The sequence below is a fragment of the Rhyacophila brunnea genome, unplaced genomic scaffold (assembly GCF_057557595.1).
Source record: "Rhyacophila brunnea isolate RB1 unplaced genomic scaffold, BYU_Rbru_1.0 scaffold_1, whole genome shotgun sequence".
Lineage (NCBI taxonomy): Eukaryota > Metazoa > Arthropoda > Insecta > Trichoptera > Rhyacophilidae > Rhyacophila > Rhyacophila brunnea.
In genome coordinates this window covers 16547770-16650662 of record NW_028232751.1, presented here as the reverse complement: position 1 = coordinate 16650662, position 102893 = coordinate 16547770, and the positions used below count along the sequence as shown (strand labels likewise).

Genomic DNA, 102893 nt, shown 5'->3' with positions numbered 1-102893 from the left:
TAAAGTTAATGTTATGGGCATCAAACACTATAGGTATATATCGATTGTTTTGCTACCCGAAAGTATTATCTATCGTGTGTACTTTATCACAATTTAATGCGAACCTGAACTTGCTTCACTTACCACAAATAGATCCTGGAGATCCTCATAAGTTTTATAACTGATTGTATTATTGATGTATGTCGAAAATGTGATAATTAAACAATTTAGAAATGGAATGCCAGCAAATAATTTGCAGATAAGTAGTGTAGTAGAAAATATGTATCACAAACCATTTTGTTCAGTTGGTATAGGAATCGATGTGGTGACAAAAGTTGGGCAGAGTTGAACCGACGACAGAAGCGCTTTTGCTTTTGATTATACCCCCAAGAGAATTGCGGAGGCGCCGCCAATAGCCGTGGCACAGCGCTGGTGGGGAATCCGCTATATAAGGTGGTGTTAGGAGAGGCCACCGAGCGACAGTCAGACAGCTTTGGGTTATATCGAAAGTGACCCGCGGTCCGCGATCCATCCAGCCGGCTGCCAGCACTTAATCGAATCTCAAATATCAATAATTAGAGGGCACCGCACTAAATCGAATCTTGACAATCAGGAGGCACCGCACTAAATCGATTAGCGGAGTTTTTTTTAGATAACAATATTGTGTATTTACTCGCTATTGAATAATTATTATGATTGTGCTATAGTGGAATAAGATATATTCATTTTTGTTTTGAAAGAGAAAGGACTCGGAAAGAGTAAGGTGCCATATAAAGAGTAAATTCGACGACCTCGATTAACCCTCCTTCTCTCAACTCTTTACAGTGTTTTTAAACCTCAACATGCTGCTAAGGATCGCTCTGTAAGTTTTTCACTTTTTATATACCTACCTAATACTATTAAAATACCTCGATTCTGGATTTTTAAACACTATTTATTTATGATCAATTCAAATTTATAAAGTACTAGTTACACCACAATAAATTGAATATTATAAACTATCAATTTTTTTAATTAATAGTACTTAAATAATTAACACCCCCATAAAGTAGTTAATTTAAACATTTAAATTTAATCAAATCAAAATGTTAATTTAATTATATCGTTCTTTTAATCTTATCGTTAAACAGTATAAATTTCCAGTATCGACATATCTAATAAATGAAAACGTATTTCGTGAAAACTTTCGATATGTAATAATCAAATTTTATCTGTGTAATATATATAATTTTTTTTATATTGGTATATATTCATCACTGACATAGTTAATATTTATATTTTGCATATTCACATCATTGTTTATTGTAGTTCAAAAATATATTATTAACAAAAAAATACAACGTTTCATTGTTATTTTGAATGCGAATGATGTCTATATTAAAAATTGATTGAAGGATATTTTTTATTGTAATCTTCATTGTTCATACAACGATCGTTTTGCCTAATATTGAAAAACTCAACTTTGGGTGTGATTGTTTCAATAATTAATACCTGATGAATAATCTCAAGGTAACGGTGAAACTGATTGACATAATTTAAAAAGGTATTTTACTTTTGTTACTTATAACAAAATGTTTCAAAAGCTGTCGCAGTATTATTATGAAAATAAAATATTGAAAGTTTCTGATAGTCAAGTCACGAGATGATAGCAATAGATAAATAATCAATTTAATAATACATTTATAACGTTTTATAACGAATGAACAAGGGATTTTTATTAGTACTATCCATGATATCCACTAATAAACATAGAATACATTAAACAGATTTGAAATATTTTATTTCAGGATTTAACTACACACATATGAAAGCGATTTAATTTTTAGCCATTACCAAAATATTTACTTTCATTGCAAATATCTCACGGCAATTATAATATATTTTCAAGACCATTGTGTGTTGCAATTAGGAAAAACTTTCAATCGCCAATATATTATTTCTGTTTTTATTACTTGCATCTAATTGCTGCGAACATTCTTGTTTAACATGAAAGTGATATTTCAACGGCTTGCTGAACGAGTTCTTACTTTACCTAATTTTATCAGAACCAGCCAATCATTTCGTCATATTGTTCATTGTAGTATGTAAGAACATATAATTCAATTTAACAATAATATTTTTTCCATTTCATTGGTATGCGATCAACCTACTAAATCATTCAAATATGTTACAGTTGCATACCTACATAATGGACGAAACATTATAATAGAACCTAACATATATCTATATATATATATATATATATATCTAATAACATCGTTTTTCAATCAATTTGCTTGATAAAATAGTTCTCACATATAAATTACTATAATAATAGTGTGTACTTCAATACCAGCAAATTTATGAAAAAAAAAAACTAAATCTCCTATATATAGCTTCAATACAGATATTAGATTTATTAACTTATTCTGTTTTTTTTCTTTTCTAATTTATTTGATCTAAGTATAAGAATTTCAGCGGTCCACAGATTGAGAAGATCTGATAAAATTATGATCGATTACAATATATTTTAGAGTAAATAGGTATGTATCCCTCACCTTTAGACTTATCTTACTTGTTTAAAAAAAATCTATCACATGGCAGTGATACACAATCATAATTTTATTATATTATATTAGAATTTAATTTCAATATCAATGTCGATATTGTGTGGGTGTATTTCAACAATTATTGCTAAATAATAATCAAGTACAATTATTACACCAATTAGTTAGTTACGTACGTAAATATAATATCTATAATATTTTAGTTATTTACTATTTTTCACTACGTGCTATGATAAATTAGCGTTCCTCAAAAGTATTTTCTTTTAGAACGGTTTTAATTTACAATGATAAATATTGGCACTTTGTTTAGAATATCTATATCTACCTACGTCACCTTATAGTAATAACACCATAAATTAATATCAAAATCTAGGATATATTTAAATTCTAATGGATTTAAGCTTTGTACTATTCCATTTGAGTCGTTTATTGCGATCCGGGTTTCGTCAGTGTGTATTTACCTTTTTTAAATGCACATATTGCCTGAAGATGACGAAAGGCGAAACCCGGGTCGCTAAAAACGAATCAAATGAAATAGTACAAAACTGAAATCCATTAGAATTTAAATTCAAATTCCATCAAGTACCCTCGGTCGATAGTATTAATATTAGCAAATATTTATATATTAATTGAGTCAGTATTAAATTTACTTTATACAAGTTTATTTAGAAGTTGTATTCTACAGAGATTAGTTATTTGTCGATAGTTGTTTCGGTTGTCACAATATTATTACATCACGAAGTTTTCATAATGGTCTAATAACCGAGATAAAAATCGATTAATAATATACCTAAATCACTTTATCATTTTATTATAAAAAATCTTGTACATACCTACTTATCTCTATAATATTAAGCAATTACGATAGTAATTTACATGTCATATTTTGACCAAACTTAAATTCAACTAGAAAAGATTTTTTTAAAATTTTTAAATATAGTATCCTTCTTATTCGATTGCCATTCACGTATTTATACTGACGTAGGCACGTATGTCATATACATCAGATATATATCCTACACCTACATCTGTCATAAGCGACCCGGAAAAGCTCCAACGATGTCAGTTTGATTAACTAAAATACTGCAACTACGTTTTTTACATTTTAATATTAAATCAAGATACTATTTTAATTATCAAGTACCATGAAATATTCAAAGACGGTTATACCGTAATATTGTCGATTATGGGTATCTACTATTAGTAACATATAGTAAATTTTATTGAATCATATTTTACTAATGGGAAGAAGTTAAAAATATCAATTAAGTTAGACATGGTTAAAATACTCACAATTAGCGTTGCCAACTTAGCGTTTTTATTGTCAGATCTAGGATTTTTCTGTAAGCATCTAGCTTGCAAAAATGCATCTAGCTTATGGCGTTTTTGATGCCTTCAACAGCTTTAAATATTGTGCTGAAAATAAGCTAGATATTTAGTTTATTTATTCAGATATTTAATGAAGCTAGGTCGGTATTTGAGAAATAAAACAACACAATGAAACAATATGAGCATTCTAGGCTTTATAGAAACATAATGGTATCATATACCTAATTTATTATAATTTAATGTGTGGTTCGCATTGACGATCATCGAGGATTCCACTCACTGGTATTACTTATTTTATTACTTATCATAGGTTGTTAGATAAATAAATTGTTTTTTGGAAAATGTGGTGTGATTTTTTTGCATTTTTATCGATATGCAAAAAAAAAGTATCGAAATTTTATTTTCACAAAATCTAGCGTTTTTTTCTGCCAAATAGCTTATTTTCGTACCCTGTCTGGCGTGTCTTTGTCAACACTGGTCACAGTGGAGGCAAGGAGAGCCGACAAATAATGGTAAAAATAAGTCCCAAGTATGTCTTGATACTTTCTTAATTAAATGAATTATTAATTATAATTAATTGACATTATATATTTAAAGAATTTAAATAAAATACTCAGAAAAAGATAAAAATCATAAACGGACTTCACACCCGCTCAAAGAGTTTTAATTGTAATTTATCCATTCACTTATAATTTAATAAATAATTCATAAAAGCATTCTTATTATTTTTTTTATCTTGTAGTATTTAATGAGTTTTAGTTGTGGGAGGTGACCAATGTATCCTCTTATAGTAGGTAGGTACAAATTTTCTTCGATTGAAAATATGTAAGTAAGTAAGTAGGTTTATTTGTTTCTCACAAAAAAGAAGTCGAGGAGTTTTTACCTCCTTTCGAATATTTTTCTTCAGATCGCACAAATATTCCTCTATTACGAAATTATAGTTAAGTACTTCTCACCAAATTAGATATAGTGTGGATATACCGAAATTATAGTAAGTATTTTTGACGTGAATTGTTTTACATTTTCCGTTCCCTCCTAAATTGTATCAAGGGTATCGAATACCTACAGGCGACGAAATATTTTCCCAGCCGCCGACGCGGTATTTTTTGTCATTAGGCCGCGTCCACACGGGTAGACAGATAAATTGAAATCTATCGAAGCTTTTTTGAATAACTCGTTTCGAGTTTAGCCTTCACCCAGTCCGTCCGGCGACGCAGTGTTTGCGCATACACATGCATCAATATGAAACGAGAGTAATGCTAAAGGTCAAAACAAGTAAGATTACTTTCGCTTTTTAAAATCGTCTCCAGGGACGCGGACGCGCGAGTCGCATCGGAACCGATGGCTAACGAAATGAAATAAGGCAACGGTCATCACTATAAATAATCAATACTTGCCAATCATTTTTTTATAATAAGATTTATTACTTCAATGGTTCAAATTCAAATTTATTGAAATTCTAAATGATATAAATAATTTTGTATCTTCTACCTACGTCAAATTAAATAATACAAAACTTAGATCAATCATTATTGTCAAATATAATTATTTTTCAATTTTATAGAAATGATAATATGAAGGTATATAAATTAATAAATTGAGTAAAATACGATTCGTACGTCCATATTTTTATTACAGCGCTCGAAATGGAAAAGTTTACGAACAGGAGCGCTCAACATTTTTCTGAAGATATTATTTACATGGTTATCACATTTTATGTGTATTTTATTAAAATAAGTGTGTTAGATTTTCTATTATATTGCCTAGCTCAGACGATCAACATATTTTTTCCACGAGACGGAGCGATAATTTTACCGATTTCACGAACCGGAACGGCGTCCGGTGCGATCCTGTCCATTTCGAGCCCTGATATAATATAACAAAATATATACACGATTATAAAAACTAAAATTATAGGTATATGTACTTTGAGTGACTCCTTATTTTAAGGATTTCTAAAACAACGTCAATTTTATATTTTTTTTTACACAATTTTATATATATTTTATATTATCAAGTAGAATTTTATATTGATATCTAAATTTATTTATTTCATCACATTTACTGTTCTCCCAATTATAATTGCCAATAGATGGTTAGTCCTGTCCTGCACACTGGGAGAACAAATAACAGACGGTTCCAATATCTGAAATATACTTTGTTACTGAAAATTGATTACTACCACCATCATGATAGCGTTTAGCATGTCTTTGCTGTGTTAGGTATTTTAGTATTTTATGGGAACCTACCATTTCTAATATGATTGGCGGTGATAATATGTCATTAGATCTTGACGAATTAATTATGTCCGCCACTATGATTTATTAGCTCCCTACTCACTTATATAATATTCGTTTCTTTCGCTTTATGCCCAACTCATTACATCCTTTCAAACGGCGTTCTGAGCCATACTATATACTACAATAACGCATTCCGATGGTAGTGAGTAACTTTTTCAATTATTATTTTCGTTTTTAGTTTATTATGAAAATTTAATTTCATAAAGAAATACTTGTAATATAGTAAAATTACGAAAAATCCTGTGAAATATTATACATCACTACCACAGAACAGATAATAAATAGAATACCGACAGGCTATATTCAATACGCCGCACGTTGAAGCAGGGTTTTTGAATGTGTGAGTGTCCTACGAAAATGAAGCACGCATTATGCACGTGCAATAGTGTGTGTAATACACCAACATTAAATGAGCGTAAATGCATAAACCGAGAGCAGTTTTCAGTATTCCAAGTACAACGTATTCTTGACACGTGTGTAAGTTTAACTCGGATTATTCCTTACCCGAGACGGTTACCTACTATCGCCTTACCCGTTGGGTATTTCAGTTCCCATTATTTCTGAGTTCCCTGATCACTACGAACGGAATACTCTATTTCGGCACCCCAACCGGAAGTGGGCTTTCCATTGCGTACCTGATTTTAAATTAAATATAATACCTATTTTTTGCACCCCTAGTACGGACATCCATACCATAATAATGAAACGCTACCTAATTTTAAAATATTTAGATTTAACTTTACAAAATAGCATACAAATTATTTATCTAATAATGAAGTTTAGTAGAAATAACGTCATTATGAAAGACTTTCAGTGCATAAAAACTATTTTGTAAAACAATATAATGCATCAGTAAAAAATCCAGGTGTTTATTTATTACAACTATATAGCGTAAAGATACTTTGAATGACATAGTTATTCAAATCTATTGGGTATATGAATTTTGCAAAATTTTATCATAACGTTTAACGATCACATTATTTAATTGAGAGCTATAAAAGTACATAATATTTCAGATGAAAAATTCCAACCCAGTATACAATGATTGTGATAATAAAAAGTAGTCGCACAAAACTACATCTGATTGAATAATTAGAACTAGGAAACTGTGTGTTGTAAAAATAAAATACCAATACCAATTTATACAATAAAAAATATCAATTTGGTTAGTGTATAGAATGATATAATATACTCGATAATCGTAGTGTAAATGTAAATGACAGCTTTTTTAATTGTCCGTGAGCTTTTTGCAATGCTTCAATTATTTACAATCGCGTAACTGCGCCAATAGTAAATTTATGTAAAACCAGTAGCCACTCACATTTTCGCACGTTGTTGAATAAATGTATTAAAATAATAATATATGGCATGAGCATTTTAACGTTCTTCATTTCTCAAAATGTTTTAATTTCATGATGGTGTGGTATTTTCAAACCGGTTGACCTTTAATTGCGTACTTTCTGACTATGCCACTGAGGTATGCAGCACATTTTATTTACAAATCGACAGGTGCGAATTGGTAAGAAAATATATTTTTATTTCCGCACTGTCTCATATTCAAAGATATCTATTTTTATAATCACCGTTAGCTTCAAATCAATTCTACCGTATTTACTGCGTACCTGTCTGTTTGTTCGTCTACTTTCATTAAATAGCTGATAGAGGTTCGTATGCTCCGACCTCCATTTTAGCACAAAAGAATATCATACTGAAGTTAATCAACCATTTTTATATTATTTAACTTATATAATTTCTTTGATTTCTGTCAATTCTTGGCGAAAGACAATTTTTGTTGATACTGCTACGGAGGAAATACTAAAAAAAATCACATTTAACTCAAAATACTGGAATATGGAGGTTTCCGAATTTGAAATTAACAGCATCACATTATTGTTTATTTATTTAAAAAAGACACATTGCGCACATAACAAATTATTAATTCAAGACGTTCACAACATGACACTTAGAATAAAAAATATAGGAAAATCGACTTAATAAAGAAAAAAACAAAGCAAAAAATTATTTCATAGCAAAAGAAATAAATAGAATTAAAAAAAAATACATAATGATCGCTAAAAATGTCGACATCTCTAGGGAGTGCATTGACCAGCCGCACAGCCCTCGTTATTGGTGCCTGGTGACCCTGACATGAGGAATCTATTATTTAATATTTTATTTATCGTCAAAATATTATAAGTATGTACTTACTTAATATCACAGATATCATGATAGATTTTTACATAACAATATTATTTTATTCAGTGCAAAGAAAACGGTCATGTGATAAAGATTTCAAAAAATAATTTACACACCGTGTTAAAAAGGTTAAAAATTTAGAAATAGTAGCTTTTGTGTTAAATATATATAATGTGTGGAAACACATAATGTAACTAAAATAATCTTTCGCTGTAGACATATTTTTGACGTCATATTATGATAGTTGGTGTCACAAATGAATATTTTTCAGTTTTATAATGATAATGCTAATTTTTTTAAGAAAGCAAGGGCAGTCACCGATGGGTTTTAAACGTGCATTATTAATTCATTAAACATTTCGTCACCGTGTAGGTTTTTTAAATGTCAAAATGAATAATAACAACTAAACATATCTATCAAGATAGTCTTCTGCTCATAATACCTATACATAGGCATTGCATAGCAGCGGTCGACAACCTATGACATGCGGAAATGGTCTCGACCCAAAATAAAAATGACTCGTGAAGAACCTGACCATATTAATACATATTTTTAAATAATGAAAATAAGAGATAATTTCATTAGATGTCATATTATTATAGGGTAACAATAATGTTTTTTTTAATTCATTCGCTGCTGACTAGATAATGATTTTTTAATTACCACCTTTAAAATGCACGTTAATTACATCGATCGGCCGCCTGGTCATTACGCGCCAGGTGCGTCGTCAGCGTCCAAAGTATTAATTAAACTTATACAATATTTAGCGTATTTATGGAAAATTTAGGCAATAAATACTTAATAATTGACAAGTTTACTTATTTTTTTCTGTTCAATTTCTTGAATACACGTGATTTTTTTTACGAAACATATTTAATTTAGTTCACGTTTCAATGAATCACAAACGTCATACTAATGAAATATGTGTTAGTACTTCGATATTACAATAATTAATATGGCGCCCAACAATATACAAACAAAGTTATCAGTCGCCTTCGCAGAGTGGTAAGTTACAATCGTTACAAGCCGTTTGTCTAAATCGAAATAATCGTGCACATTGCATACTATTATTTCCACGGGTTTTGAAACATTGAGGAATTCCCACGTCACAAGAGCTAACACTCCAAGTATGCAGCTCAGCGTACATTCTTACTTATTTGGTATTTGTTTCGAATCACCGTACAGTTTGTGGGTGCAATCGATTCGGAGTTTCGACAGCGTAGTTAACCAAATAGCGCCAATCTATTTCTTACATAAAGTCAAGGTGACAATTTCGAGATATTTCGAAAGATTCTTGTTACCTGACCTTTTGTTCAGATCCTCTTGTGGCATTGCCCATTAACCACTAAATATTTAATAACCACTCAAGAATGTAGAATTTGTCATAATATAGTACCCTGCACTATTTTTTCATGGGAAATACAATATTATCTTAACCCGGATTTTGCAGAGTGCTATTATGATCATCATATTATCGTCTCTGTTCTGGCAGAACACACTAACTGGAGAATACTAGTTTTGAGTAATTTGACTTTGAAGTTGTTAAAATGTTTAAAATGGTCTATCATGTGAGTTTATTAAGTAATCATAAAAAGGATGACTTTAAAATAAAGACTGTTTATTTATTAAGGTTTCCAGACGATAAAGTTTGAAATAAGGAACATTTTGGTATAACTAACTCAATATGTCATTTTTTCGAATTAGTGTCTTCTGCCAGAACAGTGACGATATTTTCTTCCATTAAAGCCTCTTATTTCAATAGGTATAATTAGCATGTTATTTAAACGTAGTAATTAAATATTAATTAAAAAGTCCGCAGCGAATGACTAAATACATGCAAATTTTTATAATATTATTATTTTTAAACGAATTAACATACTACATACTATTATACGTTAGAAACAGGCATAGGTGCGCATATGTTAATAGCCAGTGACGTCCCTAGATAAAATGCCGCCCCTAGGCAGCGCCAAAATGCCGCCTCATTTTTTTAAAAACATTATTTTTATCACCCTTTCATGAGTCTAATGCCGGGTCCACATTGGCAACATGTCGCCGGCAACCTCATTAAATTTTACGATAATTATCATAATTGCTTAAGAAATTTTACGATAATTATCATACTTATCGTAAAATTTGGCGAGGTTGCCGGCGACATGTTGCCATTGTGGACCCGGCATAATATCTAAGAAATATTGTGTTGTATGGATGGATACATTACCAACAACATATCAGACTAATCGAAAATCTGCAAGTGTGGTCTCTGGTTTCTGGTCACCAATGACGTTTAAGGGCAACGAAAGCAAACTAGATATCGTAAACCCGATAAAACTAGTGAGCTGTTTTTTTTAATGGAAAGATATTTTCATTATTACTAAGTTTATGTAGCTATTTCTATATATTCCAAATAATGATTTTCCTCGATTTGCTACCCTTCGAGTAACTGCCGCCCCCAAGCGACGCCCAATCTGCCTACCCCACGGGACGTCACTGTAATAGCTCATAACAATGTGATCGTTTTAGAATTGAAGATGGCGATGTAATGTATTAATGAATATTTTTACACCTACATAATAATAATTGACGAAGATATTATATATAGTGTGATTTTATTATGTGAATTATATATTATATGTTTATACTAAAACCCAAGTGAAAAACGAATCCATAATAATAAAAGTTTTTAACACTTTCGCTTCCAAAATCAAGTTATATGACTCACACCACAAAAATAAAAAGTTGATATCACCACGGTGCGAGAGTGAGAGTAAAAGTTATCTTTTTTTCTAATTATGTTAATTATTATTCACATACCTACATAAATATACATATACGCAAACTATAAATATATTATAATATTTTATTTTATTATATTATATTGTACACGCGAGCGTCGTAGTTTTCTGTGCAGGCGAAACGCATCTTCCTCATGTGTTCGAATCGAACCAAAGTGGATCGTTCATAAAATATTTGTTTTTTTTTTACTTACATGGATATTATAATTAAAATATTGTCACCCACGAAATTATCATTTCATATGAGAGTTTTATTAGTAGAAAAACTGCCACGTGCGGCAAGGTGATTATCATTTTTGGTATTACAATCAAACGCTTTCTCAATTCTGGACGATTCACTATTCTATACTATTCGATTTGAGCGAGCATCCTCAAATTATCTATTCATCCCAGTTTCGGCATCCAGGTCGTACCCTGACATTGAGTATGCTATGCATAGGGAACTCAAAAATAATGGGAACTGAAATAACTGGTCGGTCGGATGTCGAGTAACAGGCAATCGATCTCGAGTGTGGAAGAAATGGAATAAACTTAAACACATGTAAAGAATACGCTTGTCGTTCATTCTGAAAACTGCTCTCGCTTTATGCGTTGACGCTCATTCAACATTGGTGTATTTGAAGGTTGCAACAAACACTATCGCACGTCTATAATGTGAGGATAAGTAGGTATCGAAAGACACTCACACATTGTAGGTCACAAGATGACGATGTAGTGTATTGATGGATTAGCTGATTGGCATATCGGAATTCTATTTATTAATCTGTTCTGTGGCTATGCAAGTGGATAAGCAAATATAGCACATTGTCTATATTTTGAGCATTTGATCTTTAGTGGAGCTACAGAGTTTTAGGGGATGTGAATAACGCACTTCGTGTCGACCTTCCCCGTATATAACTTCACCTGGCAGATTAATGCAAGTGCAACATTTCTGCGTTAAATCCTCCTGAAATGAACACCTGACCAGTGACTAGTGATTGTCATGTGCTCGCGGCCTTATATGTATGTACTGATAATAAATAATAATCATGGTATTAATATAAATACAATAACAAAAGATTTTTCTAGATTGAATACCGATTAAAAAATCCATATCCACAGAGGCAGAAAGCAATTATTGTCATTCTAAAATTATTTTATATTGGGTTACGCCCGCTCGGTAAGCAAGTAGTAATAGTTCATTATCCAACGTTATTGTTGCGCGAACTTGCGCGCGCCGCAACCGACAAAGTGTTATGAAATGGCCAAAACCGCGAAAACAAAATAATCTCAAATAACTGGAGCAATAATAAGTAAGTCAGCGATCGTTTCTTGACAAAAAAAAAACTCGTTTGCTACTTAACTGTCTTAACTTAATGGAATAAAAGCAATAAATATTTAAAAAAAAATCCGTATTAGGTATGAAAATAGGCTGTAAAATATTATATGTAGTTAAGATTTTATTTACTTTTAAAAATTGACGGTAAGTATGTTTATTGATTTCATAGTAAACTATATTATATACAAGACTGCATGTTATCGTACACGCTCTTCTTGGTCGTACACTCATGGCTGAGGAACGTGACCACGTTTGAATTTCGCCATCCTTTGAGCGACCAAGACTTTATCTTCCGCTTCTCTCAGGGCAGAATGGATGGTGCCCCCCCCCCAGTCAGCTCTTTCACTTGGTCGCTCCAACCCGGCCACCCAAAACTACCAGTCTCTCCAGGTTGTCCGGTCCGCGCCTGACAATATGTCCAAAAAACTGCAGAGTTCTTCTCGACAGAGAGCCGTTTCTTTATATTCAGTCTCTGGATGATTGACTGGTTCGTCCTATGCTTCATCCAAGAAATACGAAGCATTCGGCGCACAACACCACATCTCAAAGGCATCAAATTGCCTTCCGTTCCCTTGCCTTCAGAGTCCACGAGTCGACTCCCATTGAGTTGTAAAACATCTTATTTTGATTGAACGATACATTACTACCTTGATACCCTGTAAATTTATACAACCGTGAAAACTTGTATTATAGTGAGAAACAAACTTCTTTGTTATTACAACGTTTTTATTAGCTCGTATTCTTGTTTGTCCGGTGGTTGTTTGTCCAGTACAAATTTTGCAATCGATTTTTAACTAACTTCCTGACTAGCTAGACATTTGAAACTTTTAGAATATATCAGAACACGATGCCAATGCATTTTTTTTAAATACTTTTAGCCATCTTTAAGTAGAATTGAAATCATTTTCAGTTAATTCTGTTTCGTATGAAAAGTTATTTTGGAAGAAATCCGTAATCCAATCCACTATTATTGGTTGCTAGGGGTCTGGGGTCCTAGCAACTAAATTATTAATATATATGTGCGTTACTATGGAAATCAAAATGACATTTCAGTACTCTATATTTGTTTGTTTGTTTTTTATTTACTTCATATCAAGTACAAGTTTGAGCATAATAATTCAACAGAAAATTTAAAAACGTTGTATATAAAAAGTTCTTTTTATGTTGTAATTATTTTTAAAGAAGTTTGATTCTTGCCATTATAAAATGGTTAGCCATATAAACTCAGTGTAATATTAAAAAAATAACATGTAGGTACGTGTATAATAAATTATATATAATGTTTATGATGGCGTAAGTCATAAAGTGAGGGCTCTGTATTCTCATCTAGAAATACCTATTGATTTGCTAGTATTTTTTGCAACTTTCAATATTTTAATATATGAAGTGACTTCTTTTGTAGTTTTTGATAATATATAATATGTACGTATTATTTTAGCTCTACTTTCAGCTACACAAGCAGATTCAGGAAGATGTGGAATTAGTAGATATTCATAAATAATATATTATCTGGGACTTAATGCTAGAAGTGTCTATGGCAAATATATTATCATTTGTTCAGTACAGGCGATTGTTTATTTCTCATCAAAAATTAATATCATTAACTTTTATAATACACATCATGAAAAAGTGGTTATAAAAAATATAAATTAATAAGCTCAAGGCGGATAATCGCAGAGTTTTTTTTGTTGTTGAAAATACTGGAAAATGAGGAAATCTCAAAATTTAAATCGCTATGTTAACATAGGCATTTCTTGGTTTAAAATATGCTGACACATTATTTTTACATACACTTTAATAAACGTGCTCTTATTTCATTCATTTTACATTGGCTGACATAGGCATTTATAGCATTGAAAGAAGAAATATTAATACTTTCTCATACTGAACTCAAAATGGCCAAAATATGACATAGGCACTTCTAGCACTAGGCCCCAGAATCAGCTTAGTAATTTGACGAACACGTTTGTCTGGTTTACCATGGCAAGTCCTATAAAAAATAATCAAATTTTAGTTTAAAATCAATTTCATTACTCACTGGTATCAATCACTGGTATTAATTTATTATATTAATAAGGCTATATTTTGGCTTTCTGATAATGAAATAAAACAACAAACTACCAATACGCCCCACAAAATATATACCTACATCCAGTAATTCATTATAATGAACACGTACATAAATGTAAGTACCTAAACCCAGTTCCATATTTTAAAAAAATCGTCTACGCAGGGTCACTAATGAAGCGTTTCGATTCATTCGACAAAATCGATCTTTAAATGCTTCACAGGTATCGAATATCTGATGCTGGTATATAATGACAGTTTCAGATTACTGGCGCAAGGTTAGATCAAGATTTTTATGCTAATTGTGAGATTTTGTTTCTTCATTACAGTATCCAACGTGCACATTTATGTATGTAGCATGCCCTCGGTAATATTCCTGATATTCAACATTGTCTTAAAGTCCTTTAACATAAATTGCTTTAACTTCCCGTGGTGTCATATTTCATAGTTTTTTTTGCTACATAGTCACAGTTTGTACATATCTCCATGTCCTAGCTTCACAATCATTTTGCACTAAATACATACAAGCTATATCATTTTTTTTAAATAATCCATTTAACATGACTGTAGAATTTCTGGGTTTCTAAAACTCATTTCAACTTGTTAACAATGAAAATGGATGTTATTTTTTAAATAAATTTAGGTTAATCCGGTTCAACTTAAATTAGAATTTAATTTGAATTTACTAAATTACACGTGTTCATTTAATAGTGTACGTAGTTGGTAGTTGTCGGCAGGATGCCTCAGGCACATACAGATTTCAAGGTCTCAATGATAGACATTACTCTAATATACTTTAAAATATTATAATTCATATATAAATATCATAAATTCAAATTATATATTTCTGTTTGGTATACAACTTACAAATCTAATTTTTGTGTATGATATTAATCTGCTTTAATAGTTTGACCCACCTAGTTAGTACCTCCGTAGGTTTGTTAGCATTTTATAACTAACTTTAATGTATGCGGTAAGCTGTCACTGTTTATCGCAATACATACACATAATATGATAGAAATAATCATCTACATATGACGCGCCTAGTTTCAAAAGCCCCTAAAACGATTTTAGGTAGTTCTGAGAAAAACGAGAAAAAACGATTTTATTTAGTTTTGAGAAAAATGAGAAAAAATCATATCTATTAAAGCTGTGAACTTTATGTATTTATTTTTTAATTCGTTGCATTCTAAAGAGTATTTTGACTTTCCATTTTAAGGGTATTTGAAAAGTACACCCAACCATTTTAGCGGGTTTTGAATTTTACCGTAATTTTTGATCATACATATTGACAGTTTTTTTGCGTTTTTTAAAGTTCAATCTTTGGCCATCATATAGGTAACAAAAACATCCATCTAAATACATATCTAACTCAAAATTTTTCAAAAACCGTTTTAGGAGCTTTTGAAACTAGCCGCTTCATATATAGAAAATTCAGAAATAGTATTGTACCTAATGCTGCTAATAATTGTCACTCAGAAGTGATGGGAATATGAAAGAGGAAAAGAAAAACATTAATAACATTAATGTTCAAAAGTACAAAGTACAACATTTTGGGGACCCTAATATAGTCTTTTGCTAACTCGACTCTGCCAACTAGCTGTGATGATTGTTGGCTTGAATGTAGGAGTATTAATGGTATTATAACGAATGAGATATGCAAATATGCTCAAAATGAGTGGCAAAAGTCCACCGTCACACTTCTTGGGTCATTCATAATGAAAAATATGATTGCGTATATTTTGTGACCAGCCGAGCAATAAACGCACTTTCTCGCGGGGCATTGCTGAAAGATCTCCGAAATTTGTATCCGGGTGGATCGCAAACTATATTGTATTATCGAGGTGATGATATTATGAAGGTCAAGCAAAAAATGTGAAGCACTTATGATTTTTTTAACGTGTTACTAAAAAAATACCTACCACCATTATAATTATGCACAATCATATCGCACATCATATAGCACAATCGTAAATGTCAGCTCGAGTAAGAAACATAAAGTATAAGACAAGTAACTGTAGAAAATAATTAAGTAAGTGTAGTTATCAATTCATACTTATTTTGACCTTAGTCAGTTTGAAGGTAACATTTTTATCCGAGAGAGGGTAGGTTGCATTCAGAACACATTAAAAAATGTCTTATTCTTGTTGGCTAATGAATTGCATGTATTTTGTCATAATTTAACAATCTACGAATTTGTAACGAGCACATGCGTTTCAAATTTAAAAAAAAATGCATCTACTCAAAAGGTTGCGCTTTGCACTTTACTCATCTATCTCTAGTGTCTAATTTTTAGTTATCATTTATAAGGATGCTGATGTATATAATATAGGTATACTGAATACCTGATCCCATTGCACATAACAAACAACCATTTTATAGCTAGTCAAAATAGCATCTAAAATTCAATATACCATGCAAGATATCATTATATTCCATATGCACGAAAAAAGTCGATAGGTATATATTCTATCGTATAATACCAGTCTGAATTTTAGTTGCAGGACCCAATTACTCTTTGTTTGGTACGTCTATACATTGTCATTCACAATGTGTTTTCACTTATTATCGAAATTATTTATTTTATCACAAGATGACGTCAGTTGTATCAAAACATCTTGCAGACAATTGATTTTGAAATAGTGAAATTTTTCAGAATCGTTGGTACATTTTCACCCAGCCATTACTGCATCAGTGAGATTGTAGCAAACACATTTCCTTGATGGGGAAAAATGCGGGTGTTTACTAATTTATTGCACAAACATACAGAATAATACAATTATAATGCTCCTACTTATGTATGTTTTATAATAAAAATAATTAACAGCACCTACCTATACCTTCACATGTCATCGTTGTGTAGGTATCTACTGTAAAAGGTTTTTGCAATAAGCGATTTTTACATAAGCGAAAACTTACCTAGATTAAAGGTATAATGATATTTAAATGTTTATTAGGTAATACGGGTAAATTAAAAAAAAAATGTTATTATGAACGTAGGTACTTTATAATTATTTCACTTATACACCTACCTACCTACATGATCAAGAATACATGACTAATTAGTAATTAGTATATAAATTGATAAAAAAACACTTCTCTCAATGCAATACGAATATTGAATTTTATAATACCTAACAATCATAATGAATACTTTGGAATAGATGAATTAATTCGAGTTGTATATTTTTACGATTGTTCCAAACAAAATTTGAGGATTGTTTATAGTAATTATATTATTTTTTATGTTTTATTGTAATATTTTTGATCTACCGAAATTATTTCATCACGTTATTATTTTATAGCGTGAGTAGGTAGTCAAACGCGTACATTTACCAAACAATAATAGCGAAATTGTTCTAAGGCTAAATAAATTTCAATATCGAGCCTAGTAAAAATAATTGTAACGAGACATTTTCGACACATTGTTTAAGTGTAGGTATTTTTTTTCTTGTCGGAGTATAGAAAGTTTAGTTGGCGTATGCCTGCTTTGTTATGGTAATCAAATGTGCAATCTCAGCAGAGAAATGCAGCCGGGCTTAGCCTATGAGGCTTGTGCAATCAGCAATATGTTAATTATGACAAATCGCTTTGATATGTGTTGAGTCTTTCCAACAAGATTTGTCAATATTTTGGATTGTCTCTATTACAGAAATAATGTTTGCTTACTAAATAAATAACCAGTCATCATCATCATCATCATCATCATCATCATCAGCCTGAATCTATCCACTGCTGGATGAATGCCTCTCCGAGCTGATTCCACTTCTATCGGTCCTGTGCGTTGCGTTGCCACGTACTTCCGCAGAACTTTATCATTTCATCGATGAAACGGCCTCTAGGTCTACCTCGCTTACGTTTTGTACCACTGGATGACATAACCTGTCGATTGTCCTTTCTTCGAGCTATGTGTCCCATTTCCATATGAGGTTTTTTGCAAACTCTCATCGCAGACGCTTGTCTGTTCCCTTATCCTCTCATTCCTCTTTTTGTCTTTTCGCGTTATACCCAACATGTACCTCTCCATACCACGTTGTGCTACTCTAAGTTTCTGGATCTCTCTTTTACTTAAGGTCCATGTTTCACACCCATATGTGATTACTGGGTAACCAGTGGTATCTACTAAATAATACATTAAATAATCATTATATACCTATTTTAGAATACATAGTATTACATTTAAATCAGGACACACAGAATTAATGGGAACTGAAATACATAAAGGGTGTGGAGTAACAGGCAACCGATCTCGAGTGTGGAAGAATATGGGATACACTCAAACACGTGTCAAGAATATGCTTTCCTTCGTTCTGACTGCTCTCGGTTTATGCACTGACACTCATTCAATATTGGTGTAGCAACACACACTATTGCACGTCTATAATATATGGTTCATTTTCATAGGACACTCGCATATTCAAAAATATTCGTCAAAATATAGTGTATTAGGGTATAGCCTATCGGAATTCCATTTATTAATCTGTTCAGTGATAAAAACCCTGTTTAGTATAATTCTTTTTTATTTACTTATTTGTGTAGTACGTAACACCTAAATTAATATAATCCTATGATTAAATTATCTAATAAATACCTATTGATTTTATGATTCGGCGTCTATATAAATAATTTACTTCAAGCTTCAACTGCACGAGCTTTGAAATACAAGCTGGACAATAGGTTTAACTCAGAGTTAAGTGTATTGACGACAAACGTACCTATAGGTAAACTGCTCAGTAGACTCAAAGACAATACGCATTGAAGACTGTCAAATCGAGAAAATCAATAATTTTGTTCATCTCGAACAACAAAAAATATCTATACCTACTTAAGTAGTCGAAGGAAGTTTGTATGACGAAATTGATAGTAGAATTAATTTGTATGTAGCGCATTCATGTGTCTGAATTACATCTTTAAAAGTCGACTTCCACTGTGTCTAAAACGTAGTGTTACAATTTATCAAATTCGGATGAAGGACGTGGTAGCGAAGAATTAGATAGGATTGACTTGATGATGATTATTTGTTAATTTTCAACTCATCTGCTGTTACAATATGTATATACATTATTTACCTACATGTAGGTATTTCATTCAGATGAAGTGATACAACACATTATTTTCATTCATAATATCATTTTACTATACTTATTTTACAAATAAAATTAATGTGTCCTAAATTAACTATCTACTACACTAATTGTTGCCTTTAAAATCCAATTAAATGCGTTTTCAGAGCATGATCATCATAATAAGACACACGTAGATACAACAAAGCACTCTAAGAACAATAATTATTAAACTTTAGGGATATTATTAAACCTTGGCAAGGGGACGCCCATTCAAGAATAGAGTTGCCAGCGAATAAAAATCACACAAATACAACAATAATCTGTGAATTATTACAGCGCATTATTCTCCCAATCAAGATCGTCGAATGAACAAAAACTTCAGTAAATAAAATAAAATTATTGTCTCTGACCGGCCTTGTAGCGTGAGAATTGAAAAAACGGCAAACTTTCTCACAGAGTTAAACCAGCAACGTCATTTTATAACCAAAAACGAATCTCAGAATAAACGAACAAGTGCCTAAGTAATTTAATGATTTAAAAAAGATTAAAAACGTTATATAACGAGTATCTACATTTATTATTATGAAAAAGTATAATAGTTAAAATACACTAGATTTGCACATGCAATATTTCGTCATCAGCCTGGATGAAGGATTGTCCATTTTGATTCCGTTCCTCTCGGTCCTGTACTTCTGCAAGATTTAACTATCTCGTCGATACAATGGGCTGTATGCTGTATGGCCTACTATCAGATGTTTTTTACTTCTTGGATAACATTATTTGATGACTAAATTGTCCAACGATTATCTCTTTTTTGAACTATGTAGTTTGCACCAATTTATGCAATATTTAAATTGTATGAAATGCATATCCATAGAGTCAGTTATTTTTCACACATTATTGGCTATCTGCATATAAGCATTGTTTCAATGTGATTTGTATTGTAGATTTTTATTGCAATCTATTGGTATGTATTTCTGTACCTGAAATATCAATTTTATAGTATTAGGGTTGATGAAAATTAATTAGGTATTAATTAAATTGTAATGCATTTTATTATTTTGTTACCTTTAATCTACTTAAGGTAACTGATATCTGTACAGATTCAATGGATCAACAAACTAGAAAAATACAAATACCCATATACAAAGAGTTTATCCTACGAGTACCTACATCGTAATTAAGAATATTATTTTGCATGTAAATTTTAAAATAACATAGATGGTGTTGATTCATCTTTTGAAATGTAGCAATATAAATATTATGACTACTAATATGAGTACCTATTCATTTTATACATTTACACGATAGAAATATCCAATGATGTGGTTATTTTATTATACGTGTGGTTATGTATTATAAGAGGCATCCAATCAACTTTATTGAAGAGTTCAGTTATGCGATTTATATAAGAATGATTACACAGTTGAAAGTAAAGTGTCATATCGCATTATTCGAATATATTATTATTGTTATGTAACGTTGGAATGCTAAAAAGCAAGTGAAAATGTGTGCGCAACGGTAAAATCTCTCCACTTATCTTCAATTAACAGCATTACAGCGTACAATCGAATATATTATCACCAAACGCGACTCGGTAGCACAGCAGCTAGGATCCCAACGTAACATCTATCTACGTACCGGACAATGATACAACAGGTGTACCTATTCTTGATATTGTTATATCTTATACATTATTAACCAACATACATTCAGCCTGTAATTGACTTCCTTCATTAGTCAGAAATTTTCCAATAATTTACTAACATTACACAAAATCTTTCATCTAACATTACGAATTGTGTGACCTGTAACGAGTTTCGATAACGTGTGTTATAGTTATAGATAACATCGTTTATTCGATTAATTACCAGTCGATTAATATACCTAGCAGTTTCAATAGATATCAAGGTCTTGACCCAGGGCCTCTTTGTAAAAAAAATACTATGTAGACATAGTGCCTTTTATGGCCAACAATAATTAATTTGAAAAAATATAAAAATAATAAAATACATACAAATTTTATTGCAAACTTTATTGTAGAAGATATTTTTAGTTTGATGTTTATTTATGTTGACATTTTTAATACGTACAAATTGTAAACTAGGTACCTACTCTTAGAGATCTATTCTTTTTTTGTCCATTTCAAGTTTCATCTTTTGACTTATCATCATCAACAGTCTGAATTTATCCACTGCTAGATGACGGCCTCTCCAAGCTGATTCCACTTCTCTCGGTCATGTGCGTTGCGTTGTCACGTACTTCCGCAGAACTTAACCATTTCATCGATCCAGCGGCGTCTAGGTCTACCTTGCGGTCGTTTTGTACCTCTTGGGTACCGCTGGATGACTAGATTTGTCCAGCGGTTGTCCTTTCTTCGAGCTATGTGTCCGGCCCATTTCCATTCGAGGTTTGACTTGAAATGGTTTCAAAACGAAATATTATGTTAATTCTACGATATTTTAGTCATTTATTTTGGTATTAACGATAATAAAATTACTTACCACGTAAACGGCAATTCAATTGATAAATTGATAAAACATACCTACTCCACCGCAACGTTATAGCGTGTTCTTACGTGCGAAAATCCCCTTTGAAATTTTCCTTATACTTTCATCCACTATTACGTACAAAGAGATATCTGTACACTTAATTACTAGAGGTCACGAATTGGCATTTCAGAACTTTTCTCGTTTTTCCCAATAGTGTGACAAAACGTTTTAAATGGGGAGTTTTAAATTTAATTAATGACTTTAATCAATTGTTTATGGTTAGATCAGGAATAATAAATTAAGAGAATAATTTGGTTATCCAATCTGCCAAATGCCATACATCACGCTCTGTTAGTTGGTACAAATGATGCAATGTTCGAATGGTAAAAAGAGAGTGAAAATAATATATATTTATATACAATTTCTTACGCTGAAATCTCTCTTCTTTTCTCGAATTAACGACATTGGCATGTGAAATCGAGTCCGGGCAGGCAGCTGGACGTGACCTTGCCGGACTGGGCCCCACCCACGTCACTCACTTGGCCAAGAATTGCCTTGTCTAGTGAGAGTCGACATCGACCATCTAAGCCTCGATAACGAATGGAAACCTTTACTATATTAAGTATAATAATAATATATAACTATGCTCAATAACAGGCATTACTAAACATACTTGTGCAACACTTTAGAAATAACTAGAACGTATAAGTATAGATTTTTTATGTATAATCTGTCGGTGCCAACGTGATTAATAGGTATTAATAATATGTACTATTTCGTGGATATGGATTTTTGAACGTTTTTCAGTACAGTCGAGCTTTTGTGAGTTTTATCTACTATTTCAATTTATATTGACACTGGAATATAATACAAATCCCCGATATTTTTTCGTTAGGTCTCGAGTTTCTGATTTTTTGTATTGATATATCTCATTTAATTAATACAACCAACACCCACATTGATATTCATTAATGTTTATAAAAATACACAGCATTGATTTAGGTGTATAAATATAATTAAGTAACTATATTTTTACAAGATTTGAGAATATAACATTCTTCATAGAACATACATTATCTTACTTACTACCTAATAAACTTACTAAAATTTTGTTCAAAGATTTTTTCCGTTTTCAATAAAGTATATTACATTCTCAAATATTGTATATTATTAGTTGCATAAAAAAAATATTAAATTATATTATGTATTGAGTGCAAAAATATTAAAACGAAAATTTGGATATATCCTGACGTTGACTAGCAGTTAATGTAAATATCTGTTATTGGAACCTTATATCAGGCGCTTCAAATGTACCTATCTATAAACTAATTGTTGATTTCGTCGTAATTGGGTAGGATGTCCGTGCCTCAATTTGTAAAGCACATTGGCGAAAATCGAGTGGATGCGAGGTTGAATCCCGCCGAGCGTTGTTTTTTTTTCTATTAGGTATATCTGCACAGTAACACTATGATTATACTATCTATCTAATTGTGGATTAGTAGGCGTTGTTAAGAAAGTGTTATTTAGTATGAAATATTATCTTATTTTTACTTACATCCGTATATCGTACCAAGTAGAAAATGTTGTCTGAATCTCCCGAACATGATGATAATATATTACCAATTCTTTAAAGATTGCTTTAGAGAATGTCAAAAAGACAATAGAAGAGAAATGTTTGGATTCTGTATAAAGAGAAGATGAGTGTCTGTAATAAAGGAGATAACACTTTAGGTACAGTAACTATGAAACAATACAAGTGCTAAGTCATCAACTCACCATTGATTATCTTAACATATGTATCTATAAAACTACACATTTACGATGCCCACAACTGATTGAATTTTTCTTTTAAATATCGTAATATTGTACAACAATATATATTAAACTCGAATAGTTAAAACTATCGTGCAATTCAGGAACATCATATACTTACTCGCATTATTAAGTTTTTTTTCTACCGGAAAAGAACCTATTTTAAATTGTATATCATCATCTCAATACTACAACTAGATTTTCACTGTTTTTTAGATAGCTATTGAATATGATTCTACATTTCCTTCTCTACAAAATGATAAATTATGTACCTAAGTCAGAAGATAATGGGAACTGTATTAGTTTTGTGTTTGAAAATATTAGATAACTTTAAACCATAAATGCATTGAATAAATAAAATAATATATCTTCAATATTTTTTCATACAATTGAACGTTATTTAATTGTTCCTAATTAAACAAGCACAGTTTTATTTTAAATATGATTATAGTCTAAATTTATGTTAATCAAGTAAAGTTTAAATTTCATTTTCCCAACGATGACCATATCACCATGTTCGATGGTAACAGATTTTTGTTTTTATGAGAAATGATGTTAGCAATTTGTTTAATTTTCTCAACCTATTAGGTCCATATTCTGGGTCCAAACACATATTAAAAAACAACATTTGAGACAGACGAAGACCTACGAGATTATGATCCGACGTGTTACCGCGCTATCGTAAACACATTATTAGCACAATAGTTCACTGTCAAATATTGGGAATAAGTATATATTTAGTAATATTTTTTGATTGCCACTATTAACTTATTCAATAGTTTTTTAGCATCGCTGGTAAAAACTGTAGGCATGGCCGTAAATTCATTGCCTACTTACTTAATTGCTTTTTTTCAAGCGCACAAAAGCATGTTTAAAAAAAACGAATAAATGCTTAGTTGCGATAAACGTATTGACACAAATTTTAACTAAAAGTACAGTGTATTGTAATATAACACTTGCTGTAAGTTGTTAACTTTTATATTAAAAAGGCAAAAGTGTCATTTAAACTACCTACTTATTAAATAGTAATCATAACGGAACCTGTATGTGTGAGGGTATTAAACTAGAGAATATTACGTATGTTTCCTAGGAAGTCTGATCACCATGTCTAGAGTCAGAAGGTTATGACATGATAGTCACATAATGTGTATTGACACGCCTTATGGTTTTTTGCATAAATGCAATAGGTAGATAATTTGTTATGTTCTTTTGTCTATTGTATTGAATGCCTATATTTACCTAAAATAGGAAGTCGTGAAATAAAATAACCAATGAAGAATCTAAATACTTTTTAATAATTTACATACACCACAGACCAATTATTTATGAGCGTGATCTTGAATTAAACCCAATTATCAGGCTTTACAAGTTCATTCACTTCTTCAGCTTACTGAATACTATAATTATTTTATGTGGCCTTTAAAATTATTTCAGGATATAGATAGTAAGTAATATTAATTTTACGCTCCTTGAAAATAATAAATATATTATATTTTAATTATTCAATATATTCATGGTTGAGACAATTCTTTCTTGTTTTAACCATATCCGATCCTAGTAGGATCATATGGACCTTCCTATGGTAGAGGTTTGTATTAACAGTTTTTTTGTTTTTACCAGAAATGGATGCTAGCCACTTGCTCAACCTATTAGATCTATATTTTGACTCCAAACATAAATTGAAAAACAATATATGTATTTGCCAGACCCATGATTCGAACCTGGGACCCACGATAATATAAGCCAACGCGTAAGACAATAACTGCACAAAAAATATGATTGAGAAATTAAAAAGTTAAAAATGTATTGATTTTGTTGTATGTAGATAGTAATACACTCTCCTAGCTGGTTCCTGTATTAAAATGCTCTGGAGACGTCAATTATCAGATTTTATTGGAGAGAGACTTCATGACGTATACTTAAGTCTATCACGAAATTATTTTGCAGTAAAAAAGAAAAGAAAACAAATGGGTGAAATTTTGACTTCTCAACTCAGAGTTGGAATTATTATTATGTACTTACACAAAAACACATGGGACATTTTTTTATAAAGAACTTTCGATTAACTATGCTACACATAATAAGGAAATATTACTGGGGCTTTGGAAATTTTGGCTTGGAAACATCGGACAGTTTCACTCACCGTGGTCGCTGTTCACTGTATTACAACTTATACTATATTATTTACTAGTATTAATTATACGTTCTAAAATAACTAGCTCAAATGTATCACACGCCCTTGTGTGATCGTGCCCTTTTTAGTTTTCAGTATTAACTGTTTATATATAAATAATATCCTAGGCACAATTAAATACAGAAGTTCTGTTATTTTTTCGGCATGTTTGGACCGGTATAATACTTTTGCCGAGGTGCGCAGGGTGGGTCTATTTCGTCTGTTTGTCTCGATAAAGTATCTCAAGGTCACGGAACTTAATCTGAATTATTATCTGGCAAAATGCTCGGCGTACGTTTCAGAGTTTTTTTTTTATATCGTGTCATGCCACGTTTGACAACACTATGGTAAAGCAAACGCGTGTTTGATTAGCCAGAGCGTAGTGCTTTTTGTAACACCCTGTAGTAAATATGGAAGTAAGAACTTTCTATCCGGAACGTATGAGATTGCTACAGGCGACAGTCAACTTTTAAGTGTTGCCATATATAATGAAATTTCGGTTTTCTACTATTTTTTAGTCAAATTCATTCAGTCATTCAAAATTAATTACAAAATAAATAAATAAATTGATGTCAAATTGCTATATCTTCACAAATTATACAGAAGTCGTAGAAGGTGTCTATCTTTTGAATAGAATAAAATTAAAATATTACCAATATGTACCCATACGTAGTAACCTATGTATACCTATACCTTTTATATTTAAAATTAATGAATGAAACTAAATATCTACCTCTCAATTGAAATTGAATTAAATATTAACGTAATATACCTATTTGTATGTTAAATGGTGTGATTTTTTTTTTACTGCTTATGGTTATTTCTCCATAATTTTGAAATTAACTTTATTTTTTCCTGATCGGTCTGCTTTAGCATTGCAACTAATCAAATTCACATGTCGTGTGTATCACAGTAGGTATATACCTAAATATATATAATGTACATGTGTCACCTGTATCTTATTGGTTATCCGAGACTCCAGTTTGACGGGAAGCTACTCAGCTGTTGATCATACTTGTCATGTTTTACTGCTTCCGCACTGTCAATAGATAGGGTGAACACAAATTTCTCCTTTTTCTACTCCGCATTTTGACATATCAGTTTGACACATCAGACTACGATTCTTAAATTATAGAATCAATTATTTGTTAGCTGAAAAATTAAATATAGAGATCGCATAATAATATCAAAATGTATTATTGCAAGTAGGACTTCTCTAAATCAACGTGGACAACTTAAATTATTTTAACTAAAAAAATGACAACGAAAGAAGGAAAAAGAAGAATATACTGGAAACAACTATAAATAACCGCGAAAGTCTCAAGTATATAATATGAAATTATATTTAATGTTTGTCAGAAGATACATACTTCCTTTTTTCAATCGAAGTATAGCATTTTCATTTTTGTAGGTACTCAAAAAATTATGTACACATTTCACGTCACTAAACTATGGATAATAATAACGGTAATCAAATAAGGAAGGAGATAAGTACCTAAACCTACATGCTAAATAGGAATTCGCTTATCAAATCTCATTCTGCGTGTGTATTCTAAAATAATATATTTTGCTACACCTAGATTATATAATACATTAATATGTGCCTATAGGATGAGATAACATGGAAATGGCATTTTATTCTCGATATTTTTAGGATTTGATATTATATACGCATATACGAGGAGCTCATGGCCCGGTGTGTGGGTCTAAAGTCTAAACTAAATCTAAATGAGGAGAACTATTACATTTTCGTCTTTTATTTGATTATTTCTATACTGTCAAACTGTGATAAAAAATAACTGTCTCAGGCCAGTGCTAATGACTATTTGTGAAAGCGTAATATGATAAAATTACGAAAGCTCAATATTATTGGCATTTAATGGTTTGTGCCAATAAAGCGAGATTATGACATTAAACATAAATTGATAGGTATTATATTCTATTGATGGATATTTATTATTAAAAAGTTCAGTTGTCGAATTAATCACCGTGAGAGTTGTATTGTGAAATAAAATAAAAACAATGCCATGCTTCGATTTTGAAACAAAATAACAGAGTTATAAATAAATTAAATATTATATATATTTTTTTTGTGTTGACATTTGAATATTGGGCAATGAAGTATTTTTATTACTAATTATTGGGACGTCAAATTGAGACAATCGTTTCATTACGGGCTATATTTTTTGTTGATAATATGTATTATATTATAACATATAAAAACCATAAGGTCATATGTTATATATATAAAAAAAATGTTTAATTTCTAATAATATTTTTCTACACTCTACCCCCGCCGCCCAATAGGTTCAGTCTCCAAAATATAATACTTACAGATAAACGTAAGTACATAAAGGGTAAATAATATAGGAAAAAATATTTAAAATGATATTCGGAAAACGTAGGCTCTGTTTAAAATATTTATCGATGAACAATACAGTAGATTTAACATCAAAATATGATTTAATTAAATGGTTTATTCAAAAATACCCAATAATTAAAATAATTATTATAACCTTGAAAATAATAGAATATGATTTATTAACTTTTAAGTTTTTAAGCAACCATCCAATTCCAGTTTTCATGTTTGCAATGCACCTGATATGTCTACCAAAGTTTTGGTATTGAAATTCTCAAAATTATTTATAATATTTATCGTGCACGTGTTTCCCTGTCAACACAAACATACGTATATAATTATTATATATTATTATCATATATGAGCCGAAAACCGTTTGTATAAAGCAACTTTTTAATTCGAAGAAGATAATTTATTGCACAAATAAAGAATGTCTAGGTCACACCAGAAAACACTTTCAAATTAAACATATATACGTACGTATTGAAAATGAAAGTGGCTTCACTCATTGGATGTGCTAACTGCCGGCTAACCAACAGGCTGCGATCTTTTAAACTCGTTTTATGTACACTTATCGAGATACCCAAGTGACGTTCTATTTTAACGGACCCATCTGCGAGTCGTTGATATTTACCTACATACCAAAGAGCAATAATTTGTATGTTAATCAAATTACTGTGTATTATATAAATAAATCATATAGCGGATTTTCGATTACACATTCTTCTCCACATTATTCAACAGGCCCGTTTTATATGTTAGATTTTGAATTTTAATCACAAATTACAACATACCTACCTACCACCAGATTGAAGGAAAAAATCACTAAGTGCATTTTAATATTCAATAAACAATAAAATTTTATCCAAAGCAAGATGTATGAAAATCATTTAATTATAAATCATTAAAATAACTTGAGACTCAGTTACTGCGATACCACTTACCTGCCAAGATTATAATGAGACTAGTAAATTCTCAACTATATCAACATTTTATAAAATATTTATAAATCTTGTACCTATAATACTCATTGCATACCTACATACTTACTCAAATCGTATTTCATATGATCATCGTCATTCTCGGCTTTACATCCAGAAACTTTCTTAATCCTAGACGATGGAGTAGATAGGTAGTGCTGCTTTCCAATTATTTTACCCTAACACCTTTCAATGTCTTGTGATGCGGACCAGCCATCTCAGTATCGGTCATCTAGGTTTTCTTTTGTACAATTGGGGTAAAACGTAGCTAAATAAATAAAAAGTAACCAATACGGAAAAGCTCTGTTAAGCCATGTAATAAAATATGCTTCTGAATTAAATATATTTAATATTTATATACCGTTTCACAAATTAAATACCATTTATTCGACGTTCGTAAATTAGCATGTTGATGGGACTCTAATTGGCATACAATTACTTACTCATCATTAGAATGCAAAGTAAAACTTATTCATTTCATTTTGTAACACTGAAAAATGAAATCACCACAGTAAAAAAACACGACAGCTCAAAATGCTGATGATATACAATAATTATGTATATTTTTTTATAAGTTATTTATTTATATTATGTTCTCAAATCTAATTTTAATATAATTACCTACATATTTGTCGTTATTGTTTTATTTATAATTAATTTGAGAAAGGATTTAATACATATTATATTTGTGTGATATTGTGACTTTATCATTTTTAACATGACTTGCTCTAAAGTTTTTTTAACATATAATATTATGTGACATTATTCCAATATTATAATAAATTTAAAATCTCATAAGAGTATTTATTCTAATACTAAGCGAAAGTTGGAGAAAAAAAATTAACATTAATTATTGTTAGTTTTGTGGCCTTGATAATTGAGTTCGAATCAAAAGATTATATAACGTATGGCTTTATTGGAAAGGTCAACCGATGTTTTCGTAATCTAGTAAGAAGTAGGTAGGTATTTCGCTATAAAGACTGGCCTAAGATCCGTAATTCTAAACTAACGAAATCATATTATTATGACGTGTTAAATAATGATTATTTTACCTACTAAATCATAACTAATCATAGTTTTACTAGCTTTACTTTTGTGCTGGAACAAATATTATTTGGAATATCTACATTCCATTTGGGTGTAAGAGTAGAGTTTTTTTTAGTAACCATCATATCTAAACTTGGTTCAGCACCTCTGAGAATTCTAACAACATTAATTCTTCTACCTCGTATTCTTATTTGTCCGGAGGTTCTTTGTCCGGTACAAATCTTGCAATCGATTTTTAACTAACTTCCCGACTAGCTAGACATTTGAAACTTTTATAATATATCAGAACACGATGCCAATGCATTTTTTTAATACTTTTAGCCATCTTTAAGTCGAATTGAATTAATTTTCACTTAATTCTGTTTTGTATGAAAAGTTATTTCGACACCATTATTGGTTGCTAGGGGTCTGGGGTCCTAGCAACAAAATTATTAATATATACGTGCGTTACTATGGAAATCAATATGACATGTCAAAATGACATTTCAGTATTATTTCTATCAAGTACAAATTTTTTTGATTGTTTAAGCTAGCCAAGTCAAGTTTATGTGATTCAACAGAAAATTTAAAAACTTTGTATATAAAAAGTTCTTTTTATCTTGTAATTATTATATTTTGTATAATATTGTCGATAGATTTTAAATGTTCAAACACAAAAATTATTTACAAAGTACTTAACTATCTATATCAGTATCTAAATTATGACTCAGAAAGAAAGCAATGTAATCAATAAAACGTACCTACATATGTATGTATATTAAAAAAAACTATTTAAAAAATAAAATCTATTACCTACAAGTCATTATCAGGCACGTTTAATAATGATTGGTGTTCAACGACTTAGAAATAAGCACAGAAAAAATATGCTTAGAAATTACTCCTAATAATTTATCATTAGAGCAAATGAAACAAACTATATTACAGGTAAATAGTATGTACATAAGTCATTTTTATTATATACCTACTGAACTAAACAATAAAGTCTTTATTTATAAGAATAAATTGCATTTAAAAGTCCACATTATGCATGCATACATTTTATAATAATGTATAGTTAAATATATAACAATCGATTTTAAAGTTGCCTTAATTAAATACTTAGAAATAACTCAGTACTTAATTTTAGGGCATTTATATTTTTTTACTCTGGTGATTATTTTATATAGTAAACCGTTTTGTAATATTGTGAAATGATTCTTTGTAGGGTTAATTAAAGCTGTGATTTGTTTAAATTGATTGAATTACATATAAGTATTAGATACAGAGGCGAAAAGATAATATATATAATTAATATTGTTACGAACACAGTATAATATTATGTTGACAATAAATGGTTAACAGCATGTCCTTTTAAAGTGTTAAAATTGCACGAAATAGTGAAATCATTGCTATGACACATCTTAATAACGTCTATTCACAATAAAAAAAAATTATTTTTAAATATTTTTTTTTTGTTATAAGTGAAAGTGAGAGTCTGGTACGAGTGATTAAACGTATGAAATGATGACATGTTTAACAAAGAAATGACAGATTGATTATAAGTTTTACAATCGGTGGTCTATGATTAGTGTGGGGTATCAATCCATTCTGCTGTCATATCAATTTTATAATATATGAATTTGTAAAATGCATAATATTGCAAGTATTTAGTATTACAAAAAGACACAACATTGCAAATTATATAATATATCCATAATCGGATTAAAATGCAATGCACAAAAATGATCCCGTGTGTTAATCATTAATTTATTAGTCTCTCCAGATATTCAATTTCATTATTATTTACTGATGATATTTAGGTATAGTAATAGTTAATTATCTTGCGGAATTATTTAATACCCACGTTGTAAAAAAATAATGCTACTTACCGAAGCATTATTAATAATTTTTGATGATTGCATATTTAGGTAGATACATAGGTAAATTATTTCCTCATAATACCTATCTGTTTGAAACCATCGTGTAATAATTTTGAAGATAAGATACCATTCACATTTAACATACTTACGTATTGGATAATCTACTTAATACATTGATGAATGTGCATACTTACTATTTAAAAAAAATGGTTTATTTTACATACAGGGGAGAATTAAACTAAATATGTAAAATCCCAGTTTTATGATACATATATATTATAATCATTAATTTTACGATTCAGAAAGTTTTATTTCATATTTATGTTATATATATATATATATATATATATATATATATATATAATAGTGTTTTATACTTTAAGTAATACAACAAGTAATTTTTTTATAACTTTATACGTTATAATATTCGTACGAATGAGGTTTTAATACTATTATTACATTGACTTTTACTGTTATTATACGTATAATACAAATAAACAATTTAAAGAATACTCAAAAAGTTAACCTATACGTTTTTTATAGTCGTATTTATACAAATATTGTTTACCTCATTTATTAGTTGTTACATACATATCAACTGTAAAAGCACCGCTGATATAAAATGGTAAACATATTTCGTTGGTATATTTAGGGTAATATCTTGTTTTATGAAGGAATTACTTTGAAGAATGCAATAATAAAAACACAATAAACGAATCTAATATTTAGTAAGAACATCTAGTTAATGACTCCATAGATTTTATAAATTTAATAACGCACCAATATCTACCTAATCATTATTTGCATTAGTTTATAATGAACAATTAACTTAGTAGACATGCGTCTGAAAACAAGTTTCAACAATTTGTAGGTAATTTGAGTTTTAAATATTTTGGCAATGAGGAAGTGAACGAATTTTGTTACAAACATGTAATTACTAATTGAAATACTTAGTACTTTAAATAATTTACGAAGCATTATTCAAATTTCCCCACATCTTAATTATGATAAAGTCACATTGCATTTTGTGTGTTGATATCTCGTAAATTAATTGTTTAATGTTTATACATACAAGTGGGAAAATGATTAATGCATATTTGATATACTCACCTAATATACTACACTACTATAAATAATTTCAACATTTTTATATGAAATATCAGTTTTATTAATAGTATGATATTGGCATATCTGTAATTATTTTGACAAAGGCTCGATTTCAGAATGATGGTATTGTCTTCTTATTCCTGGAACAAAATTTAATTTTATACTTTGTATATCATTTGATGTGTGTTTTAATCTGACTATTTAAAAATACATTGCTATGATTATCGTCTGTTTCAATACTACGGAAGTGTCAACATGTTCATGAGTAGTGTGCATATCGTAGAGTAACCCTCGGATATATTATTTATCGGTTGTATTATAGAGATAAAAAAAACCACCAATCATTAGAGAGTGAGAGGCTGTCGGGATTTGATTGGATAACAATGACATTTGTCACATATTAATTATTGTTGTATATATGTAATTTTGATTGTACGGAAATGGTTTTGGAAAATCACCGAAGGTTGGCCGAGCCCAAAGACGCCTTTCAATGCACAAGATCAGGTTTTTTTTCTTCAGGAAAGACACTGTCACGGCCACCATTAATAAGAGCGCCGTAAACCAACTGCCCTTGTTCGCGTAAAAATTACCATTTGAATAATAAATCGATAGTCGCCATCTCAATCATATGGATCGCTAATGCTAAGGTCACCCGGAGGGCATTGTTTACAATTATGTATCTACTTGTAGTAGAAAGTTTATTTAGCAAGTCATATACCTTGATAATGAAAATATCTACAGACATCGAAGGAAAATAGTTACCCACCAACGTTTTTACATGGCCTTGCGTCTTATGCATAAATACAGTGACGTCCCTAGATAAAATGCCGCCCATAGACAGCGCCAAAATGCTGTCCCATTTTTTATACAGTATTTATATCATCCTTTCATAAGTCCAATATCTAAGAAATGTGTTGTATGCATACATTACTAACAAAATATCAGACTGTAATTATTCGCAAATCTGCACGTGTCGTTTCTGGTCACCAAGGACGTCGAAGGGCAACGGAAGTAAACTAGATATCGCGAACCATACAAAACCAATGAGCTGAATCTTTTAATGGAAAGATAATTTCGTTATTACTAAGTTTATGTAGCTATTTCTATATATTCCAAATGATTCTCCTCGATGCCGCTCTTCAAGCGACTGTCGCCCCAAGCGTCGCTCAATCTGCTTACTCCCACGGGACGTCACTGCATAAATACCTCGTCATTTAAAGCTTGCATTTTATTAAATTGTTAAAATACATAATTAACAGGTCTCTAATTTTATTACAATATTCTTCTCAGCTGACGGTGTAGATCCACTGCTGGATAAAGGGTTCCCCTAACTCCGTAAACTCTTCCCGGTAAAATTATATCCGTTACCCTTGTTGGAGCGTTAATCGAGCGGATTTTAGGGAGGCCCTTTCGTCGCTTACTGCCCTTCCAAGGAAGAAGGCAGTAACTGCCTCTCACACACTTCCGAGATAAATCACATAATCTGTTTTTTTTTTTTCAAATTTTATTACTGTGAATTAATAAAAAAAACTGTGATATTTTTTATTAGTAGGATGTTAAAATACACGCAAAGTAATAATAAACAAGCAGTAACTGCAATAAATAGGTGCAATGAGCCATTTTGCTAAAAGCTGTGTATCATTTTCACTAAGGATTTTAACGGTATTTTAGTGATAATACTGATTTTAAAGTGAACATAATAATTATATAGCTTTCAAAATTACCCAACGGATGGCATTCACAATTTTTGCGAGATACTGCCTTCTTCCTTGGAAGGGCAATTTAGTGCCCCTTGGCTACCACTGTATGCATATGCATTTATCCATCGATCGTCCACTGGGCGAGCAACATGTCCAGCTCATTACCTTTTCATCAGCTTGGTGATCTCTATCGATGATGATCGCTTTTGGTTCAGCAAGACAGTTTACCATTATGTACCTTTGTCCTGTAGACATTTATCTTTAATAATCCTTCTTTGCCTTCATTCGAATTATTATTTATATGTAGTACTGCTCCTAACTAACTATCTTAATATTCATAATCCCAAAAACTTTCAACAAAGCGTAGATATACTAAAATGATTACATTATGTTATTAATCGTCTGAGATTAAGACATCCTCATTAATCAAATTTTCGTTTTCTATAACACCAGAAAATACACATTTCCTTATTATCAAATGTAATGGCATCATTAATGAAAAAAAAAATCTAGAGATCATCACAATTAGTTTGTTATTTTATTGCAATAATACTAACTAATAAATACCACCTACCACAATCTGTTAAACACGTTGGTATGTAAATGCATTATTTGGGCAATCTATTTGCTTCGGCTAAGATTATTTCATTCAATGGCATTATATAATTATTATTTACAACGTTTGTACATACTGTAAATAGTACTATTCGGTTGTATACAATTACCTATTCATTTTATACGGGCTATCTTTCGTTGGCGTCTTTAGCACGTAAAAAACAGGCCAAATCATTTCCGTGCAAGATTCTGATAGTTTTTTGCTATTTGTGTTTTGAACGCTTCATTGGTTTTAGTAAATTAATCATTTGATACAACACAGTGCCAACATCCTGCAGTTTTTTTTATTGTCCGTATTAAGTATTATTAAATAAGTAGATACATACACTTATATAGAATAAGATTAATAAATTAATTGATGTTTTTTTTTATCATGGGTGTTAAAAAAAATGAAAAGCAATACAAAAAATAAATAAAATTCAGTCTTATAATATTATTATAAGCTACATTAGGTATCTTAAAATCACGTCATGATAGTCAGCTGGCATGAAGACTTTTACAATCTAGCCCCGTATCTCTTAATCGTATTTAATCAAATATTTATTGTTATTTAAAAAATCAGTCAGTAATATTACTTTTTTCTTGAGTCCACATTCCAGTATATTATATCTTAACTGCCAAACACATAATATATTAATATACCTAACCTAACTGTTTATACGTAATGGTGCAGACTGTCTCGCCAATCTCATTATTCAAAAGTAAGCGAGACGCGATGTTGTCGTTTTATGCTACTATTTGACAGGATGTGAAAATCGGTTAATCTCAAAATGAGTCTATACACGGTGTAGTTCTTTTTTTATCGACAGGTTCGCTACTATCGCTCTACTAAGCAGACGCATATATTGCTCGGTCTAATTGTCGCATGGAAATTCAGAAGCTTCTGAATGTTTTTGATTCACGTATTCAATTTTCCGATTTGCACTATAATATGTGTTTACAAGTGCATTTTGTACAGTCAGCAGTAAATACATGCACGTGTAAACGAGGTATTACTTGTTATTGAACTAAAAATTATTGTTACACATTTGATCAACCTATTATGTAGGTCTACCATGGATCCATACCACACATTCTACCAAATTATTTATAGAATAAAATAATGCTATAGGTATGTAAGTAGAAGATAAAAAAAAATACTTTCTTACAATGTATTTTTATAGTTTTTTACCCTACAGTAGATCAAATTATAGTATAGTTAACTATTACCGAGGTGTAGTAGCAGCAATAAAACATTCAAAAACTGTATATTTAGTGATGTGTTTAGTAACATATATACATATTGTATTCATAAAAAAGCGTCGAATCCGGAAATTTGTACGTAAACAGTTCACCGTAGGACACTTATTCGTGCGCCGCAGTACGTGAAACATGAGTTAGTTCGTGTAACATTTAATCAAATGACGAGTTCTGCGTTAAGCATTTCAACATGGAGTATATTTGTACGTATGCTACAACATGTGGCGAATTTTATGAGATGTCTTTACTAGGTTAGGTTAGGATTAATCTAATTGGGACATTACTATAGTTTACAAATGTATTCCACGGTGAAATGTTCAACGAAGAACTCGTCATTTGATAAAATGTTATACGAACTCATGTTTCACGTACTTCGGCGCACGAATAAGTGTCCCACGAAGAACTGCATACGTACAACTTACATGTAACCAAAAAAGTGTGGGGTCTAAAAACGTTGGCGTCACAATAATGTCATAAGCAATTTGTAACAATAACTAATAGCCGAATGTAAGAATCATAATTATTTATAAATAATTGCAACACTGATAAAAACCCAGCATTCTGCATGTTGAGAAATAGTATAGTACCAAATAGGTATCTGTTAATAGCAAAACTATTTATTTACCCACCTGTATGTACCCACTCAAACGTATTTCAACAGTACATATTCTATTATTATCCAATAATGTGCATGAATGAATCATTACAACTATATCGCGTAGGATATATGGGTATTAGACTAATATCATTTATAAAAAATTTTACACGTTAATTTTTTATCTAAGTATATATTAATTCAGTTTATTTTTTCTTATTTAACGAAATTTCCCACTTTTACTTAATTAAATAATAATATTGTAGATACCTACTCGAAGTATGTATTACTATCTGATAACATTTTAAGACATTAAACATATTATACATGAGATCATGTTAATCTTACAATAGTGATTGTTTTTAATCGAAGTTTCCTCTTATTATGTAATAGGTACCAGTGGGGAAGGGTGGAGGTAGACTGTTAAGATCCGCCATAAATAGTGCTCATTAAACTTTGTTAGTCATAATTATTTGTTTTTATTGAACTGACTACAATTTTACAGATGGTATTGGTTAGTTTTTAAAAATCAATTAAGCCCTGCCTAAACCAAACCATAATATTTTTGGTATACTTTGTGCGATACGAAAAAATTATGCACATCTTTTCATTCATATTTATTTGTATTCGTTTGATTTGGAATACATATCTATTACACATCTTGTTGGTTCATTTTTGTAAATTCATTATGCCCTGCTTCAACCAGACTATTATAGATAAAAATATTATCTTTATTATTTAATTGCATCATTTTAGATTTTTGTATAGATAGACGTGTATTTTTTGACTATTATTTATTATGGCTTGGTTTCGCAGGGTTTAATTGAATTTTAAAAACTCACCAACACCGTCTGTAAATTGTAGTCTTATTTCAATGAAAAGAAATATGTATGACTGACAAAGTTTAGTGTGTACCTACTATTTATGATGCATCTTAACCCATAGCTTACGGGCCGCACAAAATTGTGTTTTTGCTAATTACTTTTCACACGTTAATTACAAAATTAATTAAAAGGGCCCGTAAGCATTGTGTTAGCAGCCTACCTCCACCCTTAGGTACCTACTAATAAACATACTAATATGAATTTCAAGTGAGAATATTTAAAACAATTGTAAGTTTGTTATAATTCCTGAGTTAAGTTAAACATATTATAACAATAATTATTAAGTATAGAATAAATTATTACTTACCTATCTTTATTTTCTCTTAGTTTGAGTAGATTTTAGTGGATAGCCCTTTACAATTCAGGCGTTAAATCTGCATTACTTACTCCATGGTTTTATCAGACTACATTGTGACATGTAAAATATGAGTTATTTAAAACAGACTCACCATCCTTGACTAGACTGAAAAGAAATATTTCTCTTTGGTAAGGCGCATTGTCCAAGTTTACCTTGTATTCTATAATCGTGAAAATCACTCACTGTGCAATACTTCTACAGCAAACCGTCAAGTCTGTCACAGAATAATATATACGGAACATGACCTTCGGGTCAGTACGCCGCGGGTTCGATTCCCGGTAGTATTTACTCATTGTAACAATACTTGGTAGTCACATGTTTATTTATATCACACGCATTTATTATTTATTCCAATTTAATTTAATACAAACACATTTGAAATAATGTATGGCAATTGAAGCTATGGAACGACATAAATGGAGAAGTCTTCGTCTTAATACAGTAGTGTATCGATTGTTATGCCAAGTCGATATAATAATACACATGTACGTGAACAAATTCGTTCAAATGTCTCTAAACATAGCTTTCAACACAAATTCCTGTGCACAATCATGTGTTTGAAACACAGAACAGAATTCCTGTGTTCTCTTTTTGAAACTAACGCACTTCCACACCTGCTAACATTAATTATTAATATTTAATATAAATAATAATTTGCACATTTTGATCAAAATAACATTCTGCGAGACTACCAGTCGTTACTTCCGATGAAACACTAAAAAATTACCCACATTTTTTCTATCCGCGATAGTATACAAAAACATTAATATCTACGGGATTTGTTTTAATGTTCCATCGGACGTAATGACGGATAATTTCATAGAATGTTGTTTTGATTAAAGCGCGCAAATTGGTACGATGTAGATTTACAGGTTCAAAGATATGTGTGTCTTGATCTGAGGCACTGGCCACATTTATGTAACTTTGTAAAAGTAATGCAATGTCTAAAAAGATCACTGACGAGGCACTGGGTTAGTGGGGTCACCATATAAGTCGAGCCATCAGAGGGTGTATTATTAAATGTAAAAAATGCGTACATAGAATAATATGATCTTTCGCTTGTGATTGACGAGTAATGTTAATATGCCAATCACCAGTGGGAAGTATGTACATTGTTTTACATGCCATGAATCATGAAATTTGCAATAGTTATGTGGCAATAATGCAATGGGAGTATAATGAAATGATTGAAAAACATCGCTAAAATTACTGTAATATTTTATAAATCACTTGACATCATGTAAAAAAAGTATACCTACCTATTGACCAGTGTACACACTTGCGTAATATAAACAAATATCACATTATTTGTAATTTATAGCTGATATCAATAATAAGACAACTAGCTACTTAGCGTGTATTTACCTATATATAAGTATATAATCAAAATCATACAATCGTAGTTCAATTAATTTTTTCCACGGGACGGAGCGATAAACTCGGGGATTTAATGAACAGGAACTGCGGTCCGGTCCATTTCGAGGCTTGTATATAACATAATTCGTGTTAGGAAATTTGTATGCAGTTAGCCGTATCATAGTTCACTGTGAGTTATTGTATCAGAAATATATGGCCATAAATACTATTAAGATAAATTTCATATATAAATAAAACACTTAACCCTTTACTGCATGATTTTTTTTTTTTGAAAATTTTTATTTTTTATTGGTGTTAAAATGCCTTGTGAATGAAGGAAAAATAATGAAAAAAATATTTTTCGAAAATTTCATTAAATTTTGTATGTTGTGGTACTGCGTGGTGTCGCAGATTTACGACATTTGGAAATCTTACATTTTAGTATGACAAAATACAAAACCAAATGAAAACAATTATAAAAAACTAATGTACACACCTTATTTGATGTGTAGATATTTTTATTCAACCAATTTCAATCTTCTGTATATTTTTTTTTATTTATTTACAAATACGGATTTTTTCGTAAATACTAATTCGTCAACTGTCAAACCAGAAATGCAGGGACTATAATGCAGAAATGCTTTATTTCTTGAAATGTCCAAACAAAATCGGTAAAGTAGGATGTTTATGGTAAAACAGTTTTCTAGGCATCGAAAAAGGATAGTATTTGATAATTTACACAGATGGCATTGTCTATATCGAAATAGTTTGAAATGTCGCAAATTTGCGACACTATGCAGTAAAGGGTAATACCGTAATATAAGGGAAAGGCAGAAGATAATAGATACATTAATTAGAAATAAAATCATATCTTATATATTTATATAAAATTCTGGCAGGTTCTTATCAATATCATGTCGTATCTATCAAATATCAAATTAATGTTCTTATTGAATCAAAGAACATTACTTTCTGCAATGCTTCACGAACAATGCGTCATTTTTTTTTTTATCTCAATGCGTTTTTTTCCGGTTAACAGCTCGCGGTGAACTGTGATACGGCGAAATATAATATGTACAATCTACATGTAACTACCATGATTACCATGTTATGAGAAACACATCCTTACCTATGATTATATTATAATACTTAAGTATTCTGAATTAAATGTCTGACAACTTAAACTATATTATGCAACAAACAGCGAATCGTAATAAAAAAGCTATATTATATTTTTTTGCCTCAAGTTATTTTTGAATTTTTTTTATCATTAGTTATTAATTTAAAATGTTATTACCTTTTTGTTAAGTATACATTCATCATTCATCTATTGTCGACTACTCCTTCGATTATTATTTTTTTACCTGCCGTGTTAATTAACGTAATATGTATTGAAAAAAATATAACACGATGTACATACTATATGTAGGTAATATTGCAATAAATTACACTTTTGAAAAACGTACGCAAGACATTCCATTTTTTTATTTACATACAATTAACATCGGAATTTAAAGCTTACATTTATTCAAATGTATGATCTACGGTTGCTTTCACTTCATTTATGATTCATTTACCCTAAGACAGATTTATAAAGTCCATAAATAATATATAGGTATAAAATAAATAGACTACCGCACATTAAAAACAGTAGTCAATAGAATTTAGATATATAATGATATGAGATTATAGGTATATACTTAATTGAGAGTAACGTTGTGGGTCCTAGGTTCGAATCCTCGGTCTGGCAAATGGACATATTGTTTTACAATTTGTGTTTGAGTCAGAGTTTGGACCTAATAGGATGAGCAAGTGGCTAACATCGATTTCTAATAAAAACAACAAATTGTTAATACAAACCTTCACTCAGTGGAGGCCCATATGATCTTATTAGGATCGGACATGGTTACCCTCAGTAATGAGAGTACCTAAAAATTACAAGCAAGTAAATAAGGACAATCATAATATAATTACTTTTATCCTATAATAATAACTGTGGATTGTTTATTATAATTATTTTAATTTATTAAACTGGTACTGAAATATCATAATCAGATGAACTGTTTGTATAGCAATATTTGATAGTAGGTACTTAAGTAAGTATAAAATTGTTTAGAATTAGATTAAGGAAAAATATTATCTTTATGAATTTACGTGATTTAAACAGAACAGCAGAGATTTTTAAAATACCTACTGGGTGTATGAATCTCATAATATGTTATTAATTATTATAATATTATTATATACAGTAAGTTGCACCCTTGCACAACTTGACTACGAGGCCATGAGACTCGATACCTACCAGCTATTTGTGTTATTCTTTTGAATAATTTTTGCATTTTTTATTGCCGGTCACGGGGCTTTGCGATTATTCAAAAACCGGTTTCGATAATGCCGGCCGGTCATTAAAACCAATAATAGCAATTATTATTAAAATTTCTACAAAAAATGCAAGACGTCTAATTCGAAGAAATTTCCGTGTTTCAAAATAATTTGTATTCAACTATTTTTATCCTGACTAAGTTTGTTGCTATTCAAAAAATGTCCATATTAGAACCGATTAATATGGTTGCATACATTAATAATATATGTTAACATGATAATATAAACAGTATTTTAATGAATAATTTCGTCAAATTTTTCTTTTTAATAATATATGAATAAATTCTGCTAATTTTGGTTGAAGGTTGGGCTTCATCTTCCAATGCTGTTTAAAACAAGTGTCGTCACAAATAATGTATTTATTGGTCGTCACTAGCAAGTAGGTACTGATCGCACATCAGGGTTTGAAATGGAATATTTTATAAAACAAAACGCTCGATATTTTTCTGAAAATATTAACATAAGTACCATTATTTTTCTAATTATATTCGATTTTCAATTTTTTTTTTTTTTTTTTTTTTACATATTGTGGACATTACAAATTATAAGTTTAAGACGTTCACAACATGACAAAACATTATTATAAAGAAGAAAGAAAAACAAAAGTAATACAAGGTATAAAAATGAAAATATAAAAAGAGAACATAACATAAACATACAAACGTAGTGAAAATACAATTATACATAATTATATATAAGTTCAAAGAAGTCATATAACTACCTGAAACCAGCCAGTCGTGGTCACAATGCCAGAATAAATTGTCTTTCTTCTACAGTCTAAGTAAATTGCAAGTTCGCGTTCATGTATTTATAGTAGTGTAGTCCTATCTCTAAATAACGCTACATAAAAATAAATTACTTCTTTCTATATTACAGTAGGTACAGGTATATATTGAAAAGTTATCCTCACCTTATTGGCCTACTCTGTTAGCGTGTCAATTTATATAGAGATTTTATATCTAGTATCCATCAGTAAATCAATTTTCCATACATTTTAGGTACATTTAATTATGTGCTATAATCATGTGATAGGTGAATTGAGACTTATTTTCTGGTAGGTATGATCAATACGATAATATGAAAATAGCTCACATACAATATTCGAAGACTGTTTAACTAAAGTAACAGCATATATAATTAGAATGGTACATTCTTAAAATCTTGTGAATTATTCATTGAATAAAAGAAATATGTAGTTAATTAAAATAACAGCCTTGGATATGCAAAAATTGGCAGTTTAATTTACTTTGATTGACGTATCAGCTATCAATATTATCATGCATCTGGGATCTAAATGCTGTGCACTATGATTTTGTGTAATTATCATAAAAACGAAAATCAGATTATATACTAAGTATTTATATAGAAACCACCTGATTGTTATCTTTCTTATATACCTGTAAATAATACTAGATTTGAACTCATTACTACTTAGCTTTTCTAATAACGATTTTTTCCATTAATGTATTTTTATTTATATTATTTCAATTCAAATTTTTAATAACATACTTGCCTATATTATTTTTGATTTATAATTATTAAATTTTTTGAAAATACTCTAATAATGACACTTTTATTATTAATTTAATAAAACGCAAATTTTTATAGTACTTTTTCCACTTTTATTTATTTGTATTAAATTAAATTAATATTACAATGCATTTCTACCATGAATTGACAGTTAAAACAATAAAAGAAATTACATTTTTTATGTCAATAATCCAATTATCATCAGAATCGAGACAAATAGGGGTGGCCATTAGGACCTGTACATATCCAAAGTGTCCACTTTTCAGTTCGGAACCCCAAACAAACCGTGTCTAATTGGTCCAGAGGTTTTTTTTCAATTTTGAAGGTTCGTTTATTTCATTGAGTGAATGTCATTATGAAATAAAGGGGGGGGGGGGGGGGGAGGCGCCAAAATTATTATTTTTTAAAAGGGAGGCGTAGTAACATAAAGTTTGGAAAGCACTGTTCTAACGCGTGTTTTCTGTTTGCTTATACAGGAAAGGGCTTAAACTGTGTATGTTACAGGGTTCTCAAAAATATTCTGTGGGCTATTAGCGTATTCTATTTAGTTACACTATTATCTAATATTATCACTATTAAGTGTTCTGTGTTCTAATAAGTATATAAATAAATATTGGCATTTAAGATTTTTTGTAAGCCTGTATTGCTTTCATAACTGGCCCAATCGTATAGTCGTACTGTTTCCAAGTGCTTATACAGTTTCAGGCGGCTCTAAGAACTTGCGAAATGCTAAAATTGCAGGTTAGCAATTTCTTTGTATGCGTTGACCCAAAGTAGGCTGACTGGTTTATTAAGTAGGTATCTACCTTTTCTGTTATGGTTTTTATGTGTCCACTGCCAGTAACACTTCCAGTAAGTATGTAGGTATTGTAGGTAGGATAATCAATATATTTTTAAGCGATCATATTAAAGTTAAACGTGTTATATTAAAATAATATTAAAACTAAAATATATTGAAAACTAAATCTCTGCTTGTAATTTAATTTGATGTCATGATTATTAATTACGGCCAAGTGTATTCTGTTTATAGATACAAAAATATAACTACAAAGGTATTTATTATATAATATCTGGTTAATTAAGTAGGACGGTAGGAAATTCATTAAAGAAGTAAGCATTCCATCATCAGATGGGGTGGACAATTGCTGAATGAAAGCCTACTCTGTCTCCTTAAACTTCTATTAGCTAGTCTTTTCGTTGGCATGTTTAACTGGAAATTAGTTTGTCGATCCAATAAGCTGTATGCTTAATATCTCTTGGATATCGCTGTATACCACATAATCTATCCCATCCATACGGTAAACCATAGGTGCAGTACATTATCATTTCTGCAGTTTGGTGATTGGTTAAACCCAGCATACTCTATTGCTATTCTATGTATCTATGTTACTTGTATTAATTCTTTAATCTCGTTTATAATATTATGGATGGTCAATGTTTTACATCCACACATAATAAATGATATTACTTACTAATGTAGAAAATAAACACTAATATAAATGCTAGAGACAGCACTATATAGTTCACTGACATTATTTTTATAAGTACTTATTGCCAATTTTTAAAAAATATTTATCATCGTCTGCTAGTTCATAAATACGTCTTATGACTCACTATGCAAATTAATTACTAATAAAATAACCTCTGACCTATACTTTTATACTTAGCTAAATACGATGTCACAACCTTTATTAATTTTGGTATCGATTTAAGACGGAATCAATAGTTTTTGGGGAAATGTAGAAAAACATATAAGACATGACAGAAATTTTACAAGTAATTAAATATAAGTACCTAATTATACATACGAAATTCTATATATATTCTTTATAGTTTATATAATCTTTTAGAACTTTACTAGATTTAAATATAAGGTATTTATTATTTTTTTTTATTATGCACTCATCTACATTGTGTTCAATTTTAAACCTTATCACTGCCAGCCAATTTTTACTAGGTGGACACTTGTATAAATTATTCGGAATAAAATAAATCCTTTAAATTATATGAAATGGTAACGGAATGATAAATATTTGTGAAAACTTACCAACACAACATGTTTATCGAGTTTATCGTGAATACTTTCTCACTAAAATAATAAATATTGTTTAGAAAATATACCTACACAGAATGTTTATTCAGAAGTTATAACGTTTACAAGAACCCGCGAGTTAATTCGTCCATGGCACGGATCAGGTTAAACATACACTATACTTACTATAAATAATTTATTTTATAATGAATAATTTCTACATCATAAATAATGGTTATAGGTCTATAGTAAATTTGTAAATACTAGTTTCCCAATACGGCAAATCTATTAATATTTATCCTTAAACTGAGTATGTACCTATTTAATAATTCAATATTATATACATTATGTTGTATGGTAATAATTCAAGGAAAATTTGAATTATATGATATCATATGTAAAAAATGTTATAATGTATCTGATGCGAAAAAACTGAGATGAGTTATTTATTACAATCAAAATAGATAAAAACCAGTATATTACTTTAGATGTAACGCGGATGTTCAAAATTGATAATAATTATATAGGACCCCTAGTTACTATTCTATAAGAACTCACTTCCAATTAATCATCGGCGATTCAATGTGAGTTTAGAATAATTAAAAAAAAAATGTTTTGTTATCTTGTTTTTCTGAATATAATAACAATAACCTACCTTGATACTTACAAAAAGAATATGATAAACATAATGATATTATGTAGTATGTATATATATAAATATTATTTCACGTAACTACTTTTATTATTTTTATATAAATAAACATGTTTGTCTTTTTCTTTCAAATTTGTTGTAAGGGAAAAGTGATTTTTGAAGTTATACTTCTTTTGACGCGTTTGGGAAATATGGGTATTTTTGGCGTGTGCCACACACATAATTTATTTTTTCACACGAAAAAAAACGCACTCGATTGAATTCGAACCACGGATTGTTCGGTTATCAGCCGAACGCACTACCTTTACGCCACAGTATGATACTGCAATCGTGACGATTATACAGTTTAATATTATAGTTTAAAATTATTCCGTTGCTTAGGCAGAGAATTTATTATTATCGGCCATTTGCAATTCCTTACGTAAACAAACGATTCAACGTCAGAGTGACAGTTGGTATTTTAAAAATAAAAACAACTAAAAACCATTATATAATTTAGTAATATAAGTTAAAGTGTATAGAAATAAACCAATGGCGTTCCAATAAGCGGTCCTTTTTCTTGAGTGTGTAATTTAACAAGATAGTTAAGAGCTAGTCAAAGAATCTAGTTTATCACAAGTTTTGTTTTTGTTTTGTTACGTCAAAGAAGTATAACTTCTAACGCGCGTACATAAGTGCACATACCGTTTTTTTTATTAACAACAGTTATGATACAGTAAATGTGTGGTTTTGGTCTCTCTTCCTTAGGTATTGCCAGATTTTATCAATAGGTATCAGCCATGTAGGAAAATAAAGTTCTACTTCAGCGTAACTACCAAATAGTGAATCTTGATACATTCGGATCCAATCTTCAATCTTGATTAACTCAAACTAATAAACGCACATACAACAAGTTTGAACTGAGATGACAATGTATTACGATATTCTAATCACATGGAAAAACCGTTGGATATTATATTTTTTCTTTGTATAAAATAAGTAAGTATGTTTTTAAAACAAAATCAAATTGCATATTTTTATGAAGGTGCATGATTCCCCGAAAAGCCACATTTTAAACTATCAACTACCGTATAATATTATACTATAACAGCTGAGTTTTTTGAGAATCTTACCTTGAATTAATAAATAAAACATTGTCTTATTTCCTAGAATCTTCTTAACCGTCTACTTTATAAACACTCTTTCTAAGTATTGTTTTGCAAAGTTTATTCAGCTTAAAAGACATTACTCATATAGGTCAAAATCTATATACCTAATTGCCTTGATCTCTTTTTATATACTACGTTAATAAATTTAGAGACAAAAACTCTATTATATTAGGTATTATAAAAATGCTTATAATATTACGTTACCCGTTGCTTAATAAAACTCATATCATCTAATTGTTGAGCAGCAGAAAACATTTTATATATTCATATGTACTTATTTAAAAATAGTTTCGTTGTATCTACTTATGGCATGGTTTAGTAGGTTTTAACCATATAAGTTTTAATCATTTTAAATTTATTATTAACGCATAGTAAATTCACCAAAAATAGCCAAGTAAAAAATGTTATCATCATCATCATAACCAGCCTGGATGAAGACATCTTGTAAGCTGATTACATTAATCTAGATTATGTGTATTATGCCGGGTCCACACTGGCAACATGTTGCCGGCAACCTCGTTAAATTTTACGATAATTATTATAATTGCTTAAGAAATTTTACGATAATTATCATACTTATCGTAAAATTTAACGAGGTTGCCGGCGACATGTTGCCAATGTGGACCCGGCATTAAATTGACACGTACCTCCAGAGAAATGTCGATTCAGTGATCTCCAAAACAACTGTACAAAATGTTTTCTACCTTTTCGGTACGATTGTATAGGTAGGTACCTATGTAGATTTGTGCAGTGAACCAGTTCAAACCATTTGTATTTTTTTTTTAATACAAAAGTGTGGTATAAGTAATTCTATATTGTTTATTAATTCTGTTTCTATTAAATCATTGCTCGATTTTTTTAATTTTTGTAATCTGTAAGTAGTTGTAGATAAATGTGCAAAATTTTGTACTATGTGGAGAGAAAATTTAAGTAGTATAAACGTTAGAGAAAATGGCTTAAGGCTTATCTAGGTTGTCAAAAGACCGCAAGAGTTTAATAGATACTTCGTTAGTAAGACACCATGGTAAACTGAGATGCAATGATTGATAGCTGAATAACAGCACTGAAGAGAGGTAGAAGCGTTTCCCTAATAAATTAATTTCGCTCATCAATGTCGTGGAACAATACAAGCCATGATATTAAAATAACCATATCATCAATTGTATGATATTAAGTTAAAATTATTGATGAAATATTTTACATTTAATAAAATATACAATTTCTTCATAAATAACTGCAACATACTAAGCTATTTATACTTATCTGCATACTCTGTCTTCTTCAAATGAATAATCTTAACCTCAAAGCAATACTGCCATAACTCACAATGTTGTGGTTGTAAATTTTCTATTATTTTACAATGCACAATTATTACTGTTATACTGCTTACAATAAAATCAAAAAGTATTAACATTTATATAGTTTTCATGACTTTTTAAAACGATGCTTGTAAAAATAGTTATTGACAATGGTCTTATTGCATATAGTTTTTTGGGCTGTCATCGTGTATTCTGATTCCATTGCATTTTGGGCTTTTTTTCAAGAGATACTACAGTATTGTTCTGATAGGTGTATGAATTCGGAGAGATATGTGTGATACAAATTTTAAGGTTATAGGGAAAACAATGCCATATCGAATATTGAATTTCGCTTAAATTACTTGTTTACTAACTTTAATAAAATTACCAACAATGATCTTCTAAGCGGAAAAAACTCGGTCAGATCATTATTAAATCACGTGAAATAAATAATTGTATCTTATCACCTCCAAAAGTATTTTTAATGTCAAAAACTTTACAGTAATTTACTTATTCCATAATATAATATACAGATAAGGTTGTTTATTCCAAAATAGTTGCATTTTTTACAAACTTCATACAAATAAAATCAGTTGCGATTCGAACTCACATCATTCACTGTCCGGCTGAGTGCTCATATCAGCTAAGCCTACGCTAATGACCCATTTATGATAATTTATAATAATTACGTGATCTGAGATGTTTCCAATTTCAAAAAGAGAAATGCTAACACGTTTGTAATTCAAATCAAGACATTAACGGGATTTATAGCTGGCAAACGAAATTTTCCTAATTTTAGTTATGCCATCTTTGCATTTGTGAATATAATTTATCAATTTTTATTATTCAATTCTGAAATTTTCAGTGATCTAACATTAAATATCTTCAGCCGTATATTATGTTCAGTGTTAAACAAAAAAAAATACCTACCTACATGCATTTAAAAAAAATCATAGAAATATGATTATTTATGATCTATCTATACGTTGACACAAGAAAGATTTAAGGATTCTCGATTTCTTTGGAATATCTTGCTTAATTTATTTTTTATTTTTCATGATTTATTAAATACATCATCACACCGAGAGTGTAAAACCAAGGCATCTGCAAAAGATATATTTTGGATATATTAGGGTTAGAAGTCTCTAAAAAAACCATAATATTTGGTTTATATCTACATTATATTGCATGTTCTAGTTAATTCACTTTTACATTATCAAGTTCACGACATTTGCAGTTGTTTTGCATTTAATCTCGAAATTGAAAATTTGCAGATGCCTTGGTTTTACACTCGCGGTGCGAATTATATCTAAGTAACATGATTACATGTAGATATGTTTTAGTATTTACCAATGGATTAACAATATAATTTTTTTTTATTAATGAACTGATTATAAATATAGCCAATAAAGTATTTTTAATTTAATTTTAAATATAGCCAATAAACGTCGAGTAAAGAAGGACGAAAGAGACACGGTGAAAACCCAAGAATATACTACGATAAAGTATTTTGTGTTTTGTCACATAATAAAATTGTATTTAAGATTGCCGAGAAAAGAAAAACACATTTTACCTCCCTAATAAATTTGACGAAATTTTAAAAAGAAGCAAGTACCGGAACCATTTTGATTATTTACCTCCAAATAATTAATGAAGGTATGACATTATCAAAAAATATCCACCACCAAGGAGTGGTCAACAGCCGGATCGGCTCAAGTGACTGGAAAGGGTAGAGTTATTTTTATCTCCTCACGAAATGCTGCATATATTATAATATGTTTTAACACTACCAGTGATTGACCTTACGCTTTCACGGTCACTTTCACGTTTATGTTTTGGGCTTAATTTTTTTTGTCAATAATGTGTCAAGTACTTGAGTTGTATGCTTAGATAGCAATTTCAAAATGCAGACCAGTTTAATGGGCTATACGTTCCAATGCATTTTATTATAAGAGTCCAATTATACATTAATTCCACATTTGAAAAAAACTACATATTATACATTAATTCCACATTTGAAAAAAAACTACCTATTATAAATTAATTCCACATTTGAAAAAAAACTACCTATTTAACATAGAACACCCAACATTGGAAAGACATAATTCATTTATAATACGTCACACAAAAACCTTTTATGCAAGCTAAGCATAATGATGTTATAGCGTCTGTACACATGCATGGATGTACTGGCAGCAATAGTGCTTATTTTAAACTACTTATCTTATTTTAGACTACTGTCTCTCCAATCTCATTCTTCAAGACTAAACGAGACGCGATGTTGTCATTTTATGGTAATATTTGACCGGTAGTGAAAATCGGTTAACCTCAAAATTAGTATAGTTTGTTTTTATGCCGACGTGTTCGCCACTATCGTTCTACTGTGCAGACGCAGATCGGAAAAATTACTACTGTCGCATGAAAATTCAGAAGCTTCCAAACTTGATTTGTGTATGCAAGCTTACAACTGCAAGGTAATACATGTTATTGCCGCGATAATACTTACTGTCAACAGTAAATCCATGCACGTGTAATATTATATGGGTGGTAAAATACTTTGCACATTATTCAAACCGATCATTACAACATAGATAGTATCAACAATATAACGTACAGTACATATTACGATAGTTTTCATATCCGAAAGGATTATTCAAACTTGGAACATACTAATAGAATAATTCCAGAAAAGGTAGGTACGGTTAATACCCTACTATACATAATAAGAAAGTCAAGTAAAATAGATACACTGACAATAATTATATTCGAATTATAGGCTTTTATAGTTATGAGATATTGGTTCGATCCTAGACACAAGTTCATAAGAATTATAGTGTATGTTTTTATGTGTTGCTGGTATTTTCGTTTTGGTTCAGTATCAATTTGAATTTAATATATCAATTTTCACCAGAACTACTTATATACCGAAAGAATGATTGAAACACTGAAACAACAAATTAAAACAATCACTCAATTTCCCCATCGTAGGTACATAGTTTCTTATGTTTTATGTAATGTAAAATTTAGGATAACTAACTATAAAATATACCTAAATGATATGTAAATAGTATTTATTAAACTTTACATGGTCGATGAATTAACCGCGAACAATTAATATGCAAAATAAAATTATATTGAAACGCGTTCATATACTAAATAGAACCAAAAATTACTTACATCACATTTTTATAACCTTATGTTGATTTAAAATAAATCTTAATTCATATACGTTCTGATAAGTATTTCATATTAACAAAATAATAATATAAATTCAAAACGTTTGTTTATTAGTCGATAGATATTTCGGTTGTCACACTATTATCAAGACTATCAACCAAAATAGTAATCGATTAATTAAAACTTTAATTAAAATAATTTATACTTATTATCATTTTGAAAAATGTAACTCAATTAATATCTCATCTTAAACTTTTAACGAATGAGTTTTAATTTTAATGCAAATTATTATTCTAAAACGTTGAATATCTAAACAAATACGAATATGTATAATTATATATTTAATATAAGACCATTGGCCTCTTAAAGATCTTATGTTATGTAAAGTATTGCGGGATGTAAATATATTTCTGATTAATGTAAAAAGTGTTTAGCAAAATTCAAATTTTGGCATTTATAATGCAGTGGTTTATGCAATAATAAAAAAAAATCAGCGCTATACGTCTGACAGCGCATCGTGTGTGATTAATTAATAATTAGTGATTGAAAGATCAAGGTGCCATGGACGCCACGGACTAGACAGCGACCTCATCGGACATTGTTTTGAAATGCTATAAATTGAAGGAAAAAACGTATGTATCCTTACCGAGTGCACACCTGCCCGGTCACGACGCAAAATATCTTCGCGAGATATTTTTTAAAAAGTGAGAGTTGTCGAAGATTGTTTTCGCTTTTCATTGAAATCCACTCACCCAACTTATGCAGACATACACGCCAATAATAATAAGAATAATCGACGTTCGTCTCGCGATACAATATTTACACAATAATATTACCGTCGCTTGACAACCAAAACGTCATATTTGTGGATTTTATCAATAATTACATAACATTTGTCGGGCTATGTTGATAGTGTTATTTATTCTTGTCGTACCATCCCCTAAAGAAAGTGGTTACATGTCAATTTTACGTAAAACATTACACCGTGGCAAACTTCGCCGTGAGCTTTCTTTTCGGAAAGAGATGACCGTATAATATACGGTCTCCAATTTTATTAGATTCAATATGAACATTAATTCAATTTTCATAGCTGATTTTGGCAAAAATCATGAATTCAAGAATGAAAACCTTACCTAACCTAACAAATAATCCAATATATTGGCTATTTTAAAAATTTGTTTATTGCTGGATTCCTGTAAAGTGTAAACTAACAAGAACCGTATTTTATTTAGTCGTGAATTTTATGTCAGTACTATACGATCCAAAGAGGTCTGACGGCCATGTATTTCCGATACAACATTTCACGGTGAAGTGTGATACGGCGAACTGCATACGTACAAGTTTCCGGATACGAAAAAAGGTCAACCAATATCAGGACGTCCCTAGACAAAATCCCGCCCCATTTTTTAATTCAGTATTTTTATCATCCGTGCACGTGTCGTTTCTGGTCACCAAGAACGTCGACTGGCAACGGAAGTAAGCTAGACATCGCGAATCCGACAAAAATGTACAGTCCTGTTAAATCTTTTATGTTAATTAATACACTTTGTTTCCAACCAGTGAGTTAATTTTTTTAATGTAAAGATATTTTCGTTATTACTAAGTTTGGGTAGCTATTTCTATATAGGTATACCAAATGATTATCCTCTATTTACCGCCCTTCGAGTAACTGCCGTCTCCAAGTGACGATCAATCTGCCTATCCTCACGGGATGTCACTGATAATGAATGTTATATATAATATATCTTTTATTTATATTTTATTATGAATGAATTTTATTTTTCGTTTATTATTATTTTGTTTATGTACTAAAAAAGTAAAAAATAATATTTTGGTATGTAGTTAATAATTAATAGTCTATGCATTTTTTTTTTGACGAGTGATACTTAGTGTTACGACAATTATAGAAGGGGTACACAGATGTCATACATCAACATTAATAATTGTCATCAAGTGAAAAAAAGCACTAAAATAATCAAATTAGTAATAAAAAAATTAACATTTTTTTAGTTCCGGACGTTGTTTTTCACCTGCGCTACTTCATTATCGCAGAAAATTCCTAGCACGTTGTTTTACTACGGAGATAGTTAATAAATACTTAACCGACTAAGTTATTCCGAGTGATGTGGGTAAATGACTTAGCAAGAATAATTGAAATCGCAAGTATGGCATTTTTAGTATCAAATAGACACGTCGAATGTCTCAACATTCTTTAAAAAAAAGGAATTTTAAACGCTCTAGCATTTAATAGAATAATAATTAATAATAATGCATACCTAATCAATAAAATTTAATGAATAAAATATTACATATTCAAGCTCAATTAAATAATAAGGTACCTAATATTAATCATTTATTCGAGATGTAGAATTTATGAGCACCATTATTAAGTTTCCATTTTATAATATTTCTCCAGTACCTATTTACTAGTTGAGTTATCAAGGAGTTAAAGTAGCACAGGTGGCATGAAACCATGAAAGTAAAATAATGCGATTGGACCCATATTCACATTACCATATTATTCTTTTTTTGTTTTCACCATGTCCGATCCTAATAAGATCATTTAAGCCTTCACAGAGTGGAGGTTTGTTTTAACATTTTTTTTTGTTTTTACGAGAAATAAATGTTAGCCAGTTGCTCAACATTGTAGGTCGATGCTCTGACTTAAAACTCAAATTAAAAAAAACAACGTGTAAGTATATTTATTTGTCAGACCCAGGATTCGAACCTGAGGCCCACGATATTATAGACCGACGCGTAAGTCATATAGAAATCTATTTGTGATAATACTGATAATTTATTATCACTGACTTTATTAGTACTGACTTTTTTGTATTAAAATATAATAATTGTATTTTTAAAATTTCATTACATTTTATGAACTCTCATTTATAAAATGTTGTAATTATTTCTATAGCAACGTACTGATTTGAATATTTTGCGTGATTTTTCTATTCAAAATAAATTAATATCATAATTTGGAATACCTCATAATAAACATATCTATATAAATATTCTTCTGATGTCTTCCAAATTATGTGTGCAAATTATTCATTAATTTAAAAAAAATAGTTTTATTCAAAATAAATATGTAGGATCTATATTTTTTCTTAAAATATTTTTATTATATTTAATAACATGACTTCGTTTTATAGAATATTGAAACTAATTATATAAAATTTTAAATGACGTATTATTTAACTTTGAAGTTACTATTCCCTTTGATCGTTATTATCCTCAGCTATTCAATTGTTTATTATTGTATGTTGCGCAAATATCGCCGTTCATCCTCACTGACCTTTCGATGACAAAATGAAGTTTTCTTTCCAATGACCAATAAAAACTTTCTTTAAACATAATAGTTTTTTTTTGAATAATACAATGAAGAGGAGATTTCTCGCGTTTTCCCCGTCTGACTCACAATAATAAATTAATGTAGAATATATATTACTGCACTTTCGTTGCCGCGATTGGTCTTTTTTCGAATTGTTTTAGTATTCACAACCGCACCAATGACTATGCAGGTGACACTGAAATTAAATATATTCGCCGTACATACTGCTTTGTTGCAGTTTGTCGCCGAGCCTATCAAAAGATCATGGCTGAAATTTAATCAAGGCCACCATTTTGATGAAACGCCATTTGCATCATTCATTTTTTTGATATTATTATATTATATTACCGTGTAATTGAGTATTGCGAACAAGCTTTGAATGTTTTAATCGTTATTGAAGAATATTTAAAACTTCCGCATATAAAACATCAAATTATATTTTTTATATGTTATTTAATCTTTAAACCATTATTTTATTAACCAATTATAGTGTGCGAATTCACACTTTTCAAAACAGTGAAGACCACATAAACGTATACATGAATCGAAGTCCTTGTTATGTTTATTAAATAAATGTGTAAAGATGTTGACATTATACTAATGTATGTTTTTATTTTATTTGCAGATTCGCCCTGTGGGTTTGTGCAACTTGCAATGCGGAAGTTGAATTAATAACAGAACCCCGCCCGGGTGAAGAATATGTCCTCGTCCAAGGAGGACAGCCGCAACCTGTTAGAGAGCCAAAAAAGACGTCAGAGGAAGTACATTTCGAGACTGCACACAAGATACCAGAGAAGTTGCCTTATCACCACGTCAGTCGTGAGTCTGAAGACAAATCTGAGAAACCCGACAAGTTCAGCAAATCCAAAGCAAAGTTAGAAAAGACCGAATTTAGTCCAGTTATCGAAGCACTCACCTCAGGACAAATCGTGGCCTCGACTAACGTGAAACGCGAAAGCGGCGAAGGTATCATTGAAATTGAAGAAGAAAAAAAGTCAGTCCTGAAGAAAGAACCAAAAAAGAAAGCAACACAAGCAGAACACACCCCAATTGATATCGAGATCGACTTGCCTCTTTCCAAGACGGAAAATGTACAAATGGCAAAAGAACCAGCCAAGGAGACAAACCCTCAAATGGATGTCGAACTTGCGCCAATGTCACAATCCGGTCAACTTGTTGAAATTGCTGACGTCACGACCCAAAAGCCAGTCCTTACCACTGGTGCAGCTCCCACTCCTCGTTCATTCGATGTTCTTCCAGTCAACTTGAACTCAGCTGATTCTATTAACTCAGGACTTTTAGCAGTATCAGCAGATACAAATGTCCCATTAGACGTAGCTGGAACAGATCAAAAGCAACATTCAAGAATTCAGGTTAAGAAAGGACCAAACGGACAAGACTATGAATACGAATACGTGTATTATTATTACGATGAAGATGAAGAAGCAAAGAATAACGATACAGCTGAGAAAAAACCAGCAGCTCCAGTTGAAACCAGTACCCCGGTTCACAATTCTCACGATGGCCCACAAAACAATGTCGCTACCAACCAGATTTCTTCAGGATCCACCAACAGCCGTAGCAAGACCCGTTACAATTCCGCCGAAAGGTCGACTACTTCGACTACTTCCACCACATCTGCACCAGAAACTAACGAAATCGTTCCTAGTGGATCAAGAACCAGATACCGTGGAAGAAATCTGCCTCAATCTACCCAAGAAGCTGATGTCAGCGAAGAAAGGTGAATATTATATTATACAATTTTTTTATGTATGTATTTGAGTGTATATTTTTTATTTGAACGTGGTGATTGTTAAAATACTACGATATGCTTATTTTTACATAATTATAAATATCTACTATTTTGATTTCTGAACTATTTTGTCTAAAAGAAAAAAATAGAAAAATCACCCTTAATTAGGTTTGTAAAAAATATACTTATTTAAAAAATATATATATCCAGTAGTAATGCATGAATCTTTTTATTGTTTTTATATATATTATATTATTGTGACTAACTAAAAACAATTTATTTTGGGTGTGTAGGAATGCGAATTTGGGTTGTTTTGTGGGAAATCGTAGATTTTTTTTTATATGTATATATATCTATAATACGCAACTTTTTACAATAATATAATTAAACTCTTTTAGTTCAATAATTAATACTAGACACATTAATAATTAAAAAATAGTTTAGGTCAACATATGGCACTTGCGGAAATTCTGCCTTCACGCGAAATAATAAGCATAAAAATGCTAATAACATAGATTTTAGATTATTAAATTGTTTAGGGGAAGGAAAGTTGATTCAGGGTGGAAAATATTTTTTGGGAAGAAAACAAACAAAAATTTCGAGTTCTGAAATTAGGACGCGTGCGGAGATTCTGCACAGAAAACCGCGCAATCAAAGTTAAAAATGCTGTTGCTGAATACAAAAATTTCCCTTTGGCACTCTACGCATACCTATTACGAATATATTTGGTATTGGAACGTATGCATAAACATATTCACCACCACTAGTTTAGACCAAGGAACACAGAATAAATGGCAACTGAAATACCTAACGGCTATGGAGTAACAGGCAACCGATCTCGTGTGGAAGAATATGGGATAAACTTAAACTCATATCAAGAATACGTCATTCTAAGCTTGTCCCTGATTCTGAAAACCTGCTCTCGGTTTATGCACTAACGCTCATTCAATATTGGTGTATTTGAAGGTTGCAACACACTATTTCACGTCTATAATGTGTGTTTGATTTTCGTAGGATACTCACGCATTCAAAACCCTTCTCCAAATGTATAGCCTATCTGAATTATATTTATTAATCTGTTCTGTGGTTTAGAGTTTAGACTGTACAACCCAGAAATGATTCAATAATATATATTTTTTTAATATCAAATTTAATCGATTTTAAATATTATTTACTATATAATAATTGACATTATATACGCCGTCGAGAAATTCAGCGTATATGAAAAATGAAGTTGGATATATTTATTTAAAATCCTCCCGTGTAACTTGATTCATAATTTGTTCAACTCAACTCGTATTATTTAAATTTCTAAAGGAGACACTCCGCTCCGATCTAAATTATTTATAAAACATTCTCTATATTATTAAAACATAGATGTTAATATAGAATTATTATATATAGCGATTTGTACTATTACTACAGTGATTTTTTTAAATATTGCAATGAGTAGGTACTGAGTAGATAATATCGAATAAGCTCTTGTTATACAATATTATATGATATTATTATAATCTATGTATCTGTCCGTGCGGTCAATTGCCCGAGTACGACGTGACCCGCATATGAAAACATAATATAAGTAGGATCCTAAATCAGTATTATTTTTATAACAATCATAATATTAGTTTATTATGAAATAATATAAATTGCTAAATGTTATACGTAAGAGATTGGTTGAGTGAATTGAAATTCAAGAACGCCAATAAATTTGAGAAATAAAATAAAATTAAAAATAAATTTTACAGAAACTGTAGCTGAGAAAGTGTGCTATTCTCGCCATTATAATGCAACTGCAAAAGGCAAGGCACAAATATAATCATTAACCATAGCTACCGATAAAAGGACGCTTAATTTAAAGTAATATGACAAATGCAAATTCTGCTAGCTAGATGAATATTAAATCATGTTAAATCTGGCAAAAGAAACAATAAGTTGCCAACACGTCATATTATCATAGTCGGTATGTCTGCGCGGTACCTAAGTTTTTATATAAATTATTGTAGGGATATATTTTATAATACAAAATCTTGATGTTTAAAAGGATTTTTGTATTTTAGAGTGAGTAACTAACGCTGTGAATAATTTTAACAAAAGCTTAATGTCAAAGGTATCCAACATTAAGGAATTTTTAACAAAGAATGCCGGTTCTGCGTATGTACAGATAATTATTCAAATCGAAATGCCATCTGAATACTCATTTACTTGATAAAAAATAAAACTACAACATTTTTATCACGTCTCAATTCAGGTAATCATAAATCAACTGTGACTCATACGTTAAAAATACATCCATTTATAACACATGATTTTACGAACGGCTAGGAATATTAAATATCGATACATAATAATATAATCATATTATATTTATTAGTATAGTTTATACCTACTTTAGGTACTAATATTATATAATATTAATATTAAAATTGAGAAATCGCCGTCAATGAGGTAATTAAAATAATCTTGAACAAGTTTTATTAATATAATAATTACAAAATAAAAAAAAAACTTTTTATATACCACGTTTTTAAATTTTCTGTTGAATCATATATAAACTTGACAATTCTATGTATTAATAATTTAGGACAAATAAGGCAATTGTCAACAAATTATTTTATTGCTATTTTGCAACAAACAAATATAGAATACTGAAATGTCATTTTGATTTCCATAGTAACGCACGTATATATTAATAATTTAGTTGCTAGGTTAGCTATGCTTAGCAACTAATACTAGTGGATCGGATTACGGATTTCTTCCGAAATAACTTTTCATACAAAACAGAATTAACTGAAAATGAATTCAATTCTACTTAAAGATGGCTAAAAGTATTAAAAGAATGCATTGGCATCGTGTTCTGATGTATTCTAAAAGTTTCAAATGTCTAGCTAGTCGGGAAGTTAGTTGAAAATCGATTGCAAGATTTGTACTGGATAAACAACCACCGGACAAACAAGAATACGAGCTAAGAAAAACGTGATAAAAATTAGTTTATACTTACATTGAATTAATTTAGACACGTATTAATAAGTAGATCTGATATATATTATATGTAAAATAATTGCAGAATTGAAGTAGGCAAATAATAAATGTAATATTTTGTTTTATTAAGAGCGTTGTAACAGGGTTCATTATTATTTATGCAAAATCAATTATCTTCTAGGTAACATTTTTATTTGCAAATGGTCATAATTTGTTATTGCCCTTAATCTTGGTTCATATATTATTATATTTTACCGTCAACTTCGTCCGCATGAAATAATGAGATATGTGAAAAAATAGACTAGGTAATTCGATTCCACCTATAATTTTAATTTTGGTAGGCAACTTAAAAACTAAAATGAAAAAAGAAAGTTTTTTCAGTCGTCATTTTTTAAAAATTCTGAATAAAAATGAAATGAAATATGCTCTTTGTGCATTTGTAAAATATAAATAACGGGTGGGTATGAGCGTGCGCACCTCTAACCAGAACTCAACACTCTGTCGATGTATTCTGACCACTTTTCCTACTCGTAGGTACTTTACGATTCACGATGAATTGTCGCAAGTGAGTTATGTTGGAAAAGTTTCTAACTGTCATCAATATTGGTCGAGTAATATAACGAAGTAAAAACCTACATATTTTGTTCCTAGATATTCTCTAAATAAAAATAGTCAAAACGCTGGGTATAACGTGAATATTTCGAAATTGCAGACATACACTTATATCATAATATGTATTCATGTAGTGTATTCTAATGTCACTAGGCATTTTGACATTATTAGTATTAAAATGCATATGCATTGATTTGTTTGCTAAAAAAATATCAACTATAAGAAAATAAGTTGTACAAATGCTTTACCTCCTACATTTATGCACATAAATGTTATACTTATGTAACGAATTAGCATTATTGTTACCTAATTGATTTGGCATTTTCATAGCATAATGTAAACTACGGATAAATTGTTTTTTTTTTATATGTTTGCATTAAGTAAATAATAGTATTATTCACATAGATACATATTATGTATATATTTTTTGTAATTAATACGACGAAGGCTTTTATGTTTCTTTTCAAAACTTGTTACTCAGTCATATTGTAATCAAATTACACTAGTAATATGATATTCTAACGGCTAGTATCGTGACCAATTTAAAATAGAATATTTTAATACACTGTAAAAGCAGATAGCCTTGATTTTTTAATGGTTATATTATTAGTATTATTATTACCGATCATATAATATATGCCATTTTCAACATATCGTTTAATAGAAGGCAAGCCATAATAACACGGAATTTCACTATAGAATCATGAACTTGACTTCGGTGGATCTGTAATTAACTAATAATAAAAGTAATTAACAATTAAATAAACTTTAAAATCTTATTTTCTTCAAAAATGTTTGGAATGAATGAATGAAACAAAATAAAGATTTTATTACCTATTCAATTACAATATAATATGCTATTTAGCTGCATATCCATATTGCAAATAAACATGGTTCCATTGGATACCTTACAGTAAATTCTACTTAATAGACAAATAATGATCATCTGAAACATTATAGTTGCATATAAATTTAATATTCCATAATGGGGGTTTGTAAAATCGAAAATTGTCATTATTATATATTTAAAATAGTATTTCCATTAATCTGTCTTATTAAAAAAAAAATGTTTCTTTTTTTATACTCTACATTCTACTTCGAGTTCAATAAAATAGTCGTAGTATAATATAGATTTTAGATACTTACATACAATTGTAATGTAATTAGACTCTATAATTATATTATATTACTTCTATATATTATTATATAATAATATTATTTTTGTAACCTTTTTATTTAATGTTATTTACCTTTTATTAGTAGTTATTAACATTATTATTACTTAATAATTGGAAAGAATCTATTCAAAGTAGATACTTATCACATTTCAATGGATAATTGTAATAATATATATATTTATATTAAATAAATCTTACCAGTACATTTTTTTTCATACCTATATCATTAAATGGGTATTTATCTTACAAATAAAAAAAATATTTTACTACCTACAAAATGTAAATTTAAAAAAACTCTAATAATGCTGTAATATTATTATGGGTGTTTATATTTATTACTATTTCATGATTTTGTATTTTTCCTGTATTTTGTTAATAACACTATTATGTACATACATATACAAGTATCTAACCCTTTGGAAATATCATAATACGTAGATATTGAAATAATATATTTGAAAATAAATATTACTTATCCAATCAAAAGGTCAAATTACATAGGTAAAAATGTTACAAATTTCAGACTGCCTGCTAATACACGATTCCCTCCTAGATCGAGGAACTTAAGTACCACTCCAAGTAACGTGGATAAGGCTGATCACTCCGATGTGGAGAAACCAGTCAGACAGAGGACCAAGGGCCACCAAGATAGCCACGCTGAAGAGTCTACTGGGCAGACCAGAAACAGGTCAAGAGCCAATGTCAGGTGAGAAAAAAGTTATATAATGGAAAATGGAAAATATCCATGATCTGACAAGTGAGCATCTGCAGCTCAATACCACAATAGAAACTATCTCTAGACCCGATAAGTAAATTGAGTTAATTAACATCTTTTAACATCGTTTATCTTATTTTTTCGTAACAAGTTGGTACTCTATACACGAATTATATTCATCTTTAAACAAACGAATGATGGACGAAAATGTTAATATATTTTCGTTGTTTGTTCCTAAGGTAAACTGGAAACGTTTTAGAATAACACAATTTACTTTTCGGGTCCAGATTAATAATATTACATTTTTTTTATTAAAATTATTTTACGATTCGAAAATAGTATTCAAAATGATGTAGTTTAAAAATTTTCTATCACTATTGAAAAATTATCGCAATAATTAATTGGCGGTATTAATTATTATGGTATCGTGTATCATCTGGTATACTTTCATTAACACACCGCTACGGTCAGAAAAAAGATTAAATATAAATCATTATCAACGCTCATTCTATTGATTCAAATGCAAGAAAAATATAGATTTCATTCAATCTTTGAACATTCGGTATGATAGTATTTTTTGGCCATCTCGAATATATTAAATATCTAAAATATTTTGATAATACGTTTTAAGAAGTAAAGGTAAACAAAAAAACACCATTTATTTATCGGTATTTAAAAGATTAGAGATATACTGTTAAGATCCGACAAAAATAGTGCACACAAAACTATGCCAGTCAAACGTTTTTGTTTTTATTGAACTAAGACTAGGTACAGTGTATAGTTAGTGCTTGTTAGTTCTTAAAATTCAATTAAACCCTGCTTAACGGCCCACGTGCGCCACGTAGGTCAACGTGGAGATTATATGGTATTTTCAGTTAAACGCATTAACGCAACAACGTTTAAGGAATGTCCAGGATTATGCTCTGAAAATACCATAAAATCTCAATTTCGACCTACGTGGCGCACGTGGTCCATTAATGGCAAAAAGCATCAACTATTATGGTTAGGTTTAAGCAGGCTTTAATTTAATTTAAAAAACTGCACAATCTACCACTGGTTTTACCAGCACCATCTGCAAATTATGTTCTTAGTTTAATGAAAAGAAATACATGTTACTGATCAAGCGTGTTATCAGTTTATTAAGTTAGGTCAAAGCTTAACAGCCTACCTCCACCTTTCACCACTGCTAGTTTGTAGGTATCAGTTTGTTTTTTATCATGGTTGGAAGATATACCTACAAATATAGTGAAAAATGATAGTAAATTGTCTCCAGCCAGTATTGCAACTCAAGAATGATGTTATCAAATCGTATACTATGCCATTTAGCTACGGTTCTCTCTCCTAATTTGTTAGTTTGCTCCAATAGTTTTCTGTTTATGTAAGCCTCTTACAATAATAATTAATCTATGATGTTACGAACCTGTAGTATAATGAACTTGTGATTTTATTAGAATCTTTTTAAATAAGAGAAAAACACAATTTAATTAAATGATTTGGCAAAATTAAGATGCATAATCGTAAAATTATAATTATTAGACACTTTGTTATCATTATAGTGTAACAAACCGTTACTAATGGCCACATTGACTGAATAAAATTCAATCATTATGATAATGAAATTGATATAACGTATTCCACAGTTATGTGTCGTTTGATTCAACTGTTTATTAATAAAATACGAAAATATTAGCCCGATAATAAAATGACTTCACAAAAAAAAACCAGAAACTTTCTAATAATTTACATGTGTATATTATAGTTAATATGACCGAAGCAGATAACGTTTTCTCTCAAATCATTACAGAAATTACAAAGTCGTGAGTAAAAATTAATAGAAGCTTAAATAATATTTGATTTGCAAATAAAAATTAATACTAAAATCAATTCTTAGTTTAATGAAAGATAAAAACATTACAGACGTTAGAATTAAATACCTGGGGTCTAGTGCTAGAAATGTCCATGAAGTGCTTTAAAATGTTCCTTCTTTCAATGCTAAAAATACCTATGTCAACCGATGTAAGATGAATGAAATAAGAGCACATTTAAAATGGATGTAAAAATAATATGTCGGCATAAAATGCCCATGTTGACATAACGACTCAAATTTAGAGATTTCCTCATTTTCCAGTACTTTCAAAAAAAAAAAACTGTTTGATTATCCGCATTGAGCTTATTAATTTATATTTGTTATAATCTGGTTTTCATCATAATATATATTGTAAAAGTTAATAATATTCATTGTTGATGAGAAATAAACAATCGAATGTACTGAATAATTGATATATTTGACATAGGCACTTCAAGTATTAGGCCCCAGATATTATATAATATAAACTTGCATGTTGCTAGATATAAATAAAATAAATATAGCAGTTATCTAGTTTGTTTACGAGAAATATTATTGATGATGTTTCAATTATTGTGATTTTTTTCACAGGAGGCCAAGTTTGGAGCTTGTTGATTCAGCCAGTTTCAACACCCATGCCAGTGACGTTTCTGTCTCTCAATATAAAGAAATTAGATCCAGAATTAACAGCGCTGAAGAGAAGGAACAACAAGAAAAGGCACAGAAACCAGCATTCCCTGCTGAACTACCAGCCGGACCTTCTACTTTCCTCGGTCTTAACAAAGAACAACTCTCAGAAGAACAAAAAGTTAAGGATGTCGCAGAAGGACCACGAAGCATTTCTTCCGGCGCTAGTGCTCAAGAAATTTCTTCTTCATCGAAAGATTCAGTCGAAGACGATACCGACTCCGCAGAGATCACAACAATGGCAGCTATGGATAAAGTTGCTCTGGAGTTATACGCTATATTAGCCGGAGAAAATTTAAAGAATGAAATCAGCACGGCTTCGGATGAAGTTGAAGACGAATCCACCACAACTGATGCAAGCGAAGATATGACAACAACCGAAGAGATGACAACCACTGAAGAGACCACCACTACTACTACAACTACCACGACTACAGAGGCTCCAACCACTACCACCACAACCACGCAAGCGCCTACTCCTTCCACCACGGTTCGAGGATCCAGATTCAGGCTGCGAGGATCACCTCTCTCCAAGTCGAGAACATCCGCTTCCACCACTGAGGCTGCAACTGCTGCATCTTCAGCATCCGGGGCAACAACCAAACCCAGAGGTGAGATACGAACTCGGGATCAACCGGGTGAGTCATGATACATCCGATTACAGAAAATTGGCTTAATAAACCAATCCGGAAAAAAACTTCACATGACATAATACGACGTTGGATAAAGTTCTTTGAGAATGTGAAAACTTAAAAAAAAACCCACGTGTTTAAAGGTTAGGTACCTATGGTAACATTTACGATGTTGATATTATTCGACAGTAGTAAATGTTCAGAAATATACGTTTCAATAGTTTTTACTCACATTGTTATATCTTTACAAAACTTGACAGTAAGTCATTATATTTACTTACTTTGGCAAAACGATTTAAGAAATCAGTTCCTAATATAATAATGTTAACAGTACATACCTATGTACCTATACCTAATATTCTTCACATCATACGTATGATTGTTTGAACAGAATATTTTAAATAATTCAGTAGGTACCTATAATGGTTATATTGACAAATAAATAAATGCGTAAGTGTACGCATTAGGTTGACCACAAATTATTACAATTGTAAAATGATAACTAGGTTTATGTATTATGTAAAACGGCGCAAAAGAATGTGCTCGGCAAAGTTAGAGCAGCCTTAAAGGTTAAGCAATAATGCTTCGAGAGACAAAACCTGCTGATATTAAAATCTGTTCTAATTAATTTGCGAAACCTGGCCAACAATTATATAAAAATACAATAAACTGCCTAGCATGACTGCTGTGAAATGGAGTGATTCAATTCGTGATATAAACTTAATTGTGTCACATTATTAACACATAGGCAGCGTGCCATCAAAATATGTTTCATTTGCTCAGCGACTGCTCGGCGCCTTTGCGTTTTCACTTGCAACCCTACTATTATCATTTCACTTTCATCCCGATTCTATTTTTCGCTTTCATTCCAATCTATTCTTTTCTTATTTCAACTGAAATGTATTTCGTATGTATTTATGTGTAACACCATTCATTAGAAGATTAGATAATCCGTAGAAATATATTATTATAATATGTGCTTTAAACTCTACTATCGCTCCAATGCTATTTGAATGTTTATATATATATTATTAAAATTTTTTGCTATTAAGAAATATTAAAACGACATATTTTCAAATTAACTAGTGAAATCATGTTTATCCCGATACTATTTTTTTTATCGTTCTTGGTATTTTTCATTTTTATTTCAATTAAATTTTTTCGTTATTAACTTAAATTTATTCAGCATGCATTTATGATTTGCAATATAGTTTAATACAATATAATACTACATATTATTTATTATACACCACCTTTCATTGGATAACTTGTAGAATCCGCAATATGTAATCGAGGCTGGTGTTGTTTTTAAGTCTCTTCATAAACGATATGTACATCGAATATAGGTATTTTGATAAATGCCATCGCCTGTATTCATCCTTATGTTGCGTTTGGATTAACCTTTTGCACTATACAATAATAATAATACTTGATTCAAGTCGCCGATAGCGGATCTTTCAAAGGTTAGTTCCTGGTTTGATAAACAAAATTCTGGGCGAGAAACACTTTCACATTATAGCTTTCACTATAGAAAGCATACGTATGTATGCGTGAGTATATCGTGTGTGTGTGTGTGTGTGCAAGAACTGGCATCTTAAAAGTCATATTGTTTATCTATGGCCATATTTTAGTTATTAATTAATATACGAACCAATCAAAAACACTCACTCATAATAATATCTTAATATTTATAATTGAATATTTGCTGACCTATTACGATACTTTACAGGTTTATGTTATTTATTGTATATGCGAACGTTTTGTTTCTGTTGCAACTGTGTATTCATAATATTGGCAAAAAAGTTGAGAAATTTTATGAAAATGTATAAATTTTAGTGCTTGGCGTATTTATGCAAAAAAAAACATTATGTATTGTTCACCTTCTTCTACACTGGCCGTAAAATGTACACATTAACATAATTTGTCAATATTCATGTGACATTTTGATGATTTGTCACAATGGAGAGAGGAAATGTTGCTAATGAATATGTTAAGTGCATATTGTAAATGTGGTTTTCTCGTTCGTTTGATCAGGACGCTTCGGTGGACCCAGCCGTCCAGCATTCGGCAGAGGTAAAGCCCAATCCACCACATCCTCAACTCCAGCTGCTGTCGAAGAGAAGCTGACTAAGCAAGATGCTGCTCCAGTCCAAAGTTTGAAGGTTAGTAAATTAAATCACGTTTTTGATTCCTGCTATCGCTCTACCGCGAAATTAAAATGTTCCGTGCAATATAATATAATATTATTTATTATACTTTGGTAGTGTATACTTATTCCTATTATACCTACTTATAAATATTTAATTGAAACGCCATTATTTAATTACCATTACAGATAAGAATACTGTGGTATGTAAAAATGTTAATTGACTTAATCAATTGCGCCTGTCTATCGAACATCCAGAGTTATAATATGAAATATGATAAATGGATATTTTAATTCTCGTATCTTATTCTTATTAGTTTATTACATTTTATATTATTTAGTCAAAGTATATGTAATTTCTTAATTAATTCCAAATAGACCCCACTAGCTATCTAATAGATAGATTAAGCGTCAATTACATTGAGCTTCTTTACGAGCTGTTTATTGGCGAATTTACAATATGCCTGTAAAGTCGCCCAGTGTAATCATCGAACAAGCTAATAAGCAGGTTGTAAACACTCTACCGAGAAAAGTTGAAAGCCGGTCAACTTTACACGCTACACGCCGGCGTGTGGGGCCTACTGCGTCAGCGCAGTAGCAACCTCCCGGTAAAAAAACGAACTACGTTCTGTCAAAATAGTCGCAGCGAATGGAAAGTTTTGTGTGTAATCATCAAATCGCAGTAGCTGAATCGCCCGCTTTTAAATTTGCCAACAAACAGCTCGTAAATAAGCTAAGTAATTGACGCTTTAAATCTTAGAATATTAGTAGCTAATAAATATAATTATATGAGTTCTGCTTATTCGTTGTGATAAATAGGGTGGCCCTACAACATTTTTATCGACAGTATATGAAGCCACGAAAAGATAAACAATCTTTCAAATGTCATAAATAAATAAATAAATAAATCAATCAAACAAAATACTTTTTCTCAACACGGCATTTTCATTTTCATGACATTTTCTAAATGTCAAGTAAATATTTAAATGCTGCTTGATGCAAACTTTGTAACACATTGCGCTGTTTTCGCACTTAGTCATAAGTGCAACCTGATATGGCATTATACCTTTATTCTCACATTTACCTTATTTTATAAAAATGTTTAAAACACTGAAGTAATATTTAACACATTAATTAAATTATATAAACAAGTTAAAAGTGTGTTATGTGTTTTTAAATAGTATAAAACTATACAAATTAAAATATAAACATATATTGATTTTTTTAGCTTTATTTTTAGAATGAATTTTACCATGCCAAGAATACTTTTAAAGTCGTACGTAGGTGTTCAGTCCAGTACTTCCTTGATAAATTTTACTATATGAACCAAGAACGCGCTGGAAATAATGTTACAGATAACTTTTACAAAAGACTTAGCTTGCTTATTTCTTAATTCTGCATTTAAGTAAACACATATTTTCTATAATTAGGTATATTATTTACGCGAAAATGTAGATATGTAATGGAAATTGGTTTCAATTTAAATTAACATTCTATACGCATAGGTTAACCACGTGTAGATTTAAATACTACCTAATTTTCCAATGTACGGTATGAACATTGGCTTTTCAAATATTATACATTTATTATATACAAGCAAGTATACGATTAACTATGTGTACTTACCTACTAATATTGACGCGATGCGACACGACCAGTTTAAAAGTCGTGAAAACATGTTTTGTAAGTGGGTTATGATAGTACATAGTTTAGTTACCAGTTAGTTTAAAACATATCTACCTAGTCTACCGCTGATCAATGATCAGCTGATTTCAGTAAAAGCATTTCAATGCTAAATAGTGCCTTGCTCTACACTCGTAAATAACTAAATAAATCATGTGCGTTACCTACACAAAACTTAATCGATATTCAAATATTTTACAAACCTATTAAATAACTACCTACATTTTTATATTGGACACACGTAGGCATTATAAATGCTTTGCTTTATGCACCTACCACGCAATAGGTTTGTATTATTGTTATAATAACTAATAAATGGAGAATATATAACATAAGTACATAATTCGAAAACACGCCAGATAGACCTACTAGAAGAAATCTTAAAAAAAAAAAACGACGCCGGACGGTACTCGAACCCGCATCCATCGGATTCCGACCAATGTAATTCACCAATTGAGGCACCTGCGTTTTACCAAATAATGACGAAATTAACTAGTATTCATCCAACTATAGTTATTAATATAAAAAAATATATATAAATACAAAGAATATTAAAGATTTTCCGAATGAATATTTATCGATCGTACCATACTACTTAAAAATCATTAGGTATAAAAGTAGGTACACATTCATTAACGATGCAGTATTTTACAGTATGTTATTATTTTAATTGTTTAAACGTTTAATTATTTTTTAATTGTAGGTTTTAAAAATAAAATTTTCATCCGTTGAGCTCTATGAAACTTTCTTTACATGCGATTTGTCACTCTTACCTATTTTTTAAAAAAATAAATACTATCACCACATCAATTCTGAAACTGTATAAGTATGTAGCATGATTTACGCTATGTTTTATGAATATTATTGGATGTTGTACAGTAAGTATCTCTTCCTAGATGACGCATTCAGTAGATAAAATACATCGATCGACACCACCGTCTATCTATAAAAAACATAAGACTTAATAATAAAAAATAGATAATATGTTTGTAATCTTATCTCGCTAAATTACACAACTAGATATATGTGAAGAAAACTAATATATTGAAATGTCTAGCTATTTTTTTTTTAACTTTTAACATTATAAGAAAATCGCAATTATGGAGTCAAAGAAACTGAACTTATTTCATTGAGTTATAGGTATGCGCTGTAATAATTTCTAAAGAAAAAATCACAACAATGTCAAAATCGATGAACAGTCATCTACTTGTAGGTAACCTAATAATTGTAATTTCGTATAAGTATTTTTAAAATAAATTCATCTACTTACTTATTTACTTGGTATTATGTCTTTTCATATTTATCTAGAATATACTTCTATCTAAGCATTTGGAAACAATTAAAACATACAGTTTTAGTGTATTTATACAACACAAGTATTGTTATTACAACCTATCTACGTAAGTAGTAATGTATACAAGTGTTCTCTAAAATATGAGATATTATTCTCAAATTGAAAATCTCAACTCTGGAGCACATTGCAATTAGATGCGATGTAAAATGACAATAAAGTGATTACTTTAAAAATAAATGATTATATTATTTATTATATGTATTTAATATTGGTTATATAGCTAAGTATTCTTACATTATTGGCTATTGCATTGATGATCAAAAATCTCACTTTGATTCAAGCAGTTTATCTACATTTAACGAAAAATAATTAAAATTTATTACGACGTGCGTGAGATCTTGTTAAATATAAAATTTACGATATACGAATTATTAATTACGTATGATGTAGACGTAGGGTAGTTAGTTGTAAATAGGGATTGCAATACCGAATGAAAATACGAATACCAGTGTTAATATATATATAAAGCTCTTTAAAATATTAATATTTTATAGCACGTGCTATTGGTGGTCTCCAATTACATTAAAAGGCAACGGACGTAAACCAGACATCGAGTAACCTGACAAAAATACGGTCATATTGTTAAACCTTTTATGTTGAGTAACACATTTTGTTTACACTTTCAATACCGAATAAATCGGTATTTCGAAAAATACTGGGATACCGTCATGGCCCGCACATCCTGAAGCGGGCCCCTCTACCTATCGCTAAGGGTAAAGGCAGTGTGTCACGCTGCAGTAGCGTTATCCAAGGCGTATTTTTAGCGTTTTTTTGTATTTTTAATATGTACCTATATCCATTTGAATTATGGAATTGTCGAGTATCGGCAAACAATTAAAAATCGCTTCGGACAACCAAATACATTGGATTGTTAATAATAACTGAAGGAAAATAGTTCCGCAGGCGACTTTTTTTTTTACTATTAGAGAAAATTTGTGATCTGTGTTTATATCACTTATCTGGTCGACTCGTCACGCCGGGCCCCCAGGCCCTGTGAGCCCCCCCCCCCTTATGGGGGCCATGGATACCGTTATTGCGATCCCTAGTTGTAAATAACTAATATAGGTAATAAATACGTGTGAATTTTTTAAAATAAATAAAATAATAACATAATAATTCAGCTACTCGAGAATGAACGGAAAATCCATCAACGTAAATTAAATATGATTTTTCTTCTTAATCAGCCAAATGCGCCTCGCTCCCGATTCGGCAGCAGATCTCGCCTGACTCCATCATCAACCGCAGCACCATCATCAGACTCAGCCGTCACCACAGCTGAAGGAACCTCTTCCACCAGGTTAGTTACAAATTCGTAGGTATACTTTCTCTTAGCTTGCCGTTTGTCATATTATATACATCCCAAGAAGTGACGTTCCGTTAGGGTAGGCATGTCGTGGCTTAGGGGTGGCAAATAAAGAAATAAATACCATAATTACAACTTTTGGAAGCTGTGGTAATTTTCCATGAAGTGGACGATTCGGTATTTTTGTTAGAAAGTAGGTACCGACATCAAGGGGGTATCCACACTTGTCAGCGCTTAACACCTCCACGTACCTAAAACCAGCGTTGTTTTTTAGTAGGTTTCGTGGTAATGCTCTAATCCTCAGTAGATTATGTGTAGGCATGTAATATGTAATTCTTTTCAAGGTGTTTGTTGCATTTATTTTGTTTAAGATGATAAAATAAGTAGATCGTATGTACCTAACAATTTCGCATACAATTTGAGACAAAAAAAATGAATGGGGACGGCGTTCTAAGCCTGCCTAAGGGCTGAACTTTAACTAGGGTCGTCGCTGATCCAAAATAAGTATATCACATTCACATGGTTATTCTGTCCGTCGAGATGGATATATACATATTATTATGTAGGTAATTAAGTATAATAATTATTGACATTATGTATACAAGTCGCTATTAGTAACATAATTAGATTCTTCATAATATATAAATATATTTTCTAATTATTATCAAGTCTTATTATAAGTTGGTACCTAGTATTTTAAATAAGTTTCATTAAATAACGTTACCTATGGATCTTTGGCATTTTTGTAGATATGTAGGGTATTATTGCAAACTTTAGAAACGGTTGTTAAATTTTATTCCATAAGTTCTTTATTACGGTGTGTTTTTATCAAATATCAAATAAAGTTTAGTTCTTAACAAAAAATAAGTCAACATCTGAAGTAAGTTTAATGATATTTTTTAACAAAGAGTAAAATATGGTACATATTCAGTGGTTTTAAGATAAAAGTGTCAAGTAACTCAGTTTGAGTGCAGCTGAGATAATCGCCTTTGAAATAAATCAAAATTTTCAAAATACTCTTGCTTAGAAGTTAATTATCGGTGTATTTATTTCACGCCATTTATGTATAGTTAAGTTTTTTGTATTATATTATTCAACGTTTTGAATAAGTAATTTTACTTAAAGTTAAAAATGATTTTCTCAATTTAAGTTATTTCTACAAATTAAAATATCTATTTATTTTGTTTACATTTGACAAAATTTATGATACACAAAAAGAATATAATTCTTAACACATATTGGCATTCAAATCTTAATTTCCTAAAACGCGATTTAAGAACTTTTACTCTGTAAACACAGAATTATGTTTTAAGACTTTAGGTCATTCAATTCCAATATACGTATTTATAATCATTTAAAAATATATTTAACTATGTCCTTTTTGCAGTCCTTAGTATGACAGTAAGTAATTTTTGTGAATTCAATGAAATAAAAGTTTATAGATATAATTTACTTCGCAACTAGTAAGAAGTAGCCTTATAATTACATGTCATATTATATTAGTAATCTATAGACAATGTCGTCGGGATGCACGCACGTCTGATAAGGTGAAAAATGTTCAAGCTTGCAATATTAATTTGTTCATTGCACTATTCTGACACCGCCGACTGCAATAGTAATGAACTAATATAATATTAATAAATGCAATCATAATAATATTATAATTGTATTTATTCATAATGCGTTTTATATTAAAATAATTATGCAGTGTGTCACCTTTCCGGGACGCAGTTTGACATCTACTAGACAGTTCCGTTAAATAGGACGGAGGTAGAAATTTTTAACATTGGAATAATACATTTTTTAATACCATATTCGATCTTATGAAGATCATATAAACCTCCACTTTTGTAATGAGAAATGGATGTTAGCCACTTCTATTAAGTACATATTCTGAGTCCAAACAGACATTGAAAAACAACGTCTGAATATTGCCAGACGCCGTATTCAAACCCGGCACCCTCGATAATATAAGCCGGCGCGGTAGCCGCTTGGGCATTATTTGTGGGATATACATAATGACATACAACAATATTACTAAAAAAAGATATTGAAGTAAACTTATTCCATATCGACGGTAGCTAGGTAAATATATGAAATTGAAACTTTTAAAAGATTATGAAGGTTAACGTGTAAATTAAATCACTTCGTATTACAGATTCAGCTATAGCAAAAATCACAAGTTTGTGCTCTTCTCTGAGATTATGTACCTTGTTATGCTTAAAACAAGCTTTTATAGAGTCAACTGTTATGTTTTAGAATAGTTAAATGAACAATCACAAATAACAGTAGGTGAATTCTTTATACGTGCTGCCATCTTGAATTATTACATTCCCTATTGAATATTAGTTTTCTGTGGCTACTATTTAAACCAAACTAAAAATATTTGGAATCGCTGTAACACAAAAAGTTTCCCCAATATCAGTGGTTTAATTTCAACAAGCCACATTTAATTTGATAATTTATGCAGGTGTGGATATGCTTTGAGTTTCAAGCAACTGTTTGGTCACGGACATTTGTATGTGGGGCGAAAGTTTACAAACAATTGAATAATTTATTTGCGGTCAGCTATAATAATGGTGCAGTCTATTGTCTAAGTGTGTTCTATAAGCCTATACCATAATGAACTTATTATGATTATCAATTTCTCTAATTTAGAAATATATCTTTTACAGTATAACTATTTTTTAATAATAATAAAATATCAGTTTTACGTCATTATCAACACTCTACAGTTTGTTAAATTTGAAAATTTACTCGCTCCACCCTAATGGGTTAATATTAAAATCACGCTTCTTGCTAACCAGAATGTATAATATGTACATATCTCACATAATCATGTTTATAAATTCTTACACATATATGTACGAGTATATAAAGAAACTAAAATATATAATTAAAACAAATTTACTATCACTAAAATGATAGTAACTTTTACTTAATTAAAATATATTAATTAATTCTTTTAACGAGGTTGCGATAATATAATATAGTTTTGTATAATAGAATTTAGAAAAATCAAATATCGTATTTTCCCGTAATTTTAAATTATAATATCAAAACATTAGGTAGGTATATAATTTCTTTATGTGACTTGTGAAATAATTGCGACGTGCACGTCTTCATGTGTGGTGTTGTATTATTTTTTCCAATAAGTATTATCGTAACATGCCAAGAAATTTTAGTCAATATTTTATAGGTCAACTTCTTACATATACCCACCATTTTTCTGATAGCAATATATTATTAAGATTAGAATCGAGTATACATTTACACTCACTATTGTCAAATAGCTTTAGAATTACTAACAATAATTGCATTTAATTTTGTTATTTTACTGCAAAAATTTTGAGAATCATTGATTCATTAATATACTTAACATAATTATTCCAGATTAATATTATTTTTAGATAAAACTGTACTGTCTAATAGCAGCTAATATTTACTCTAAAGAGATAAATGTACCTGCAGTATCTACCGTATTCCACGCCATTGAAAAAAAGCTTCTTCCATTACAGCATAAGCCTATACATAGGAAAATTCAGCAAAAAACGATCTCAAATTTTCATACGTATTCTGAAATTAGGGAACCCTATTTTTTGCATGCGAAAATGGTAGCTACTTCGCGGAATTCAACATAGTTGACCATTGTATGTCTGTTGATTTAACTTTAAATTGATTAAAGTTTTTGCATTCACGTATCTATAGGTGCAACACAAACCCCTATCTAGAGCTTGTGATTTATAGACTATTTCCATCTCTCGACAATTCAAGAAGATTTGTTTTCTCGGTAATTTAGAGTTTTTTTTTCTCTTTACCATCCTATGCCGATTTTTTAAACAACCGAGAAATTTTATTTTTTCAAGCTTTCTATATTAGATTTTTTATTCATCAAATTTCTTTAATTCCGATTGCGGTTGGCAGCTTTCTTTTTTCGTTTCAACTTTATTATTTTTGCATAGTAAATATTTCTCGAATACTCGAGAATCTCACTGATGATATCTGAAAAAATGAGAATTCTCGAAATTTCGGAAAATTATTTACGAATTTCAATTTTCGGAAAAAAGTATTTAGAATTCTCGAGACATTTTTTTTCGGTGACATAGCCTTTCTTAAACGATATATTATATTGAATTTATAAGAAACTTTATAACATTGGCTCGGTATAAACTTTAGATTGGGGTAGACCTTAATTGCTCCGATTATAAATGTTCGCTGCAGTTCCGCTCCATGATCCGTGAATGTTTATTTCGAATCACTAATGTAAATAAACGAGCTAATGAATCTTATTTTACATTGCATTTCAATTTTCGTCATAATAATTTGTAAACAGTACATACGTAATGCATTTACTATCATTTGCGTTTCTTCATTTAAAATTAATTTTAGAGCATAAAACATTCAAAAATCTAAGAGCAGTCTTCCTGCATTGATCTCCTCGCTTCGGAAAAACCCCCACTTTCCCAGGTTTCAGCCCCGAGCTCGGCTCCAACTCTCTAGGTGTAAGGGATATGCCGAAATATTGAAAAAATATTCTTTTTTTAAATTTAAATTTATGTATTTTGTTATTAAAAAAATATTATTCCAATGCCTTTACTATTGTAGTCTGATTTTATCTTCATAATATAAAACTTAATTAAACAAAACTCACTTTAGCATTAAAAAACATATTCTGTATTACAAAATATGAAACAATTCACAATTCAAATATTTTAGAACTGGAGTTTATTTTGTAATAACAACAACAACTTTCCATCATTTTCAGATTAATATCATGTTAATCTGAAGATTACGCAGATGACACCATCAATTTGTTAGAATATTTTAAATGGGGTGACGGTTTAAGCCAACCATACAATTATTAAATTATTCCAAAATGTTATATGCGCATTTCTCACAATAATTTTAGTGTTAAATATTACCTAAGGTATAACAACATTCCTGCTATCATGCATGCAAATACATCATTGTAATCAAAACAATTAACCGTAAATGTATTATGTAAATTATGTTGAATCACTGTCATCTTCAATAATAATTATTTTTAGTTAGGTATGTGATATGATTCTAGGCAAGAGATACACATTATATAATATTTTTACTATGTATGTTAGTAATCGGAATTTGTGGTTTTTATTTATTTTTTACGTGTGGGGGCTCCAAATCTGTCAGTTTCTTGGATCTGCAAGTCCGTAAACCCACCACTGCTTAATATACCAACCACGATAATGGAAAAATCCTTGATTTGATTTAATTATATTAATGGTCATCACAATAATCGCAATGTTAATTTGATAACTACATATCTTAATAAACTTTTAAAATATTATGTTTTATCGCTAATTTTTAGAGCCCGTCTGCGCCCTGCATTGAACTTGAGAGGGCGTCGCCCACTTCCGGGAGCCACTACCGCCGCACCGGCCGCCGACAGCGACGCCGCACCGGAAGTTGCGTCAGAAGCCACGTCCGCTGAAGCTTCCGCAAGCTCCACCACTGCCAGAACACTCCTCAAGTAAGACACATTTCAGAATAAATAAGCAAAAACATTGTCAAGAATTATAAAAACTAATTGCAAAAAAATTCATGACAATTTCAATTTACTGTAGAAATTCATTTTTAATTGACAAATATTTATATTTTTTTTGTTAGTAATATAATGTGATATCAAATCGTATAAATCATGAAAGAAAATACAGGCGTTTGTTTATATTAATTAATATAGTAACTATGAATTATATAAATACGTCACTGTAATCATCATCAGCCTGAATAAATATCATTGTTGTATGAAGGCGTCGCTATAATGATTCCCTTTTTCTCGGTCAAGTGCATTGCGTTACTACAATACTTTATAATCACATTAAATTGCATGTCGATATATAATTTATTACAATTTAGGTAACGTCAGATTATGCTACCGTTACGACAATCGCTAAGAAATAGACATACCTACCAACACGGAAATAATTCTTACTGGTAAGACCGAATTAGATACATTAAATGATCATATAAATTGTAAATACCTACTCGTACCTAGATTTCGCATTTCAAATATATTTTAGGGGTGCGCGAAATGCATCATGCGAGTGAATATTAAAAGTGAAATTTAATACATTTTCCTGATAATTTACTTTAGAAACAATCAATACGTAGCTACTTAAATAAAACATTAGATATCACGGAAAAAAAACTAAACAATCAAAATAAAACTACAAAATAAACACTTTAAATAAAACTGTTTGGAATCGGCGTCCTTTGAAACAAAAATCTTCTTGTGATACCTATGTTCCTACCAGTAAATTATTTTCATTATTTGAAAAAAAATTTGCGATGAAAGTAGGTCTCAGTAGGATTCCCAAATATTCCGATTTAATCGCGATCATCACTTAAAAAAAAAGATCTTGCCCCAGATACCAGGTGAGCCTCAACAGGGATGTATCATATTCCGGAGTACCTATTTATAGAGCCCAGCGGAAACGAATCACTTGACAATGTTTAAAACCACACGGGTGGAGAAAACCTTATGACATGGAGCATATGCGGAGTTTGGAATAAGTGGGGATTTTCATTTTGATCGGAAAGTGGGGACTAAAAGAGCTAAAAATGCTCTCGATATAGTTGTTGAACGGATTTTGGTGGATAAGTCCTCGTTTAAAGTTAAAAATGCCGTTTCTATTAACAATATCTTGTCACGCCACCCATTGTTACAAATATTTGTTTGCACCCACGTATAAAAAGGTTCGCCGCCCTTCTCCTGGTATAATATTTTTCACATTTATTGCAATAAATTGAAATCATTGTGTATTTCAAATTCATTTGAACACGTCTGTATGGTTATGAAAGATAGAATGAGAAATATTCGTACAAAAATTACAAAATTAAACCATCACGATATTCCTTCTCTGCAATGGCTATTTGGTTAATATGGATTACAGACTTTTTTTATAATACGGCTAGATTTGTCGCTTAGTAATCCGAAAGACTTGCCATTAAATACGTGATTTTGACGCCACGTCGTCACCCAGCTATTATATATACCTAGTAACAAATTGAAAATCAGTAGGTATTTTTCATATTTAATTTTTTATATAGATACTGGGTATATTATTGTAACTTAAAATGTGTCAATGTGGCATTAAAATATGTCGTAGAACGTAGAGCGTACAGCCTTTTTGATGTACCTGTTAGTTGCTTGTTGATGTATCAACATGACTAGCGTGGAGCAGGTTCATTAAACTAATATGAGTAATATGTAATTTGTAATTTTCCCAATAAGAGACTCATTGTATAATGGTAATTACTAATTACTTATCTACCCACATATCTTTTTGTAGTTACATAATTAATTAAAATAAAACACAATAATATCTAACATTTATTCACTTATCCGTTCACTTTAAGAAAGTGATTTTGATATTTTCGGCTGTATTTCGGGATTAGTTTTATAAGAATGTCGCATATTTTTTTAACCAGGATTCCATTCTAGCATATTTTTCAATGAAATTATAGTACCTAGGTATAATAATTCAGTACGTAGCAAATTAAATTTGCGTGTGTTGATCGTTATTATTTTTCCATAAAATTTTAATCGTTTTAAATTATATACAGAAAATTTACCAATTGATTTAATTGATAAAGACTAATGAAAAACATGCGCATGATAAGTAAATGCAATGTATTTCAAAAACACCATTAATTACACGATCACTTCCATAAACGCGAACTAATATTATTAAGTATTAAATGGGAATAATACGATTTTGACGAATGGTTTGATGAAGATTGGCTAAAACGTCATAGTTTAATAATACTTCATATTGTGAAAGACGAAGCGATATAAATTATTAATTATATTAAATAGTCGACGGATAATTTAAAATTATATATGAAGATATCTGTAATTATCACTCGGTCCTGCTTTTCCATTTACAAATCTGGTGGTAAATCATAAATTTTTTAACGCATGAATTGTTGGCATAGTGGTGATCCGAAATTGTATCTATAATAATTCACAATAATTAAAAAAAAAATACATTTTAATGCAAGATATAAAATTTAATATTTTCACTGTCAAGTAAGTTGTAATTTTCAATCCCAGCTACTGTGGAGAAACAAACCCCTTTGCAACATTTGCAATTTTTCTTGTAGAATCCGAAGTTGAACTTGAAAAAAAAAGTACAGCGATCATTTTTCCGTGAAAATATTTTATACTGTTATATCATGCAAAATATATAAGGGTGCCGTCACTTACGTAAATTAGGAAACGCTGAATTACATTGCAAAAATACGTACCTAGTATGATTTATAACTAATTGTATTTATAATGCCTATTGTAACTGTTTTGATAGTTACAAATAATGTAGTGGTTAGTCACTTCAAATTCTAGTGCAGTTCGTAAGAATCGAAATGACCACATTCAGATAGTAAATAATATATACATACCTGATACCTGCGTATCGATTTGTATATATTGAGTATTGAATCACAGTTATTAAACCATAATTGCCCAACTCAACCCGATCTGCGTAGATGTATAGCAGAGGTCACAAACATTTTTCAAATATTTCTTTTGGTACTTACCTGTAATTTACGGAGAATAGGAATGCAGTATAAACAAGAATCGCGATACCACCCTTACCAAACCTCCACGCTAGTCGCAGATAGGCGATGGCTGTAGAGTATAGTAAATATCATTAAACGAGTACCATAGAGAATATATTTTTAGTTAAATTATGTGTGAAATATTTAGGCGTACATCCAACAAACTTTCACCTCATTTTTATAAAGTGTGTCTTTAATTATTATCTTCATACAAATATTACGTGAAATTACAGACCAAAAATCTCATCGTAGTTAATTACGTCGCTAAATTCTCAGGTTATAATTTCTGATTTCATTCGCCACGGATGAAATAATACAATTTTATTGTATCATAATATTATTTAGAAACTATAAACATAACGTCAAATAATCGTTTAGTATCCAGTAAAATCTTAGTGGAAAGTTCATAATATAGACCGAAGATTACTAATAGTCTCCCCTGAGTAAGATGGTTACAAAATAATAATCTTGTCTCGGTATAACATTTATTTTTGTCGACAAACAATTATTATTTATTTTATTCAATGAATCACAGACAACTCTTGCGATTTAATTGATACGCGAATTAAAACAATCCTAAGCATGTCAATTCTAAATGATTCTTTAACGTTAATTCGGTTATTTCGCACGCGTTCCACTGGTTGGCGACACAAGCCTCTCAGATTAATTTAATCTCGCGACATTTCGCAAACACCCTTTCACAAGTTTCGCCGCAACGTAATGGTTCACGCCGCGTCATATGACTCAATGCAGAAAATACTGGAATTACAATACCTATTGTTGAATATAATATTTACAATAAATATGTATTATTATTATTATGATTATTATTAAGAGGCTTTTTGGAATTAAATTGTTCATAGTGTTTATATTATATCGTAACAAAACATTAAAATCGATTAATAGCTGTATTATCGTATTGTACCTACATTATTTTGAGTAAGTGTAAGATAATGTATAGTTACTATTATTGCTATATTTTTCTGTTTTGAATATGGTGTATAAATTATAGTCCTTCTGATAAAAAAAAACTATTGTATACAAAGCATTTTTCATACCCATTTAATGTTTCAAAATTATAGTAATTTTGGCGTATTTGGAGTAAATTCATGACTAATATCAGTGACGTCCCTAAATAAAATGCCGCCCCCCGGCAGCGCCAAAACGCCGCTCCATTTTTTATACAGTATTTATATCATCCTTTCATAAGTACAATATGGATACATTACTAACAAAATATCAGACTGTAATTATCACCAAATCTGCACGTGTCGTTTCTGGTCACCAAGGACGTCGAAAGGCCAACGGAAGTAAACTGGATATCGCGAACCAGACAAAACCAATGAGCTGAATCTTTTAATGGAAAGATATTTTCGTTATTACTATGTAGCTATTTCTATATATTCCAAATGATTCTCCTCGATTTGCCGCTCTTCGAGCAACAGCCGCCCCCAAGCGACGCTCAATCTGCTTACCCCCACGGGACGTCACCGACTAATATAACTTACTATCTTACATTTAGCGGAATTAAAATTATATTATGGTGTGGTCGACAATAGACACGTTCAGTAACTATTCTTTTTAGATACAACTAAGGGCACATATTGTTACTTGCTTTATCAACCGCACTACGTACTACCTAATACAATCCTGTAAAAATATTAAAAAATAGCAGACGATAAAATAACAAAAAAAAACATTATACCATTTCTAGCTTGTAAGAATAAATGACTGTTTCACAAAATATAATAAATATAGTTTCGGTCTCACATCAGTAAGTATTGGCTCAAAGTAAGGCATCTAATTAACCGGGGTAAAAATACTATCCGGTTTTCGGTTTATTTATGAATATGTAACCGGTTAATCGGTTTAAACCATCTAATTTAAAAAAAATACATGTCATGAAGTTTGTGTTTTTAAAGGACATCTACATACGGCAAAAAGAACAGTCGTTAAATAAACTTATTACATTTACAGAAATCTAACTAAAGGCAGATAATGTATTATTTTTTTTACAGTGTACAGTAATTTCACTACCAAGTTGATTTGTTGCTGATCTATTTTATTCTATTTAATTGTATCTTTCATTCAAATACATAGTAAAATTTCCAAGTTTTCGGTTATTTATAAAATGCACGGTTACCCGGTTTCGGTTTAACCCGGCTTGGAAGCTCTAACTCAGAGCATTGATTGCTACGCGGAATTGAAAGGGTCGTAAGACAATGATATGCCACATAATTATGAATTTGTTGATTTTGAATAAAACCAATTCCCGTTTTACTTAAGACACTTTTTAATACAGATATCTCAATAATTATGATCAATATGTAGTTCTTACAATTCAAATTTTGCTATAAAATGGTTATAACAATAATATGATATGCCATGCTAGTCAAGATTGATATCGGTCAGTCATCCACGCCTTCTGCTCCAAACAAAATAATTAGATGTGAGATATATCGAACATTTTAATGAGGATAGTAATTTTTCCTCTTACAGTAGTGAACGAACAAGAACAATAAATTGCTCATATCTCCAAACTATGTTTCTGTGGCATATCATTGTCTTACAATAACCCTTTCAATTCAACTCTGCCGTATATACTATAACATCACGGATTTATTCTTCAAATTAGATTAACACAAGCCTAATAAATCGAGCTTACAAGTAAAAACTTGGGTGACGCAATATACCTAAATCTTTCTTCAAAAAATATTTAATTACTATTAATTCATTGTGTAGTAAGTGTGAAAGTATTACTATAGGTATTGCAATGCATGCGATTATTTCTTGCACTGACTACACAATGCATACACTATATGCATATTTATTTTATTAATGGTGAAGGTATTGTAAGTACTTAGTAGAATCTATTTTAATTAAACATTGTAATGATCACTCAGAAACTAAAATATTAAACTCGGCATTCATATGTTTAGTATCGGAAATCGTTGGATAAGTTATGAATAGGAAAGTACAAATAGAAAAGAATACGACAATTAAGTGCCTAGTGACGATATATAAAAAAGAAAATTTAAAAAATCAGAATTTGAGAAATGAAAATAAAACTAATAATACTTTAAACGCATCCTTTGAAATTTTACAAATCAGGTAGATATGTGTAATTACTATGTAAGGTAGTGCGGATTGATAATATATGTGCTGAAAAAGAATTATAATTTACTTGATTTGTATTATTATATAATTTCTAGTCTAGACCTATATCTAGACTATACCTAAAACTACGCGTGAAGAAATTATAATTTTTTTCTGTAAACACATACCTACCCCAATATGTCGATGCACAAGCCACTGTTTGAAAGTTTTGAAACTCAACACACGTCCACACATACAAACATTGCAATCAACCATAGTTTGGACAGCTGATTACTTCGTATAAATTTGCGCGCTTTAACCAAAATAATTACACAAGATGACGCATCGCTACTTCCAATGAAACACAAAAAAAAAACTCTCAAACATGGCCACAGCCATTTTGTTTTCGTTAGTATTTTTACACATGTTTTCATTCTCGGTGGAATGAAAAAAATGAATATTTGTCTCAAAACATTTTTTTACTGGGCTGTAAATTATTGGGGAAAGCCAGTGCATTAATTAAAATAAAATACAATATGTACTATTTACTCTACATAGTTTAATAATTGGTTAGGCCTTGTCCAGATTGCGCGATTTGACTCGCGCGTAAAAACTCGCGCGCATTCCAGGTACATGTGACGTCATTGAGCCGTCCACATGCAATCGCCGCATGTCACCTCTCGCGCGTAGTCAAGGTACAGGTGACCTCATTGAGTTATCCACATGCACTCGCGACGTATCGCGGTGAGACACGCGTCATCTGGAAAAACTCTAGTCAGTTAAATGTTATGTCCGATTGACGTGAACGAAATGAAATAAGTAATACATATCGTGTTTTTTTATACAATGTTAATTAGTTCACTTACCTATCGTAACCACTTGGTCTGGACTAAGTAAATCAGAGGTGTTATATTACATGCTTATTAACAGAAAAAAACGCTTTAAAACCACGTTTAAATTTATGAGTTCAATTTCATAACGTTATATTGTTGTGAATAGAAAGAAATATTAAAGTTTTTAATTGTAGTTGAAGTTGAACATCTACGAAGAATATTTAGTACGTTTTTACAGCTCAATCTGATAATGCAGGTATATTCACATACAATGAATTACGAAGAACTGTTCTGTCTGTCTATCATGTAAAAACACTGAACTCGGCAAAGGCTGTTTGAGCGTATAAAATTTCCAATGTCGATACACTTTTTATGCGATCAACACGCCGGTTCTAATTTCAATGTTGATTGCAAAATGCAACTATTTTTAAACAAAAATAATCCGAAAAGAAATAGATATTTATTTTATTTACTTTAAAACAAAACAAAAATGTTGCACCATTGGATTCTTTTCCCATTCCCAATAATGAAAGATATTTATTTGTATTTTTTAATATTTATTTTGCGAAATAAAGATGTTATAGAACTTGCGTAATTCGACCGATTTTTTTTAAATTTCTTTTTATTTTAGATTGTTTTTTTTTTGTTTTTACTGATGAGCGTTTTTTTACTTTGTTTTATGCGACCAGCGGAGCGAATGATTTCAATTGTTTTGCTCTCGATTGTCACTATTATTTATTTATGTTTTATACTTATCTAATAAATCCACATCAATTATAACTACTAAAATAATTCATGACATAATAAAAAATATTCTTTATAATTGCACAAAAAACGTTCACGTATTTAAGTATAATAAAATCATAACAAATGCATGCTATTTTTTAAAAATCGGTGTGTGTACTTATGTACGCGTGTTAGAAGTTATACTTCTTTGGCGAAATAATTATTATTGTATTGGACCAAAACTCATCTTTGACAAACAGCGGTTATAATCGATTCAGAAGTGCCCATGATGAATTAATAAAAAACTAATTTTATTAGCGTGTTATAGGGACCGTGAGCAATAATATTATGTATGCGAATAAATAATATGATTGCAGAATGTACCTACTTTGGAAGAAAAAAATCTCAATACCTGTGTTTGAAAAATTTAGCAAACCGCTATTTCGACCATCTTTGCTTATACAGATGACTGTACAACTATTTTCTTACAAATCAAAAGTAAAACATAGCCTATTTAATGGTTTAACTGAAACGTGGTATTGGCTTTTGTGATGAAACTTAATAATTATTATTGTCTTCAATTATTATAAACCGCTAATAAATAAATTGACATGGAATATACGATACATATTGTAAATTTACATTTATTGTTTGAATTATTTACCAACTCAACATTCACAAAATTTATTTATTTATTGATAAATATAATTTTACTCATAAATAATACTGACATAAATATAGCCTCAAATCTTTATACACAATCTTTACAATGAAAAATAAATATACACTACAATATAAATAAAGTTTTATGAATATAAATTAACAGTGTAGAATGTTGTAATAGTTATACGAATGAATAATCATAATAATAAATTGTGTTGCAACTTCCGTCACACGCCAAATGTGTTACATCGGCGCGCGCAACTTTGTCACATGCCAAAAATATACTCTGATCTGATTTCCCAAATGTGCCAAAAGAAGTATAACTAAATTTATATTATATTTTATGGCACAGTTTAAGAAAGACTTATGTCGTAACAAAGACGTAACTCTATCTATCTGTAAGCGTACTCTTTTCACGAGTGCTAAAAAATTCAGATAGCATCAGAGACTATTATTGTAGCTAATTGAAGATATTGACTTCAAACCGAAATCAAAAATGCTGACAGGATCGTTTTTCAAATATATTAAATTTTCTTCCACTGTTAATGTCATATCTTGCGAAAGGATTAATGACCCAGTCGTATATTTGATAATCAAGTGATGGAAAATACTTAGAAAAATGAATAGAAGTTTTAAATTCGATGAATCTTTTAAATAAATAGAGTATAGGCACCCACTACAGAGTACGGATAGATTCAAAGCTCCTTCTTTTACAGCTCCTCCTCCTCAAAATTGCGGTTTGCAAAACACAATATTAAATTGATAAACGTACCTACTTACTGTTTGCTCGCGCCCGCGGTGGACTTGTAGATGAACGTCTATTTCTGCGCTATAATTTTGCAATATAAATTTGTTAAATATGAGTTTGTATGCACAGCATGGACCTATATGTAACAGATTGAGCGGGCAGATAAGAAATATTTGTCGTGAAATATGTTAAAAAACCTTTCGTTCAAGATCCACACAAGAAATGTAAAACAAATAATAATGATGGCCTCTTTGCTATTTAAAATTATTAATTTATTTTTAATTTATTATATACACTGAACAACATAAAAAATAGATAATTTGAAAACACCTCATATATTATAATATTTACCCACTAGAAAAAATCACATTTGAAAAAAATACGACGCCCGACGGGATTTGAACCCATATAGGTATACACTGGTATCGCGTCAATATGTTTATATCTGAGGTATTTTTAAGCTATGTATGTTTGAAATAGATAATGTTTTCTCAAATCGAAAGAAATGGTAAGTATTAATAATTACAAGATAAAAAGAACTTTTTATATACCGCGTTTTTAAATTTTCTGTTGAATCATATAAACTTGACAATTCTATGTATTAATAAATATTTTTTTTTGTACTATATAGAAATACTGAATAAATATAGAATACTGAAATGTCAGTTTTACATTTCATATTGATTTCCATAGTAACGCACGTATATATTAATAATTTAGTTGCTAGGACCCCCTTAGCAACCAATAATAGTGTTTTACTTTTTACGATTTTTTTCCGAAATAAGTTTCCATCCAAAACAGAATTAACTGAAAATGAATTCAATTCTGCTTAAAAGATGGCTAAAAGTATTAAAAGAGTGCATTGTCGTCGTGTTCTGATATATTCTAAAAGTTTAAAATGTCTAGCTAGTCGGGAAGATGGTTAAAAATCTTCAATCGTCCTATACAAATCTTGGACAAACAAGAAAAAATTTGTACTGGACAAACAAGAATACGAGCTAATAAAAACGTGGTAAAAATATGAAATATTATGGATTAAGTATTTTGTTTTTAGAGATTAGAAAATTTCAGATTTACCTGAAGTAAAATAATGTAATAATAAAATATCCAAGATTGTCGCTATGCGCTCTACAAAAAATGTTGAAATTTTGTTTCTTCTTCTATTCGAATTCAACGTGTTGGCGTCGCTTTTCATTTTACTAAATTTCGACGCTCACATAGAAGTGGCGTCACTTAGCGCCAGCTGATTTTGACACGACGACGCCTCATAAGTAATTGGTAGTAACTAAAAAATATTTATTGATTCATTGCCACAGTAATGGTCAGTCGCTGCGTCGAAATCATGTGGTGGAGCGGCAATAAATACTTAGTTGTAATCTGCTGGTACGTGACTGTGTTCACATTCCGACGTGAAGAAACAGCCTAAATATTTTTTCCCCACAATCGTGGCAACGAAAATCAAGTCGAAAGTGAAAATGAAAATGTTGCCAGTGGTGAAATACAATCGAGGAGCGTGCCATCAGAAGAAAATTCTTATTGCATTCAGCCGTCATCAGCCATCCATGTCGCGAACTGATAACACATTTCATTGCGATGTAATAGTAATAGCCTATAAGACTACTTATCAACTTTTCACAATACAACTGCACTTAAATGTTAAACAATCAGTAAAGTTGGAATAAAATTCTCATGCTATGTTTATTAAAATAATTCGTAATCAAACCGTGCGATTGGATTCACATGAACTTGATACTACACGCACATTTCAGATTTATGTTATAAAATGTTTTATCTAGTATTATTATATACTTATATATATATACACTTCAATAATAAAATTGCTATTCTTAAACGACGTAAGTAATATTTTGATGAAAATGCGGGTTAGATTATTTAGAATGTCATCTTTAGCAACGTCCCAAAAGTGGGTCAGTAAAAGTTATTGTATGATTTTGTTTGTATTGTATCTTAAAAGATGGTAAAACGGAAATATTCTGTCTACAGAACAGATAATAAATAGAATACCGATAGGCTATATTCAATACGCCGCATCTTGATGTGTGAGTGTCCTACGAAAATGAAGCACGCATTATGCAGGTGCAATAGTGTGTGTAATACACCATCATTAAATGAGCGTAAATGCATAAACCGAGGGCATTTTTCAGTATTCGACGTAAAACGTATTCGTGACACGTGTATAAGTTTAACCCGGATTCTTCCTTACTCGAGTCGGTTACCTGCTATCGCCTTACCCGTAATGTATTTCAGTTCCCATTATTTCTGAGTTCCCTGATTCTGTCAGTGCGATTCGGTCAGTGCAACTATCTATACATGTAGTGCACAATCGAATAAAAGGAAGGATCAATTTATCCATTTTCCAATTTTTTATGGACCCCAGTGGGTAAAAGTTTTGAAAAATAATGATTGTACTTGTTATTTTGTACGTACTAATCTATACCTTTTGATTGACATAATAACAACATTGTAAGCACATAACATTCTGAACTATTTTTTAGTTTATGTAATATTCGCGAATACATTATTTTGTTATTTAAATACAAAACGTCATACAATTTATTCTTTCATGTACTGCTTAAGTATTGTAGTACTAAATTCAAAATCAATGCGTTTTATCTTACAGTTTTATTAAATTTATCTTCCAAACCTAAACAATGCGGTTGTATATACATACATAGAAAGTATTGAAAATTAAAGACTATAATGTCGGTGGGTTAGTATACAGATGATGTACATATATACAATTTTGTATGTTTTGTGAAAGATTCAAATTGATTAAAAAATAAAAGCGAAATTAACATATTACGTAGGTACTTGAATGAGACAATATTTTTTTTATATACTCTATTTGAAGGTACAGTATGTTTACATCATAATGCTTTAAAACTGGACGTACAATATCAGTGCACTAACCAATCGATGTAAATAACAAACTTTTTAGAATTTGCAGGGATAATTTTATTAATCCGTCACGACTATCGTAAACAACTGTAATAAATAATGAAACACTATCATTTTATATCGTGTACTTACGAAGTTTCATTGGTTTTCTTCTAGCCGCGGCAGACTCGGTGGAAACATCCGCCCACTGAGGCCAGGACCAAGGTTGAACCTGGGAACTAAAACCGCATCTTCCGCGTCTTCCACCTCCACCACTGAATCGGCAGCAAGCCCTGCCAATGAACCCAAAGAAGTTTCCAGCTCCGAGCAACAAGATGTAACAACACCACCGGTAAATATTTTCTTTATATAACCATAATGTTATTATAATATATATGACTTTCAATTAAAATTATCATATTGAGGTAAAGATGTTGAAGAAAAATCTTATTCTTTGTAACTATATGTATTATGACAGTGAAGTTGAAATAAGGTTACTAAAGCTAATGGTTAAATTAGCAAAAAAGCCGTTTCGCATTGTAAATTCATACATGTTTTTTTATAATGTAATAAAAACATGCGTGAAAAAAACATTTTTACAATCGTTATTTAGATAAATAATCTCGTACAATCTCAATAACAGTACGTAAATGGGTAACCAAAATAAGACGTAAATAGCAGGCCACCATTTTTTTAATTTACAAAAAATACATTTAACGTTGCCAACGCATATAATATTAATTTATCTTTAATTGCCTTTAATCTAACGCAATAATATGTGTTGTAATACAAAAAAAAAAATGTATTAGTCCCTGGAATAATATAGCAATTCATTATCTATTTGTTAAGTATATTAAAATGAAGGGTAGGTAGCTTTGGGTTGTATGAAGTTACTTAAATAAAATAATAATTAGACAGCGGTATATAATATTTTTTTCATATAACAAAACCTTATAAAGTTATTATCGTTGTCATGCTTTAAAAAAACAAATAGTGAGATTGGGAGAAATTAGTCATTAGCAGGTAGATACATATATTATTTATGTTCAGCGTAGTCTAGAATATTATTGGCCTTGCGTATCCACATATTAATATTATATACTAATTAGGCTGGATGAGATAATAATTGTACTATTTCCGATCCAAAAATCATCAAAGATAGATAAAATATAAATTATTCTAGAATTAAATCAACGTAGGTAGGTACATAATAGTTCGTATGCACTTAGATATATACCGTGAAGACAAGCTTAATTAATAAGTGAAGAAATATTTCATACGATGAATTAATTAAATTGCCTCTATAATCGATGACTTGAACTTAACTCATAATAATTATAGGTCGTTAGTTATATTTTTTATTGGATACAATACTAACTAAATAAATACAGATGATTCATGTTAAGATAGGAAACATATTGTATTATTAATATTATTATATTACAATATTATATTCTTTGCAATGTACATACTACTGATAGAAGGTCTTCTAAACATACATTTACAAGAATATTAGTTTCGATTTAAAATACTTCTTCTATGCAACTTACACTCGTTATCTTGATAAACGTGCTGAACTTTTTTTTTCTAATGTCCTTCTTTACTATGAATCATCTTATCCAATTACTATGTATTAATCCAATGAAACGTCGCTTAAAAACTAACAGACCTTGATGCATGAGTTAAAAGCTCGAGTGGTCCATTATAGAGGCCAAACGAAGAGCCGACGCGAGATCGGCCTTCCACCCCTACGCCGCCAGCCCAAAGCCCCGACAAAGAAAGAAGAAGGGATAGCAATGACGAAAAAAGCTCCCCATCGTCAGCGATGGCGGTACGTGGTGGCGCGTCGTGGTGGGAGCGACTAGGCTGGTTATCGAAAGTTAACCAGGAAGGCAATGGTCAGGGTAGCCATGATGCTATGGGCTCCCTAGAGGGTGGCGGGGATGGGAAACTAGTCCAGGAGAATCAAGTAAGAAATGCAGTGAATTAATCCCTATCCATCCTAAGCGGCCACCGATCATAACTCAGATACCTACGTGTTTGCTTTTTTCTAACATATTGTATCGTCCATTTAGGCCAGATATGGCGAACTTAAGTGCTAAAAAAACTAATAAATAATAATAAAAATAAAAAAAATAAGTACGGACTCTTGCAAATTTACAAAAATATATAGGTATACATAAAATTATTTAAAAAATATATGCTTTATCGTAGGCGAGCACAGTGTACCTACTCAAAATTACATAAAATAACACGTAGGTACTGGTAGAAAAACGATTAAATGTGTTTTGTCTGCATAAAGCTACGAACAAAAAAAAGTATTCTAAAAACGCTTGGATTGCTTAAACTAAGTTTTAATTAAATATTACATCATATTATCAAAGTAGATTTAATCATTTAAATGCATAAAAAGACGTAGGTACCTACTGACGAAAACCCCCGCAAATATGATTTTTGCTCATATACAAGTAGAATGGCCACTCAAAAATATTTATTGGTGAAAAAACATTTAAATCAGATGTTTTTTCATAATACTAATATCTCATAATATAGGACGCACGGTTGCTCTGCCAGCGAACGCAGTATTGCAAGTGTGATGTAGATAAATCAATGTCATCTTTCTAAAATATATATAGGTAAGTATACTATAAAATTGATTTAAAATTAAAATCATTCGCGTGCCACTTGTTCGCCACCGCTGATATATATACTCTATAGTCTATAAGTATATATTTTAAATACGCTCTAGGTACTATTTCGATAATAATTACTATAAATTTGGGAAGACGAAGGAAGATGGAGAAAATATCACACACCAATACTTTGGATGTAGGTATATTGGTCAATAGTACAATATTATACTGGAGTAAATTTTGATACCATAACATCCTACATACAATATTAAATACCTCAGAATTATTGATTGTTTCTATAAATTTATACCATAAAATACGTACTGGCGTAATGTCGATTAATTGATCATATGGATCATATTCTTCTAAATTACTATGCCCCATATAACAGATAACTGATATAGATACCAACATTAATTGACATAATTACAAGATAAAAAGAACTTTTATATACCACGTTTTTAAAATTTCTGTTGAATCATATAAACTTGACAATATATGTATTAATAAATACTTTTTTTTTGTACTTGATAGAAATACTGAATAAATATAGAATACTGAAATGTCATTTTGACATTTCATATTGATTTCCATAGAAACGCACGTATATATGAATAATTTAGTTGCTAGGACCCCCTTAGCAACCAATAATAGTGTTTTACTTTTTACGATTTTTATCCGAAATAACTTTCCATACAAAACAGAATTAACTGAAAACAAATTCAACTCTGCTTAAAGATGGCTAAACGTATTAAAAAAATGCATTGTCGTCGTGTTCTGATATATTCTAAAAGTTTCAAATGTCTAGCTAGACGGGAAGTTAGTTAAAAATCTTCAATCGTCCAATACAAATCTTGGACAAACAAGAAAACATTTGTACTGGACAAACAAGAATACGAGCTAATAAAAACGTGGTAATAAAATACACATTGTAAGACTATTAACACACTGATAACATATGTATAGATTGGTGATAGGCAAACCGACAAAACTACCACTTTACCAGGACTTCTTATATAGCTAAATTCCACGTGTAGATTTTTATAATAATTACTTATATGTCGTATATATTCAAGGGAGTATGTATTTAAATTAATATCCGGATTTCCTACCTACAGTATATATTTCAACCTTCGCGTATGGTGGCCTAATTTAAAAAAAAATGTGACCTTTCCCCTAGATATTTTTTTTGTTGCTTATCGAGATTAAATGATAGCAATTTCGTGACATTGTGGCGACGTCACCTGTAATAAAATTACTTCGGCCTTAGACTTTTAGGCGACTTTAACGTCCTACCCAGCGGACCAGTGATAGTTGTCAGATTGTAAGTTTCTGCCTTGTTTTGTTCTGGCCAGTGTCAACGGGAAAAGATAAACTGGCAGACAAAAAAGCTACCAACCGACGAGACAGTTTCTTTTAGCGTCGACCTAGAATTAAAATTTCTCAAGTAATAATAATATTATTATCGAATGTCATTTCACTTGCAACGCATATAAATGTAAACAGAGATGTCCCCGTAAAAAAACATCAACTGGTTCGCTCAACACTTTGGCTCGTGCTACATCACTGCACGGGAAATTTACCGCCGCAGACAAAAATTAAATTATATTTGATTTCCAGTTTTCTTTACCAATTTCATTATGCTTGTTAATTATTCAAAACTCGTAATAAGATACTTTACATGTATTGTAATGAAATCATACGCTGATAATGTATGTCTACAATGCAATTTTTGGTGACGATATGTAGTTCAAGTAGCCTTCAGAACCTTTTCGAGTTCACAATATTTTAATCATTAAATGTTAGCTGGCACAGTACACCAATCAAATAAATATAGGTAAACAGATCAAAATTTTAATGAACGTCTATAATAAAGCTATATTGTATTGTTTTTTGTATTTGCCTAAATAGTTATTTTTATAAACAATTTAATTTAATTTCGCATTTTTTAATAAAATTATATTACAAAATTCATGCTGAGAAAATAATACCGAGAAAATTTGGATTATAATAATATACAACGAAAATACATTTTTTTTTCGACCATGTCCGATCCTAATAGGATCATATGGGCCTCCACAGAGTGGAGGTTTGTATTGACAGATTTTGTTTCTTACGAGAAATGGATGTCAGCCACTTGCTCAACCTATTAGGTCCATACTCTGACTTATACACACATTGAAAAACAATACGTGTACTTGTTAGACCCAGGATTCGAACCTGGGACCCACGGCGTTATAATCCAACGCTTAAGCCGCGCGGCCACCGTGGGTGTGCATTTATAAAATATTTTACGTGGCGTTAAAAAAAGAAAAAAATGCGTTAAAGCATAGAACGCGTCTTTTTTGTTACCTACTATTAAAGATACTGTAGGTAATTCAAGTTGATACCTACACATAATTATTGTAAATACAAAATAGTAATACTTTGTAAGCAGGTATCCAAATAAATAATATTTATAATGCCAAAAAAATCATTGTCATACTAGGTGGGTATAAATATTTATTGATCATTTATTTTGCGTATTGACCGATGAGAAACTAAAATATTACATTGTTCACCTCCATTGACTGAAAACCACTCCATACTAGTCAGTCAATACCTCATTGGCTGCATACCATTTAATACCAATACACCGACCAATGTACGGCTAGAAATGTTGTACAAACTGTAAAGAAAATATGTATACAACCAGTGCTTCAAATAGAAAATTTTACGATCCGGAGCGCTCGACAAAATTACGAAAATATTAACATAGTTATCCAATTTTATGAGTATTTTCTAAAAATACATGTGCTAGATTTTGTATTATATGGCCTATCAGAGGATTACATATTTTTTTCCACGATAATTAATTTTATAGATTGTATGAACCGGAACGGCTTCATTTCGAGTCCCGTATGCATCAAATCTATGTGAATTTAGCTAAAGGCCTATTATATATGGTAAACAACGGTATTGACAGATTTTGCAATCAGTATTTTACTGGTTAACAACCGGTTCGTGCGACCCGATGCTAGCCCATCAAAACATCACTAACATACGATAATTATTGCATATTTTGTGTTTTAAACTTGGCGGGTTTTTAAATATTTACATTTTAAGATATTCACTTTCGATGAATAAATTCTACTTGACGCTTACGATTTGTTGCCATATCTTATTCGCTATTTTAAAAAAACGACCATGGAGTTTTTCGAGTTGATATTATTTAACCAGAAAATAATACTTAACAGATGAAGTATTTAAACAACATAAATATTTTCAAAGAACAATATATTATATACTTTGAATTTTTCTTGTAATTCACTGGAATATTATACCGATATTAAGACCCTTCCCTTTTCGCAAAATTAATTATAATAGTATTCAATAGTAGAATTGCACGTTTGTTGTCGTTGATAATAAATTGATAGCGATCTATGTCAATAATAAATAATGATTGTCTTTAGATAAACTGTTTCTCCTTTTCTTTTTGTGCATCAAGGACAGTTTTGATCATTATATTACATTTAAGAGATACTTACATAAAATTAGTAAAAATCATACAAACTTTATTATGCAGAAAAATACTGCATGGTATGTATATACTACTGCATAGGGTTAGGACATTAGGGTAGGCTAAATGAATGGGAGAATTTTTTATCATCATAATTAAACAGATTTTTTATGAATATATTATAATATGAGAGAGAGAAATATGATTTGTAAAGGTTTTCAAATTATGATTTGGATGTAGGTGATAAAATGTATACATGGACGATACGATCCTGCCCTTTTCCAATTGTCGTCTACATTCTGATCTATCTTCCAATGTCCACCGCAACTTAAGCTTCTCAACATGTCTCCAACGTTATACATCAAAAACTTTTCCGGTCGCTCATTCCAAGTCCATTCCTTGGACATGACCAACCGGTTATATTAATTATGAAATTTTGATTATGTTGGATACACTAAACACGTATTTGTATTTCTCCATCTTCATATTTGGCTCCAAACATCGCCCTCAGGATCATTCTTTCAAATATAAGAAAACCATTTTCTGATTTTTTTACATATTATGCCGTAAAATTCTGATCTAAATAATATTTTTAGAATTAGCCTCAGTTGTGTTTTATAAATACAAATTTTCATTTTACGACATAGAAACATGTACCTACTTTAAGATGATTGCGGATTTTAAAGCTGGCTGTCTACTGATTTATATTTCAATGTCATTGTTGGTCGTAACGACAGATACCATGTAAGTGAAATCATTGGATTTATCAAAAGAGGATACATCGTACATTATTAGTACTATCGTATATACTAGTAATAAACAATCGTTAAATTTGAGAAAATATGTGTCGATTTAAAATCTAGCATAGTACAACACCATCATGTTCGATTCAAAGAGGATCAAATGGGCCTCCACAGGTGAAGGTTATATTAATTGATTTTTTTGGAGACATGGCTAACCTATTAGGTCCATACTCTGGGTCTAAACAAACATTGAAAAAAACAACACCTTGAGAGACCCGAGACCCATGACATTATAACCAGACACCTTACCGCTCGGCTATCGTGGGCATACATAACGAGAACATACCATATAACAATCGCTTAGTAATACAAATATATTTTCACGGATGTATATTTTTGTAATAATACAATCGATAGCAGTACCTATTTAATCTTAAAAATAGGATATAACCACACCTTATTTGTAGATATTATTTATATTTTCTTCAATCGAGCAAAAATGGTAATTTATATATTTATTTATTAAATCCAATATATAAGTATACTGGAATGCTATAATACATAAGTATAAATTTAATGAATTCGGTGAAAGCTTTTTCATTTGGAATTTTTTGTAAATTACATAAAAGAAACAAGTGTCCATCACTTACATCACAACACTCGATCTGGTGATACAACTAACTTAAACGTGCATATTTTATTTGTTGTTAACCTTCATGACAGAATTAATTCGTTATTTTAAATGGTGCCTTTTTGAAAGTTAATAAAACTTATCACCATATGACCTAATTCCGAATTCATTTACAGTCGCGTGTCTTATTTTATGCCGATTTTTTATCTCTCGTTAATGCGTTTCTTCAATGCATGTTAATTTAATTAGTATTATTAAATTAGTGCTGCCCACCACTGTATCACTGTAACCGTACTGATTTTAAAACGACATATCTACACATAATAAACAACTAACTAAGAAATCGATAGCATCAGTTGTTTGTTCTTCCAAGGTGGGATACAAAAATAATGGGAAGTGGATTGCTTCCTGGGTGAGGCTGAAATAAGGTTTAATTCTCGAATGTGGTGATATAAGAATATGTTATTTTCAATAGTTCTGTATAAAACGCATAAAAGTCTGTCACGTAAGCGAAACGCGCATTTAATATTGGTAATTTTTAAAACTTTTTATCATGGGTTTTATTTTATAGTGACCGGACATTAAGTCATAAAGCAATTCTCGCTAAGTCATTCGCTGCTGACTAGATAATGATATTTTAAATACCACCTTTGAAATGCGCGTTAATTACATCGATCGGCCGCCTGGTCATTACTCGCCAGGTGCGTCTTCAGCGTCCAAAGTATTAACTCATTCACTGCTGACTAGATAATGACTTTTCAATCACCACCTTTAAAATGCTCGTTAATTACATCGATCGGCCGCCTGGTCATTACGCGCCAGGTGCGTCTTCAGCGTCCAACCTCCGTCCGTCTTAGCCATTCAATATTCAATAATAGGATTCGTCCAATTTCATTTCAATAACGAGAGGCTATGGATTTACTGCAGAAGCGTCATTACTAGTTCTTAACAAATTCGCTGCGGATCTTTTAATTAATATTTAATTACCACATTTAAATAGCATGCCAATTATATCTATTATATCTAATGGCCACCTGATGGGCAAAGCACCACAAGCGTTGGACGCAGCGAATGGGTTTTAAACCCCGAATGAATTGTTACGATTGACTAGAAACATCTAGACTCAGGCCACTAATCTACCCCTGCAGACTCATTATGATCCTGTCTAGATCCATAGAGCTGAATGAAAGCCACTCCTTGCCGTCTCTATTCTTCTCGGTCTTGTATACTTACATAGATCCAAACCACACGAAACTTGGCTAATGCATATCATATCGAGGTAATTAGTGGAGGTCGAGGTTAAAGACCCCGACTATTTGGAAAACCGTTTCAAAGACTATTATTTATCTCCCAGTGAAAGTCATCAACACTTTCAACTTCGTAGAATATATATGTTGAATACTCGTCATACATAATATACCAACTGAAGATCATTATTATTATTAGTTACTGAAATAAAAGTTTTGCTATATAGGTAGGTATATTATCTGTTTATAAGTAGGCGAAGGTGTTTGTAGCGTGGTGCATGTTTTTGTATTTTGGTATGTCAATGAAAACAACGGTTTTTTTCTTTATTTAAATTTCAATGACAATTTTTTTGAGATATAATATTTAAAAATTATATTGTTAGTATGTATACTATATTTTATTATGTGTCTGCACGTGACAATAATTTAAAAATTCGTCGATTAGATCGCATCAAGATGTAATGAACCATGTTTTGTGAAAATTACTTATTAGATTCTATATTTACCCGTTAATAGGCATTCTCAAAATTAGTTGAACTGACTGGGTGGCCAATTTTTAATATCTTCAAACGAATGGTAAACGACTGAGAAGTTTTGTGTAGTAACAAAATCAGAAAATTGTATTGTCTCGGTTTATTGTGAAAGTATCAACGGTAAAGATCATGGCCCCACATCCTGAAGCGGGCCCCCAGACCATGATCTTTGGCGCCTCCCCCCCCCCGTACCCTACCACTAAGGTTAAAAGCAGTCTGACGCTCTACACAGGCGTTTACCAAATGGTGTTCGAGGTCAATAAAAATTCAGTGTATTTTTAGCAATTTTTAACACATGGAGACGAATTAAGGAGAACACACACGAACCAAAAATTGCACCGTACAGCCATATACATATTTTTAAATGGTAATAACCCTGAAGTAAAATAGCGCCGCAGATGACTTTTTTTTACTATTAGAGCAAATTTAAATGTGTATTTATCTCAATTACGTGGTCGATCCGCCACGCCGGGTCCCCTCTGAACCCGGGCCCCTAGGCTAGAGCCCTGTCAGCCCCCCCCCTTGTGGGGGCCATGGTAAAGATAGCAGAGAACGACACCGCATTTCGTAGCTTAAGAACCTCTGTGATTGCTACGAGCACAGATGATTCTGATGGTAGCCATCATCCGATTGGAAATGATACGATAAGAACAATAAGTAAAGATAAATAATGTCAATTCAATATTTATTTATTATGAAACGATATATCTGTTGCTGTCAAAAGTTGGTAGGTAAGCCGATAGTTTAGTAATTTAGAGTTAGTAACGGATTTTGTGTCTATAATTATAAATATGTATGCTAGAAAAAAAATCATGGTCATCCGATATATAGAACATATACATAAAGCACAAAGAAATTATGCCTGATTTTAGAGGGCATATCAAACTTCAAATTGTAATTACTCTAATTATTGTACCTACAATTTATACAAAATACAATTTATCGTTAAATTTTAAATAAAATAGAAGAAAATTTACAATACTATAAAAGCAGTAAATCAAATAATGAAAGGTAATTGAATAGGTAGATGCAAGAAAAAAATGATTGCTTGCCTGAACGAGATATTTAACATGTCAATAGAAAAACTATTAAGTACTTATAAAAATAATGAATCCTTGGTATTGAAGAATAAACAGAGAAGTTGGCTTTGAAAAAATCAACATGAATAGGATCGCGTTTTTTGTTTGCCTAGTAGGAATACGAAACTGGATCATAATTCATATTCTACACGTTCGAGGCAATCAAAAATTGAATTTACGGTTTTAAGCATAACCAAAAGATCAGCTATTTTCCACCTTGGTTTTAATGTGAACAAATTAATTAACACTACAGACAATAGATTTAATTGGAATACCACGTTAAAGATAATACAACATAATAAATACAACTTTGAATAGTTTGGATTTTAACTTTATAAATAAGGTGACCATATTGTAGAATTATATTCAAGAAGTGGGAAGTTAATATTTGTATTTATTATTAAGCTTACTAGAGCAAAAACACGATAAAACATCTTTATATAGCTTTGGAAGAAGTAGGATATGCTTTCAAATACATACTTAAAATACATTAGAGAGGTAGTCAATAAGACGTACCCAGTTATTATTGAATATTATTAAATCATCGATCATAGCTCATATAATTAGAAATTGTCTACATATTATTATCATAATGAGTTTTTTCTTCAACGTTTTTAGACGATACAGTTTGTCATATTATTTATTTAACGATATTGTATACCATATATACCAGAACTACGTCAGTATATATGTATCTAATAGTGTACTGTTTTGATTTCTAGTCCGGAGAGAGCACGGTAGCCGGTCCACTGTCCAGACTTCGCGGAAGGCCACGTCTCCAAGTTGCAGCAGCAAAACCAAAGCCAACCCAGGCTCCTCTCGCCAGGAGACCAAGCCCACTCCTAGCTCGTCGCCGCCCTGCTGGTGACGCTGAGGTATTTAATCAAATCACACTTATTTTACACTTATAAGAGACTTATAATATATTGGAATTATTGTAGTGTTAATTAGGATCATAAAACCTGGACTGCAGTAGTTGGAACGTATATTACCTAATGGAATTGATGAGTACATATAGCTATTATATACATCTGTGTATTATTTTTTATTCAGGCCGACGCATCGCCTTCATCTGTCGAAGTGTCAACCGATGCAGCTGACTCCGCTGACGCTCCAAGCGGTGATGAACCAGCAAACAGTTCTGAGAACGCCGAGTCAGACGCTGGTGCTGAGCAAGCTGTCTCCAGCGAAGAACCCTCAACCGAGGCTCCAAGAGGACTCAACTCACTCCTGGCCGGTAGAAGACGAGTGGTCAACAGACGACCGGGAACCATTGTCTAAATACGATATAATCACTTTATAATCTCTATGAAATTATCTCGCGTACTTTCATATCCGTCCATTGTTTAACTGCAATATACTTTTTTATTGAATCTCGCCATTTATTTGCATTTATTAACTCAGCTTATTTTTTTTTTTTTGAGGATTTGCCTATAGCCTTGCTGAAACGAAAAGAATCTGGTGAGTTACAATGAGGTGATTGGGCTTTGTAGAAAAGGATACTTTTCATCCTCGGACCTACAATAATGTAGAGATATCCAGCAGACAATGATGGAGACTTTCCCGGATAGTACCAAATATGATAAAAACAAATTTAAACTCATATTTTGTAATTAATTAAGTACAAAATTTTAATAGTGTCAATAATTTATTGGAATCACTTTGTGAAACATTGTCTCACGATTTATTGTCATTTATTCCCACACTTTTCGGGAATAAATTTACCGAGAGAGTATTTAAAATTAAATTCATGACATCCAGAACATTTTTATAACTGTTTCTATAATTATTTGTGTGTGCAACAGATGTATTACAAAATAACGTCCACTCACCTAGCAACATTGTATATGCAAATAAATGGATGATATTTTTGATGTCTTACTCTGAATTTAGGTTTAGTTTTTTTTATATACTCATTAAATATTGTTCTTTTTTCTATTGCTATAAGAGATATTTCCTACCTTTAGAATAGGGTGTTTAAAAAGTTTACTCTTAGGAAAATATTATATAAAAAGAAAACAATAATGCACTCTTGTGATTGGTTAATTTTTACCATTATTAGATTTTAAACAATTATTTTGAATGTGAAGAGCCATAGTACTATTAATTGCCACAAGAGCAATGAATTGCATATCGAACAACACTTTTGCATAAGATTTTTTTTAACTACCTATCTCAATTTAATTATAAATAATTTACAAAACATTTTTGTTTTCACATCATGTTAAGTCGGCAGTAAAGCAAAAATGTTTAAAAATGTACAATCTAAATAAATTATTCTTTAGACGCTTATCGGGCAAAATTTATTTATAAAACAATTAATTGTTTCAATTTGTATATCAAGACT

General features: G+C 30.6%; 1 protein-coding gene across 2 annotated transcripts; it reads left to right on the top strand.

Annotated features, from left to right (window-relative positions):
- Window positions 1–453: 453 nt before the first annotated feature.
- LOC147079533 (uncharacterized) lies at window positions 454–102549 on the top strand. Of its 2 annotated transcripts, none has more exons than XM_085941828.1 (10): window positions 454–841; window positions 56351–57466; window positions 62804–62956; window positions 65403–66109; window positions 68165–68292; window positions 72498–72610; window positions 77967–78128; window positions 90359–90533; window positions 101269–101421; window positions 101600–102549. In XM_085941828.1, exons 1-10 carry the CDS (start codon window positions 822–824, stop codon window positions 101825–101827), a joined length of 2955 nt encoding a protein of 984 aa, XP_085797954.1. In that variant the 5' UTR covers window positions 454–821; the 3' UTR covers window positions 101828–102549. The 2 variants fall into 2 exon arrangements, with proteins under 2 accessions (XP_085797954.1, XP_085797948.1); XM_085941822.1 differs by having other exon boundaries at window positions 62774–62956.
- Window positions 102550–102893: the final 344 nt, after the last annotated feature.

Excerpts from the sequence above, each read along its gene's own strand:
- LOC147079533 (XM_085941822.1), top strand. The coding sequence starts at position 822 with ATGCTGCTAAGGATCGCTCT. Across the intron at positions 72,611-77,966 it reads GAAGGAACCTCTTCCACCAG|AGCCCGTCTGCGCCCTGCAT; the intron begins GTTAGTTACAAA and ends GCTAATTTTTAG. Across the intron at positions 78,129-90,358 it reads ACTGCCAGAACACTCCTCAA|CCGCGGCAGACTCGGTGGAA; the intron begins GTAAGACACATT and ends GTTTTCTTCTAG.